Genomic DNA, 139,906 nt, shown 5'->3' on the forward strand with positions numbered 1-139,906 from the left:
GATCCCAGGTAGGGTGTTGGCAGGGCTGACCCCATCTGGTGCCCCAGGGAGGTGGCATTCCTTGCCCTCTGCAGCTTCTACAAGCACCCCCACTCCTGACACTTGCTGCCCCTTCCCGTCTTCAAAGCCAGCAGCAGGTGTCTCTGTCCTTCCACTTCTACCCCTTATCTTCTGACCCTGCAGCTCCCTCTTCCAAGGATTCTGATAACCAGGGTCACCCCATCTCAGGGTCCTCACTTCATCGCATCTGCAAAGTCCTTTTTGCCATGTGAGGTCCCAGACCACAGGTTCTGGGAACAGGTGTGGACACACAGCAGGTACACACTGGGAGAGATGGTACCACATCCAGGGTGGAGCCCTGGGTCCTGAGGGTCCAGGATCTGCAGGTCTGCAGGACACTGATGCTTTCCTTTCTGTATAAGGGGAGTGGGGCAAGTTCCCCTGCAAAGGATGGGGTGGGAGGGAGGGAGGGATTCAGAGTGGTCCCAGGGTGAAGAGGGTAGTGGCAAGGGAGGCTGGGGGCCCAGTAAGCAAGGCCTCTGGTGACACCAGGCTTTTGGGCAACGTCCAGCAGCCTGTCAGGTAAAGAAGTTGGCAGCTGGGTGCCTGGCAGGCTGGGGGGTCTGGAGAATTCAGCATGCCACCCTGGGAGCTGCCAGCAAGAGGACCAGGTGACGGGGTGGGGGTGGGAAGGGGGACTGAGGGAGCGGTGACTCTAGGGCACAGAGGCTCCCCACATGGCATTGGGCAGGGCTGGGCTGCTCTGCAGGTCTGGCTTTAAGAGGCCCAGCCTTAGTCCTCCTGTGTGCCAGGCATGTCAGAGCAGGGCCCTGAGGGACAGCATCCTCAGCCACCCCCAAGTGCCATGCCATGCCACACTGGAGCCTGGTGGCCAGCTCCCACCAGCACAGACAGGCTCCAGAGACCTCCCTCCACCAGCTCCGGGGATTGCCTTCCCAGCTGCCACATGAGACCCTTGGCCCTTTGGCCTGGGTCTCAGTGGGAACGGGCATTAGCAGCTGGAGACCATGCGTGAGACACACATGTGGGGCCCCTGGCCTACCTGGGAACACTTGTTATGCCTCATGCCGGGTGGAGGCTGGGCTGGCGCAGAGCTCTGATGGAGGCCACTTCCCTTCGGCACCAGAGCAGCACCTTCTGTCCCTCGCCTGCAGGGGCTGCTTTGGCTCTCAAGTCATGCTGGGCCTCCTGTGGACTGGATATCTGTCTGGAAAATGTCCTGCCTGCACTGAAAAGGCCACGTGCTCTCTGTGGGTACCTTGCTGTGGCTGCTTGACTGTCGTCTCTGGAAGAGGAGTCGGAGAGGCACCCTGGAGCACCAGGTGGCGCCTGGACTCTGGGCTGCAGACAGCAGAGCTGCCTCACATGTGTGGCAGCCACAGCTCTGTCAAGGTCTGGACTCTGCCTGCTGCTGTTCCCGTTCAGACAGGAACAGAGCTTCAAGAGGCTGAGTGCCTGGGCGGTGGGGGGCATCGCTGTCACTCCTGTGGCTTTGGTCACCAAGTGAACAAAAACCCCTCTGGGAGCCGGGCACCATGGCACACGCCTGAGGCAGGAGGACTGCAGGTTGGAGGCCAGCCTTAGCAACTTAGCAAGACCCTAACAACTTAGCAAGACCCTTTCTCACAAAGTAAAAAGGGCTGGGGGTGTGGCTCAGTGGTCGGGAGCACCTGCTTTGATCCCCAGTGCCCCCCCTACAAGACTGTAGTGCCCATTGACAGGTGGATGGGTGTCTTTGCTTTTTTGCTGCTGTGACTAAAGGGACTCGACCAGCACAACTATAGAGGAGGAGAAGTTGATTTGGGGACTCACGGTTTCAGAGGCCTCAGACCAGAGACAGCAGGCCCCACTCCTCGGGGCTCAAGATGAGGCAGGACATCATGGCTGAAGAGTGTGGCCCAGGGAAGCAGCTGACACGTGACCAGGAGGCAGAGACTCCTCTCTCCAGATACCACTTAGTCACCACTCAGTTAACCCCACCAGGGGGTTGACTCTCTGGCTGAGGCTCCCCCAGCCCGGTCGTGTTTCCTCTGACCTTCCTGCATGGTCTCGCGTGGACCCTTGGGGGACACCTCTCATATAAACCCTAATGATGGGCAAACAAATGTTGTCCCTGTGGTGGACACCACTCAGCCTTAAACCATGGGGTTTGGCACAGTATGGGGCCTGTGAGGATGTGGGCTGAGTGGAATGGCCTAGTCACTCGGAGCCACACCCGTATGATGTACTAACAGGTGTCCCCAGAGTGCTCAGTCACAGGGACCAAGGGTGCAGGGGCCACGGGGTGGGTGTTATCACTTCATGGGGACAGAGCTTCGGGTTAGGAAGATGAAAACGTCCTGGAGGCGGATGGTGGCGGTGCTTGATGTGCTTAATGCCACCAAGCTGTTCACTTGAAAATGGTCCCAGCAGACAGGTGTGGATGCCTGTCATCCCAGCAACTAGGAGGCTGAGGCAGGAGGATCACAATTCCAGGTCAGCTGGCAACTTAGTGAGGCCCTGCCTCAAAATAAAAAGTAACTCACTGATAAAGCTCTTGCCTGCTGTGCTGGAGGCCCTGGGTTCAAATCCCAGTACTGGGGGGAAAATGATCAATGTTTTTGCATTTAACAAAATAAAGACTCCTCAGGAACTGTTAGTAGTGGCTGACTCCAGTTAAAGAGCCTTGCTTTTCTATATATATATGTATGTGTGTGCCTCCCACGTGCTAGGCAAGCACTCTGCCACTGAGCCACGGCCCCACCCCCAAGAGCCTTACTTTATATCTTTTATTTTATTTATTTATTTTTATGTGGAGTTGAGGATGGAACCCAGGGCCTCGCATGTGCTAGGCGAACACTCTACGCTGAGCCCCAGCCCGGCCCCTTACATTATAGTACTGTTGTAATTTTGCCGTGGCATGTATCACTCTTTCAATTTTTTTTTTAAAGAAACTTTTAAAAAAAGCCAAAGATGGTAAATTTTTTATTATATGTATTTCACAAGAATTAAAAGATTGGGGGGATACGTGAGGTGCCACTGCATAGGCACGGGCAAAGGTGGGCTGTGGGCCAGACCGGGGGGAGGGGCCTGGCGGGGGAGGCTGCGCTGTCCGCCAGGGGCCTCTGTGGGGCTGCAGGACAGGTGGAGGCCCCAGGCAGAGCCCTGGGGAGAGATGGGAAGGGACACACTCTGGGCGTCACGGTGTGTTCCAGAGGCTTCCAGACCTGCCTTCAGCTGCACCAAGCCCTTGTGGCAGGGGGAGGGTCTGGCTTTTCTTCAGCCTCCTTCTTGTCCACTCATCTGTGGTCCTTAGAGTGACGCTAGGGTGCAGAAGGATGGGACCCAGCCGCTCGCCCACCCAGCTGCTCTGGGCTCTGTGCCAGTCTTGGTGGGGTCTTGCTGCCACTCCACCCTCGGGCACTGCTGACTGAGTGGTGCTGGAGGCCCTTTCCCTGCTCTGTCTTCAGTGATGGGGGCACCCTGCTACCATCTACTCTAGGTGGGGTCCCACAGCAGCCGTCTGGCTGAGCTGATCTACACCTGCTGAGGCTCTCTGGCCCTCAGGGCCTCCCTGGGCAGCACCCTCTGTGGGGCCAGGCACTGGGTCCTGTCTGCCCATCTGCCAGCCTGCGTGTTCCAATATTGGGGACAGTTCTCGCCGGGTCTCATCTCCTCGGTGGGTCTGTAACCTTTCTGTCATTTCAGGGAGGTCTGAAGACACCAGAGGGCCTGTGGGTCTCTGTCAGGAGAACTCAGAGGCACCATCCTTCTGACAGGGTGGCCCAGAGTCAGGAGCCCTGAATGCCAGGTCAGGACTGGAGGGCAGAACTCAGAGGCCAAGTGGCCACCAGGGAACACGTGGCATGCTCCCCCACCCTGACACTCAGGCCCCACTGGGAGCCTGCCCAGTTGGCAGAGGGGTGCTGGAGCAAGGAGCCTGCCCACTTGACCCCCTCGCCACCCTCACCCTGCACTGCCCCAAGCATGTTAGGGTGGCTGTCCCTGCCCTTTGGAGATGCTGCCTAGGTCCTCTCAGCAGTCCCCAGGAACAGGTGAGCACCTGAGTGGTGTCATATCACCACCCTCACCACCTCCCCCTTGTGAGAAGTCCTCGGGATAGGGCTGGGGCCATATGAGGGCTGCCTGCCCCCCATGTTCATGGAGCCCAGTCTGGCTGGAGGGGCTTGTGCAGGCGCAAGTCCTGCAGAGCCGAGGGCTGGGCTCCAGCCCTGCACCACCTCAGGCTGATCAGCCCCCACTTCCGAGGGCACAAGCCTAGTGGATATGCAGTGTCTCCCAGGGCCGGTGACTGGACCAAGACCCCACATTTCCAACCTCCAGGCGCCCTTGGGTCCTGAGGGGAAGCCACTCATCCCATTCCAGAGTGGGCCCACCCGGAAGGCGCTAGCCATGAACAATGCCTTCGTGTGGCCGGTTCTCCCCCGCAAGAGAAAACAGTTTGACAGAATAGAGTTTCCTGCGTTTGTGCCTCCACTGAGGGGTGATTCACGCAGACCTCCCACCGAGGCACAGTCCTGCCAAGCCCCCTCGTCCCTGAGGCCCAGGGTGCAGCCCAAACACAGGCATCACCTGGGCTGTCAGATGGCATGGGGGACTTCCTAGAGGAGAAGGCCTGGCTCTAAGGGCCATCAGCTGCCCGGAGCCTGTGGGGAGGTTGGGGAGAGATTCTCAGGTGACAGAGGGCCTGGGGGCAGAGAGGGCTGGGGGTCCCTGCTCCTGCAAAAGGCTTTGTTCTTGGATGGGGCCCAGGGAAAGTGTAGGCTGTGGTCCCAGGGCTGAGGCAGCAAAGGGCATTGCCCAGCTCTCAGCCAAAGCTGCTGAAGGTCACAAGGTCCAGGAGGGGCAGTGGGGGCTTGAGCTTAACATGGTGGATGTGGGAGGCTGAGTGGTAACAGCCAATAAGGACCATCCTGCAGGGGCCACACTGAAGGTGCAGATGCCAGGGGGTTTGGATGGCACATGGCCCTGGACAGCCCAGATGGTCAGTCCAAAGGCTGTCTGAGTGTGCAGGGGCAGTGACGGTCCCTCATGGCAGAGGGACCTTGAGGCATCTCAAGAAGGAGCTGGCACCCTCACTCTAGGACAGATGTGTGCTAATGCCAATGACCCTCATTCAGCCTCTACAGCTCCACATTTGGGCCTGGACGGCTACTGCCCTGCCACCCCGTGTCCTAGGAGACAGCCTTGCTCTGCTTTCCTGCTCAGCAGCACCTGTCACATCAGGCCACTTCCCAGGTCTCTACTTCAACCTTGGTTTAGTTCCCAGAGCCGAAGGGTTCACGATGCCTGCAAGGCAGCCCCTGGACCACCTGCAGCCCACTGCCTCTCACCCCTCGGCCTTGGGCCAGCCCCGCCTGCTTCCCTGCGTCCCTGGTCTTCCCTCTGGGCCTTGCTTTTGGCTCCCCCATTCTCTCATCCGTACTCCGATGGTAGGCCCACACCTCTCCTAGCATCACCTCACTAGGGCAGCTGCCCAAGATGCTCAGGGCCAAGTGGACTCTGGCCCCGTTGCCTGCCTGGGGGCTAGAAGCCAGTACTCTGTCATCCCCTCTCCTTTCAGGATCCTGCCCTGTGGTTTAGACTCTCCCTGCTTCTCCCATCTCTTCTGCATGGGACCAATGTGGCTTCTGCTTCTCAGAACACAGGAGGTTCCAGTTCAGCCCCCCACTGACCTCTTTTGGACCTTGTAACCTTCATCAGCTCATGCCAAGGGCTTCCTTGCCCAGTTCACAGGCACCAGCGTGGTGCAGCTCCCCGCCTCTCCCTGAAAGGGCCAAGTCCTTTACAAGCACCCACTGCTACTTGTCAGTGGCCCCCTAGGCTCAGTACTGTGCAGGGTACTGTCCACTTGATACCTCCTTCCATCTGCACAAACCTCACACCATGGATGAGGTAAGGAGGCTCAGAGATAGAGAAGACGTGAGCTGGGCTAGGGGGCATCTGAGTGGGCACTGTACACGAGATTCTGGTGGATCCCAGTTGTGCTCTGCCTCTTGAGCTGGGGTGCAGAAGAGCTCCTACTCACCCTCTGGGAGAAGTCCCAGTCCCCTTGCAGGCTTGCCCCATGACAGGCTCCTGCAAGAGCCTGGGTAGGAGAAGAAGGAGGCCAGGTCTGTCCAGCTTGTATAAGCCTTGGCTGTAGTAGTGGCAGCCACAGTGGTGACAGGCACCATGGCAGCCATGATGGCAGTGACAGCAAGAGGAGGCTCCCCCTTTCCCAGCCACAGGGACACAGGTAGAACAGGTAGAACACAGCAACCTTGGGTCTGGTGACAGCTCCCCCTGTCTCCTCTGGCCTCTGTGGCAGCTACAGCCTGAGCTCCATTTCACTTCTGGTAGCCTGGCTCTCCACAAGTTCCACCCACCTGTCCATGCCCTTAGAGACCAACTCCTCATGTTAAATTCCTATTTGAAATGCCTGTTGTGGTTTCTCTTTTCTCACTGAGTTGGACTGAAGGAGGGAGAGTTTGCAGGGCAGGCACCTCAGGGCTGTAGAGAAAATGGCAAGAGGGGCGGGCTGGAGGCCTCCACCTGTGGGCGGGGCCTGAAAGTGGGCAGGGGTAGTGACCTGTCCTGTCCCTACTGCTGGCTGGCCTTGGGTGCCAACATGAGGATCAATGGGCCAGACTCCTATCTCCCACTGTAAGTGCACACATGGCTGAAGCCCCTGCCTGAGTTCTGGGCCCAAATGACCCATGGGCCAGGTGTGTGGGCCAGACAGGTGGCCTGTGCCTGGTCATTAGGACCACAAGAAGCAGGCCAGAGGTGCCTCACAGCTCAGGGAAGGGAGGAGGGATGGGAAGCTGCATTCCCCTCTTCATGTCACAGTCCCTCCCCCAGGTCAGTTTCCCCAGGTGGCTCCTCCTGGGAGGCAGTGGGAGTGGGGTTTCCGCTCCCATTTCATAGGATTCGATTCTTAACCTTTTTGAGCGGGCAGCCCCTGGCGGGGATCAGAGGGAGGCAGCAGACCTGGGAGGAGCACCCCAGTCTGAGGACTTTCCTCCACCTTCCTATACCCCCTCCCCCAGCTCTACAGGATCTGATCTCACAAGCGCAGGCCCCACCATCGCTTCCCTGGGAGGGGACATTCCAGCTCACCCACACACCCAGCAGGCGGTGGGCTGAGCTGAGCCCCCGGGGCAGGACCCCGGCCGGGCCGGCCTCTGCGACTGGATTTCCTGCCGCCCGCCCCCAGCTCAGTCCTGCAGGAAGTGGCCACCTCCTGAACAAAGAGGCCGGCGGACAATGGCCATTGAATTGGCCGGGGACCTCGCGCAGGGACAAGCCTCCAGCTGCCCGCACTGATAAGACTGCCTGTGGACCCGGCACAGGGGCGGGCCAGGCGCGCAAGTCTTTTCTTGCCTTGGATCCCCGCAGGTTGGCAGGGCCCGGCACCACCACGCAAGACCAAGGCACTGCACAGGTCCGCGCGGGCGGCGCCCCTCACAGCCCTCCGGGCGCCAATGAGGAGCCTGCGCGCCCCGGCCGGCCGCTCACAGACCAATCCCCGGAGCGTACCGGGAGCCGGCCGCGCCCTGCGCCTTCCCTGCGCTGGACCGCTGACCGCCGCTTTCCTGGCTACCGTGCGGGCGAGCGAAGCCACACTCTGGAAAGGACATGATATTTGCTATTTCCCCGCCCCTTTCTCCCCAGCAGCAGTTGTAGTCCATCCGGACGCTGAGAAAATTGAGCGCCCTGCTGCGCTTCCTTCGCATTGTTTTGGGTGCAATGGCCTCCTACGTGGCCATCAGCATCATTTGGATTTCTGGGAGTGTTCAATGTTCCCACAGGGACAGCTTGGACCTCGCATCTGCGTGCAAAGCAGGCGACTATGCCCTGGGGAGGCTCTGCTCTTGACAAGTAATCTCCTCCCATTCTCAGGGTGCCAGGGCAGGGCCATCAGGAGGGCACTCCTGCTCCCCCTGAACTCTACAGCACTGTCCCCCAGCCTCCACGGGGGCGCTGAGAGGCCATATGACTTCTCCTTGGGACTGTTCCTCCTCCTGAGGCCCTGGGCAGCTTACTTCATGGAGACTGGACCACAGGATCAGGCTCAAGGGAGGAGTTGGGGCTGTCCTTCCTCAGCCTGTGCCCCAGAGCCCAGGTCGGGGTCATCTCTGAGCAGGCTATGGAGAACCCAGGTACACTATCTCCCCACCCTAACCTGGGCAGGCTCTGAGTGAGACCTGCAATGCAGGAATTGGGACAAGTGGCAGGGCCTGTTTTGGGGTTTCCCAGAAGCACCCAGCACCTGGCGACCCCAGACTTAGAGAGCCCCGGGAAAGGGGCAAGAACTAGAGTTGGGGGAGCTGAGCAGGATGAGGTGGTCTCAGCCCACTTCTAGTTCTGGTAGATTCCTTCCTCCAGGACAGGGATGACAGGTGCACAGCTGCAGGAGGGGGGCCTGGCAGACTGCAGAGGTCTGGCAGAGAGGGCTCTGGCTCCCCCTGAGGCAGGGGATGACATGAAGACTTCCTGGAGGAGGGGACATTTGTGGTGTATTTGCCAGGAGTACTGAGTGGAGACAGGTAACAGCCAGGTGTTTGGGGGAAGGCAAGGCACAGGTGTGGCCCAGGGATGCTGGAGGCAATTCCGACAGGGCCACCTAGCCTGTCCTTTCTGCTGTTTGAGGCGCATGGTGGTGGCAATAGCTGTGAAGAAGGTGGCAGCCAGGTGAAGAGACCAGCCCTGGCAGGAAGCCTGCCCACATGGTGACCAGCTGCCAGGGTTCCAGGAGTTGAGGTGGGTGGGTGCCATGGGGATGACGGTGCTTGGTAGATGTACTTGGGACATAGTCCTGGTGACACAAGGCTCCTGCTGGGTAAGCATGATCTGGCTGTGGCTCTGCTGGCAGGCTGGACTATAGCCACAACATGGGCTACCCACATGATTCAGGGCACCTCTCAGCAAGCTGCCCAGTCTGGAGTCATACCATCTGCATGCACCCATCTCTGGGTACCTGTGAACTCCTCTGTGGCCTGACTAGGTGAACACGCCTGCCAGCAGCCACCTGAGACTTCTCATGCCCATGGGAATGTCTCCTGCTATGCCTTCTGAAGGCATAGCCAGACAGGCCACAGGGCACACTTATGTCCTGTCTTGTCAGCCATCCAGGCTGGGCCATGGACACCTAGGCCTATATAAGCAGATGCCCGCCAGTGCCCAGCCTCAGAACTCCGGTTGCAGGAAGCTGGAGACCAGGCGGCTTCCGACTCCCGCCCTTTATCAGCCCTCACTGCTTCCTGTGGCAAGCGTGGCCTGGGCCCCCTTGGCGCCGGGACGCCGGGTCAGCAGTGACTCACCCAGGGCCCAGTGCGGGGACGCCCCAGCCCCATGCAAGCCTCTGCACCCTTCTGCAGTCCCCACAGCAGCCTGACCTTTGCTCCATCTTCATCTCCCACCATCCTCCATTTAGGATGCTGCTCAGTTGCCCCTCAGGAAGCCCCCAGCCCTACTCCCAACCCAGCTGGCAGGGAGGCACCTTTGCCTGCTCATGGTTCCCCAGGGCCACAAGGCCTCAGAGCTGAGCATACAGCTCCACCTCTGCAGCCCTATGTTGACCGGGCTGTCCCCTACTCTGAGGAGCCCGACATCCCCACCTCTGGTCCTGCCTGTCTTGCCCTTACGCTCTGCGGCTCTGTCAGCACTGCCTTTGTTCCCCCAGCCACCCTCTGGGCCCCAGGCAGGTGGGATCTGCCTCTTTCCTACTCCTGAGACTGCCTGTGCCCCATTTTGGCCTGGCCAGCTCCTCCTTCTCATCCAGGAGTCCTTCCGGGCCTAACCCCACACCCCTCCACTCTGGACCTGCCCTCCCCATCATAGGTGCTGCCACTTCGTGGAACTTGTCCCTGAGCCTTATTGGATTGTCAGCAGGAACCAGAGAATGCTGCCCATTGACAGGACAGCTCTCCTCACCCCACCCAGCACGCTTGGGGACATTCACACATGTGATGGGAACTGAACTTGGAGAAGGGGCAAAGAAGGCCCCATGGAGATCCCCCCTTGATTTAATAGTGCAGGATGCCCCTCCCTGTGGCCAGGTGGTCCCCATGTAAGATGTGAACGACTACCTGGATGGGCTCCTACTTAAAAGGGGACATGCCTTCCCCTCCCTTGAGTTATAACCCCCAGCCTACAATGTAAAACCTGAAAGAGGCGCTGGGCATGGTGGTCCACACCTGTAAGCCCAGCAGTTCAAGGAGGATCACAAGTTCAAGCAATTAGATGAGGCCCTAAGCAACTTAGTGAGACCTGTCTCAAAATATTAAAAAGGCTAGGGATGTGGCTCAGTGGTTAAGTGCCCCTGGGTTCAATAAATAAAAGCAGCAAGAGGCCGCTCAAGTTGCAATCTCCACCCAGCTGTCCTGCAGTACTGCCCATTGGCCAGGATCAAGTTCCCCTCCCTGCCTGCTAGGCCTCCAAGGCAGGAGGCCTGGGCCCTGTGACTTCCCCATTCTGGGGTTCCTGTCTTGTCCTTGAATAGCAGCCAGGGCCAGGGATCTGCCAGGGGTGTGTCCCCCAGGATCCTTGAAGTCCATCTGCTGGCTGGCCTTCATCATCCCACTCTCCCATCCACACCCCCAGCCCAGCTTGCAAACCCAGATCTTTGGCCAGAAGCAGACTTCACCCATCTCCTGAGCCCACATAAGCAACTCCCAGCCCTCCAGCTCCTCTGTGCAGCCACCTGCTGTGGCTTTCTAGGAGGAAACCCAGCAAAAGCGTGCCACTCTGATGGGCTCAGGGCCTTCCCTGGCTGCTCAGCAGGGCCACTGCTCTGCTGCAAGTTGCAGCCTCCCACAGGTGTGCTGGATCCCTCACAGTGCGTCCATGGGTCTATCTACAGGCTCAGGTGTGTGTGTCCCTCAAGGTCATGAGCCCTGAGGGCAAGGGCCTGGCTGTTCTCTAGCCCCAGAGCCAGTGTTATGTTTTTCTCAATGCTTGCAGAATGATTCATGAAACAATGATGAGAAACTTGTATTTTCCAGAGTCCTGTGTGCAGTTGGGATTGGAGGGAGTGCTCTGCTAAGGGACTTTCAGGAGAGGGGAACTTGGATGGAGGTGGTGAGACCTCAGGGTGACCTGGGGAGGATGGCAGCCCAGCCTCACCTCCCAGGTCAGAGTCCATGCACTATGAAGAATGGGCCCCTCTTTTCCGTCATCCTGTGCTTGCTGATATGGATGTGTTTGCACCTGCATGTGCACCTGATCACCAGCTTCAGACGTCATGTAGCTATGGGATTAGCTTCCGGTGGCTTGTTACAGAATATGCCTGCACATGGGCACAATGGTAGTGGCGACCTTGAGCTGCTTTTCAGGAACTGAAGGTAGCCCAACACTTCCCTTAATGCAGATGTCCAGTAACTTCAGAAGGCAGAGCACTCCCACCATGCCTCCCTATAAATGGTCATGTGACCTGGCCCAACCTCTGGCCCCCAGCACACACCTCTACTCACCAGAGGATGTGGAGCTCACCTGCCTGCCCACCCCAGGGCAGCCCTGCAGTGGTTGGTTTGGCTTCTCCAGGTTGTGGGGCTGAGGTCATGGTAGTCATCACCTGGGGTGTGCTGGGTGACCGTGAGCTCTGAGCCAAAGGAGGCAGACAATGCTGTCCTCCAACTAGGGGAAGCAATTACTCTGCTGGGCTGGTGCAAAGATCCCTCAGCCACCAAGGACAGGTGTATGCCCATATCATCTGCAGGGTGAACTCTGCCGCTAGCCCACTAAGCATGGCCAGGCCTGCCTAGCCATGGCCTCTGCCCCAACCTGGATCCAGCTAGGGACCTTTTGAGACCACCAGGCCTCCATGAGTATTGGGGCTAGCCAAGAGCCCCAGTTTGCTGCCCTGTAGACACTAAGAATCCTCCACCCTCTTCACCTTGGAGCTAGCCCTGATTGCAGGGTGCCTCCTCCACCAAGGCCCCTTAAAGTTGCTTTGGGAGTACCCCCAACTCAGCTGCTAGTGACTCCTCCCTGGCTAGGGTCAGTTGGGGTGGTGGTAGCCAAGGGCATTGTAGAATGAGAGTTACATATGGACCAGGGTCAAGGTCAAGGTCAGAATGAAGACCCCAGTTGGGCCCACAGTTGACATTAGGGCTGGGTCTCAGCAGCCTGGGGCTCTTGCCCTCATGGGTCTCAGCCAGGCCCATTGTGTGGGGACAATGGCTTTCTGAGCTAGGTTCCTCTTCCCACAGGAAAACCATAAAGAGCCTGCCCTTTGCCACCGCCCATGGCCCCTTTGAAGGCCTGGGCAGGCCTTAGGCCCTGACTGCAGTCTTGGAGCCTGACCTTGGGCCCCCACCCCTTGCCAGTCTGGTTCCACCCAGGCCTCCCCTGGGAAAAGCTAGCCTTCCAGGCACGTAGTATGGGACACTGGGACAAATAATGACCACAGGGAGACAGTGGCTCCACAGTGCCAAGCCTGGCCAGCATGTGGAGTTCAAGTCTCTACTCAGTAAACCACCACCTAGGGAATCAATAGGTCCCTCTCTGCATCCCCCAAAAGACCAGGACACCTCTGCAGGGTGGCTGTGACAGCTAACGAGGCTAGGGAGGGTGTTGGCCATGGGGCAGGTGCCCCAGAGTGGGGAAGAGGTAGGGCCCAGAGTCCAAGGCCAGGAGAGAGGCCCTCTGACCTCACAGGACTAGAGCAAGAAGGCTACCCCAGGAGCTGTGTGCCCTCCCACCAAAGCGCAGCTGATCCTGGGGCGCCCCCTGCTGGCCCACAGTTGATGGTGAGACATCCGGCAGTGAGGAGCAGGAACCAGAGAGGAGTTGGGAGACAGAGGAAGGTGAGGGTACCCTTTGCAGACCCACTGCCAGATGTGCCCCAGCCTGTGCTTATCTGCCACCCCTCAGGCCAGCCCACCTGCCATCTGAGGACCTCTGACCTATGGGCCTGGGGGCTGCCTTGGTCCCACCGTCTTCCCTAACTGGAGTGCCCAGGCCTCCCAGTCCTTGCGGCATCCACTGCCCTCTCACCCCCAGCAAGTGGGAGCTGGGGGGAGGCTGCCCAGGGGTCCTGACGGTGGCAACAGAGCCCCCTCCATACCCGGGAGATTTTTAGGATACTCAGTAGTACAACCACAAATCTCCCCTCCAGAGACCACCCTCCGAGGCTGCAAGGAGAGGAAGCTGACTCAGGGCCAGCCTCTGAAGAGTCCTGACTCTAGACAACGCACAACCTCCAAGACACACAGGAGTGCTGGGGTTTGTAGCCTCCCGCAGACCCCCAACCCTGAGGGCCATGGCTACCTCCTGACTCTTGCAAGCTTGGAGAAGAGTGCCAAGGAGGCTACTGGGCTGTTTATGGGGTGTTGCTAGGACACAGGGACCATGCTTCCTCCGAGCAGTGCCCTCCAGTGAGGCCAGACTGGATGGGCGAGTCTCCTCTACCCTGGATAAAGTGGCATACAAGTTCCCCGCAACACCCAGGTGGGAGGGGTCTCCTGCCTCGAGATGCGAGTCCCCACTTTGTCTCCTGCAAGATTTCTGCTGCCCAACCAAGTGCCTGAAGACAGCTACGTGGGCAGGGTGGGAGAAAGCAAAAGGCCTACGTTTGCTCCCTCTGTCCAGCTGGGTCCCTGTGCTCACGCCCACACAGCAGAGCAGGTTAGTGGCAGGATGTGTTTCTACCTCTGCTTCAGGAAGCTCCTGCATGGGCAAGGTGCCAGGGTGGCATGTGACACCAGTCTGCCCTGAGCTCACTCTGAGCCAATGCATGCACATGGCCAAGGAGCCCAGGGAAGGTGAAGGGCCAGAGCTCCTGCCCCAGCCTCCAACTATGTGTAGAAGGTGACCCCTGCCTGCCTCTAAGAAGCCTCCTCACCTTGGCTCCAGGAGGTGCACGGATGGGAGCCAGCTCAGGGCAGGCAGACAAGTCCTCTTTGGCCTAGCAGTCTGGGGGGAGCAGCGACAAGGTATCCCAGAGCCCCACTGTGTCCCGCCTCTCACTCTGTGGTGAGGAAGTGGGTCTACTGTACTGTCCAGCTCCTTCAAGCAATTCCTAGGCACCTCTGAAACTGGGTATCTATAAAGCCCCAGATACCAGGGTCCTGGGGGATCCTGGGGAATCCTGGGGTACCAGCTAGTACTAAGTCCTTCCCTGGCTTAGCCCCGTGTCTGGGGGCACGCGGCTACCAAGCATCAGCTCAGTCAGCTGGGAAGTCCTGGGGCGTTGCTTCCTCCAGGCAGACAGCAGGAGGGAGCAGAGGGACAGAAGCAGTGAGACCCGTTTTGGGTGTATCCACCTGGCAGGGGCCCAGCCTAGAATGCAGCACCCACAGGGCTGCTGGCAGGTGGGGATGGAAACGGTGCAGAAAAGGGGTCAAGGAGGCCACTCCTCTGAGACTGCTTTTGTGTGGTCTAGGGGCCACAGAAAGAGCCAAGATCAGAGGCCTGAGGAGGTACTGCTCCTCATGCTGGGAAGATCCGAGCCAGGGGCCCAAACAGCTGCCAGGCCTGTTTCAGGCTGTGGCATCCCTCCAGGAAGAACATGCAGCTGGGTCCCCAGACTGCCTGTGGGCGGGGCCCCACACTTGTACCAACGGAAGCCAAAGCACCGGGCTCTGACCACAGCAAAGACACACTGTCTACTGCACGGTTGCCCTGCTGGGGCCTGCCCCTTGGTGCCTCAGTCACCCAAGTCCTCCATTCCGGGACCCTGACCCCATGTTCCTCGCCCACCCTCTCAAGGCAGTCCTCCTGCCTAGCACCAAGCCCTCCCCGCAGCACATCCCTGCAAGCTGGACATTCCCCAGTTCCACTCCCCCCTGGCCTCCAGAGCTCACCGCTCTGCCTCAGAACCCCTTCTCTCAGTCTTCTGAGGAGAAATGGCTAGCCATGGCTTTGTGGATCCTGGAAACCCACCTCCCAAACCCAGCTGCCCATGTGGAAGCCAAATTCTGGAAGGCCCACTGCTAACAAAGGCAGTCTCCGAGGAGTGCCCCAGCTCCCTATAGCTCAAGCCACAACCCCAGAAACACCTCGATTCTGATTTTCCATACTCTCCACACAGGGTCTGGTAGCTCTGTTAACTTTCCTCCCAGGCCATCTCACACCAGCCCTCCTCCCTCTCTAGCTGGACCCAGCTCTGTCATCTCTGGCCATCTGTTCCCTGCAGGGCAGGCACAGTGAACCCTTCCCTGCCCGCAGCCTGCATGTCCTTCTACTCCACCCAGCTGCTCTGACCCACAGGTGTTTCCAGGTGATCCTTCTCCAAGTTTAGGCCTCAGATATGCAGTCCCCCAGCATGTCTTCCCTGTGCACCCTCTTCCCAGTGCTCTCTGGCTCTGCACTCTGCTAGAAGTCCACAAGGGGACCTTATTCATCCCGTTCAGTCCCTGGCACCACAATACACCCACTTACAACTGCCACAGTTTGAGGACGGTCCTTAGACTGTGCATCCTAGATGCTCTCTCCAATTCAGGCAGCCTTAGAGCTTCCAGGGTCTTCTTCCACAGCCAAGTGCCAAGACAGGCCATGTTGAGTGGTAGGCACCCAGCTGTTGACCCGAGCCCAGGCAGTGGCACTCCAGGACCACAAGACCTGACAGGCAGGGGTGGCTATGAAGCAAGAACAGCCAGGGCTGAGAACATGCCCATAGGATCCCCATGGAGCATCTGAACAACAGGGCTAGGTGTGCCGAGCTTGTCCCCAGCCTGCTCCCAGCAGGCCACCCCGTGGCAGAAGTGTAGGTTGCAGAATCACAAACACCAATTTCAGCCAAATCTCTCAGGTAACAGGTCTTTCTTTCTTCACAAATTGGTTCCCCAGCCTTCTAGTGACTCTGGGGCCAGACTGGCTGCAGGGTATAGGCAGACGGACAGCAGTTGGCTGCAAGGACTCAAAGGCCCCAACCCAGTCTCTGTGCTAAAGTTGGGGTCTGGATCCTTCACTGGACAGCCAGCCCACCCATGTGGAGGTAGAGGGTGACCAGGAAGGGCAGTATGGTATGGTTCTGTCATTGCAGTCACTCTCCTGAGGGGCCTACTCTGGGGCACAAGCACCTGGCTGCCCTCCATTCCAGGGCCACATCCAGGAAAGCAAGGCCCGAGACCTGTGCCCCAGTCAGGTAACCTGACACTCGCTGCCTACCCCTGGGCCTGGCTCAGACAGGAGGTAAACGGCCCTGCATGTGATGGGTAGGCCAGGCCCCGCACCCCACACAGGCCATGCTGGCATTGGCAGGGAGGGCGTGCAGATGCAGAGGCCTGCACTGCCAGACGAGCTCGACCAGCTGCCCTCTGACTGCGGCAGAGACTCCTGGTGCAAACCCCACAAGCCCACACAGGGTCCCAGTGTGCTGGTGCCTGAGCTGGCTGGGCGGTGGGCATTCCTGAACCTCAGGGAGCCTGAGAGCCTCTGAGGGAGGGAGGAACCAGCCACAGCTGCCTGCTCCCTGCTGCCCCAGAACACCAAGCTCCACAGGGAACTGGGAGCATAGTGCCTCTGGGGGATGATGGGAGGGGAAAGCACTTGGGCCACCAGCCAAGAACAGGTGCTAGAGCCACAGGGTTGGACCCACCTGACCCTCCACTGGCTTGACGAGAAGCAAGGCCTCCTTGTGCCTCAGTTTTCTTACAACAGGGACACGCTGTGCCTGCTTTTGAGTGCTCTTGGGTAGTCAATGAGTGGGAAGCTGGGACACACCATGGGACAAAGGCCTTGGATACTCCCAACCATGTCCAATCAGACACACGCAGATAGTCAGTATGGTTTTCCTTGCTGGGTAGAAATATTCCTTACTTTGCTCAAAACATGATCCCAACAGTACCATGGAGGCCACGTGTGGCCATGGGATGAGGGCTTCGAAGCAAGCAGGGCAGTGTTCGGCTGGTCCCTAGTCTTGGCATTCGTGCCTACAAACAGTGGCCCCAGAGGGCATCCAATCCCCATGAGACACAATCAGGCTCCAGAGCCAGGATGCTGCCTGGCCTTGAGGTCACACTCAGTAGCCTTCATCATCATCACCGTCACAGCCGTAATCTGCAAAGCACAGAGGGCGACTATGGAAGCTCACAGCCCTCGCTGCCCTCAGGGAGCTGCTCCCTGAGGCTGCAGGACCAGTCCCACCACTGTGGGGACTATCTTATCTTGGGGTTGGGGGTGTTGGTGTGTGCCCAGTGTGGGAGCCTCAGTTCTTGACTGGACAGGTGTCCGCAGTTTGGCCAGCCACACCTCCCACCCTTGAGTGCACACGTCTGTCCACCTGTCAGGCCTAGAAACCCCATCTGCTGGATGGTCAGCCTCCCCAGTGACTCCAGTCAAGCCCAGACCATGGCCTTCACAGCAGGTGCCTTGCTGTCCCCATGGAATTGGCCTCTTAGGCCCTGGCCAGCTCTTCTAACATGTCCCAGGGCCTCAGAATCAATATGGCCAGTTTATGCTGTCTTCATACAAATTCCCTTCTTTTCAGAGAAAAATTTAGTATGAAGCCAAAGGCTTGTGTTCGGGGATCACCAGGGGCAGAAGGTTTGTGCCTTTATCCCTCTGGAAGCCCCCCTTCCCAGTGCCTGTGTCAGGCCCCCTGACCACGTGCGGCACCACCCACCATTGCCGCCCATCATCTGCAGGGCGCTGACGCAGGGCTCCCCATCCTCTTCATCTGCGTCTTCCTCATCTGCGTCCTCCTCGGGGTGGTATGACACAGGGCCGCTCTCCACCAGGACTGCTGCTGGCCTGACCACCTCGGCTCCCGGGGCAGGGGGACTTGGGAGCACAGCCTGGAAGGATGGGAGTGGAGAGATGGCCACAGGAGAGACTATAGGAGAGACCTTGGTGTCTCTCAGGATAGCCCCGGACGGGCCCTCATGCTCCTGCCCCCTACGAGAGCTTGTCAGAGGGTCTGTTGGCTCCCAGTACCCACAGGCCCCTTCTAATCTCCTGGGGTGTACAATAGGCTGCACCAGCACAGTACCCAGCCCAAGGCCCCCACCCAGGCTGCCTCTGGTGAGAAAGAAGCCTCACACTCAGCCCCCAGAACTTGCCCTGGCCACTGCCACACACCGCCCACGGTGGGGGCCGGCTCACCCTTGGCCCTGGCCTCAGGCAGTACAGACGTGTGCACCAGGCTCTGTGCCTGGCCCTCGCTTCCCTCCTGCTCTGCTCCTGGGCACCCCTGAGCTTCAGGATTCTCTGTCTGTGCCAGGCCACTGTCGGAGCAGCAGTCCCTGGGCCCCTTCCCATCAGACCTGGTCACGGGTGAGCTGTTCCTGAGGCCAATGGCCTGGCTGGGCAGAACAACGCACCTCTCCCATGGCCACCTTCTTAGCCGTCTGCATAGATACCAGGGGCCTCAACCTGAAAGAGAGATGGCACGCAGTCTCAGCCAGCTCTGCTTTTGGCTCTCACTGCCTCAGAGGGCCCCCACCACCTGGTGGAGGACGTGGCTTGGCACCCACTCAGTACACAAGGACCCACCCCAGTGGTCCTGCCTGCTGCCCTGGCTGGAGCTGCTCCCTTCGGAATGTGCCTCCAGCAACACGGCTAGCCTTACAGGGCTCTCCACCAGACCTGGGGGTCTGGGCACTCTGGCACATCTGTCCTGGCCCTCTCCAAATCTCTCTTCTACCCGCAGGCCCCCTGCTGACCTGGACCCCCTTGCTCCTTCCTTGTTTCCGCTAGGTGCTCCAGCTTCTCTGCCGCTCCTAGAAGTCCAGCTGTGTTGATCCTAAGACTGGACTGCTATATGTGTCTGCATTAATCAATGGGTGAACCATGCACATGACACCAAAATGCAAGCCAGAGGCCACCCCACTTCCTGACTGCAAGTGGGGCAGGTGGAGAGGCTCTGGGTGGTTATGGAGAAATACATGAGAGACATGGGCAGGAGCCATGTGGACCCTGTCCATTTCTCCCTGTGACACTCCCCTGGTTAATCACAAGTCTCTGGAGGAGGAGAAGAGGAGACAGAGGAGAGGAGGAAGATGAGGAAGGACAGGGGAGGTGCTCTAAGTACCTGCCAAATGCCCCACATGGTCTACAGTAGTAGCCCCATGACTTCTGCTAGCAGCACCCTGCACTGCCCTCTGTCCTCAAACCCTCCAAACACAAATGCACTTTGACACTGAAGGCTTCTCGGAGGGAAAGATGGGGTCCCCAGGAGAGAAGGCACGTGTTGATCCCTAACCCTGGCCACACAGTACCACCCAGGCTGGCATACATAGGCTCTGGGCCTGTAGCAGTAGGACAGAGGGGGTGGAGCCACTCCCTCCAGGACATAGCAGTGGGGGAATAGAGGACTGCAGCCACTCCATCTGCTGGGGGCCCTCTGAGGCCTAGCCCTGTGAGCTAAGACATGCTGGGTGAACCTGGGGGCACTGGGAAGGGGTTCTGGAATAGGTGGACATCACAAAAACCACCCAGCAGCCATCAGTGTGATCCAGGTGGAACTAAGGTTGCCAGCCAGGCACAGAAGGGTTTATAAGCACCTGGAGAACAAGGTCCTGCCTAGCATTCCCTCCTGCCAGATTGGTCCCCAGTCAGCCAGAGGTCCAGGGACCTGGGGCCACCAGCAGATGGCTGCCCCCAAACCCACCACCACTTCAGCTGGGAACCTCTCAGTCTCAACAGCAAATGCCACAGTGAATTCCCCAAACACAGCAAGACTGAGGGTGACAGCCAAGCCCATCTGCCCAGGCAGTGGGCTATGTGCTGGGGGGGACACCTCCCACCTGACACCTGCAGGGCTGGGAGCCGGATACCACACTAGCTCCACTGTCTGGCCTGAGCCTGTGAGCAGAGGCCTGGACCCAAGGCAGCTGACCTGGGCAGGAAGGACATGCGGGTCAGAGCAGCCCCACTCAGTATCTCCCGACTGGCTCGGGGGGGGGGGGGGAGCACACACCAGCCCAGGACTGGGAGCAGCTGACCAGACAGTGACAGGCAGGGCAGCCATGGCACTGCCATCCTGGGGCTGCAGGCACTCAGGAAAGGAGGCAGGAGCTGCCTGATCCAGAGCAGGGCCCTGGGGAGGACAAAGCCATCACATCTGGGGCCTTTTCAGTTCAATGTCTGGTAGGATGCCCTCCTGCAGGCTGTCGGTCATGCTTCCTCCGAGCCCATCAATTCTTCCAGGCCCTTCCCCACCCCACCCAGAAGCGCCCAGCAGTCCAAACCTTGTGGCCAAGTAGCTGAGCATAGCAGCCCTGCAGGGTGAACTAACCAGGTTCTTGCTGGCCCTGCAGTGGGGCCAGTGGTGCTGGGCTGGGCCATCCCCTGGCAGGAGGCAGAGCCCTGTGCGTAGCTGCTACAGCCCTGCGGCTCCTGGCCAGACCTCAGCCACAGCCTGTGCACTCTCCCCTCAATGCTGAGCATGGAGGGCAAAGCCGCCAAGGGCTGAGGGCACATTGGCACCCTGGAGGCCAGTGGGATTTTTCCCTGCCCTGTGGGAGCTGCCTGAGCTGCATAGCCACAGCTGGGTAGGGTGGAGGCAGATGTGGACATCTGATATTCATATACTCTGATCCTGGCCACTCAGGGGAAGGCTGGCAGCTTTTTGTTCAGGAAGCACAAGTGAACAGGGACGTGGGGCCTCTCAGGCTGGCGTCAGACAGCTTGCAGATGGTGCCAGAATCACACACTAGAACAGGACTTTCCCTGATGACCTGGCCAGAGGGAGGCTCAGGTAGGGTCCACAGCCTCTCTGAACCCCTGCTTCCCAGCTGCAGCTGTTCAATCTCCAGCACTGTCAAAGCAATAGCAATGAGACACAGACCAATGCTGAGGCCAGACTGAGTGACAGCAAGGATGGGCGGGCCTCGGCCTCTGCCCCCACCCAGTCCCAGCTTGCTGCACTGGTAGAGGGCTGCACTGGGAATCCGTGTTCAAGACTTGACACCTGGACACCTGAAGGCAGAGATCACATGGCCACAGACAGGCTGAAAGGTCAGTTGAGAAAATTCAAGGTCCATTCAGGAAGCTGCTGCCTCAAGCAGCCACACAGCCAGCCAGCCGGTGGAGGAGCAGGGGTCTGGAGCCCACACTGGGACTCAGAGGCCATGGAAGGCCCCTAACCTGCAGACCAGTGAGGCTGCTGGGAGCACCAGGGACCCAGGAGGCAAGTGTTTTTCATCTAAGCAACTCCATGGCAGGCAACCACAGCAGGAGGAGCAAGCACGGGCCTGGGACTCCAGGGGACCCCGGGATCCCTGTGTCCCCAGCTGAGGAAGACAAAACCCATAAGAACATCCCCACCAGCAAGATGGTCACACTGCCAGTAGGAAAAGGTCAGGTCTAGACATCTCCTTTAAGTTCTAGGAAAAAATAAACAGTCCACAAAGAACACTCTCCTGAGATGGACCCACAGCTGGGCAAGCAGGTGCTGAGGGAGATTGTTGACACCCACATGGCCAGGATAGCCAGCCAACCCAGGAAGGGTCCCTGGGAGAGCACCTCCTATCAACGGCCAGCCACCCAGAGTCTCGCAGATCTCACCCCAATCCTCATGCTAAAATAGGTCCAGATGGATCAGAAACTTAGGACAAAACAAACCAACCCCAAAAGAGATCTCCTCACAACCTGGACAAAGAAAAGGCTGTTCTGGACACAACACCGACCCTAGAAGTGTCAAATGAATGGACGGGTAAACAGAGATGCTTCGCCACCAAGAGGGAAGCCACGTAACAGGCACAGGGGCAGAGGGGAGAAGGCACCTCCTCGTGACTCATGGTTAAAAAGAGCCACAACAGGGGCTGGGCTGGGCTGGGCTGGGGCTCAGCGGTAGAGCCCTCGCCTAGCACGGGTGAGGTCCTGGGTTCCATCCTCAGCACCACATAAAAATAAACAAACAAAATACAGGTATTGTGTCCAACTACAACTAAAAAATAAATATTAAAAAAAAAAAAAAGAGCAACAATAGAGAAGGCAGAGGCAACCCAGGGAGGCCTGGGGGCAGGCAGGTACGGCTGCGCTGGGTGCCCAGCCCATCTTCATAGCCAGGGGAAGGCTCCAACCAGCACCCTGGGCCCCTGTCAGGGGACCCTGGCACAGCAGGGCCATGTGCAGCTCAGCCACCCCATGGCACAGCTCGAGACCACAGCACCCTCTGGCATTCAACTAGTCCTGACCCCACAGGAAGGTGCTGCTATGGCTGCTGTTCCCCTCCCCTCCACCATACCCCAGGGGTGGAGCGCAGCGGGCCCACACCTCTCCCCCGTGGCTGCACAGCTGCAGAGGGTGTGGACAGGCTGGGGCTGGCCCACGTGGACTCATCCGGGCCAGGGAGCCCACTGCTTTCTCCAGATGGCACAGACCCTGATGCCGCTGGTGCCTGATCAGCCCAGGGCCCGAGGCACGGGGAGCCAGGACAGTCTCCCCCCACCAGGAGGCAGCAAGTCGGCTTCCAGACACGGCGGGACAGTGCAGCTCCTGGACTCTCCTGTGGACCCGGCTGGTGCATTGCAGCCCAGAGGAGGGGACAGGACAGTACCTCTTCCCTATGCTGGTCCCAGGGTCAGCCCTGTTCCTGCTGGCTGCAGTTCTCCTCCGTGACAGCTTCTTGGAGCTGGCCCTCTCTGCAGGCCGTGCGTCTTCGTTCTGTGGGCTGCGCCCACCCTTGCTGTTGAGGTCACGGAGCACGCTGTAGTTGATCTTGCTGGAGATCTTCTTCTGCTCCAGCATCTTTTCAATGGCTTCCCCCGCTGTGCTGGCCTGGATGGGTTCCCGACGTTTGCAAGACTTCTTGGGCTTGGTTGAAACACAAAAGTATTTCCCCTTGTGAGTTGCTGTCCTGCAACCTATGATCATATCCTGTGACACTGGGGCTCCTTGGGACACATAGCCTGCACTGGGCAAGCCCTACCAGCTGGCTCAAGACACCATGGTGATGCTGAGCTTATACAACCTGCCACCACAATGACCTCCCTAGTGTGGTCACCCCTGGTGGAGAAAAAAGGCAAGTGCTCAGCAGAACATGGGCATGCTGTTGGTGAGGAGGTTGTTGGGCCCTCAACGTCCCAACTCAAGTTTCAGGGATCCTCCTGAAAGGCAGGTTCCACCTGTCCTCTCCACCTCCTCTGGGTCCTGAGTTCAGTCTGGCCAGCAAGAGTCCAGACTCCCATCCTTCCTCTTGCTCAGACACTCAAGAGGCTGAACCCCTTCCAAAATCATCAAGTGGAGGACGAGCTGCTGCCCAAGAGCTGAGCCGCACGGCCACAGAGGCCAGGCACTCGGGGGTACCGCCACAGAGGCCAGCCACTCAGGGGGCCGTCAGTCAGACCTCCCCAGGGCATAAAGAAAATGAATGTCCTCAATGAGAAGCAGCCTCAAGGAACCTCGCCCCAAAGCCGAGTGGCACGTGCATCCACAGTGGAGCCAAAGACCAGCGGGGAAGTGGATCTAGAGCACCCCACTGCCACTGCCTGCCCTGGCCTTGGCCCTGTGCCAGGGAAGGCCGTGCTCCAGAGTTGTCTCTTCCCGTCAGAAGTCTCTGGCTCCCTGGCCCACTTGGGGTGCCTACCTTGTGCTCCTTGTAGATGCCGAGCTCCTTCTCCTTGGCTATTCTTGCTTCTTTCTCTATAAACAGTTGAGCAGAATGGCTGGCATCAGTGAGGCCAAGCCCCTGAAGCCCCCAGGCCCAGGCAGGCAGGCAGGAGGGCAGGTGGGCGCTTACCCCTCTGCTCCCGCAGGTACTCGGCATTCTCCCGCATCCACAGTTCAGCCTTCACTCGGGCCTCCGATTCATTCAGGATATACTGCACAGCACAGTGAAGGTGCTCAGCTGGGGACCCCACACTATGAGAGGTCCCTAAGATCTCCCAAACGGAACACACTTCCCTTCGCATGTTTGAATCATCAAAGGGAGGGAACACACGACGGGCCGCTACTCAGCATGGAAGCTGTCTATCGTTCCTCTGCCCTTTCTGAAGCCACAAACTGAGCCATGGAGCAGTGTCCAGGGCTCCTAGACTCTAGGGCAGTCTGTAGCCCTGCTGACTCCAGAGTGCAGGCCATAGGTCCCAGGAAGGGAGATAAGGGTGTACAATTCCAACACAGGAACAAATGGACAGGCTCAGGCCTCATGTGGCAATAAAGTCAGAGAGAAATATGGGAGAATGGACACCACTGAGACAAATCAAAGTCGGGGCACACACCTGGACCCAGGGTTTGGGATCGGAGGTGTGCGATGTGCATGCCTCTATGGGCGTCCTCCTGGACTAAGGCCACCCCAATAGGGTGAGTGGGTGGTGGCAGAGAACAGAGGCAGAGCTCAGGGCCCTGGCTTCAGAGGGAGGGCTTGTGGCAACTGAGGCTGGAACAGGCTGGGAGGAGGAGTCTGGAGACAGGACCGTGGGTGTGGGCACTACCCAAGACCATCCTTCCACCAGGGAGTGTCTAAGGATGCCCAGGGAAACCACCAGGCCCAAAGATCCCAAAATGCAGGCCTCCTGCGCTGGAGCCTGGAGACCACCCCCCTCAGAGCCCAACCACCTCCTGTAGCCCAGGGCAGCGGTGGCTCACTCTGTCGATCTCCAGGTCATCGATGCCACTGAGGTCCAGCTCCCCGTCCCCCGAGGTGTCTTCTAGAGGGAAGGGTCACGTCAGTTTTGCTCAGGGTGGCCCTGCTAGAGGAGCACAGACACCACTGGGCTGGTTTCGGACTCAGGCCTGGGTGGAGGAGCTTCTGGGAGCCCCACCTCCTCCATCCTGCAGGCCACAGGCCTGTCTTTAAGTGCTATGGGGACAGTGCTCATGTCAGAGTGCTAACTGAGAAAGCAGGACACCAAACCCAAGCTGCAAAGAAGACCCACACGCCCGCACCTGGTGAGAGGGAGGAGTTCTTCCGACGGGGATACCGGCTCTCTGGCCCAGCGCCAGGACCAGGCGAGACGCTGCTGGGGAAGGCCGGGTGGGAGTGTGGCCAGAAGGTGGGGCTGGGCATGCTGGTGCCCCTCAGCTGGGTCACAGGACTGAGGGCAGACACGTTATATGAGTCCAGAAGTCCAGGCCTCTTGCCCCAGCATGGTCAAAGGCAGGCTGCACCGCCTGGCAGGCAGGCCCTTGCTCAGTATCCCCACAGGAGGCTGTCAGCTCTGGCCACAAGCCAGTCGTCTGGGTGATCTCAGGCCAGCCCTTGAGGCCTCTGTTCTGGTCTGCTCCCCCTCTCTCTTGCTTTTTCTGTCACACAGCAGTCTCTTCCTACTCCAGATCACTGGGCCCCTGCTGCCTCAGGGCCTTTGTATATGCCCTCTGCCTGGTGCTGTGACCTGCCCAGGTACCCTCACGTGTCATCCCTGCTACAGGATCATGTGTCATCCCTGCCTGAGGTCATGCAATCCACACCTTATGACAGAGCATTTTTCCTGAAGAGAAGGCAGGGTTTGAGGGCAACATGCTGCCTGGGTAGCCTGTCCTGCAGAAATGGGGCTACTAGCACCCCAGTCCCATCTCACACACCAACCTGGAAGGAAAAGAGCCACAGGGACCAGGTGCCCTGGGCAGAAGGCACCTGTCCTGCTCAGGTACCTCATCACTGTCTTGTTCAAACTCAACAGGCAATGCTCCCAACAGTGAAGCCCACCCTCCAGGCCAAGCTTTCCCACCACCATGGAAATAAGAAAGGAGGGGTGAGCAACTGGTCCCTGCCAACGCCCCTTTCTGTCACACAGCAGCCACTCAAGCCCAGGGCCCCGGGCAGCAAGCCAGCCAAGGCCGTGGGGCAGGGGAGGCTACGGAAGACACAGTGACAGGACCTGCTACACTGTGGGTGACGCGCACACCCAGTTCTTCTCCACACAGCCCTGGGCACGGGCCGTAGTGTGCCCTCGGCCCACCCTTCCAGAATGCTGCTTCTCCTAGAGACCACAGTGGCTTCCCATTCGCTCCATGGAAGGGGTCAGGCAGACTGGGAACACCACCTGCCCCTCCCAGGGCACTCACCAGGGCACTCACCAGGGTCCCGGCTCGGGGCAGAGATACACTCGCGTATGGAGTCTGAGATGCCCAGGCTAGCCGCTGTGGGCAGGGGGCCAAGCAGGGACTCCAAGGCCAGGGCTCTGCTGCCCTCCTCAGGGCTTTCTGCTGCCTCTGAGCTGCCACTTCCGCCACCCAGGAGCTCCCTGTAGAAGTCCTTGTTCATGTGGCTAGCTGCCGCCTCTAGCTCCTCATCCTCGATGTCCTCCTCACCAAAAAGGCTGGATGTAGTGTCCTCAGCAGAGCCTAGGGACACAATTCACATGCAACCTGTCAGCCAGGCAAAAGCCAGAGACCCAATTCTGTGACGCCTTTGCCAAGCTGCAAAACAACTGAAAAACAAACACCTTCACAAAAACATGCCCTTTTCTGCAACAGAGGAAGAAGGGTCCCGCCAACAAATAGCGCTGGGGATGCCCAAGTGACCGCACCTCATGCAAAAAAGCTCACTGGAAATGGGCTGCAGGCCCAAGTTTAAGTGCTTCAGAAAAACAACAAAATGTTTGTAACCTTGGGTCAGGGAAAAATATCTTAGATGTGGGCTGGAAAAGCAGAATCCACAGAATGCCAATGAAATGGATCTTGGAAGCGTTAAGATCACCTGCCCTCGGAAGATGCCGCCAGGCAAGACAACCTCGGGCTTCTCCACAGAGCCGCTGCACAGACACGGGCAGCTCGTCCAGGCACTGAGTCCAAACTCCACGGGAAGCTTGGCCCAAGGGGGAAGCAGGTACAGGAGCCAGATGGGCACTTCAGCAGGCAGGACATCGGGGTCAGGGTGACATCGCCAGGACACGCACATTGAACCACAGGGAGCCACCACAGCACCAACACACCCATTAGCACAACTGGACGCTGATGAGATGGGACACAAGGTCAGGGGACAGAGCCCCTGGAGCTCACACACATCGCTGGTGGATAAGCCACAATGCACCACGGGACAGCATGGCCACTTCCTAGAGACTCAAAGCCTTACCCAGAAACAGCCCCTGCGCCCCTCGCCCATGATAGAAGACAGCAGTGCCCTTGCCGACTGCACGGGGCTCATGGTGGTTTGCTCATAGTGGGTGTTTTTTTTTTCTCTTAGTGCTGGTGATAGAACCCGGGTTGCTTTACCACTGAGCTAACCCTTTCCATTTTATTTTGAGACAGGGCCTTGCTAAGTTACCCAGGCTGGCCTCCAACTTGCCATCCTCCCACCTCAGCCTCCCAAGTCACTGGGATTCCGGGCGTGTGCCACTGCACCCAGCCAAAGAGCTTTATTTGTAATGGTCTAAAACAGAAAATAACCCAAATATCCTTCAACAGACAAATGAATGAACAACATCAAGTATATTCACAGCCTATTACAGCACAACAAAAAAGAATAAATTATCAGTGGATTGTTCGAAATAATTACACTAAAGGGAAAAAGCCAGAGAGATAAAAAGAGCAAGCATTATGTACATAAAAGACTTTTGCATAAATCTAGAAAACCAACTGAACGGGTGACTGAGAACAGTCAGTGGTGGCCTGCAGAGGAAGGTGAGGTCACGTGGCAAGGGCCGAAGAACACTTCTGCACTGACAGGTCTGACTCGCCCTGTGCTGCAGCTTCACAGGCGTGTGCAGGTGTCAAAGCTCAAAGGCCAAAGGGCAAGCCTTACATGTGCAGACTGATGTGTGCCAATTGTACCTCCTCCTACACGAGACAGTGTCAGATGGTGCGCAAGCTCTTAGAGCCACATTTAGCACTGCACGTCACAGGAGGGCCCTACCTTCACAGGGTTCCTAGGGAAGAGCTGGGTCTCCAGAGAGCAGGGAGACCACAGGGGAGACGAGCCTTCTAGACAGCCTGCTGCACACAGCTCTGTACTGACCTTTAAGTCTCCCTTCCCCAGTGGAGCTAGCCAGGACCCCGCAGAGGCCACCATATACCCCAAAGTACCTCCAGAGAAGTCCCACCTCCCCACACGGCAGTAAACCCAGCCCCAACCCCTTTGCTCTCAGGCCCTTAGTGGCTCGGGGCCCAGCAGAAACCACAGTCCTACTGCAGTCTGCAGGGCCTGAGCCAGGAAGCCTCGCTCTGGCCTGACTGGCCAGTGCCCGCTCTGGCCTCACCGGCCTCCTGCTGTGCCTCACAGGAAGCAAACAGCAAGGAGGGTTTTGTCATGGTTGAGGCAATGTGATCAGACACAGCCCAAGAGACAGAGGAAGGAGACACTACCTAGAGAACAGCAGGAACAGAACCCAGACCAAGTTCAGAGAGTGCCATGTGGAAAGAATTATCAACAATCAAATGGGCTTCCTTCCACTACCAGGAGAAACCAGGCTTTTCAGGTTGGAGCAAACAGCCACGCCAGGTCTTCATGGTGTAAGAAAAATCCCCAGGTGGGCAAAGGGTCAGGGAAAAATATCTTAGATGTGGGCCGGAAAAGCAGAATCTACAGAATGCCGATGAAATGGATCTTGGAAGCATTAAGATCACCTGACAAGCAGGATGAAGCGACCATCGCCCCCAGGGCTGGCCTCCAACCTGGGCAAGGCCAGGTGTCACGGGCAGAAGACAAACCTTCGTGTCACAGCAGCAGCAGCAGGCAGTGGCCACCTTTGTGTGTGAGAGAGGCCACTGAGCAGATGACAGTGAGGCCCAGAAGCCCAGGCAACTCGAGCCATGGGCACTGTTTGCATGTGCATGGAGAGCAAAAGCATGACAGGTCCAGCCAGCCTGCCAGCCAAAATGTGGGGTGCCTGCTTCCCAGGTGACTAGGGCTATCACATGTCCTAGGACGCTTCACCAAGGGCAAACATATCAGCACACGCCCTGGTTAAGATGCCAGGAAAGCAGATGTTACACCAAAGCCACAAGACACCCACCCCAGAGCCTCCAAAGCTTCCTCACACATGAAGAACCAACAACCTGAGACTGAGAAAATGAGACATTCTCCGACGACAGTGCTCAGAGGATCTGTTGCAGCCACAGATGCCACAGGTAGGCAGGCAGGTGACGGGGAGGGCACAGCAAGGGCGCTGGAAAGAAGGAAGAGGGTAATGGCAGCAGCTACCAACACAGCAAACAGGCAGCAAAACCGGGAAGTAACGAAAAGGCTGGCTTCTGGGAATCAACGACCCAGCCAGGAAAGCACCCAGAAAACCAAAGTGTAAAGTAAGAAATGGTGAAAAAGGAAACCATGGAACAAACAAAAATACTTAAGACACAACTTTGCTCAACTCTACAAGTGGATAAGGCAACTACTGCAGCCAAGTGGTGCCTCCCAGGGACCAGGAAAGGGGGGACATTCAAGAAGATGGTGCATCCAGCAATCACAGAGGAGCAGTTTCCACTGACCCGAGGACATTTGAACACAGACTGGCTGTGGATAAAAATGCTTCACCAAGGCGCATAGGTGGCCATTCCCTTAACATGAGCCACTATCTTGCTGAAAGCACAAAACCTGGTCCCTGGTGCTGGCGGTGGAGACATGCCTGTTCCTGACACCAAGATTCAACAAGGTGCTGCCACGCCAGGCAACAGACCAGATCCAAGAAAGAAATTCAGGACATTAGAACCGGTAAAGTACAACAGAAGGTTTCTGTATGTGGGGACATAATTACTTAGAAAACCCAATGATAACTGGAAAACAACTAAAAGCAACTACAGAATTCCTACCATGTAGGAGAACAAAGCAAACACCCAGAAATGGGCACTGTTTGCCAGCAGTGAGCACCCATGGAAATGAGAGGGAGGCCACTTGGGCAGCCAGTGAAGGCAGAGGCCTGGAGGAAGGGATGTCACAGGCTTCAGCACATGGAGCAGAGGGTCAGAGGGGAGGAAGTGCTTGTTCTCAGGGGAGGTCCTGAGGGAAAGACAGGGACAGTGGCTTACACAAGCTTCCTGACAAAGCGGAGCAGGACTGGGAGGAGACAGCTGGTCTCACAGCTCAGCCACAGCACAAGCCAGTGTCTGCGCACACCAGGGACCTGTGGGCATGCCGCCTTCCTCTCAGACCCCACACACCTGGCAAGGTAGTTGCTGGTGCCACACGTGGTTCTGGCTTCAATAAGCAGAGATCTCCAAGAGAACAGAGACCTGGCCTTGCTGGCGTGGGTGGCACCACAAGCCCCAAACCCAAGGTATGGGAGGTGGCACAGGGACTAAGGTGCTGTATATCCCACTGTGGACCAGATGCTGCAAAGGGCAGCTGAGCACTCCTCCATCTCTGCCTGGCCTGGGAGACAGGTCCATCTAGCAACACAAACACCTCAGACAGACCCTGGACACAGGGGACCAGGGGCAGGGCACAGCAGGAGAAGATAGGCACTGAGCAGCACCCATGCCACAGCCAGGCTTTAGCACTGCATGTGTAGCCAGAGTGGGCAGCAAGGAGGAGCAGGGAGAGGCGGCTGTGGGGCTGGGGCCACTCACTGCAGGGCTGTCTCTCTCTCACAGGCGCTGCCTAGCCAAGAGTGAGAACAGTGACCCTGAGGGGCCTGCAGGGGCAGCTGAGGCGCAGAAGCAGGAGGCTGGCCTGCAGGAACTAGGGAATAGAGATTGGGTGCTGAGAGGCTGCTGGGGGACGTGGCTGCTGATGGGTGTTCAGAAAGTAGCTGGTACCCGGCACAATTATGTCAGGACCAGGGGACCAGCAGCCTGGGATGGAAGAAGGACCATGTGGCCATGGAAGGGGCAGCAGGAGCGGTGGGGTCCAGGATCAGAAGAGGAAGAGGTCTCTGGGGTGCTGGCCCAGAGTCCTCCAGGACAAGGAGAGAGGGTGAGACTCACCATCTTTTGACAGGTTGGCGAGGGCCCCCTTTGCCTTTGGTCGGCTATTTTCTAGTTCAATCTCAATGGCATCCTGGTAACTGGATATTTCACCTAAAGGAGTCAATTACAATTACAAGCCAAAGGTAAACACAAGTTACGTTTTCCAACAAAACTAAAACATGCACGGGAAGTCTGGTCGGTTACCTTCAACTTCCTCCAGTTTTTTTGACAGGACCTGTTCAAGCTGAAAGAGAAGAGTCAAATGCTGGTAAGCCTCACCGCACCAGGCCATAGGAACAGCCCCAGGGAGGGCAGGCAGAATCACATTACAACTGGCCCAGAAAGACAGAGCTCTCCTGGACAACTGGCAATGATGCCTCACCCACGCCAGGCCTGACGGAAGGGCCAAGTCTGTCTCCAGGCAGGTGCACCCCCATACACTGCCCCAGGTTCAGCTGCCTGTGTCCACCTCCACCCCCACTCCTACCCTCTGGGCGCGGCCCTGGTGCAAGAGGAAGCCATGTGGGAAAAGGACAACACAATGAGGGTAAGCTGTAGGCGGGCAGCACTCAGGCTCTGGTGCACTCCAAGCGCTACCGTGGAGGCCCTGTCACTGCCACGTTGTGGAGGCAGCCCCACAGAAGCACAGCTGAGGGGAGGGAGGCCCTGTACAGAGCAGCGTGCCCCAAGAACTCCTGGTTCTCAAGGCCCAACAAAGTTAGCCTGCTCCAGGAGTAGACCAAGTTTAGCCTAGTCAGCTACACACACATCTGGAATCAACACTCGGATGTGACATGTCAGAGCTCAAATGCTCTCAGAAGCCCAGGAGCTATGGGGGAGGCAGAAGGGCTGGTGCTACCTGCTTCATCCGTAGCTTTCTCTGTCCAGCTGTATATGAGGGGGGGTCACATTCTTCCTCCAAGTCAATCTTCATAAACTCGTCAATGGTCAGCTGACTGGTTGGGGTGTCTTCAAATTCCGTGAGCCTAAAATGGGGAAGTAAAATGGAGCCAATGCCCTGAAAACCTATTTGAAACTGATCTACAAGAAGAGGCCTCCACAGACCCTGGTCACACCACCAGTAGCACAGGACCAGTCCCTTGCTGCAGCTTCCGAGTCCCCACCAGGTCTCTGGGAGAAGGCCCACATGTCCTCGAGGCCTCCATACATACACCCCGGGGCCTGGCCAGAAGACACAGGAACGCTGCACAAGGAGGGAAGCAGGTCAGAGTCTCCATCTGCCTAGTGTCTCAGGCGGGGATTCTGCACTTCTGTGACCAGCTAATGCTTAATTCTTATATGTTTTCTATCATCTTCAGAACGTTTAATTAAATTATTTTTTTAAAAAATTAGAAGTGGAATACTTAATGCAAGATGACTTCCCACCTGCTTCTGGAAATTGCTGTGGGGATTGTCTCATCTGAAGCACACCTCAGCATCAGGTGGCTGAGACTGGTGACAAACACAGCAGCAATTACATGCCTACCAGCATCAAGGTCAGTCAAGGGAGCTGTGAGCAGCCCTTAATACTGCCATCGCAGAATGCCAGGCCCCAGCCCATGCCCACCTGCTGGATGTACCATTGGTTGAATAAAGGGGTAGCTTTTGACCCCAACTTCCCACAGGGAGACAGGCCTCGCAGGCGCTCAGGCCAGGATGGGCCACACTGAGCAGGCAGCAGAGGCTACGAACGGCAGATCAGAGTAGCTTTCGGCTGGCTGCCTGGCAACTGTGACTCAAAACACCTCCACAAACCATGCTTCAGGTGAACTCAGCTTAGACACGGGGTGGAAGACAGGGCCCCGCTAAAACCAAGCTCCACCTTGACTTAACCTAGCAGATTCTGGGATCGAAGAGAGAGTGCCTCCACGGAGCAGGGAGACCCCAGAGGACAGTAGCAGCAACTCCAACAAGCAGCCTAGCTCCTGTGACCACCGACACCACAAGCTGAAGTGCCTCACCTCTTCCGCAGCGTGGACTCACACACTTTGACCACACTGATGACTTCTTTGACAGTTCTCCGGAAATCATGCATTCTGGCTGCAACCAGAAGTGCTAAAAAAGAGTAAGAGGTGCTCAGAAAACTTGGCCAGGATTGGGAGCTGAGAAAACAAAGTCCTTCTGCTGTAGCCTGGGGCAGGGACAGGACTCCAAGCACGACCTCAGCCAGGGTGGAGACACGCTCTCCTAGCATGGCTCTTTCAGTTGAGCAGAGGGGGCAGGGCAGGTTCCACCTTCCCTGGTGCTATGCAGGGAACTCCTAGGCAGTGAGAGTTCGTACCTCATTCTGGGTCGTGGCTATATTCATATGCCACTTTTAAATATAAAAATTAAAATACAAATATTGAGAATGAAATGACTTCAAAGTACCTTGTATGTGAAATGCTGGTTTCAGGAGCTGAGGATTCCCAGAGTGAGGCCCAGGCTAGGAGGAGTAAGGTCAGGTGCTGGCTGACCCACTAACCAAGGCTATGGTGAGCCAGGGTGGCCCATAGTCTGCAGTTCAAACACAGCCTCAGGCATTAGCCCCACACTAAATGAGTACAGAAGCTGGCCCCTGGCCTTCCAGAGAGAAGACACTATAGGTGTTGGAGGAGGAACAGGGTTCTGGCAGCCAGGGTCTCCTCCTGGGCAGAAGACCCTGAGCCCAGGCCAGTCGGCCAGACCTTGTATAAGTACCAAGAGCAAAGCGTGGGGAATATCTGCAGCAGCCTCAAGGCAACACAGGACAACTGTCCAGGGGCACCCTCAGCAACAAGGACTCAGTGGCTTAGAACAAGGCCACCCTGTTAACCTCACCAAGAACACCAACATCCACCTTGAATGGGAAACCCAGGATCAAGGCCAAGATGCCCAGCAGTGCCTTTGGCTTCTGAGGTCCTGTCTCTTATCTTAGGAGGTGAAGAGGCCAATGGGGAAAAGAGCAGGCAGTGTGGGCTACACACAAGCCACCCTCCTCAAGGGCTGAGGACCCTGTGGCCAGGTCCATACCAGGCACAGGAGGCAGCTCAGCGCAAGGTCCAGTCTGGCAACACCATCCCCAACTTCTGGGCCTGGTGTACAAGGGTCAAGGCCGAAGTCTGGGGATAGCTCTATCGGAAAATACTTGCCTCACAGGCTTGGTGCCTGGGTTCCCCATGCCAACCCCTGGCTCCACACACACACCAGGGTCAGGATAGAAAACATCACTAGTGTCTGCAGTCCAGCCAGTGGGACTGTAACCACAAGGCCAGGCTTGGGGCTCCCACCGTACCTGCTCCACAGAGGCCTGAAGGGCGCCGGCCTGTGTGCATCCAGTCCCTCTTCATCCTCTGCAAGAGCCTCAAAGCTGTCATGGACACCTCATGATTCTTCTCCCCAAACTCCAGCAGGTGGGCAAAGCGTGGGATGTAGAGGCAGGGGTCTGTGGCAGACACAACCCTCAGTATGCATGCACACACAGTCAGTGACAGACAGGACAAATAACTCAGATCAAGCAGCATCCCTGAACTGGAGTTGACCATTATCCATCTCTCTGTGCACTTGAGCCCCCAAGCCCCACCCCTGAGACACAGCTGCTGTGGGAGCCACTGTGTTCACTGCACCAGAACACAGCTCCTGCCCTCCCACAGCCAGGCTGAGGGGAGCCTCTGAGCCACGCAGATGCAACAGTCTCTGGCGCTCAGAGGGGAGGTGGGAAAAGAGCAGGCAGTGTGGGCTCCACACATGCCACCCTCCCAGTGCAGGAGCACTGGAGGGCAAGTGGGGCCTGGGGCCTCATCAGCCTCAGTGCTTGGCACTGTGCTGGGTGCTAGGAAGGAAGTGGAGCTCGCAACAGGTTTGTAGGAATAACCAGGTCATCTGATCTCGCTCCATCAGCACATCTGAGTGCACTGAAAGAACCACAAGTGGGCTGTCCAGGGAAACCTTGCTGAAGAGAGGCCACAAAGCAAAGCCTGAGGAAGAGGGGCTGGGAAAGTCACTGTGGCAGCAGGCAAGCACTGCAGTTGGCAGCAGAGGAGGGTAGGGCCATCATGGAGATGAACAGGCAGAGGAGGGAGACAGGAGCATGGGCAACACCCACCACCCTCCTCCCAGGCCTCCAGCTGACCTCCTCCTTGTAAAGCTGAGCTCTGGTCCCTGAAACCCCACGAGATCCTCTAAGGAGCTCCATCACCGGCCAACTGAAAGACCAGGAAAGAGAGGCAGGCATGGTGACACACCTGCAGTCCCAGCGACTCAGGAGGCTGAGTCAGGAGCAACACGAGCCCAGGAGTGGACCCAAACCACATCCTACACTGATGGCCTACAGCTGTGACTATCCCAGGCTGCTGTCCCAGGATCCTAGTAGCCATCCCCAGGGGTCCAATTCAGGCAGCTGTGGATACCCATCCCCTTTCTCAGGTGAGAAAAGGACAGAGGCCATGCAACCTGCCTGAGACCATGAGGCACCTACCACAGCGGGGCTCGGGCCTGAGTCCACAGCTACTGCCCTTTTAAAAAACTTTTGGTGATATAGTTGCTAAAAGATATAATTCACAGAAAAATGAGAGACCCTTTAAAATTAAGATTTGTATCTATTTTCAATAAAATAAGCCATCAGAACCAGAGATCAGAGATGTGCTACAAGATCTCATTCTGATCTGGGTGGGACTCAGACGTTAGTCCTTGAAATGTTGATTAAGAAATAGTGGTAAGAATTTCAAGACAAATGAGCCAGGTCACCAGGATAGGGCATGGGCCCTTCAACTAGGAAAGGAGGAAAACCAGGTAAAACAAAAACAAACCCATAGGTAAATCACATGATGTCCATTAAATCCCTCATCAGCTCAAAGAAGAAGGCACCAAAATATTGCCAAAAGATAAAGGACAGGCCCCGATGAGAGCCGTGATGCAGCCAGCTAAGTGGGCAACAGGCAGAAGGGTGTTGAAAGGGACAGAGGTGAGCACTGTGTGACAGATAAGACAGCCACACATCCCTATGCACAGGGACAGAGAAGAGTACCATGAGCAAGAAGTACTGGAAACAGACTTCAAAAGCCACCCCAACCATGGGCGCCTGTAACAGCCCTCTCAAATGTGAGACTGCCTAGGAACCAAGGCTAATGGGGAAGCAGACACACCCTCTGGGACTCCACTCCACAACCAGGTCGAAGTCCCAGACCCTCTAGAGTAGTCCTTTCCCCAAAGTCTGGAGCAGTTACACAAATGGCTGTGTGTTAAAGAAGGAAGAAACCCACATTTAATACAGTTTAGACAAAGGAGACCTCAGAGCAGAGGCCTCTGACCACACTGCCACAAAACTGAGGACAAGCAGGCTCCCCTCCTCACCACGGCTGAGTGACCCTCCAGGCACCTGATAGACCTAGGGACTTTCAAGACTGAGGAAGAAACAGTAAAGAAAGAAAGCCAAGCAGTTAAACAATAAGAAGTCAAAAATTAACAAAATAAATCCTTAAAGCTAGGCAAAAAAGGGCTCGGTGTGGTAGCACAGGCCTGTAATTCCAGGTACTACAGAGGCTGAGGCAGGAGGATCACAAGTTTGAGGCCAGCCTGGACAACACAGTGAGACCCTGTCTCAAAAAATAAAAAGGGGTGGCTGTGGATATAACTCTGTGGTAGAGCACCCCTGGGTTCTATCACCAGACCAGAAAAAAAGAGTAAGTGAAAAAAAGAGTAAGAAAAAAACTAATAAAGAAAACTAAGGGGGCTGGGGATGTGGCTCAAGCGGTAGCGCGCTCGCCTGGCATGCGTGCGGCCCGGGTTCGATCCTCAGCACCACATACAAGCAAAGATGTTGTGCCCGCCGATAACTAAACAATAAATATTAAAAACTTCTCTTTTTACTCTCTGTCTCTCACTCTCTCTTTAAAAAAAAAAAAAAGAAAGAAAACTAAGTAATAAATAAATAAAACCAGTAAAGACAGATCCATAGACTAATGGAACAAAACAAGAGAGTCCAGAAATAAACCCTTGCATTTACAGCCAAGAGAGCTTCAACAAGGTGCTGAGAAGACGAGTGAGGGAAGGATAACCTCTTCAATACATGGTGCAGGAAAAATTAGATTTTCATATGCAGAACAGTGAAGACAGACCCTTATCCTACAATATGTACAAAAATTAACTCAAAACAGATTAGCAGGACTGGGATGCAGCTCAGTACAGTGCTTGCCTAGTTTACACAAGGCCCTGGGTTCAACCCAACACTGCGAAATCAAAAGAAAAAATGAAAACAAAACAGGTTAACATATAAGCAAAAGAAAGAAAGAAAGATAGATAGATAAAACCCCTAAAAGAACATATCAGGAAAAGTTCTATGACATTGTTCTTGGCAATGACTTCTTGGACAAGAACAAGGGCCACAAAAGCAGAAATAGACAAACAGGACTACTTCAACCTCAAAGGTTTCTATACCAAGCCAAGGAGTTTTTTATCAGGTGTATCGAATGGGAGAGAAATGTCTGCAGACCAGAATACAGAAGGAATTTGAATACTTCAATAACAAGGAAAAACAAATAAGCTGATTAGAAAATGGGCGAAGGACTTGAGTTGACATTTCACCAAAGACATGCAGGCTGGGCACAGTGGTTCACGCCTGTACTCCCAGCAACTCTGGAGGCTGAGGCAGTAGGATCGCAAGTTCAAGACCAGTCTCAGTGACTTAATGAGGCCCTGTCTCAAAGCAAAAGGGCTGGATGTAGCTCAGTGAGAGCACCCCTGGGTTCAATCCCCAGACCACAAACCACACACAAACAAAAAACACAAGAAGATAAGCAAATGGCCAAGGAGCACATGGAAAGATGCCCAACAAAACTAACCACCAGGAAAACGTAAACCAAAACCAGAAGACGCCACCTCACACCCATCAGCATGGCCACTACCAAAAACAAGGCTGTAAAGTTGGTGAGGATACAGAGAATCTGGAAACTTTGCACACTGTTGTCGTGAATGTAAAATGGTGCAGCTACTAAGGAAAAGCCACTATGAAGTTGCCTCAAAAAACCAAACATAGTTGGGTGCAGTGGTGCACACCTGTAATTCCAGTGACGCAGAGGCTGAGGCGGGAGTATTGCAAGTTCCAGGCCAGCCTCAGCAACTTAGAGAGGCCCTGTTTCAAAATAAAAAATAAAAAGGGCTGAGAGCATGGCTCAATGGTTAAGCACCCTTGGATTTAATCCTTGATACCAGAAAACAAAACAAAAACTAAACATAGTGCTACCATATGTTCTAGCATTTGACTTCTAGGTAGAAACCCCTAACTGAAAGCAGGATCTCAAAGGGCCATTTGCACTTCTATGGTCACAGCAACATAAAACCACAGTTTAAACATGGAAGCAACCCAAGAGTCCATCAATGGATGAATGGATAAGCCAAAGTGGTAACACACACACACTGGAATATCACTCAGCCTTAAACTGGAAAGGAACCTTGACATATCACAACACTGGACGGACCTTCAGGACATTAGGTCCAGAGGGGTAAGCCAGACACAAAACGGCAAAGACTGTACCATCCCACATACGTGAGGTCCCTAGAGTCATCAAACTCACATAGACAGAGAGTAGAACAGTGGTCCACAGGAGCTGGGAAGAGGGAAATGGGAGGGTTTATTCAACAGGGCTTCGCCATGAGAGACGAGCAGCCCTGAGACACGCCGTGCAGCGCCGTGCTCAGAGCCCAGGCAGCTCTGTACCCTCAATGCTGTTGAGAGCCTGGGGTGGACAGCTCTGAGGAGAAGCGTTTGCCCAGCATGCACATGGCCAAGGATTTAGCACTGCAAAAAATTAAAATAAATTGTTTTACCGCAATAAAGAATAAATAAAATCTACTCTAAAAAGATCAATAAACATATAAATCTCCACCAAGTCTAATCAAAAAATATAAACAAGCTTTAGGAACTATAAAAGGACTGAATACAGAAGTAGAAACTTTTTTAAATCAAGTAACTACTGTACATAATGTTATAACACATTTAAGACACAAGATGGAAGGGGTAACTTTTCGTTTTTATTTAAGTATAAGGTTTTAGGTGTTCACATCCCCACAGTTACCCTCAGGTCAGGATGCTGTCCGCCTCCCCAGGCAGCTGTCTGCTCAGGGTTGGCGTGTGGCCCCCGCAGCTCATTCTCGCTATGCCCACTGCATGAACCCTCCAGTCTGTTCATCCTTTCTGATGCTGATAGACATGTGGACTCTTTCCATTCTGGCCATTTGTTCTTTTTGCTAAAAACTGTTCATGCCCTTTATCATTTTCTCTGAGAATGGTTGGGACATAACCACAGCGCACCATTGAGAGTGGGCTCTGACAGTGTGAAATGCTGCTGTGGCTTCTGTATCCAAGGTGGGCATGTGCACTTTTTCTCTTGGGATTTTCTGGACCATCTTTCCAAAATGCCAGATGCAACACACATTGTCATCCCAGCGCCTGGCATCCTCAGCCGTCCTGAGCTCAGCCACCTGGGGGACTCGGCAGCTCACCCCAGCTAACTCATCATGTGTGCACTGTCCACAGGCTCACTTGCCTCCTAGGCAGTGTCTGTTCACATCTCTGCCCACTTTTAAAAACTGGGTTGTTGGTCTTTTTTTCATCCTGACTTGTGTTCTGGAGAGTCCCGTTGTCAGGAATATGGGAGATACCTTCTGAAAACAACATTCTCCAAATTGAGGAGGTTGAACACTTAGATAACCATGGAAAGAAATGGAAATTTATGCTCCATTCTTGGGCCTGGGTGTGCCAGGTGTCACCAACTACTGAGGCTCAGTTCAAAGCTACCAACAAGCTTTATGGAGAGTACTGGAGACCCTCACACTGGGCCTGCCGGCATCTTCAAAACACTGACAGCTGGAATCATCCCCAGGCAAGAGGTGGGATTATATCAGACTGTCCCAGAGGCCAGAGGAGTTCCCCAGCAGCCCAGGCTGGCGGGGTGCCTAGGACCAACCCCCACCTGTTGTGTGACCCTGAGCACATTACTAACTCCTCTAATGCCTGTTCTCTCAAAGAAAATGACAATTCTGCCTTCTCCCTCTTCTTTGGGGCAGGCTTATGTAAAGCACTCAGGGCAGGGTGGAAAGGCCATCAATGAGTGGTTGCTTCTAGTCTGCAATGATCTAAATTACCAAGCGTGTTCAAAGTAGAAAAAGACTACTGACTATCTGTTTTTAAAAAAACGGTAAAACACAAAAATAAAATTCAGAACAAAATACAAAAGGGCAACAAACACAAAACCATGTTCAACTGTATTCACAGTCAAAGAAATGCAAACGAAGACAATGTGATATAAATTCCCATGAATTACCAAAGGTCAGAAAGAAAGTGGATTATTAGCAAGGCCGAGGAACCATTTCGCATATTCTGGAGGGGGCACAACAAACTAATCGGGGCACAATGAGTTGGCAACCCCCCCCCCAGTCCTAAAAGCCCCTAAATAAACAGGATTCTGAGACAACATCTCACCACTGATGTCTATAAAACAAAAACAAAAAAAAACACCACAACTTCCCGGAGACGGGGTACTGAGGCATGGTCCCAGCTGGATGCCTAGAAGCCCTAAGGAGCAAGAGAGGCGGCCAGGTCCCACGCCAAGTCCTCACCGAGACGGGTGTAAGGACAGGGCTGCGGGGCGCCCCGGCAGCAACTCGCAGCTTGGGAGGGGACCTCAGGGCGTCGCCAAGCTGCTCAGAGTAACGTCCTCCAGCGAGGAGCGGAATAAGCTGCGTCGGTTTTTCTGCAACACCCAAGTTTCTGCATTCTCATTTCTGGGTGACAGAAAAGCGTGCCGACGTAAGGCGGGAAGGAGCGGGGCGTTCGGGTCCCAGGAGGGTACCGCCGCGGTATCAGCCAGACATCCCACCACACAGCTTCACCGCCTCCCGCGGGAGTTGGGCGGGTCTGCGAGAGGAGCCTAGGGATCCTGAAGGGCGGGGCGGGGCCAAGTCGCCGAGGGGCGGAGCCTGGCGTCCTCGGAGACGGGGCGGGCGGGGCCTCGGGCGCTCGCTGTGACGCGCAGCGACGCGCCGAGTCGCACGGGCGCCGCGGCGGGTACGGGCGAGGGCGGACGGGCGGACGGGCGGACGGGACGGCGCCCCCTGCGGCCGGGCCGCGGGCTCCGGGAGGGGCGGGCACCGGGCGGGTGGGCCCCGTGCGGGCCGTGGGAGCCGGGGCGGGCCGAGGCCTCGGGGAGGGCCGCGGCGGGGGCAGCAGCGCCCGCCGCCGCGCGGCCCCATGCTGCTGCCGCTGGCCTGCCTGCACGGGCGGGTGGCGCAGTGCCTGACCTCCCTGCTGGTGCTCGCAGAGCCGCCTCCCAGGCCCCGGCGCGGCGCGAGGACGCGCGGCGCGACACCGCCGAGCGCGGAGGCCGCCCCCCACGCTCTGCGCACGAAGATGGCCGCGGAGCTGTATCCGCCAGCCGGAGCGGCCGCTGCTGCCGCCGCCGCCACCGCCACCGACATCGCCAACAGCAACGCCGCTGGCGCGGCCACGGGCAGGAAAGCCAGCCCGCGCAGCCCGCCCCGCCCGGCGCCCGCCCCGCCACCGCCGGCGCCCGCGCCGCCCGCCCCCGACAACAACAACCCTGAGAGCCCTAACTGGCAGTCCTTCCATCCGACGCTGCGCGAGAGGTGAGCCGCCCGCACGCCGGCCCGCACCCCCCCGCGGCTCTGTGCGCTCCCCGTGCAAGCCCTGTGCCTCTGCGCTTGCAGGAACGCGCTGATGTTCAACAACGAGCTCATGGCAGATGTACACTTCATCGTGGGGCCGCTGGGGGCGGCCAGGCGGGTGCCCGCTCATAAGGTGGGTAGAGGCACAGCTGTCCCTGGGCTGGCCTGTAGCTGGACAGATCCTTCCCAGGCCTGCCTTACTGCCCTGTGGCTCACGAGATTCTTTTCCAACCACAGTACGTCTTGGCAGTCGGCAGCTCTGTCTTCTATGCTATGTTCTATGGGGACCTTGCAGAGGTCAAGTCCGAAATCCACATTCCTGACGTGGAGCCCGCGGCATTCCTGGTCTTGTTAAAGTAAGTGCTCTGCTTGACGGGCTGGAAGGATGGGGTGGTTCCTGAAGTTCCCCGGGAGGGCACACACACACAGGAGCCCATAGGCTCCTCACCCAGGCCAGCTGGAGCAGGCCCCCTCCCCCGACGCAGGTCCCTGCCCTGCCCAGGTACATGTACAGTGATGAGATCGAGTTGGAGGCTGACACGGTGCTGGCGACTCTGTATGCTGCTAAGAAGTACATTGTGCCTGCGCTAGCAAAAGCCTGTGTCACCTTTTTGGAGACAAGCCTGGAAGCCAAAAATGCATGCGTCCTGCTGTCCCAGAGCCGGCTGTTTGAGGAACCTGAACTGACCCAGCGCTGCTGGGAGGTCATTGATGCACAGGCTGAGATGGCCCTTCGGTCGGAAGGCTTCTGTGAAATTGACCGGCAGACCCTGGAGATCATCGTGACCCGTGAGGCCCTCAACACTAAAGAGGCAGTGGTCTTTGAAGCTGTCCTGAACTGGGCTGAAGCAGAGTGCAGAAGGCAGGGCCTGCCAGCCACCCCCCATAACAAGAGGCACGTATTGGGGCGAGCCCTCTATCTGGTCCGAATCCCAACCATGACTCTGGAGGAGTTTGCCAATGGTGCTGCCCAGTCAGACATCCTGACCCTGGAGGAGACCCACAACATCTTCCTGTGGTACACAGCTGCCAACAAGCCCCTCCTTGACTTTCCCCTGACCAAGAGGAAAGGCCTTGCTCCACAGAGGTGCCACCGCTTCCAGTCTTCTGCCTACCGCAGCAACCAGTGGCGGTACCGTGGGCGCTGTGACAGCATCCAGTTTGCCGTGGATAGAAGGGTGTTTATAGCAGGTCTGGGCTTATACGGGTCCAGCTCTGGGAAGGCTGAGTACACTGTAAAGATTGAACTCAAGCGGCTGGGGATGGTCCTGGCTCAGAACCTGACCAAGTTTGTGTCGGATGGATCCAGTAACACCTTCCCGGTCTGGTTTGAGCACCCAGTCCAGGTTGAACAGGACACCTTCTACACTGCCAGCGCTGTCTTGGACGGCAGCGAGCTTAGCTACTTTGGGCAGGAAGGGATGACGGAAGTACAGTGTGGGAAGGTGGCTTTCCAGTTCCAGTGCTCTTCAGATAGTACCAATGGGACAGGGGTCCAGGGTGGGCAGATCCCAGAGCTCATCTTCTATGCCTGAGATTGTGAGGGGCCTAGAGAGGGTGAGCCCCCCCCAGTAAGTGCAGGGGAGGTGTGGGATGCGTGGGATGCTGCCCAGGGCCTGACATCAAAGGTTTCCCTTTCTTATTCAGCCCAAGTGTGGGAAGTAAGAGCTTTTTCTGTTCGGCCTGAGCCTAGTGGCCAAGTCTTGAGTGTCTCCTATACACTGGAGTGCACACTGGAGGCAGAGGGCAGACTGGGGACTCAGTGTAGGACCTGGCCAAATCCCACACAGTGGTGCTCAGGCTTTGGATGCTTGGATGTGCCTCCCATCTTTTTTGATTCCATGAGGTTCCAAGCTTACCTTGAGACCTTCCCCTTCAAATCCAAAACTACTGAAAAGTCACTTAAAGTAGTTCATCTATTTAAGTGGATTTTCATAATAAAGGTTTCACAAAACGAAGAGCCCAGTGTAGATCAGTGACTATAGCACTTGGGACCTGGGCCTTCCCTCACACAGCTGGCATTGTTGGGAGAAAGCCTGTGGCGTTGAGCAGGGCAGAGTGGTTACCCAGGGGAACTCATCTGTCCCTCAGGGCGTTGCTCATGGGCTGGCTTCCCCTCTCTGGTTATGGCCAGAGCTCTATAGGACAACTGTCTGGCTGTTTCCACTTCCCACAGTATCAGTGGCACCTCAGACAAACCCTTTGCAGGAGACAGATTTGGTGCTAGGCCACTGCTCCCTGCTGTGGGGTGTACCAGGGTGGAACTGACTCTAGGCACTGGCCTTTGTCCCATGCCAGCACTCCATGGTACTTGCCTGACCTCCAAAGGGAGGGGTGGCCCTGTGGGCAATGCTGTGGCTTCTAGGGCATGGATTCAGCCCAGTGTGCACTAGACTGTCCCACTGACCCAACACCAGGGGCCCAGCCCTCCACTCTGGCCCAGGTGGTTCCTCTTCACCATAAGAAGACAATGCCAGGTGCTGATGGGCAAGCCAAGGAAACCAGTCTTGGTAGAAGAGTTTAGAGAGCACCTGCCTCCTAGAACCACCCCTCATACCGTCTGTGAGAACACCCTGCCTTCTTAAAGGCGTCTGGTGGGCAGGTGTGTTCCTCAAACCTGTTCAAACAAGACGGGCTCCCAGCATGCTGCGCCACGTGCCCTTTCCTCCACGTATGCTTGGTCTATACTTGGCACTGTGCCTTCTGGTTCTGTACCAGCAGTATAGCCCGGCTCTGCTCCTGAGAGATTTTAGGAGTCTTGCACTTCTGAGGTGGCATCCCTCCCACCCTGCTGGGCACCCTGGCATGCCAGATCTGAGAGGCCCTGCAGAACCCCACCCAGGCGCAGCATACCTATGGCTGGTGCGTTGATGCAGAGCTCTCTCGCCAAGAGCAGAAATGTCTTCCCCAGCACGTACACATTCACCTGTGGCAACAAGAGCACAGCCAGAAATACATTAGTGTTTTAAGAAAAAGTTTGGTTTCTTTTAAGAATCCATGATCAGAGCCGCCAGCTGGCCAGTGGAGCACGCTTCCACCCATGCCTCAGAGCCAGCCATCTCCCCTGACCTCCAGGTAATGGAGACTCCCTTCTTCCGTGTTAACTACCTAGGCTCCACTCCATTGTCCTGCCAATGACTGCATCTGCTTAGAATGCCCCACCTGGAGGGTGCCCTTTGGTGTGATGGAGCCGTGCACAGTGCACTCATTCAGAATCAAGACCTGCTGGCAACACGTGGACGTGCGACACTTCCTTGGCCTCAAATGCCTTGCAGGATCCTATCTGTTCCTCCACTGCTCCCACCTCAAGGCCTGCTGCCCTGCTCTCTTCTTGACACATGCAGGGAAGGAGTCACAGGGAGGAGGACTGTCCTGGGGGCTGCCTGGTGGTGGGAGCACCATTGCTTGTCAGAATCTAGAACCTCCCAGGACATGGCTCAGCACTTGGGTGCAGCCAGGCTCCCCTGGGGAGCCCAACGTTGACCAGAGGCACAGGCAGGCTGTTGGGAGGATGCTTCTGAGTGGGAAAAGATGGGTGGGACAAGCCTTTGTTATCTTGAACAATATGCAGGGCAGGGAAAGCCCAGTTCCCACCCTAGGCCCATGCCAGGGCTTTGGTGTCAGCCTGAGCTTGTGACACCTGTTCTTAGGCTTGTCCCTGGAACTCCCAGGCTTCACAGGTGTGATTAGTCTGGTCCTTTTGCCTTCCCAAAACAATTCCTCATCTGGCTCAAGCCCAGCCCTGGACAAGGCCTCTTTTCCTGCACAAAGGTGATTCCCCCCAACCCCCCAGGTGTTTACAAACTTCAAGGGCAAGACCAGGGTGTCTACATTAGAGGCAGGAACTGGAGGGAGTGCTTGGGACATGTCAGCTCTGGGAGCCTGTCCAGTTGGGAAGGCCAGGGCTTGGCTTCCCCGTCCAGGCAGTGGGTGACTATTCACTGGTCACCCCCAGTCCTGGCTGGATGCAGCTGTCTCCAAAGTGCCCTCTACCCTAAGGGCTGGTGGCTTGCAGAATACCTTCTAAAAGAGCTCCACCATGTGTTTCCAGGGTCCAGGAGTTCCTGGGGTCTCTCGCTGAAAGGTGGTATGTGTGGACATGTGGTATGTGTAAGTGCACGACGGTGTGGGTACATATGCCTGATGTGAGTACATGCACACCTGACGTGTGATGTGTGCACATGCACAGTGTGTCCACGTGTACTGGCAGCAGTGTAGGCACACCCTTCACAAGAGTACTCCCGCCCTTGTTCTAGACCCCACCAGGATTCCTGTGCAAGTCACTTCCGTCCTCTGCAAGGACATCCAGGTCCCACTAGAAGGCTGATTTCTACCTGTCCACCTCATAATCCCAAATGGATGAGACCTGAATGATGCAGAAAAGAGGTCTCTGAAGGGGCTTCAACAGGAAGTCAAAGATTTAAAAACTATGCATGTCTGGGCAAACACTTGTAATCTCAGCTACTTAGCTACTCAGAAGGCTGAGTCAGGAGGATTACAAGTTCAAGACTAGCCTAGCAACTCAGTGAAACCCTGTCTCAAAACAAAAAGGGCTGAAGTTCAATCCCCAGTGCCACAAAAACAAACAAAAAGCTACGCATGTATATATATGCACGCAGCTCTTCCCAGAGATCCCATGTTAGTCTTGAAGGCTCAAGCAGTCCTTGAGGAAAACAGGTGCATATCACCACACCGAGATTCCAGAGATCCTGCTGTTTATGAGTACTGTTTATTAGAAATTGTCCCCTAATAGTTTTTTAACAGTTCATTCTCCTGAGCTTGTGACTGATGGCTCCTCCTCTCTATGGACAGGCAACATAGGCTGGACACAGCTAACCAGCCCTCCCATTAATCCCCCAGGCTGGAAGTGCATTCTGCATCCAGACCACTGTCATGGGCCTTGGCTTGGCCTCTGAGAGGCTGTGCATCTGGGCAGGTGAGCACCCTTTGCCACAGGAAGGGATTAAGAGGTCTTCCTCGTGGGCCCATGGGAGGACCCAGACGGTTTCCTGCCCAGGAACACCAGGTCCCTTCACACAGTCCCAGCCAGGGGGTCACTGATCTTGAGTTTTATGCTAAGGAGAGGTTTAACCTTTAGGATGCATAAGCAAGAACTAAAATGACATCTAAACTCAAGGTGGTCTCTCGACTTCAGTCCTACTAACCTTTCTTCAAAGCAGTCAGCCCTTGCCAGAATCCTGAGTGAGGTCCTCAATGACCCAGACAAGTGCAAATATACCTGTCCCTTGAAATGCCAGTCCCACCCTAGCTCCTGGGGGCAGAGGGATCTCAGAGGAACAAAGGTATGAGCTGTAGGCCCCTCCAGCGAAGGGCCCACCTTGCCAGTCTCCTCTTGCTGGCTCCTCACACCAAAAGCTGCCACATGGCCCAGCCTCCTGCAGGTGCCAGGCCTTGCACTTGGCTTTGCCCATGAGCTGTTAAAGGTCAATCAGTGGGCTGGGGATATGGCTCAAGTGGTAGCGCGGTCACTTGGCATGCGTGAGGCACTGGGTTCCATCCTCAGCACCACATAAAAATAAATAAGTGAAATAAAGATATTGTGTTCAACTACAACTAAAAAATAAATATATTAAAAAAAAATGTCAAACAGTATCGTGTCCACCCTGGCTATGTGACTCCCTGTCCTGCGTGGGAACCTCAGCCCTCACTGCCCACCTTCTGTCTTAGCAAGCTGGTTGTTTTCCCACCGCACAGGCTGTGAAGCCAGAGCCAACAGGCATATCCCACTCTGCATTCAAGCAGTGCCCAAGTCACTTCTGTAGCTGTCTGGCCCTGGTGCCCATCTCTCCTAGGAAGCCACCAGGGTAAAGCCAGGGTCATGGCCTTGCCTGGATCTGAGTGCAGTGCATGTGAAATGTGGAGTCACTGGATCATCGCAATCCCAACAGGTCATGTTCAGTTTTACCACAGTATTTCAGCAGTAGCTGCTGAGAGATACCATTTATGAAGACATCTGGGAGGACAAAAATACAAAGTTCCATCTGACCCAGGTGGAGGTAAACTGCTGATTACTATAGGAGGGCACTGAAGCCCATGCACCAGTGGCCTACAGGCTCTCAGGACCCTGGGGGCACCCCAGAAGACTTCTCTTTAATGTGGCATCCTCACAGTGCCATCAGCTTCATTTTTTATGACATCTCTTTCCCGGTCATCAGTAGTGATCACCACAGGCCTGAGGGCTCTGCCACAATCCAAGTCATGGGCTAAGGGCCTTGAGTCAGTCCCCGGCTAGCCCCTGAAAGCCATCAGTGGGGACACAATGTGGGGTCATGGGGCCTGCTCACACTGTGAGCATCTCTGGGAAGATCTTCCCACAATGTTCATTTGTTTGGAAACAAGCAATCAAACAAAAATTGCTTTCTCTGAGCTCAGAAAGCACACATGAATTTTCCCATAGTTTAAGACACATACATGAGAGTCCAATTTTTTCCTTTGCTTTTAAGGAATCTCCATTTCCTAAGAACAAAGTTCACATGGTTCTCTCCAGTGGTTCTCGTGCTGAGCCATCTGAGCCCTGAGCAGCACCAGGACAGCACAGTGACCCTCTCCCACCCCTGCAGAGCCAGCCTGCAGCACCTGAGCCTCTCCACCCTGCAGATGGAGGCTTCCCACTGCAACAGGCAGCACAGAGTACCTCCATGTGGAGGTGCAGGCTATGCCCATCAACCCTTCCAGTGGGGAAAGTGGTCTACCTGGAGCAGGTCGCTGAGATCAAGGAGCATGTCTGCAGCCGGAGTTAAGGAGCATCTTCATGAAAACTATCAGAACTGCACCTCCAGGGGCTGAGCCTAGTCTGCCACACCTAAGCTCAACACCTGATCAAGGAGGCTGAGGTGGCACATCAGGCCTGTCTGAACCTTCCAATCCCCAGGTGCTGAGGGAGGACAAGGGACTGCAAGAAGAGGTGTGGAGCCAGGTCAGGGGAACCAGAAATGGCAGGGGCTTCATTATGATCCTCAGGAGGACAGGGCCTTCACAGAGCAGCTCCCGTGCACCTGCCCACTCAAGTGTCCACTCCATGGAAGGTCTTCTGCCCACAACAGCATGGAAATGTGCAAGCCACCACAATCATGCTCCATTCCTCAAGGACTTGCTCAGTGCCTGCCAGGTGCCAGCACACACAGACTCCTAGGAGATGGGTACAGGCTGGGGGTGTGTATTTCAGTGGTAAACTGTTTAACAGGTACAAGGCCCTAGCTCTGCCTGCAGCACAAATAAGAAAACAATAATGCCATTCAGTGTCTGCTGTCTGTTAGCTAAAAATCTAAAACTACAACAACAACAACAACAAAAAACAAACCTTAGGGTGCTGAGTCTAGCCTAGAGCAGGTGTCCACAGAAAAGTCAAGAGGACTCAGATATGCAAGGGAGGACCTGACACCACCATTCCAAGGCCCCAGGGGACTAGAGAGGGTATTGAAGGCAATGACGCACCTCAGGATAGAGGAGTGGGACCACCAAGTGCCCAAGGAGGAGGACAATCCAGCACCCATACTTCTGCAGGTCCCTACTGCTCTGAATGCCAGCCCAGCTCACAGCACAATCTAGAGCAGAACCCAGGGTGCTCCACCACAGCAAAGGTCCCAGCACTCAGCAACCTGCCCTGCACTGGCTGTGCAGGCACTATGTCAGGGGGCACAGGGGCTCTGAGCACCACTACCTGCATAGCACCAACACTTGCTATCGACAGCCCTGAGGCCCACTGCCTGCGTTTGGAATCCCAGGGCTATGGTATTCCAACACTGGGGCAACTGTCTACACAGTCCTGACACCCACTATCTATACAATCATGGTCCCTGCTTGCCAGGGAGGTATTCAGACTATCCTTCCTCCATTTTCTTGCAATGGCAACTGAAACTAGGAATCAACCAGGAATTTAAAAAAAAAGGTGGGGGGCTGGGGCTGGGGCTGAGCAGTGGAGCGCTTGCCTAGTGTGTGTGAGGCCCTGGGTTCCATCCTCAGCACCACATAGAAATAAATAAAATAAAGGTATTGTGTCCAACTACAACTAAAAAATAAATATTAAAAAAAAAAAGAATCAAGGAACCAGGGCAGGGGCTGGGCAGCAGCAGCACACTTGCCTGGCATGTGTGAGGCCCTGGCTTCGAGTCTCAGCACCACATAAATAAATAGATAAAATAAAGGTCTATCAACAACTAAAAAAAAGAATCAAGAAACCAAACTCAGAGGTTAACTCCTATTCCTGCTCCACCCTGCCACCATCGTGACTGAGGATCAAACCCAGAGGTGTTCTACACTAAGCTGCATTCCCAGCTCTTTTCATTTCTATTTTGAGACAGGGCTGCCCACCTAAGTTACCCAGGCTGACCCCAAACTTGTGACTCCTGCCTCTGTCTCCCAAGTAGTTGGGACTACGAGTGTGCACCTCCACATCTGGCTCCCACTCCTGGTCCAGCATAATTCCCAGCCCTCACCAGAAGCTGAAGTAGAAATAGCCTCTTGGGACACCAGAAACCATTCTTCCTGCCCACCCAAGTGAACAGTGCAGCTGGCAGAGGCTCCAGAAACAGGTTCCCCTGAGCTACCCTCATTCCACCGCTCTGTGCAAAAGCATATAGCTGGCTGTAATGTTTAAGACTGTCAAAGAGGCATGAAAGGCATGATGGCACAAACTTGTGATCCCAGCGACCCAGGAGGCTGAGGCAGGAGGATCGCAAGTAGAAGGCCAGTCTGGGCAACTTAGCAAGACCCTGTCTCAAAATAGAAATTAAAAAAGACTGTGGGTATAGCTCAGCAGATTGAACCCCTGGGTTCAATCTCCAGTACCAAAAAAAAAAACACAAAAGAAGAAGAAGAATGTGAAAGGGAAGAAGGTTTGACTCAGAACCTCCTTTCCAACTTTTCTGAAACAGAACCTGGTGGGCCCCACAACGGCCAAGTTCTAACAGATCCTGAACATAATCTGGGGTAGGGTCAGTCTCCCCAGAACATGGGTCTCACAAGGACCCACTCCCGTGTCGTGAATAGCCTGCCCTGCTCCTGCACACTACCCAGGGCTACCTTCCTGCCAGCCCTAAGCTGCAATGGAGAGCATGTATCTGACAAAACTGATGTGGGTCTTGTGGGTGCCCCTTCCTGGCCCACTTCGTCTGTCCACAGAAGAGCCAGTGCGTCATGACTCCACTGTCCGACTCCTACAGTGCACCAGATCCAAGAGCCACAGCTGGCTACGGCAACCCACCATGAGGCTTCCTCTGTATAATCCTGCACATCACTCTTTCTATGACATGTGAAGTCTGTGAAGTGCCTACTCAAAGCCTCTGCTCTGAACAGAGAACCTCCTTCCACGTGGCCAGGCCACCAGATTCAGAGATGCTCAGCACAGGCCTCTCCTGGCCCCATCCCACAGCCTGTGCCAACACTGCCATCTGCTGGGAGCGGTGCAGGAAGGGCCCAGACCAGATCCCACTCAGCTGCACGCCACCAGCAGGTGCAGGGCCCTGAGGCCACTGACCACTGGGCGGGCAGGGATCTCAGGGTGCAGTTACAGGGCCCAGTCACGGGTTCGGTGGTCACTATACCTGTAGCCCTGGGATTCCAAAGGCATTTGTGCGGCCCAGCAACCTGAGGGCCGTAAGGGGCAAGCTACATGGAGCACAAATGCCTTTCACAGCCTCGGCCTCCCTCCGCCTCCCAGGTTAGCTGTGCTCACAACCTGGCAGAAGCAGCCTCCTCGGCCAAGAACAACGGTAACAGCGGAGAGCCAGAGACACCGCCACTCTGCCTTCTCCTTAGGGCAGCTGCACTACCCAGCATACCCAGTCTCATGGCAAGGCAAAATTTAGAATTCAGGAATATCTAAATCAGCCAGACTCAAGATGAAGCCACTCCAGTGAGCCTACCCTGTGCACACAGCTTCCTACACGGCACTCCCTGAACAGCACAAAGGCTGGGCCTCTCGGAGCCAGCTCTGTAGGAGGAAAGAGCTGTGTGTGCATCTATGCATTCAGAAAGAGTGTGTCAGCTGGATGCTGCCACAGTCCGAAGCAGGCTGGACCAGCCACCTCGGGCAGGTACACCCTGGCACAGGTAAGGAGGATTAAATCCCTTTGGGAGGAAAAATGCCCACTGTCTCCACACTTTCCCAGATATAGACAAGACCAAATGAACAAAAACCAAGCCATACACAGCCACAGAAGATCTGAACACAGAATACAGAGGGCTCTCATACAGCTGAGATGAGATGGAGAAATTCAGCAAAAAAAGGGATTCCGACAAGAAGGACCTATTGACAAATAAGCACTGAAATTACAAACATCTAAAGAAACGAAGGTCTAACATCTGTGTAACTGAAGTCCCAGAGAAGGAAGAGAGAGAGAGAATGGGACAGAAATGATGTTTAATAAGACACTACCCAAGATTTTTCCCAAACAGACCAAAAGATATCAAGTTACAAATTCTAGAAGCTCTACAAATAACAACCTGGGTAAATAGAAAAACATATCTAGGTACATCAGAATCTAGCCCCTGAAGCTAAAGACAAAGGGACTTCTTCCAAAGCAGGTGGTGATCAGAGACAGTGACCTTCACAGTACAAGAGTCCTCACAGGTGACCTCAACATGAATCAAGCAAGGCCAAGGAAAACAGAACAACAGCACAAAACACTAAAAGAGTAGAGCCGGACTTCCATGCCCACTGAAAACATTTTTCAAAATTGAAGAAAAATGTTTTGTTTTGTTTTTTTTGTCAGCAGACATACTAAAAGAAACACAAAAGGGGTTTATTCAGAGGAAGGAAAACAACACCAGGTCAAAGCACAGAAACATAGGTAGGAATGAAGAGCCCTGGAAAAGGCCAAAATTGGGTCAAGCTAAAGGAATCCTAACACCTTACAGCAGCAGCAATGATCAAACAAGGGCATGGAGATTCTGCACTGCTTGGGAAAAATCGGCATTCTCCTTTAAGGTAGACACAAGTCAAGGACCAGGACACAATCTCCAGGGCAAGCACCAGGCTAATAACAAATAAATATGCGACCAAGGTATTTGGAAGAAAAACAGAATAATAAAAATTTGATTACCCTTAGAGGTGAGAAGAAAGGGGTGGAAGAAAAATTGGTACACAGAAAATATAAAAAGAAAACAGATTTAAACTAAATATACCAATAATCATATTAAATTTAAATGGATGAAATTCTCCAATTAAAATTAAAAAAAGACCAAGTCGGATGCAGTGGCCTGTAAACCCAGTGACTCGGGAGGCTGAGACAGGAGAATCACAAGTTTGAAGCCAGCCCCAGCAACTTCTCAAGACCCTTAGTAACTTAGCAAGACCCTGGCTCAATATAAAGAATACAAAGGGCTGGGGATGTGGCTCAGTGGTTAAGCATCCATATCAGTCCCCAGAACCCAAAATAAATTAAACAAAAATGCACAATTTATGCTTATAAAAGAACACATTCTGAATATGTCAAAAAGGACTGAACTGGGCTGGGGATGTGGCTCAAGCGGTAGCACGCTAGCCTGGCATGCGTGCGGCCCGGGTTTGATCCTCAGCACCACATGCAGACAAAGATGTTGTGTCCGCCGAAAACTGAAAAAAAAAAAAAAAAAAAGATTCTCTCTCTCTCTCTCTCAAAAAAAAAAAAAAAAAAAGACTGAACCAAGTAGAAAATGGTTAGTAACACCAACATCAAACAAGGCAAATTCAAGGGGAAAGTAGTTGAGGGACATTTTATCATGTTAAAGACTTGGCTCCCCCAGGGAGGTGCACAATCCTGGATTTGTACCTTCCCGCTAACACTATATGGAAACCTGACCAGATCAAAGGAGCAGTGGGAGACTCTACCCACCTCTTTCAGAACAGTGAGGGGTCAATGAGAACATGCAGCATGGTGCACCAACTGGAGCCCAGGGCACTTAGGGGCACTTGCCAACTGCAGACACATGGAAACCACCAGGTAGACTGCTTGCGGGGCTGCCAAGCACCTCTCAACAACCGGGAAAATGTGGGAATTATTTTGTTCTCAAAACCAATTAAATTACACTAGAAATTGATAATAAAACAGGTAGTAGAAAATTCCTAACTCCTTTCAAAATAAGCCATATCCTTCTAAAGACCTATGAATCCAAGAGGGACCAGCAAATGAAAATTAGAAAATTGTGGGGAGCCTGATGCACCATGGGGATCTGAAAGATCACTGTAGTCTGGCACAGTAGTGCCATGACTCCTGACTCGGTCTTTTCCCCCTCTCGGATAGCAAGGAGGTTCTCTTTGTGGGGCCTGCCCCTGGGGTTGAGCTACACTCACCTATTCTTTTGTAATCCTACCCCTTTGCCCTGTTTGGGATAGAATGTTCCATGGAAACTCCCTCTGTGTGTCCCGTTCTCTTGTTCTGCCTTTGGGTGTGGCCTTCCTACATGTCAGTCAATCTCCTGACGGCAGACCTGACCCCTTGCTTCATTAGAATGGCTTCTTCCCAATAAAAGGGTTCAGGATGTTCGCTACTTACTTAATGACCCAAAGAAAAAGGTATTTCTCTGTCTCTGTGTGGTTATTTCGTGCATCCAGACTCAAGATGAAGCCACTCCAATGAGCCCACCTGAGTGTTTAGTCACAAGATGTGACAGAAAATATACTAAACTGAATGGTAATAAAAATATGACAAATGGAACTAAACTCTGCTTGAAAAATGTCATCTTGAAAGCTCATGTTAGAAAAGAAAGGCAAAAATCAAAAACCTAAACATCTGTTTCAAGAAGCTGGAATAGTAAAAATTAAGCCCAAGGAAAGGGGAAGAAGGAAAGAGCCACCATCCAGCAGCAAAGCCTAAGCACACAGCACAGGTTCTCTGCCACCGAGGGGACCCTGAAGCACGCTAGCACCAGCACATGGGAGCACCTAGTGTTCCCAAGACCAGCAGCATGAGGACACACAGCTCGGTCAAGGGAGATGCCCAGATAGGCAAATACAGAGGCAGAAGACTGCTTAAGGCTAGTGGCTTTTTATTTTATTTTATTGGTGGTGCTGGGGATTGAACCCGGGGCCTTGAGCATGCGAGGCAAGCACTTTACAAACTGAGCTATATCCCCAGCCCAGCTTTCTATTTTTATTTAGAGATATGATCCCACTAAGTTGCTTAGGGTCTCACTAAGTTGCCCAGACTGGCCTTGAACCTGTGATCTTCCTGCCTCGGCCTCCTGAGCCATTGGAATTACACATGTGTGCCACTGTGCCAAGCCTGGGTTTCTTTTTGAGGTCAATTCTAAAATTGACATAACGATGGCTGCACAACTCTGGAAATGAACTAAAAAACCACTAAAATGTAGGCTTTAATGGGTGACTAGTACAGTGTGTGAATTACAACTCAACAGAACTCTTAAGAAAAAAGAAAAAGAATAAAAAACACTGACAACCCCCTAGCAAGATGGATAAAGAAAAAAGGCAAAATCCCCAGCTTCGGGCATGAAAGAAGTGAGAGCTCTACGACTGTTAGGGACACGGAGAGCATATCCAGGAGAGCGCATCCAGGGGCATCAAGGATGATGCCAGGCAGGCGTGACAGACGCCCTGCAGAGCACAACCCAACCCAAACAGAAACCAGAAAACACAGTCTGGATAATCCTAGGTCTGTGGGAGAAAGTGAATCCGGTGTAAAAACTTCCTACAAAGGAGACGAAGGCCCAGACGGCGTCAGTGCCACCTTTCCGACAGTAAGGAACAACTTAGGCTGGGTGGCACACGCCTGGGACCCCAGCCACACTGGAGGCCAAGGCAGGATGGCAGTTCTTTAGGCCGGCCTGGGCAACTTGGCAAGGCCGTATCTCAAGATAAACTAGGAAGGGTGGGGGTGCGGCTCAGTGGTGGAGCATGAGAGCAAAGCCCTGCTCCCAACCCCAGGTCCACCAAAAAAAACCAGAAGAAACACCTCATGGCCTGAACTACCCAGACAGCAGACAGGCGCGCCCAGCACCTCTGGAGCCCTGCTCCTGTGATAACCACACTGACAAGGACGTCATGACACAAAGACAAGCACAAGGCCACTGCACGACCCATAGCACGAGATACTAGGAGGTGAGACCCAACCATGTGAAGAGGGGGCACCAGGACCACGGCTAGGTGCGAGAGGGTCGCTGTGACTTACTTAATGACAATTAAGGGGGCCTATATAATCGTACCAATATGTACATGAGGTGTGTATGACGAGGTATCTTTCACGACAAAAACTCTTAAACAAAAACGCGACATCTTTAACCTAAGAAAGAGCCACCTGCAAAACCCCAGAGCAGGCGATGGTGGGGAGCAGAAGCACCCCAGGGACAGCAGCACTGCACAGCAGTCCCGGGCATGCAGAAGACAAGAGAGCAGACAATGGGTGAAGAACTGCAGTTCTTGTAGCCCCAGAAACTTGGGAGGCTAAGGTAGGAGGATCATTAAGTTTGAGGCCAGCCTCAGCAACTGAGACAGACCCTGCCTCAAGATAAAAGTTTTAAAAAGGCATGGGATGTGGCTCAGTGATACAGCATATGTCTAGTACTGGCCTGGATTCAATCCTTGGTAGTGAAAAACAACAACGAAAAGTAAAGAACAAGTAGAGAAATAAAGGAGATCTGCTGACTGTTTGGATGAATTTCACCTCTCCCCAAAGATCTATAGACCCCACTCAATACCCCAGGATCTTAGAGAAATCAATCGTCTGATTTGAAAATGCACACATAAGAAAAAAGGACCCCATGAGGCCAAGACGCCTCAAGGCAGAGCAGACCTGCACCTCATGCCACAGACACTGAGACACCCTGTGTGACGGTCGTTCTGAAATAACTTGGCATTGGCACTAAGCACGGGCACAGACTGAGAAAAGGGGCAGATGCTGGCACCGGGCACATCTGCGAGGCTCACGGTGGTGAGGCAGGGAAAGGGTTAGCAGAGCAGGCAGGACACCTGGCTCCTCCAGGTCAGGCCGGCTCCTGTGTACCCAGGGAAGACCCGTGGTGAGGCGCCTGCTCTCTGGGACCCAGACCCCCACCAAGAAGGGCCTCAGTAACTTGAGTGCGCCAGGGAGCGCACGAAGAGCAGTGGACACCTAGTGCCTGGCCAGGACCGGGTCGGGGCAGCTCCCTCAGCCATGGAGGTCCACATGAACCCCCAGACAGCAGCTGCTCCCAGGCGCCCCTCCCTGGGGAGCTCTGCCTGCTTGCTTTCTGCTACCCTAATAAACCCCGTCACTTTGCCCTCGCTCTCGTGTCTCTGGGTTTCATTCTTCAAATTCACAGGCTCAGAGCCCACCCCACACTCCATGCTGCAACGGCAGCACCCCCACTGAGCAGTGGGACAGGAGGTTCTCTGCTGTGACTGCACCATGTCATTGCACACCTGGGCAGGAAGAAGCCTCCTTCCTCAGAAGGCAAAGACTTTTTTTTTCCAGTCTTTTTTTTTTTTTTTTGGTGAAGTTCTTTTTTTTTTGGAACTCTGGGGGTCGAACCCAGGGCTTTGCCACTGAGCTACATCCCAGCCTGGCAAGGACTTCTTAAATGGGGTGCAAAAACATTAACTATAAAGGAAAAGATGAATAATTGGGTTTTGTTAAATTGAAGAACTTCTGTTCCTCAAAAGATGCCACTGAGAGGTGAAAAGGCAATGGGAGTGCAGGGATGCTTGCCTAGGCCACATGGACAATGGGCCGCCGGCCACTACTACTGCAAACGCTCAGCTCTGGGGCAGAGCGCCCAACTGCAGGACCCAGGGTGGGCATACGGCCATTGTCAGTGGACACTGGCAGCCAGGATATACTGACTAGCAGGGCTCAAAGTCCTGAGCCCACAGCTGGGCAAGCCAGAGACGTGCAGTCCTTTCTGTGCTGGCCTTCGCAAGCGTGACAGGGCAGGGGCTATGCCTGCTGGGTGGGGCTCCTCCACAGGCTACCATCCAACTGTACTGTCCACTTAGAAAATGTAAACCCACTATTCTTGAGGAGGCAGGCAGAAGGAAAAGCGAGAGGTGCTATGGGAGCCTGGCGGCAGAGAATGGGAAAGGGAGCCCTGAAGCACTCAACTGACCCAGAACACAGGGCACTAGGAACACGATAAAAGTGCCCTGAGCCACCTCAGGATCCTGTGCGTTCAGGTCAGCGGCAGATTTGAGTCTTTGCTTCCGGGGCAAGCCCAGCCAGGCTGGCCCCAGGTGGGACTTGTCTCCTCTGGGGACTGGTAGTGGGGGCCAGCAGGTTGTGGAGCAGAGGGAAGGGTCATGTGTGCAAGACAAGAATGAAAGACAGGCGGAAGAGGAAGGAGTGAGCTTGAAAGCCTACATCCTGCTCTTGTCCTTCCTGAATAAGAACTTCCTGTGTCTCGCCACCAGCCCAGGGCCATTCCTGCCCACAGGAATAGAGTAGAGTAGAGTAGATAGGATAGAGTGATAGGAGAATCCCAGGTGCCTCTCCAGGGCACCTGTTCCCTGCACAGTGAGCTCACAGCACAGGACTCCCCCAGGTCCCACTGAAGGTGGTGTGGTGATGGGTCAGGTGGAAGGCACTGCTCCCCCTGGCTGAAAGGAGCATGCCCTGCAGGACCAGGCATCCCACTGGCAGTGCTGGGGGGGGGGGGGGGGGGCACGAGGACCGCAGTCTGGCTCTGCACACCTCCCAGGGTGTGGCTCTCATGTGGAAGCCAAGCTGAGCCAGTCTGTGAGCCCAGCCAGATGGCCTCACTGCAGGAGCGGCCAGGATGAAGAGTCATGCACGCTGTGGGCAGCGGGAAGGGAGAAGACAGAGAGCAGCGACAGACAGAGGTGCACCAGTACAAGCAGGACAGATGGGCACGGTGCTGCCATCAGCTTGAAAAGGAACAGAGAAGAGCGAGCCACACCTGTCTCCCCATCTTCCCCCAAAGCACCACCAAGACAGGGTACACGGGGAAATGAGAGGTAGGCCACCAGACACAGCTACTAGAAGTACTGAGGAGAGCAAGGCTGGAGGGTGGGGCCCAGCTAGGCCACTACAGCCCAGAGGGGCTGGGACGCTGGCCTCAGTGCAATGCCCAGCCTGGGGGCACAATGATATCTTTAGCAGGGTCGTGAAGTGAAAGCGACATGCTCCCCAACTGTGCAGCGGCTTCCACTTCACCTGCAGAGCTCTGTGACTGTCACCACTGCCTGGACACAATTCCATGGTTCATCCCGTACTTCATCTTCATGGCTCACGACACTCCTGGTACAGATACACTGCACCTGGCTGATCATTCACCAAGAGGATGCTTCGGATGGTCCCAGATCTTGGCTACTGTCAACACTACAGTATTTGCACTGTGTGGACACAGGCTTTTGTGTCAGGTAACACCTGGGAGTGGGCTACTGTGTCCGTGGGAGGCGTGGCCTCCCAGAGCACCACACACTGCTCCTCCCACCAGCAGCACACAAGGCACAGAGCCACACTTTACCTCAGGCTGCAGGACACTTGCCTGTTCTGCTGCTCTCTATCACCTCACCCCGAGCTGCTCACTTTCCAGAGCAGTCAAGGATGCATTTTCTGCACAGGGCGAGAGGAGGGTTGGGGTGGCACGCACATACACACCTAGATGCCCCCAGGCTTTTGCAGTGTCCAGGCTGGCCACCCTAGGGTCCTGCTTCCTAGTCTCTGCACAGTGATGCTGCTGCTCCTGCCTCCAGGCTAAGAGTCTTCTCAGCACAGGATCTGCAGAGGTGCTCAGCCCTGGCAGAGGCAGGGCTGTGGCAAAGTTGTCATGCAAGCTGGGCTCTGCTCCTAATGTGCACAAGGACTGTCTGGGTGTTCATATCATCCCTTAAAGCAATTACACTTTATACCCCGTGGAGAGTGGTGACTTGGATCATGGTCTCTGCCTCATGGCTATTACTGCACTTATGCTGGGAACTTCCTGTGCAAAAGGTACAGGAAAAGATTGCCCAGTTACCATGGTGATGTCCTGCCTGAGGAGGTCCTATGCAAGTCATGGAACTATCAGTCTTGACCCTGAGTTCAGACACCAGCTGGTAGAGATAGAGAATTATTAGTGCAACAAGATAATTATGATTGCTTGCCAGTACTTACACCTTCAAGACTGCCTGCTTTGAAGAAATTTTCTCACAGAAACTTTCTCACAGGTTTTGATGATAAAACTTATATAATGAATGTGCTGAGCTGGCTCTGGGTCATTGTTCCTCCATCTGAGGATGGTGTCCCAGCTTTCGCTCTATAAGTGTTTGTCTTTCTTAATCCCCCATTGCTCTTCAACAGTTTCTAAGATCCAAAGGTTTCTAAGTGGGTTGCAACAATACACTGCAGGCTAAAATGATAAATTTCCAGCTTTTAAAAGGACATTTTAAGGACAGATTCTGAAATTTGCTGGGCAGGTAGTGCATGTCTACAATCCTAATAACTCAGGAGGCTGAGGCAGGAGGATCACAAGTTCTAGGCCAGCCTGGGCAACTCAGCAAGACCCTGTCTCAAAATAAAAACTAAAAGGTATGCATATAGCTCAGTGGTAGAGCAACCCCAGGTTCAATCCCTAGTACCAAAAAAAAAAAAAAAAAAAAAGATTCTGAAATTGAAGTTTGCCCAATCAGAAACAAGCCACACATCTACCAGCAGGGCATCCTCCTCACCTAGGAGCGGACTAGGGGTCCACCACTGACAAGTGGGCCAGAAGATGCCACACCTGTGGAGTGTGGGATGGGAAAGAAGAGCTCCTCAGAGCACCAGAGAGCTCCCGGAAGCAAGAAACACGAAGGCTGCCAGAAGGTGGGGCCTAGGCACCACCCCAAAGCAAAAGTGGAAGAGAGGGAGAGCACCTGAGGCCTGCAGTGGGGCAGGTGCAGTGAGCACAGGAAGCAGAAGCAGGAGACTCGAGGCAAGTCCAGGCCCAAAAGCAGTCAGACGGAGGTGCCCAGGAGTCACAGCCCTGAAGACAAGCAGAAGATGCTCAGGCCTATGGGGCGAAGCAAAATAGTCACACCAAGAGTCAGGGCTCAGTGGGGCACCAGTGCAGGCTGGGAATACTGGAGCAAGACGCTGGGCAGCACCCTGTGGCCTGTGGGACACATTTGTCACTGAAATTCTGTAATCCATCATTTTCACAGGCTCAGAGCTCAAAGCAGATCCTTTCTCAGGGAGCCTTCAGAGAAAATGCCCTGCAAAATGAGGAGAACATGACCAGGGACCCAAGGAAAGAGAAGAATCCCCAAAAGGCATTGCATGGCAGACAGTACAGGATGGGGAGGTTGAGGTGCCCTGGTTTCTTCAGGACCAATGACTAGACTTCCCAATGCACGTGTGCACGTGCAGAGGTCAGGACCAGATGCCTGTGAGGGGCAGGAGCGGGGCCAGCAAACACTGCAGGCCACCCCCTTCCTCCTCCAGCCCCAAGTCTGCAGGGACAACAAGCCCAGTCTGGTTACATCTAATTTGGCAGCAACACTCCACCTCCTTAAACCAGAGGAAGACACCAAAAATGGCACCCAAGTACAAGTCAGTTCAAGATCAGAAGAAAATCCAGGACATGGTTTCCAGGAGTCGGCAGAACCCTGGCTCCCCTGACTGCAAAAGAACAGGCATCTTGCTTCCTGGTCCCTCAATTCAGTAAAAGAAAGCCTGGGGTCAACTGAGAATGGTGATCCAATGAGGTTATCTGCCAGTTAATACCAGCATCAAGTTCTTGCAACTACTGAATCATCCAAGGAAAGCAACCAAGAACCAGCATGGAGTCTTCTGGGGGGCTCCCTGGACAAAGGATACGTGGTGTGCCCTCTGTCCGGCAAACCAGGTAGAGGCAGGCAGCAATCACGTGGGCCATCTTCCGGCCTCGGGTCAGGTGCTTGCTCACGGCCATCTTGAAGAAGTTGAAGGCTGTGTCTAGGCAGTGCTGGTTCAGCTGCAGCTGGCTCCCCAGGTGGTGGATGTGGCGCCTCCCTAGGACACAATAGCAGTGACTTACCAAGATGCTGCCACTCAAAACAACTCTGGTTAAAAAGAAGCATCACGTAACCACCTTAGCAATTTAAGAGTAATCAGATTCGACCTTTTCCTAGTAAGTTTTAAATTCACTTTGTGTAGATGTGTCTAATTGATTTTTATATATGGACACTGTAAAGGGAATTTCCTATGGTTTTCATATCGGTGAAATCCTGTTTCTAGCCCTGAGTGGTAGCTGTGAAGAGGCTCCCTGGGTCCCACAGGTTCAGCCTGGTACTACTTCCTGACTGCCTATGCCCTGAGGTGGAAACACCCCTTCTCCCACAGCCATGTGCCCAAACACCATCTCCACCCCACAGCGCTGGCTGACTGGCTAGAGGAGAGAGCAGAGAAAGGGACAGCCCAACAAGCCGACCTTCCACACTGCAAAGGGAGGATGGCACTTGGTACACCAGGCAGCACTGAGTGTCCCAGGGCTCACGGAGCTGCAAAGGCCATGACAGGGCCACACCCCTTTCAAAAGCAGGGCTTCCCTAAGTGCTGTGGGCTAAGAGAGAGGGAACAGAGTACTGCCTCATGGGCAGGAAAACAGCAGGGCCTCCTGTACATCCATGAAAATGCAGAGGTCCAGAGGCCAGCAGCAGAGGGTCCTGAGGTTAGCCCGACACAGGCCTCACGTCTACAGTGTGGGCATGTGGGGAGGCCCTCTGGGGCATCCAGAATATGTGTGGGCAGAACAAGATTAGGACAGCAAGAAGAACTGCCACCCCTGAGATCTCCAGTCCCACCAGGGTCCTCTAGCCCCCAGACCACTCCTCCTGGGACACCCCAAACGCCTCCACTTCACCTACAAAAGTTAAATACTCGCTGCCTGATTTCTCTAATATGGATGTGCTGCTGGCATGCTGCTCATAGCTGAACTTCACTAACAATGACAGCCAGCCAAAGGTGGGCATTTGGTGAGCCACGCCCAGGAAAGCCACAGCTGGGGCATGTGGCCTGGCAAGTCAGGGATGAGCCTCACCCTGCCTCAGGGAGCCCCGCCCTGCTGAGACCCCAGCACTTTGAGACCCTCAGCTCAAAGGGCTCCTGTCGGAGAGGGCTAGTCACTGTGCCCTGAGGCCTGGGCAAAGGCAAGATCCTGGCCAGCTGGTCAGAAAGACAGCAGTTCTGACCACCACCTCCCATTAGTGTGCACAGGCTCACAGATGCAGGAGCACAGATTGATCCCCACACTCCGTGGCCCCTCGAGGCTCAAGGGTAAACAGTCAGCTGGGGGGTTTCTCCTTCACAGGCTCTTTCCCAACATAGAGGGCCCTGGTCCCCATAGTATAATCTCAGGAGGTTGTGCCCTTATGAAAGGGACCCCAACCCCAACCTCCCCCACATGAAGAACCCAGTGAGAAGGCACCATTAGGAACCAGGAAGCAGCCTTGGCCAGACACTGACTCTGTCGGGGCCTGGGTCCTGGACATCCAGCTTCCTGGGCTGCAGAACTGCACCTATGCTGTCTAAGCCCCAGCTGTGGTCTATTTGTTTTAGACTCACCGAGCTGGGACATAAGATTGCTGTAGTAAGCAACTTGTTAACATCTGTATGTGATATATTCAAATGCTGAAAAAGTTCCCACTTAAAGCCTGCAATTCAGAGTTGTGAAACCATCAGCACAATTCAATACATTTTTCAGCACCCCAAACAGAACACCCATGACCACAGGTACTAACTCCCTACTCCACTCCTGACTAATCTTTAATACATGATGAATTCAGTGAGTACCACTAGTAGAGTCAGTTAGTCACAAGCCTTCAACATGCACATTCTGTAAACATAAAAAGACCCTGTGAGTAAACACATGCTCCTAAAACAGTTACCAGAACCTACACAGTGGTGCACACCAGACAACTTGGGAGGCTGGGGCAGGAGCACCATAGGGCCAGCCTCAGCAGCTTAGCAAGGCCCGGCCTCAAAAAAAAAAAAAAAAGGGGGGGGGGCTAGGTGCAGCTCATGGTAGAACAACACCCCTGGGTTCAATGCCCAGTACCTGAAAAAAAGGAAAAAAAAAAACAAACAGTTACTAATAAGCTGCCACAGCCCACTCTCCTTGGGCTTCTTCCCAGTGAGAGAATCTTACAGTAAACCCACTAGCACACAGCGCCCTTGAAACTTGGACACTTTGGAAAAATGAAGTTGTTCCCCCGGGAGCCAGCAGCCAAGCACAACTCCAGAACTGCAGACCCTCAGGCCCAGGACAGGAACCCCACACCCCAGGCTCCCATGCTGCTGCCTCCAAGCCTGCAGCCTCCACAGGGAGGCTCCCCTCGGCTGCATCTGCAAGGGCTCCGCTCAAGACTGGCATTCACATGCATATGGACTGACATGTGAGGCACCTCAGCACCACATAAAATAAATAAATAAAGGTATTGTGTCCACCTATAACTAAAATAATAATAAGAAGAAAAAGACAACAAGCTAAAGAATGAAAAGAGAAGCTACTGATGGAAGATTCAAAATACGCACATCCAACAGAGGACTTGAGCCTGGACTAAAGGACTTCTACAAATCAGCAAGACAATGACAGCTTCTGGCAGCCTTCTGTTTCTCGCTTGCTTCCGGGAGCTCTGTGGTGCTCTGAGGAGCTCTCCTTTCCCAGCCCACACTCCACAGGTGTGGCATCTTCTGGCCCACTTGTCAGCGGTGGTCCTCTAGTTCGCTCCTGGGTGAGGAGGATGCCCTGCTGGTAGATGTGTGGTTTGTTTCTGATTGGGCAAACTTCAATTTCAGAACCTTTTTTTTTTTTTTTTGGTACTAGGGATTGAACCTGGGGTTACTCTACCACTGAGCTATATACATACCTTTTGGTTTTTTGTTTTGAGACAGGAGCCTAGGCACCACCCCAAAGCAAAAAGATGCATAAGTGGAAGAGAGGGAGAGCACCCAGGCCTGCAGTCAGGAAGAATCAACTTCCCTGGCAGAGTCATGCACACACCACCAGAGGGGACTCCAATCCTGAAGCACATGAAGAGACTAAGTAAAAAGACAGCCCTGGGGCTGGAGTGGAGCCCAGGAGGGGCAGGGCTTACCCAGCACACGTGAAGCCCTGGACTCGGTCCCTAGCCCCAAACCAAAACCAAAGACCCAGTACTAGAAAATTTAAAATATGATAATTAAGACACTTTTTGTTGTTTTGTAAAAATATTTTTTTAGTTGTAGTTGGACACAATACCTTTATTTTTTTGTTAAATATTTATTTTTTAGTTTTAGGTGGACACAATAACTTTTTTTTTTTTAAGAGAGAGAGAGAGAGAAAAGGAGGGAATTTTTAATATTTATTTTTTATTTTTCGGCGGACACAACATCTTTTTTTTTTTTTTGTATGTGGTGCTGAGGATTGAACCCAGGCCGCACGCATGCCAGGCGAGCGTGCTACCACTTAAGCCACATCCCCAGCCCAACACAATATCTTTATTTTATTTTTATGTGGTGCTGAGGATTGAACCCAGTGCCTCAAGCATGCCAGGTGAGCGCTCTACCTCTGAGCCAAACCCCAGCGCACAATACCTTTATTTTATTTACTTGTTTTTATGTGGTGCTGAGGATTAAACCCAGTGCCTCACACGTGCCAGGCGAACACTCTATGCTGAGCCCCAAGACATTTTTAACCAAAAAATAACAGATCAGCAGAATGGCGCAGGCAAAGGCAGAAAAGTGAACTGGGAGCTAGAGCAGGGGTCTTCTCAGGGAGGAGCTAGATGCTGCTACAAAACAGACAATGTAAAAACTGACAGAACAGGGGAGAGACACCTCCCAACAGAACCCTGGTAGGAGGAGGAGAAGCACCATCCAGCCTCATGCAGCTCCTGCCCCATGCCTACAAGTGCCAGGCTTACACAACTCTGGAGTGAGCTCAACCCTCCCAGCGCTAGTTCAGCACTACACAACATCCTTTGGAGGACAGAGGATGGAGGGCACTGGTGGTCACCTAAGCAGGTGCCAAAACCATTGTCACTGGAGAGAAGTGACACTGGCATCAGACATCCTGACGTGGGCAGAGGAGGGCACCCCACAAATCCACAGCCCTGGGAAAGCATCAAATCCAAACAGAGCAACCTTCCACACATGCCCGACTACGACTCCCAGTGTGCTCAGACCAGGAGGAAACAGACAGAGAGCAGCCACAGATCAAGGGGGGCCCCAGGCTCATACCAGCTCTGGCAGAAAACAGAAAGAAGGGGGGAATGAGAAGAATGGGGGAACTTTGGATTGGGCGGAGAGGGGTGAGGGAAGGGGCATGGGATAGGAAAGATGGTGGACTGAGACAGATATCATCACCCTAGGTACGTGTATGACTGTTGCACGATTGGTATCACTCCATGTCGTGAACAACCAGAGAAATGAAAAGCTGTGCTCCATTTGTGCACAGTGAGTCAAAATGCACTCTGCTGTCACGTGTAACTAATTAGAACAGATAATGAAAGGCAGTGTCTTCCATGGCCTTGGCCCCCAGAGCCCTGAACAGACCATGGGAATCTAACCCCAGCAGTGCACACTGACAGCGCAGCGGGATGTGTGGCTGGGCAGTGCAGCAGCCTCCATGCACATGGCCCCACTGCAGCACCACACCAAGCACAAAACATGCCACGGCCCAGGGGCTACTCACTCCAGAAACCCAGGTGACTTCAACAGCCACAAATCAATAGAATTCACCACATCAGCAAAATAAACAAAAAATAACATAGCCATCTCCATAGGTACAAAGAAGAACAAAGCAAAACAACACCATTCCTAATAACAAGATATTGAACATTTCACAATGAGGTCAGGAATGAAACACTTCTACTCAACACTATCCTAGAGAGTCTAGAACAGTAATAAAAGATATAATAATGCATTGAGAGTAAAAAAGAGGAAAGGTGGAAAGGAAGAGATAACAATGTACGCTCACAGACCTTGTTCTTGTTAAGGTAGAACACGCTAAGGGGTCAATGCAGTCATTCTTTACTATTTGACTTACAGATTCAATGTAATCCCAGGTAAAATTTGGACAGGCTTTCTTTTGGAAATCAACCAGCTGATTCTAAAATTTATGTAGAAATGCAAATTAGGGCTGGGGCTGGGGCTCAGCGGTAGAGCGCTTGCCTATCACGTGCGAGGCCTTGGGTTCGATCCTCAGCACCACATAAAAATAAATAAACAAAATAAAGATATAAAAAAATTCCCTTAAAAAAAAAAAGAAAGAAGAAATACAAATTAGCAGAAATAGCCAAAACAACAAGCAAAGAACAGCAGAAGGAGCTAAAGCACAGGAATCTGAGGACACAGCAAAGGCCTGTGAGATTGACAGCCAGAAGACACAGTGACATCACCAGAGTCTGCACAGACTCCCACACACAGCCAAGACAGTGGCGAGGGGGAGACAGCTATTCTGATATAGGGTGCTGGAAAAACTGCATCTTCATAACTGGAATGTGAACTTCAGCCCCAGCTTCACCATACATAAAAGACTGCTTTCAGGCTTTTCAGAAACCTAAACATCAAATTTAAAACAATAAACTTCGTGTGTGTGGTACTGGGGATTGAACTCAGGCCCTCGCACATGCTGGGTAAGCAAGTGACCATTGAACCACACTCCAGCTCAAAATCTAAAACAGTGAAGCTTCCAGATGAAAACAGGAGAATAAATTCACACCTAGGGCAGATAAAATTCTAACAAGTCACCAAAAGCCCTAACCATAAAAAAACAAATTCAAACTTCATTAAAATTTAAAATTTTATTTAAAAAAAAATTTTTTTTTAATTTTTTGTTCATCAAAAGATAACAAGGTAGAGGCTAAGATTGTGGTTCAGTGGTAGAGTGCTCTCCTAGCACATGTGAGGCACTGAGTTCAACCCTCAGCACCATACAAAATAAATAAATAAATAAAGATATTGTGTCCATCTATAACTAAAATAATAATAATAATAATAATAATAATCATAAATAACCTAAAGAATGAAAAAAGAAACTATAGATAGAAGATTCAAAATATGCACATCCAATAGAGGACTTGAGCTCAGATTAAAGGACTTCTACAAATCAGCAAGACAATGACAACCCAATTTTTAAAAAATGTGCAAAAACATTAACGGGTACTTCACACTCAGAGGATGTCCAGAGGGCCAGAAAGCATAAGCAAAGGTAGTCAGCTGGACTCAGAGAGTCCCCCCCAATCCTGCACTCCCACACCCCACCTGCTGTGCCAGGGCAAGGCTCCCAGATGCTGTGGAAAAGTAGCCTGGCCCTGTCCAATAAAGATAAGCACACACCTGCACCAGGACCAAAACCTCATTCACAGGTGTGTTCCTGAGAGAAGCCAGTCCTACATCCACCAAAGGACTGTGCACAGGAATGTGACAGCAGTGCGACAGGAACAGCCAAAACAGGAAACTGCATGTCCCTCATGAGGAAAACAAGGCCAACTATGGCACAGTCACATCTAAAATGCTACATAGCAATCAAAAAAAAAAAAAAAAAAAAAACTGCTTATATACTTTAAAAAAGTATGTTCTTGAATGGCCAAAACCCAGACCCCCTACTACAGTGAGTACTGCTGAGGTGCAGAGCCCTAGAAACCCTCCCTCGCTGCTGGCAGGAATGTAACCACGGGCAGCTTCACTCAGAATCAAACCTGCTCTTTCCATGTGACACAGCAATTGCACTCTGTGTGCCACCTGCACACAGATGTTTACAGCAACTTTATTCACTATAACTTGGAAGCAACCCAGAGGCCCTCAGCAGGTGATGGATGAATGAATGGTGTGGGGGTGGCTCAGCAATAGAGGGCATGCTTAGCATGCTCACAAGCTCAGGTTTGAGCCCCAGCACCAAAGAAGAAAAACTGAGGTCCACCCAAACAATGAGACACAGACCAGCTATCAAGCTGGTCTACAGAGAGGACTAGGAGGAAATCTTATGCACATCACTGAGTGAAAGAATACAGTCTGACAAGGCTGCATGCTGGGTGAGTCCAATTCTGTGCCCTTCTGCAAAAGGTAAAACTGGGGACAGCACAAAGAACCTTGGTGGCCAGGAGCACCAACAGGGTAACAGAGCAATTTCCAACAGGGTAGCTCCCCTTGGACAGGACAATGGTGGATACGAGCCGCACACACTTGTCCAAGCCCACAGTATGTCCACAGAAGAGTGACCCCAATGCAAATCATGGCTCATCCATGGTAACAGGTGCACTCCTGTGGCAGGGGCAAGGCCAGGGTGGGGAGTTGTGCATATGGGGCAGGGTACAGGGACCATCTCTGTACTTTCTGCTCAAGTTTTCTGTGAGCCTGAAACTACTCTAACAGCCATCCCAGTGGGAAGACAACCCACATACAAATAGGGAGTCAAGAGATTCTCTTCCCCAGAACCCTTCCCCAGCATCACATGGCATGTGCCCAACAAACTCAAAGTGGAGCCCAAGGGAGGGCACAGTGCAGGAGGCCAGTAAGGTAGACACGGCAGCCCTTTCGGTGGCAGGAGAAGCCATTCATTTAGGTCCATATTTACTGTTTTTTAGGAAAGGCAATCAAGACTTAACAAAAACAGCAATATTCTAAAGCCAAATTCACAGATTTCAAACAAACCCACCAGGCTGGAGTCAAGGGTGGTAAATGGCTGCATCATGAGCTATGCTCCAACAAGGGATGACCCTTGCTGAAAGAAGGGTGCCTCTGCTAAAAAATTAGGGTAGCCTTTCTGAGAATTGTCCTACAATGTACAACTTCCAATGTACACAGGGTGGGAGGAGGTGAGAAGCACAGAATAAGCAAAATAAAAAGACAAACCGTGGGCAAACCAGAAAAAGGTGGTGAAGCATTTTACAAAGGAAGATAATCACAAAGAAGTTGTACACACCTGTAATCCCAGTGGCTCGGGAGGCTAAGGCAGGAGGACACAAGTTCAAAGCCAGCCTCAGCAACTTAGTGAGGCCCTAAGCAACTTAGCAAGACCCTGTCCCTAAATTAAAAAAAAATGGTGGGGACGTGGGTCAATGGTTAAGCACCCCTGGATTCAAACCCCAGCACCAGAAAAGAAAGAAAGAAAGAACTGAGAAGCAGCAGAACCCCAATGTTTTGGAAATGCAGCCACCAAAGGGAGCCAGGTGCCCTTGCGTTTCCAGGGGGTTCTGGAAAGAATGCTGAAACCTGCCCCATTAGGCACCCACCCAAGCTGTACCAGATGATAGGAAAGAGATAAAGTTGACATGAACTCACAAGAACAAGCAAAAGGTCCCTGCAGTGGGGCAGAGGCTGACAGTAGGCCGTTCACACCAGGGCCCAGTGGGAAAAGCAAGGTGGAGGCAAGAACACCTGAGCAGGTAGGTGGTGGTGAAGTCCACACGCAGAGTGGGAGGGAGACGTGGCCCTGCAGCAGGCAGCCACCCCGGACCTCAGGGGAAAGCCCCAGGAGTGGTCTACAGAGGGCGACAGCTGAAGGCTCTTGGAAGCTGAGAACCAAATGGTAACCTGCATACGGTGCAGGACTCCCATGTGAGGAACGGGCTGCCTCCATGACAGCCATGCCCTGGGAGTTGGCACACTGTATAGATTTCCTACTTAAAGCAAGGCTAGGGTGTTTGAAGGAGTGTTTAGAAGTCAGATGGGTTATCTTTCTGTTTAGTTTCTGATTTCACGGTGATGAATGTGTCTGCAGAAAAGGCACTCTGCCCTCAGCTGGGTGTACTGCTCTAATCAACAGAGTAGGCTCTGGAAATAAACATGCACTACTGGGAACAAACGTAGAATCAGTGGCAGCAAAAATGGAGATAATCTGGGCAAGGACCAGAAGCACGGGTGGGCCATACCTGGGTGGGTGAGAAGACCACGAGTGCTACAAGCAGTGAGGATCCCATGTGAGTGCTCCGATCAGGAGTGCTAAAGCAGGCAAAAATGCACAAATCCATGTGCAGGAGGCATAGCCAGAGGCGGGTGGGAGGCTTTCCTGCCCTCGCTGTTAGCAGAACAAACAGAACCAAAGTCCACAGGGGTAAGCCCACAGCCCTACTCCATCCTCCTGCAGGAAAAAGATCCAAGCTGACCATTAGCTGGACCATGGCATAAGCTGGAGGCATTTGTTCAAAGGCTGAAATCCTACAGAACCTCATCTCTGCTAGAGAATAATCAAACTGGAAATCAGAAGAAAAGAGTTCACTACATTAGTCTATTAGTAAGTCCACAAGGTCAGAGCAAATGGCACAACGGGAAGCTAAGACGCGTTTCTGCTGGGAATAATATTCCCAAGCACTCCTACTCCTGTAGCAACTGGCCAAGGACTGGAAAAGCAATTCTACAGTTTGTTAAAGACTGGCACTACTATAAAACCTAATGAAAATATTACTGTCATGGCAAATTACTATAGACTTGCTGCTTCTATACTCAACTTGACTAAGACCAGGAACAAAGAGCTGTGGGCGCAACAGGGTCCAGGCACTTCTTTCTGAGCAGCCCTAACAGGGCCTACAGGATGCCCATGCAGGCTCTGATGACAGGGGAGGGGACTCAAGGAGCAGTTCCTCCCAGAAGTGCAGGCATCCCTGGGGTTGGAGGGTGACAGGCCATGGCAGGCCACAGGTGGAGGGTGGTGGCACCACAGGACCTGGAGCAGCAGCCAGCCACTCTGCTCCCATCTCCATCCCAGCACTGCAGCTCCGCCTGCTGCCCCACACCACTGTCAGCAACATCCATAGTGGCAATACCATTCTGTAGGGTCTGTGCTCTTGACTCCTTCCCCAGGTTCACATGGAAGCCACCGCCCAGGGTTGGGTTCTTGCCAGCACCTGGAAACACAGAAGAAACCGGTTAGCCAGAGCCTGATGGTGAAGACCCACGCCCCTTCACTGCATGCAGAACAAAGCATGGTCTAGTCTTTGTGCCGGGAAGGGACATAAGCCAAGCAGAGAGGCCCCTCTGCTCCACTAGCCCAGTGATATAGCTTGACCCCAAAGCCCTGAGGGCAGACCACACCTGTTTGCATATTCCAAGCATGTTCCTAACACAATATGGGTCCCAGTGAACTTCTGTCCCCCTGCAGCCTGGGGTGCCTACATAGTAGAGGCTGGGCCTCCGTGTCCCTCCCACAGCCCTCAACCATGCCCAGGCCAGGCATCTCAGAGGCTATACCACTGGAGTGCAGGCTCCTGGAGCCCAGAGATCACATCCTAAGTGGCCCCAGAGCTGCTGAGCCTTTACCCACTTGTATGCCACCCTCCCACCGAGAACAGCTACCTGGGAAAGCACCAGTGCTCAGTGTGGTCACAGCCAATTGAGAGTAAGCCCAGGACATCTCTGCAGGGCTTCGGGACTGGGACTCAGGCTACAATACCCTTTGAAAACATTGCGTGTACATATGGATGGTTCACCAGACCACCATCCCACTGGAAGCTGGATCTTCATATGCTTTATGCTGAAGTAAAGAAGCCAGGTAGTATGAGCACAGGCAGGGATGGCAGAACTTGCCTCTTGTCCCACAGGAGTAAATCTCGTGACAGCACAGGGGCCAGTACACTTACGACAAAGCACAGTCACAGGGACTTGAGGCTTCTACAATTAAGGACACATACACAAGACAACCAAACGGGGGACACAGGTGAAAAGAAATGGAAATGCAGAAGTGACAGGGAAGTGCATCACCCAAGCCTGGGACAGGCCCTCTGCAAGAGGCACGGGGTGGCCAGCTGCACCACAGGGACCCAGTGCCAGCCACAGAGTAGCATAGCACAAGCTCAGTCTCCTGATTGTCTGTGACATGCTGATAAAGATCAGCAGCTGACTCTCAGGTTAGTTGGAATCCAGCCAGAATCAGAGGAGGCAAGAAAACCCAAAAAGCAGCCCCAGGCCATACAAGTCTCCAGCCACCAGCAGGGGCCAGGGTTGGCCCTGCTGCCTCCTGGGCTTCAACATAATCCCAGGCCAGGGGAATGAAGGACAGCCACAAGCAACCCTCTGCAACAGAGCAAGGCTCCTGGACAAGTGGCAGCCCAGAAACATTCTGTCTGCTGTCCTGCCCAAGCGAGTCACTGCAAACCCCACAAGAAGCTGTGTGCAGAGTGAGTGGGCTAGCGAGCCGTTGACACAGGGACACAGGGAGACCCTGGGAGAGGCAGCCAGAGGGCAGCCCATCTGGCTGCGCAACTTTGTGCACCAGGAGCAAGGGAGGCTTCAAACACCATTGTCTCAACTCTGGGCCTGTAGAAATCCAACACAGGTCTCACTATCTGCATTCATTACCTTTGTTTTGTGATGGTGTTTTTTTTTTAAACTCTAGAATTTTTACACTTGAAATCTTTTAGAGAAAGGAGACCCATGACCGTCTGTAGTTCCATATGTAGACCAGGACAGCACACCTCAGCTCACCTGCTTCCAGCACACACACCTTCCAACCTTTATTTTTTAAAAAAGAAAAAAAGGCAGGCCACGGTGACGCATGCCTGTAATCCCAGCAGCTCGGTAGGCTGAGGCAGGAGGATTGTGAGTTCAGTGCCAGCCTCAGCAAAAAACTAGGTGCTAAGCAACTCAGTAAGACCCTGTCTCTAAATAAAATACAAAATAAGGCTGAGTGCCCTTGAATTCAATCCCCAGTACCAAAAAAAAAAAAAAGAGAGAGAGAGAGAGAGAGAGAGAGTCCCTGATGCTCTAATTTATTTATTTTTTATTTTTTAAGAGAGTGAGAGAGAGAGAGAGAGAGAGAGAGAGAGAGAGAGAGAGAGAGAGAGAGAGAGAGAGAATTTTAATATTTATTTTTTATTCATCGGCGGACACAACATCTTTGTTTTGTATGTGGTGCTGGGGATCAAACCCGGGACGCACGCATGCCAGGCGAGCGCGCTGCCACTTGAGCCACATCCCCAGCCCCGATGCTCTAATTTAAATGGACACGTGCTTTTAATGAAAGTCAAGTAATGCTGAATTAAGAAAAGATGCTGATCACCTGGTGTGGTGATGCAACCTGTAATCCCAGCTACCAAGGAGGCCAAGGCAGGAGTACTACAAGTTCCAGGTCAGCCTCAGCAACTCAGTGAGACCCTATCTCAAAAAATAAAAAGGGCTGGGGGTGTGGCTCAGTGGTAGAACACCCCTGGGTTCAAGCCTAACATAAGAAAGAAAGAGAGAGAAAGGGAGTAAGAAAGGAAAGGAAGGGGGCAGGGGGCAGGGAGGGGAGGGCAAAAGGTGAGGTTAGAAAAGGGAAGAAAAGAGAGGGAGGGAGGGAGAGGGAGGGAGGGAAAAAGAAAAGGACACTGGTCAAAGCTTAAACCCCTGAAGCCCACCTTCCAGGGACAGGGATTGGTGGCCTCCATTCTGGCCACCTATCTCTGCTCAGACTCGGGGCAGCCAGGGGTCTCCTTACAGAACAGGACCATGGAGAGACGCCGCGTTCAGTAAGAGGGTGACTTCAGCTCTGGCTCAGAGTGCAATGTAATCTCCTTGATCCTCAGTCTTCTCACTCCAGTGCTACCCAAAGCACACTTGCAAAGCTGCCAAGTCGCTGCCACCTCCCTCAGCCACGCCCACCTTGCCCTCCGCTCCCCCACCTTCACCCTCCGTGCCCCCATGCCCCTGTCTCTCCCCATTACCCCAGCCACCCGGCCCAGCCAGCACAGGCCACATAGGCTCTGGGAGCTGCCTCTTGACTGTGCTTTACCCCCCAAGCACTCACACATGACATATGAACCCACGCACAGCGGGAGTCATACATGGCTGGTATAAAAAGCACTTATTCAGCAAATCTCAGCATGTTAAGGGTCATACTTGGGCTTTCTTCTTTCATCTTTTAGAGAGTCCAAGGATGACCTCTGGCCAAAATTGCCAACTGCGAATGCCTGTCCTTCAAATACACTCTGCTTCTAAACCTTTTGGTATTTCTACAAGTTTTATAACAAAAGATTCAGGCAGGAAGTACCACATAGCCAGGCCTGGGTGAGAACGCCCCCTGGTGGACAGTGGGGGAGCGACCTGGAACTCCAGTCCACTCAAAGAGCCCTTAAGGGAGCAAAAAGTGCTCCCCAGGAAGACACTGGCCGGCTCTGCGGTGCAGACAAAGCCACACCCACATCCTGGACCAGAGCGAGAAAGGGAGCCAAGGGTGCCCCAAAAGGCCCCCACACAGCACCTCCTCTATCCCTCTCAGGGTTCTTCCAGCACAGGAAAATATTCATGAATCATGTCAATTTACCTAGCCAAGGAGTTACTGTTGCTGCAGTGACATTCCTTTGAAGGGGAGACACCTATCTGAGACCACTCTGGGCAGCACAGCAGGGAAAGGAACTCAGCTGGCCTTACTTACTGCTGAACTTGTCACCTACATGCACACCCAGGAGGCGCCTTGGGGCCACAGAGACCCTGAGTGCTGTGGATGAGGACCACATGACACCAGGAGAGTGCCTAAGGATGGCATCTACAGAAAGCTCAGTGGCGTGAGAACACTGCAGGTGAACAGCTGAACACGGCATCAGCCAACTCTCTTCAGCAGGCCATTCCCCAAACGCTCATCTGAGGTGATCACAACCTGACCAGGGAGGCCAAAAAAGTGGACCAGTCTTCCCTCACCCAGGTATCTCCAGGATGGAATCCAGTCAGCATTTCCCGAGAACAGATACCTTCAGCCAGGACATGGCAGGACTCTCAAGGGCCACAGAATACAAAGAGACTCCAAGTCTTTCAACCTGGGGACAAAACCTTGCCAGACTGCCAGGCCCACATTCGGCTCCCACCACAGTGACACATGGAGGGCTGGAAGGCCGCAACATTCCACAGGGGCAGGCAAGAGTGGCTCCACCTGCCAGGCCCTCACCATGGCTGGGACAGTAAGCCTTTCCCAATTCCAGCAATGGGGCATCTGTCACAAAAGAGTCTAGGGAAGCAGCACCAACACTTACAGACACCTTGATATAAAGGACCAAGTGTACAGCCATTGAAAGTTCTAATTATAGTGGCTGGGGCTGGGGCTATAGCTCTGTGGTAGAGCACTTGCCTAGCATGTGTGAGGCACTGGGTTCGATTCTCAGCACCTATTAAAAATAAAAATAAAGTTCTATCAACAACTTAAAAAAAAGAAAGTTCTAATTATAGGGCTTGGTAGAGTACTTGCCTAGCATGTGTGAGGCCCTGGGTTCCATCCCCAGCACCGCAAAAAAGGGAAAAAAAAAAATTCTGATTATGGAAATCAGAGATGCTCCCAACCCACCCACATATGTTCTGGTGACAGAGAAGGTTTGCTGCTCCCAGCAGAAGGGGTAGGTGCTCCCTGTGCATCAGCATCCTCAGGAATGATAGAAGCAGGAATGTGTGTGCCACCACCCAGTGACAGAAGCAGGCTCAGAGATGCACAGCACAGGACTCTGGGGTGTGTGCTTCCAGGAAGTCCTATTTTGCCCCCATAATCCTCACATATGGGAGTGAGCACAGACCCCCATGGAGCGGCACAGCCTTCTCCAGGCCTGCCCACAGCCTTTTGTTTGGCCACTCTGGGCCAGCAGTTCTGACAGTCTTCCCTTCCCTCTGCACAGACTGTGGTTTCTGAGCAGGCGCTCCTGCTGCAGGTCCTGCCACACTACCCTGACATCTTACACATTCCAGAGTAACCTCTAAGCTAAGTGTCCAGCTTCGTTCTCAATAAGTTCTTACACTTAGGCAAGACAGTGGCTTTAGACCTAGAAAACAGCCATTCATGGGAAATCTTGGCTTTCAGGATGAGGCTAGAGGAAGGGTAAGCTGGGCAAGGGGCTCTGGGGTCCTACTCAAGTGCTGGAAACTGACAAGTCTCCAGTTTCGGTGATTGTGTAATCATGCTGAGGGAGAAGAGGGATGCCAGGTGGGTACCTGGGAGATGAAATGAATGCCCTGAGCAGCCAATGCTCTCCTACTTGGACCCAACCTGCACCACCCTCCTCTCCCTGGGGCTAAGAATCACAGCCCCAAGCACCTTCCCAAGAGCTTCAACTGTTGGTTGCTGGGGCTACCTCTCCTTGGAGAAGTATTTTAGTGCCTCCTAAGAACCTGTCTGATCATCTGTTCAAGGCTCCTATGACAGACTTCCCAGTATGCATGGGTGAGAGCTCACCCCAAACCTGCTCCACACCATGTTCTCTTATACCCTAGGGACGTACTGAGGACAACAGCTCTTACTAGGCCATGGGGCCCCCTACCACAGTGCCTTCCCACAGAAAGCCCTATGTGTCTGCCACCACCATGATTTGTTTTATTACTGCTGTTATCACCCCAGCAGGCATCAATGTCCTGGCAACTGTGACAAGGATGCAGACAATAAGCCACAGAGCCACTGTTCCAGCAGTCTGGAAGACTCCCTTGGGAAGTCACCCACAAAGAACAAAGGCTTGTGTGATGAGTGAAACAGACCACAGGAAAGGAAGAGCTGGAGGAAAAACGCAAACCCAAAGCCAACTGGAAAGACCAACCACACTGATAAACTTCAGGCAATACAAGGAGAGAGAGAGGACAGACCTCATCACTGGTAAGGAGGGAGGATGCCACTACAGGCCCTGCAGGTGTCAAAGGACACAGGAGTGCCACCAATAACTCTAGGCACATAAATTCAACAACTAGACCAACTGGCCCAAATTGTCAAGAACAAATGACCAAAACCAGCCCAAGGTGAAACGATCTAAAACCTAACAATAAACTCCACTGCCAAAGAAACTGAATTTCCCATCTGATTCAAATGTATGATATGTCAAGATCATTGTACTGGGCTGGGGTCGAGGCTCAGGGGTAGAGTGCTCACCTAGCACCTGTGAGGCCCTGGGTTCAAACCTCAGCACCACATAAAAATAAATAAAAAAATTAAAGTATCGTGTCCATGTACAACTAAAAAAAAAATTTAAAAAAAGATCATTATACTATCATGTGTAACTAATTAAAACAGATTTTAAAAAAGTAAAAAATAAATAAATAAATAAGCTGAATTTATAACTGTGAACTTCTGAAGATGAGACCTCCAAGCCCAGATGGCTACACTGATGGATTCTACCAAACTCTTAAGAAGAAAATGAAAATCAGATCTATACAATTTCTTTCAGAAAATAAAAGAGGAGGGATCATCTCCCATTCATTCCGTGAGGTACAGCACACTGAAACAGAAAGTAGACAAGGACATTAAAGAAAGCACAGGCCAATAACCCGCATGAACATAGACAAAAGTCCTCAACAAAATATTAGCAAACTTAACCCAGAAACACATTTAAAGAATAATACCCCATAACAAGTGAGCTTACCCCAGGAACTCAAGTCAGGTTCAATATTCAAAAGTCAAGAGCTGAGGGTCTAGCTCAGTGACAGAGCACTAACTTAAAGCATCCACAAGGCCCTGGGTTCCAGTCTCAGCACAGCAAAAATAAATAAATAAATGGTGGCACATGTCTGTAATCCCAGAGGCCTGGGAGGCCTCTGGAGGCTGGAGGGGGAGGACAAGTTCAAAGCCAGCCTCACCAACTTAGTGAGGCCCTAAGTCACTTAGTGAGATCCTGTCTCAATAAAAAATAAAGGGGGAAGACAGCTGGGGATATGACTCAGTGGGTAAGTGACCCTGGGTTCAATTCCTACTACCAAAATTAATAAATAAAATTTAAAATTTTTTTTAAAAGTCACAATGACAGACTAAAGAAAAACATTCGACAGTATCAGCTGATGCAGAAAAAGCATCTGACAAAATTCAGCATCTACTCATTAAAAAAAAAAAAAAAACTGAGCAAACTAGGAGTAGAAAGGGAATTTCAACTTTACTGATGAAATACAAATATCAAAAACCTATAGCTAGCCAGGTACAGCGAAGCACACTGTAATCCCAGTGGCTCCAGAGGCTGAGGCAGGAGGATCATGAGTTTAAAGCCATCCTCAGCAAAAAGCAAGGTGCTAAGAAACTCAGTGAAACCCTGTCTCTAAATAAAAATACAAAAAAGGGCTGGGGATGTGGCCCAGTGGTCAAGTGCCCCTGAGTTCAATCGCCAGTACAAAAAAAAAAAAACAAAAAAAACCCTACAGCTAGCATCCCACTGAACAGAAAGAACTGAATAACTGAATGCTTCCCTCTAAGATCAAAACAAGGCAAAAATTTCTCTTGTAGGGCAAAACAAGAGAAACAAAAGGAAGAAACATAAGTCTATATTTATAGACAACATAATTACTTATCAGAAAATCGCAGTGCATAAGAAACCCAGAACAAGTATGCTTAGCAAGGTTACAGAATAGGCCAACACACAGAAATCAATTATGTTACTGTATTGGCTTGGGGGTGTCACTCAATGGTAGAGCTCTTTCCTAGAATGCAAGAGGCCCCGGATTTGATCCCCAGGAGAAGGAGGAGGAGGAAAGAGAGAAAGAAAGAAAAAAAAGGTAAATCGACCACCTTTCTAAACACTATCTTAACTGTATTTCACACTACTATCAATGAATTAATGCAAACTGACTGTTAAAAGAAATTCCATTCACAACAGCTCCAAATAGATTTTAGGAATATCTGTAACAAATATAGAGAAGCTATGAAATAAGGAAACTCTGATGGAAGATTCCAAAAAGAACCTAAATGAAGGGAGAGACATGTTGTGTTCGTGGACTGGAAGACTCAACACATTAAAAATGTCAAATCCTCCTACATTTATCGAAAAATTTTTATGCAATTCCATTAAAAACTCAAGCAGGAATTTCGTACATATATACAAACCTAGTGTAAAAACAAAGGAAAGCGGAAAAGGACTACAAAAGGAACAATTTTGAAAAAGAAGAACAAAGTTAGAGGACACACAATAATGGATTTCAAGACAACGTAAAACGTACAATAAACGAGGCTAATGCCCTGAGCTCAATCCCCAGCACCCGAGTTTAATCCTCAATACTGCAAAAAAATAAAAAATAATAAACAAACATACGATAAACGAAACATTGTGGTGGCGACAATGGAAACGGCACAGACAGAACCCAGAAAAAGACCCACCAGAAAGGGACCCAGTGATCCGTGCCAAAGGAGCCAGGGCGGCGGGCGCAGCCAGAGCGGGCGGTCGGGCGGCGCAGGGGACGCCCCCCGCAGAGCTCCCCGCCCAGAGCCACGCCCCCGCCCAGCCCGGCCGCCCCGGGACCCAAGTCGGCGGAGGGACTTGCCTCAAGCCCCGGCCAGGTCTCCGGCGCCGGAAAAATAAGAACAAAATAAAAGCAAATGCAAAACATGTAAAAGAAAAAAAAAACTTTTGAAGACAAACGCGGCACCTTAGGGTCAGACAAAAAACATTCTAGACGTGACACCAAGACTGATCTAGCGACAAAATACCAACTGCTGGGTATCAAAACCCGAACTCCGGCCAGGACCAACTTCTGCCGGGAGAGCGACTCACACATGCCCAGGGCGACGCGCGAGTCCCGACCCGGGGAGGGAATGCCCGCCCCCGCAGCGACCCACCGTCGAGCGACACGAACTGGCCCACGGCCGACGAGCCGCCGCCGCTGTTCTCCACGAACTGCACCTCGGACACGATGATGTTGTCCTCCAGCACCGAGCCGCAGCCCGTGCACACCGCGTCGCCGCGCGCCGCGTCCAGCTCGATGTCCGTGCCGCCGCAGCCGCGGCACACGCGGCCCGTCATGGTGCGGCCGCGGGGCCCGGCCCAACCCGGCCCGGCCCGCCCGCCCGAGCCGCCCGGCCCTCAGCCCGCGGCCCTCAGCCCGCCAGGCCTGCCGCCCGCGTCCGTGCGCGCCGCACTCTCGCGAGGCCGCCGGCGCCGGGCCCTCCGATTCGCGGCGGCAGATTCGCCACGAGCGCCGGGCTGCGCTGCTCGCAACGGCAGCGGCCGCGGGATCAGGACAGGCACCGGAGCCGCTGCGCGAACAAGGACTCGAACCGACGACCTCCGAGCGGGACGCGGCCACCGGACCTCTACACAGCAGGCTAGCAGGCCTCCGGAGCGCGCGGGGCGGGGCGGAGCGCGCGGGGCGGGGCGGGGCGCGCGGGGCGGGGCGGGGCGCGCGGGGCGGGGCGGGGCGCGCGGGGCGGGGCGGGGCGCGCGGGGCGGGGCGGGGCCCGGCCCGGCCCGGCACCCTGGCTGTGGGCGGGACTTGTATGTGGGTGGGCGGGGCCGGGGCGGTGAGTGGGGCTCGGGCAGTTAGCCGGACTTCGGAAAGGACTAGAGTCTGTGGCGGAGGTTTTGCGGGAATGGTGGGCGGGGCCGGGGCAGTGAGCGCGACTTCGGACAGGACCAGGGCTGTGGGCGGAATTGATGGGCGGGGCCTGGCGGTGAGCGCGACCTCGGACTGGACCAGGGGCTGTGGGCGGGACTTGAGGGAGGGTGGGCGGGGCCGGAACGGTAATCGCGGCCTGGGACAGGACCAGGAACTGTTGGCGGGGCCGGGCCGGGACTGGAGCACTGGGCGGAGATCCGGACCGCACCGGCGACGGTGGGGCGGGAGAAGCCGCCTTCTGAGACCAGGCCGCCCCCGTCTACGTGAAGACTCTGCCAGGTGAAGACTCTTGCCTTGCGCTCTGCACCATCAGCCTCTTGTTATCTGTTCCCCCTAGGACTCCCCAATTTTTGACAGTGACAGTCTCCTTTCGGTGGTCCCGCCCAAAGTGGAATCTGAGCAAGTGGCACCCTACTACCTGCGCAGCCCTCAAACGTCTGCAGATGCTGCTCACAGTCTTCTGGACACCCAGGGATCTCTTAGAGGAAGCCTGAAAATAAATGTGAGACCACGTTTTTGAAAACTCCAAACCTTGATTGCAGGGCATGACCGGAGCTCAAACTGAATCAGAAAAACATCCATTACCAGATAGAAGTAACGTTGTAAAAACGTATATTCTTCACCAGTAAGTTTGATCCCAATAGAAATGTCAACAGGATTTTTCAAAAAACTTGATAAGCTGATCCTAAAGTCATCTGGAAGAGATAATCCTCAAGAATAGTGGGGGGAAAAATCCAGAAAGAAGGAAGGCAGGTGGGGAGGGGGTAAAAAGCTCAAGCAGAATTCCCCTTCTGTATTTAAAAGCTACCTCAAAGGCAACATGGTATTTGTGGAGAGACAATTGGAGTAAATCTAAGAATCCTGAAACAAGCCTAAGTGTACAGGAAATATAGGGCCCGAAAATCAGGAAAAGATAGGTTCTTCAATAGTGTTGGGATTTCCAAGTGGAAAAGGAACGCGTACACCAGGCGCAGGCCAGTGGCCAATGCCTGTAATCCCAGCCATTAGGAGGCAAGGCAGCAGGATGGCAAGTTCAAAACCAGCCCCAGCAGCTTAGGGAGGCCTTGAGCAACTTAGTGAGACCCTGTCTCTAAACAAAAAGTAAAAAGGTCTAGGGATGTGTTTCAGTGGTTAAGTGCCCCTGGGTTTAATCTCTGGTATTAGAAAAGAAGAAGAAAGAAAAAGAAAGGAAAGGAAAGGGTAAATGGAATCTCGACCTTACTTTGTTTTAAAATGCAGTGTGAGTGACATTAAGGACTAATAGTAAAAACAAAATTGCAAAACTAACAAAATCAAATACAAGTGAATATTTCAGATTTCCAGTGGATAACTTTTCCCTCCTGAAGCTGCCAGTGAACCCAGAGCCTCATATATTCTAAGTACCTACTTCCACTAAACCCCAGCCCTGTAATTCAAACCATCTCTAGATTGTTTGCAATACCTACTACAATGTAAATAATATGTAAATAGTTGTTATATTACTTTGTTTAGGGAATAGTGACCAAAAAAAAGCTGGTAAGTATTCAATACAAAGCAATTTTTTTCCAAATATTTTCCATCTGAAGTTGGTTGAACCCAAAGACTCATGGACATGAAGGGCCATCTGTCCATTGTTTTACATGTTTTAAAGCCGTATGCAGGCCAGGTACAGTGGCACCTGCCTGTAATCCCAGCTACTCAGGAAGCTGAGGAAAGAGAATTGTAAGTTCAAGGCCAGGCTCACCAACTTGGTTATCTGTTGGCAAATTAGTTATCTGTTGCTGCAAAACAAGTTACTCCAAAACTGAGCATCTTACAGCATCAGCATGGATCATCGCACACAATTACTGGAGTCAGAGGCCTGGAAGGTGCTTGACTGAGTGATTCTGACTTAGGGTCTGTGTCAGTCTGCTTTCTGTCACTATGGCAAATACCTGAGATAAATCAATTTGAAAGGAGGAAAGGGGGCTGGAGTAGTGACTCAGCAGTAGAGCACTTGCCTGGCATGTGTGAGGCCCTGGGTTTGATCCTCAGCACCACATATAAATAAATATATAAAAATAAAAGGTCTATTAACTATATTTTTTTTAAAAAAAAGGAGGAAAAGGTTTATTTTGACTCACAGTTTCAGAGGTTTTAGTCCAGGGTTGGTTGGCTCGGTTGCTGTTGGTCCTGTGGCAAGACAGAACCCCATGGTAGGGAGCATGTAGTAGCGCAGAGCTGCTCACTCACAGCAGCCAGGGGGCAAAGAATGAGAAGAAGAGGTGGGTCCCAATTTCCCCTTCAAGGATATTCCCCCATGATCTAGTCTCCTCCCACTGAACCCCACCTCCTGAATTCCCTACCACCTCTGGTGGTGTCATAGCCAGTGACCAAACCTTCAGCACATGGGCTTGTGGAAGACACTCCAGATCCAAACTGTAGCAGGGTGTCTGGAGACTGTGGTCAATTTGTTAGCCAGGCCCCCGAGGATGTGTATGGAACTGCAGAGTCCCCTTTTAATCCCATGAACATGGCTACTGGTGGGAGACCTCCATTTCTTAAGGTGGGGCCCTCTGTATGGCTGCTTGAATATCTTCCCAACATGGCAGCTGGCCATCCCCAGAGTGAGTGATCTGCAGTACCTCCGTGACCTGCCATCCCTCACTTCCCCCACACCTGCACTCTGAAATCACTAGATCCAACCGAATCAAGGGTGCATAGTAAGCTGCACCTCCTGGAGAGAGGAGGGTTTGTGGAAGTAATTGAAAGCATCAGCACCCAATCACTGACAAATGCTTGATAGCCCTGGATGCTCCACAGAGGAGAATGCAGAGTCCTGGGAGATGAGGTCAGTGGGATGCTCCCCAGTCAGGGTGAGGGAGGGAGCCCTTGAAAGCATAACACTGCCTGCTACAGTGCAGAAGGAAGCTGGAGGAAGACTTGCCAAAAGCAAGGGGAACCAGGACAGAGGCCTGAAGGCAGAGCAGCTGGAGAGGAGGGACGGAGCTGGGCATGCCACTGCTCCCCCTCTCACCCCCTTTCTGCCCTTTCTCTGAATGTCTTTGCAGGAGAAGCTTTATAAACATTTAGGACTGACTGACAGACCTGAACCCAGCATGAGGAGACAAAGGTGCCAACACCCCCAGGCCCCTACGTGGATACCCAACATGAGCAGTTTCTCTGTGCTCCTGAGCCTCTTCTCAGTACTACAGGAAGGACACTCACCGGCACCTCACAGAAGGGGAAGCCAGAAGGCTCAGTGATCATCACACTCTGAGTGCAGGGTAGGGCTGGGTTTCTTCTTCACCAACCTGGATGGACACAGCAGAAGCAGGGTGGGCCAGGCTGAGGCTCAGGCACAGACCTTCCTCTAAGGGGATTCACAGAGCTGGAAAGGAACAGGGGTGTCAGAATGGAACAAGGGAACAGCTTTCTTCTAAGCTGAACATGAAACTCAAACCAGAGGTTCTTGGTTCAGGGCCTGCCAGCAGAGTTAGACCTGGAGGGAGCACCTGAGCCCCAGAACTGCCTGCTTCTGATGGCTTTTGGGAGTCATCATGCTCTTTACTTTCTAAAAGTCACATGTGTGTGTTGGTGAAAGCTCGGTCCTTGTCCCTGATATCAACCAATAATGGGGACACAGTATTGAGAAAAAGGAAGAAGAAAGTTTATTGCGTTGTCAGCAAAGGAGAAACACGGGGGACTCCTGTCCAAGAGGCTGTGATTCTGCCTGTCAGCAGGAGCAGGGGGCTGGGGTGGGGGTGATCATTTCACAGGCACATATTCTTATGGAAGTTAAACAGCACTGCCTCAGAATCAAAACTTTGGAACTTCTAGATAAAACGACTCTGATTTGAAATGGTGAATCTGATGCCAATATTGCCCATCAGCAGGAGCAGGGGATTTTTAAAGAGGTGACTCAAAGGCTACATTCCACTTGTTCTCTGTTGTAGTTGTGATTCACTTGTTCACTTGGGAGAGAGTCCTTTCTAAGATCTTCTGGTGCCATCCCCAAAGTCTGGATTACTTCCTTCCTGTGGTGGGTGTGTGCTCAAGGACAGATAAGCTCTGCCTAGGAGGGGGAAGAGAGGTAATCCTGTTTCCCCTGAGATTAGGGAGGGGGAGATTAGGGAAGAGCAGGGAGAGAGGAAGAGAAGGAAACATGTGCATTTTAAAATAAGTTGAAGTGGTTAGGTTCAAAGTTGCAATGCTTAGGTTCAAAGCATAAAGTGGACCCTATTACATGTTGACATGTTGGGGTCTCCTAGAATCAGGGAGGAACCACCCCCAGGCTAGCTAAGTCCTAGAGACAACAGACCACTTGCCTGCAAGGTGCCTTGGATGTACAGACTAACCATTTGAGTCCATACCCACTGGACTCTTTCATCAGGCTCCTGCAGCCAGGACATGGCCCCTGCCCTAAATCATCCCAGGGCTAAGGCCCAGACACTGGGTGCCACCCAGAGCCCAGAGCCCTGAAATGCCCTTGCTTGGCCTCCGTGGTTGGCCTGCCCTGCCCTGCCTCACCTGGGCACCCATAGCAAGACTCTCACCCATACCTCCCCTTGCCCCTCTCTTTGCTAGCTGGCCTAGGGCTTCGCCACATGGCCATGCCCACCCAACAGGCTCCTCTAAAAATCATGAGCAAGAAACTTCTTGCCAGGCAGCTGTTTCTGCGGTTGTCACCAACCACACCTGACTCCAGTCAGCCTGGGTCACTTGATAATACTACAGGTCCTCATGTCCAAGGGGAATCAGGGCAGAACCCTGAAGGCAGGGCAGCCTTCCTGCCTGCTGCAGGGCCATGGGTAAGTCCTTTACTTTCTGCAAGTTTCCTTTCCTCCTGTGCACAACAAGGAAACAAATACTGCGCAGCAAGGGGCAGTGCTGTCTACTGGGTGGCTTGGGACACAGACCCCCATTCCTGTATCTACCCCTTCCCTGTTAGGTGAGACTTGGGCTCCAGTCCACTGTCCACTTTAGAAGTCAAGGACCAGAGTTCCCCTTTCTGAGTGTGCACAGCCTCATGCTTCCGTGTAGACAAGAGGCAGGAAAAAGATTCCTTTGGGCAGTGGGTCAGCTGCTCAGATGTCACCTTCCTGGCCAACAGCTCCCTGGACGAGAGAAGGACATCCTGAGCCTTTTTGACAGCTCCTTCTAGGCTGAAACTCCAATGAAAAGTCCCTGAACTTGGGGCATCAGGAACGTTCTGAGACACAGGCAGTCTTGTTCTGGGGGAGTATGTGAGCTCCTGCTTTTTTGGGACAGAGCCTTTCTCTGGTTCCAATAGCTTGAGAAAGTCACCTCCTCATCTGACCATCAAACATTCACCTGGGGGTGCATCCAGGTGGGCAAGGGAGCCAAAGGTTGGCCATTACAAGCTAGCAAGGGAGGAATTATCATGTGTAAAAGAAAAGGAAAGAAGGGAAGCTGGGAGGAGGACAAATCAATATGTATCAGGGCCTCAGGTGTTGCCCTGTCCCCTAGCCCCAAGGGCCCACCAGCCATCGCACAAGGCTCTGGAAGACTTGAGTGGGCACCCACAGAAGCACCTGGTTCCTGTACAGGACGACCTCAGGCAGGGTCCCTGGGGCTAAGGACCAAGGTCCTCTGGACCTCCTCACAGAACATGTGGCCGCAGGTGTCTCTGTGCCTCAGATGACCCCAGTGAGTCAGGGGAAGACACAGGCCAGTCAGGAAGGGCTGGAGAGCAGGCAGCGCAGCAGGGATGAGCTGAGCATGGCTCCTCCTGCCAAGGCTGAGGGATCCAAGCAGCCCCCTCCCTGCTGCCTTCCATCTTGTAATGTCAGGCTCCCCTCACCCCCTCCATAAAGGTAGTGGGAGGGCCTGGCTTACCTGCTTTCCTGGGCTGGCAGAGAGAGCAAGCAGGTGCTTGTTCTCACTCTGCCTTGGCACATCCTTTCCCTCTGCCAGGCACCTGCTTCCCAGCACTTCCGGGAGAGGGAAAGCACAGCCTGGAGCTGGGGCCCTGCATGCCAGCAAGAAGGCCTCCTGAGGGTCCGGGCCGGGGCTCAGCAGTAGTGCACTTGCATGGCATGTGTGAGGCACTGGGTTTGATTCTTAGCACCGCAAATAAATAAAGGTCTATCAACAACTAAAAAAATATTTTTTAAAAAAGAAGGCCTCCAGGGGCTGGGGCTGTGGCTCAGTGGTAGAGTGCTTGCCTCGCATGTGCAAGGCCTGGGTTTGATCCAAAAAAATAAAATAAAAAAGAAGGCCTCTTGACACTCTGCTATGGGAAAATGTCAAGCATACAGCAGAGTTGAAGGCGTGGCACTGTGAGCCTCTCCGCAGGCACATATTCTGCAGGGAGCACTCATCCCATTGCTCTTACCCACTCCTCTCCTCTCTCCATCCCCCTATCCGCCATCAGCCTCTGATTGCTGTCCTCAGGCATCCCCCGGGACACGACTAGGTGGCTCGAACAAAAATTTATTCTGTCATGGTCTGTAGGCTGGAGCCTGGGGTCAAAGGTGTGGGCAGGGCTGGTCACCCTGAGGCCTCTCTCCTTGGGTTATAGACAGCCACCTTCTCCCTGTCCTCCCATGGGCCTCCTTGTGTGTGTCTGAGTCCTGGTCCTGTTTTCTCATAAGGACATTCATCATAGTGGCCTCGTTTTACATTATGCATCTATTTATTTTGGTACAGGGACTGAACCCAAGGTGCTTTACCTCTGAGCCACAGCCCCAGCCCTTTTTATTTTTATTTTTAAATATTTTTGGTACCAGGGATTGAACCCAAGAGCACTTAACAACTGAGCCACATCCCCAGCCCTTATTTTATTTAGAGACAGGATCTCACTGAGTTTCTTAGCACCTTGCCAGTGCTGAGGCTGGCTTTGAACTTGCAATCTTCCTGCCTCAGCTTCCCAAGCCACTAGGAGTACGGGTATGCACAACTACACCTGGCCTTATTTTTTTTTTTTTTTTTTTTTTTTTGAGACAGGGTCTTGCTAAATTGCTTAGGTTCTCAACTAAGTTGTCCAAGCTGGCCTTAAACTGATTCTCCTGCCTCAGCCTCCTGAATTGCTGAAATGCAGGTGGGTGCCTCCATGCCTGGCTTAATCATCTGTTAAAAGCTCTATCTCCAAATGCAGGCACATTATGAGGTCCTCGGCATTGGGATTTCAATGTAAGTTTTGGGGGGACCAATTAAGCCTGTAATGTAGTCAAATGCTCATATTTTCTAAGTACTGCTCAATGAGCTTGACAAAAGCACACAGTATTTCAAGACTCCACTGGGAGTCAGTAGAATAGCTGAACCTATTTTTGCAAACTTCCAGCCTATTGCGAAATTTAAAGTTGGGTACACACATGTGACCTCCCACTCAATAGGGGAAGGCATCCACATTGGTCACCTGTGACTGGGGTGAGCTTTCTTCCTGCTTGAGAGAACCTGAGCCCTCCTTGAGGCTCTCCCAGAGCGTGCTCCTTCCCTCCTGCCAGGCAGCTCTCCCTGCATAGCTGTCCCTCTATGTGCCCCCAGTTCATTTCCTCCCACTGCAATTAAAGTTGCCCCTTAGCAAATGTGCACGGGTGGCCCTTAGCTTCCAGGGCCTGGGAAACATCCACACGGGAGTCAGTGTCCTCTGCAGTGGTGTCCCCTCTTTCCCCTGAGGGGCTCTGTTTCCAAACCTGAGCAGTGTTTTGGCTGTTATTGTTGGTGTTTGTGGTGCAGGGGATTGAACCCAGAAGTACTCAGTGCTCTACCACTGAGCTACATCCCCAGTCCTTTCTTATCTTTTTTCTTTTCTTTTCTTTTTTTGAGACAGGGCCTTGCTAAGTTGTCCAGGCTGGCCTGGAACTTGTGATCCTCCTGTCTCAGTCTCCTGAGTTGCTAGAATTAGAGGCATGCACCACTGCACCCTTCCTCCTCTCTCGTCCCCTTCGCCAGCCCATGAGGTCACCAAGTTTTGCCAAATCTTCCTTCCCTGCCCTCCCCTGTCCTTCCTCTCTATTGCATGCTGGCTGGGCCCACTCCAGGACAAGGGAGGGTTGGCCCTTCCTGCAGGTTTTCTCTCCCTCACAAAAATGTTCTTTTAAAGAATGTCCTCAAAAACCTGAGTCCTAGGCTGGGGATATAGCTCAGTTGGTAGAGTGCTTGCCTTGCACACATAAGGCCCTGGGTTCCATCCCCAGTACACTGCACACACACATACAAACAAACAAAAAAAACTAGAGTCCTTCCCACTTCTTTTTGCTTGCTCCAGATGAGACTTTGGTAGTTAAGGCCCCTCTCCATCTGGCCTGTTGTGATCTGAGGGTCAGGGACTTCCAGAATCCATGTTGGACCCTGATCCCTGGTATGATGGTATTAGGAGATGGAGCCTTTGGGGAAGTGATGGAGCTGTCCTAGTGAGTGGGTTAGCTTCCTTGGGAAGGAGGCTGCCCTTTCCAACACAAGGACACAGCAAGAGGTGCCACCTGTGAAGTAGAGAAACCCTAAATCTGGGGCACCTTGATCATGGACTTTCCTGGCCTCCAGAACTGTAAGAAAAAAATTCCATAATTTATAAATTATCCAGGCTAAGGTTTTTGTTACAAGAGCAGTAATGGACTAAGAAATGGCCTGACTTTCTTTGATTCAAAAAATAATGTTACTCTCAGATTGCTAGAATCATTTTTGCTAATTGTAAATCTATATAAAAATTAAGAAAAACCATAAATTATTCCCACAATTACTCTAGTGGCAATGAGTTGAACATGGTTTATACATGTTGTCAGTGGTATTGTGACTTGTGAATTACCTATGAATATCATTGGTTGGTTTCTGTACAGTGTTGGGGCCTTAGAATTTCCTGATATTTAACCTATGTTCTCAGTTATTGTGACATTATTTCCACTGTGGGAGATACAGAGAAGCATTAGAGTCTGAACACAGGGTCCCCTCTTAATGTTAGGGTCCAGGATGACCACCGTGGACGGCCTATCAGGACTGCTTGTCGGTTCTCCTTCTCACACTGCTCCTATCTCCTGATGTTTCACATAGTGACATACCCTTGGTCTCCCTTGTTTTCAGTGCTTCATGAGCATTCCCTTTGCTGGCTACTTCATATCCCCAGGAGGAGGACATGACCTGACTGCTATTGTCACTTCTCCATCATCAGACATTCCTTTACCCAAGTTTTGCCATTTGAGCTGACACCTGTTCATGTGCTCCTGTGGCAGGGTGCCAATGACCACTGCCAAGCCACTGCAAGGTCTGCTCCAGGTCTCCTCACCCCAGGTGCAGGGCAAGAGAGCCAGACCAGAACCTCTCCTACTTGGAGAGGGACTTGAGGTCACAAACTGAAAACTCACTGGGAAGCAAGATGGTAGCAGGCCCTGTTAGGACCTGTCTGTACTAAGGAGATAGGTGAAACCCTGATCTTGTTTACACTTACAGTTCCCCATCGTCATGACAACAGAGAAAACCGTCTCATTTACTGTTTGGTGAATCTTCTGCCACTCCTCTAAGTGTTTCCCACTGGGGTTTTTTAATGGTTTCCAGATTTGTATAATTCCCCTTGCTATTAAGATTGTCACCTAGCTAAACAGTATTTCTACAGAGCTGGTCCTTGGTTAAAGGGGGAGGGCTGAGGCCTGCCTTTGTTCATTTCCTTTCTCCAGGCTTGGGCAAAGGCCCAGCCAGAGGGTGCCCAGCATTCCCTTTGGCCACAGTCAATCCTGATGTGCAACCACAGAGCATGCATTATTTTCCCTGCACAATTAGTACATTTCATTATAGAAGAAAACATGAAAGATAGATAAGAAGAATGAAATAACTAAATTCCTACCACACAGAGAGAATTTTTTTTTTTTCAATTTGGGTTAATTCCTGTGCTGTGGATATTTATTTATTTATTTATTTATTTATTTTTGTTTTCGGCAGACACAACATCTTTGTTTTGTATGTGGTGCTGAGGATCGAACCCGGGCTGCACGCATGCCAGGCGAGCGCGCTACCGCTTGAGCCACATCCCCAGCCCCTGCTGTGGATATTTATGAAAATAGGTATTTGACCTGCATAATCACTTACATGTAAACAATATTTTGTACATGCATGCATTTACACAGCCATTCTGTTTTCAACAAATAGAGTCATGTCATGCCTGCAGTTTTTGGCAAGTTTTCAACTTTATTTCTTGGGGGGCCTTGCACATACTGGGCAAGAGCTCTACTGAGCGACATCTTTAGCCCTTAATATTTTATTCTGAAACGGGTCTTGCTAAGTTGCCCAGGCTGACCTTGAATTTGCAATCTTCCTACCACAGCCTCCCCAACAGCTGGGATGACAGGCGTGCACCACCACAGCCTGTTGCACTTACTGTGTCAGTAACTGTAGAATGTTTTATCAGGTTCCATCATGGCTGACCTAACTATGCTCCACTTCAAATCCCTGGAGTTGATTTCAAGCTTCCACTCTGAGGGGCAGGACTGGTCTGAATGTAGGAATCACCCACACGTGTTGCCGCAGGGCAGGGAACCTGAGAAATCCCAGGCCACCCCCCACAGTGCACCAACACTGTGTTCCAGCAGGGAATCTGACAGGGGAAATGGGTCTCCAGTGGGACTGACTTCTACCGTGATTCCCCTCCGGTTGGCCATGTCCTGCCTGTCTCTGAGTGCAGGTCTTTGGGGGTGGCATTTTCTGCGTTTGTAGGGGCCGGATGCATCACTGGCAGAAATGCTGGCCGGTGAAATGTGCTGGGAAGATTTTCCCCCAACTTGCCTTTTAACCTTGCCAATGGTGGAGTTTTCACTGCAGACATGTTTGACATCGTCAAGTGGACAACTCGTGGGTCAGCAACCAGAGATTTCTCTCAACATGTCTATTCCCATTTCCCACACAGCCAAAGGCAGCCTCCTCCTACTTGACACCTTTTGTATTCACTAGTCACACATCTGGGTTTCATGCTGTGGTTTTGTGCAAATCAGCTTTTAGAAGAATCTGTGCCTCCCCAGAGGCTCACAGGCCTCCCTCTGTCCATACCTCCATGCTTGTCCACACTGTTCACACTTCTCAGACACCTGGAAAGACACCTCATGGCTTCAGTTGTTCTGTGAGACACTTACACATCTGCAGGGACAATGCCCCCTCTTCTTCCAAAGTGTGCCAGCAGCACTGATGGTGACACGACATTCATGACAATGGAGGGGTCTTGGGAGCACCTGCAAGCACCAGCTCAGGTGCTTCCGACCTGACTTGGGAGCCATGAGGTGGGCAGGTGGGCAGGTGGGCAGGCAGTGGCACTGCCTGAATGGTGAGAAGACACAGGCCTTCCCAGGTGAACGCTAGCATGGCTCCAGAGCCCCCTGCATTGTCTCGTTGAACCTCATAAGTTGCTGGGGGTGCTGGGCACTCCCTCGGTCTCCCCACAGAGAGCGTGGTGTTACCAGCCCTGCATTTGAATTTGCTTCGTGACCCATCACAGGTCCTTGCAGATGCTGGTGAAAGTAGGGAAAGATGGTCTCCCTTCTGGGGGATCCTGTGCCCCACCCCTCATTGGGAGTTCTGTGCCCAGGGAAGATGAAAGGATGGACATTGGGCCTACTCACTATCTCTGAGATACGGACTGAATGTGTCCCCCGAATTCATACTGAAATCCTACCCCTCATGGTGGTGATAGGAGGCGGAGCCATTGGGAATCCCTCATTACTGGAATTAGTGTCCAGACACTTCATCTGACGGAACTTTGATCTTGAACTTCCAGGACTGGGGTGTGGTAGACAGCTCATCTAGCATGCATGGGGCTCTGGGTTCCATCCTCAGCACCAAGGTGATAATAGTGAACCATGGTCTTGGACATGCCACCTCCAGAACTGAAACACATGATCCTGTTGTGTGTCAGCCGCTGGCTGTGGCACTTGGTTATGGCAGCATGGACTCACGACTGCCAGGCTAGGTGTCTTGCTGTCTTGTTTGTGGTTTGGGAGGGACCCTTCCCCGCCTTGTGACAGACAGCATCCTTAACTGACTAGCTTCAGCACTTTGCCAGGTCACCTCTTGCGTTTTTCTCAGGTTACTACCGGGTTCTATTCACAAAGGCAAGGTGACCTCCGCCCCATCACTCTCACCGGTGTCTTAAGGGTTAGCTGACCATTTTAAGGGGATGCACTCATGTTTTACCACATGCCTGATGTTGGTCTAAAAATCCAAAGAGGGAGGTCTGGGTAAGCCCATTACAGTGAATCCATATTATAGGATACCAAAAGGCCATGTCAACTACACTCCAGAAAAAGTTTGAGGTTTGGCAGAATGTTGAGAGCCACAGCCGAGTCGGAATGGCCCCTGGCACTTCGCCAGAAGTAATGGTTGAGAGGCGAGCCATTAAGATGATGCTGGATTGATTCAATTGTATATTAGACCTTTACTGTCTGGTAATAGGATGGCTCTTGCGTCGGGCGCCCCGCTACTTTGGAGTTCCCCTTGAGTTCTCCCGGTTTCCGAGAGTGAGTGCGCGCGCAGCCCGGGGGAGGGAGTTCCGGTTGGTGTGTGGTGTGTTCCTGGAGGAGCCGCGTGGGTGGCGTTCGGGAGAGTTCCCAGGGAGTGTGCTGGTGGAGTTCGGAAATAAAGTTTGTTCCTGCTTGAGTGGCTTGTGATTTGTGCCCAGCCAGACTGCGGCAGCAGAATGCTCATATATTGATGGAAACAACATAGTATGTGCACCTCAATCCAGATTTCAAAACAAAAACAAAAGTCCTCATGTCACCCTTGGGCCTCTCCCTTCCCCACCCTTCCTCCAACACCTGATCTCTGCAGAGATCTCACGCAGCCTTCCTGCCTGGGAGAGTTTGTCCTCCTGACCCAGGCTCTCCAGATTGGTGTCTTGGCCCAGGGGCTCCTGGACCAGGAGGACACTGAGGGACACTCTGCCCTGCAGAGCCTGGGGCCTTGCAGGTGTGTTCCTCCTGGCCTCACCCTTGTCCACCCTGCCTGGAGCACCACACCTGCCAGCACCCTGCCTGCACTTGAGGTGCCCGTCTTTGTCTCTCAGGAGAATGCTCCAGGAGGGGAAGCACTGTCTAGTTTTTCTTTCCTGCATCCCCAGGGCTTAAAAATGGCTTGATAATCATTTGCTAGGTGAACAAATGTTTGCCCCTTTCAATACAACAAGTCTGCAAGGGTCATCTGGGTTGTTTTCAAGGGGCAACTCCTGTAGGAATTTCTGGTTTCTATAGCAGTTAGCATCAGTGGTCTAGGGCCTGCTCCATGCTGGCCACTTAATAGGGCAACCATGGGGAAGAGCCCAGACACTGTCTTTGCCCACGAAGTTCAGGCTACGTTGGGGGGTGGTGTAGCAGGTGTGAAATCAGGCTGCAGTCATATGGCAGGTACCTGTGAGCTGCCACCCTCCCAGTGGTGCCCCAAAGGCAACCTTCCAACCACAGGCAGCTCTTGTACCGAATGCCATGATCCTGCTCCTCTCACAGGCCATGGCCTGCAATGATGGGTCTGCTGCTCAGCCTTCCTGCCTGTGGCCTGTCCCTATGCAGTTGCTGTCCCAGGAGGCCGCCAGGGTGTCTTTACCTGAAAGAGGAGTGCATGTCCAGCCACTCTGTGTGACTTCTGTGCCCTTAGTGAGAGAAGCTTCCATTCTTGCCTCAGGGATAGTGGCTCAGTCATTCCACGGGCTTCACCCATGGCACAGGACATGACAGAAGCCATATCCCGGAGTTTCGGCAGCTCTCACTGGAGCTGCCCCCAAAGAAACAGCAGAGTAGTATGCTTTCTTTAACTCCTTTGGTTCCAGACCAAGGAGTGGGATAGCTGGGTCAAATGGTGGTTCCATTCCACGTTTTCTAAGGATCTCCATACTGCTTTCCAGATTGGCTGCACCATTTTGCAGTCCCACGAGCAATGTGTGAGTGAATTTTTCCCCCACATCCTCGCCAACACTTATTGTTGTTTGTATTCTTGATAACAGCCATTCTGACTGGAGTGAGATGAAATCTTAGAGTAGTTTTGATTTTCATTTCTCTAATTACTAGAGACGTTGAACATTTTTTCATATATTTGTTGGTCATTTGTATTTCTTCTTCTGAGAAGTGTCTGTTCAGTTCCTTAGCCTTTTTATTGGTTGGGTTGTTTGTTTGTTTGTTTGTTTGTTTTTGATGTTAAATTTTTTGAGTTCTTTATATATCCTGGAGATTAGTGCTCTATCTGATGTGTGTGGTAAAAACTTCCTCCCGGGCTGGGGATGTGGCTCAAGCGGTAGCACACTCACCTGGCATGCGCAGGGTGCTGGGTTCGATCCTCTGCACCAAATAAAAATAACATAAAGATGTTGTGTCCACCAAAAACTAAAAAATAAATATTAAAAAATTCCCCCCTCTCTCTTTAAAAAAAAAATTTCCTCCCATTCTGTAGGCTCTCTCTTCACCAAAGACAGCATACTACAGTGACACAGCCATATCAATGTTTATAACAGCACAATTCACAATAGCTAAACTGTGAAACCAACATAGATGTCCTTCAGTGGATGAATAGATAAGAAACTGTGGTATATATACACTATGGAATATTACTCAATATTAAAAGAGAATAAACTCATGGCATTTGCAGGTATATAGATGGAGTTGGAGAATATCATGCTAAGTGAAGTAAGCCAATCCCTCCCCCCCGAAAGGCTGAATGTCTTCTCTGATATGTGGATGCTGATCCATAATGGGGGTGGGGGCATGGGAGGAATGGAGGAACTTTGGATAGGGCAAAGGGGAGGGAAGGGAAGGGAGGGAGCATGGGGGTAGGAAAGATGGTGGACTGAGACAGACATCATTACCCTAGATACATGTATGACTGCACATATGGTGTGACACTACATTGTGTACAACCAGAGAAATGAAAAATTGTGCTCCATTTGTGTACTATAAATCAAAATGCATTCTGCTGTCATGTATAACGAATTCGAACAAAGAAAAGAAAGAAACAGCAGAGAAGTGCATGGGCCTTCCCACAGGAGGGCAGCAGAAGTCCCAGGGTCAGCAATTGTCCTCTCACTATGCTGTGCTCCTGCCACCCTTAGAAGTACCATGAGGTTCCTGTGGTTTCTGTGCTTCAAAGGGAACCCCTTTCAGTCAGGGACCACCTCTGCCCCATGCTGCATGTCCCACAACGAGTTTGTGTCATCTTGCCTTAAACTGATTTGATAAATGAGTTTCCAAGGAGCCCATAGGCCACAGCACCCAGCTAGAAACTCCCGAGTCCTGCTGGGCAGGCTGAGGGAACCCCTGTGACCACAGGTAGAACTGCAGGAGAGGAGCTGGCACCTCTGCCTAGCCCCGTCACCCAGGGTTTTGGGCTTTCTTCTCTGTATCACTGATGAAGTCCTATGACCATTTGGAACCCTTCAGCTTTAATTCACCAAGAACATCAGGATGTGGCAGCACAACTTGGGCAGCCAAAGCAGGAGGATCGCAAGTTTTCCCCTCCCTCCCTCCCTCCCTCCCTTCCTTCTTTCTTCCAGTTCTGGGGATTGAACTCGGGGCCTTGTAATTGCTATCACTGAGTTACACTCCAGTCTAGGAGAATTGAAAGTCTAAGGCCAGCTATAGCAACTTAGTGAGACCCTGTCTCTTGACAGGCAAAAAAAAAAAAAAAAAAAAAGAAAAAGAGAAAAGAAAAGAAAAAGAATTGGGGATGTAGCTCAGTGGTAAAGCACCCTTGGGTTCAATCCCCAGTGCCAAAACCCAACAAATAATTCATCGGTGGAATATTCCTGTAAGCCCAGCTACTTGGAGCAAAAGCAGGAGAAAGACTGCAAGTTCAAGGCCAACCTGGGCAACCTAGCAAGGCCCTGCCTCAAAAATTAAAAAACAAAAAAGTTTAAACACAGGCTGGGCTGTCGCTCAGGGTCAGAGCACTGGTGGTCAGACTGTCTCTGCCCTGAGAAGAATTTAAACTTTCCACCATAGCAATCACGGAGCGAGGCAAGCCCTGCCTCCTTCTGTGGCAGTTGCAGAACCTCAATTGCCTCAGTTTCCTCCTCTGTAAGGTGGGGATGGGCACTGAGGACTCCAACAGTGCCTGGCACAGGGGAGGGGCACGGCTCAACTGTGACTGCTGGTGGCAAGCCCCAATGTGCACCACTAATCACCCCATATTTCCTCCCTGGATCCTGGCTGTACTGCCTGCCTGGCGCACACAGACACGATGCGTCAGGCGGCCCATTCATGTTTGCAACTGCACCCCCGTCCTGTCCCCACACTGCATGCCAAGTGCTGAAGTCAGTGGATGCCTGTCCTCTGCCCTCACATCAAAGGCAGCCTGTCCTCACGGGGGCTGCTGTGCCTCTCTGAACACAGCCCCCATCTCTTAGGTACTAGTCCCACAGGCGCTCTGCTGGCCCCAGCAGGGCCACAGTGTAAGACAATACCCCAGTCAGCTGGCCACAGACAGACAGACTCTCATGGCTTTCAGCTGTACCACCCTGAAGGAGCGGGGACCATGTGGGAAACACAGGTCCCTTGTTTTCTCCAAAGTGGGACCCTGGCTTTAAGCGCTGGCAGCTGTTTGCAGCTCAGATCCTGGAGTTGCAGAGGGAGCCAGCAGCACCAGCTTTTGCTGGAGAAAATGCGAACAGTGGACTGCTGTGGTAAACCCCAAGGACAGGGAAAGACAGCTGGTTCAAAGCTGATTGGCTTGGGCTGGAATTGTTTCAATAAAACTGCACGTAGACAGCAACTCAGGGACAGGAGTAGGAGAAGCCGTGGATACAAAGAAACAAGACATGACAGAAAAGCTTTTCCTAAGTCTGTTGGTTTTGACCATAGACAGCACTAAAAGGACGCCAAAAGGATGGGAAGGGATGACCCTGAACCTAGATGTCCTGTCCACAGGCCTTGACCAAGGTCCCAGCCCACTGGGTTCCTGGGGCCCGCTCTGGAGGTTGCCTCCTATTGGCACTGCGACCCCAGCCAGGAGGGACTATGCCCTTTACGTACAGACTGGTTCTCAGGGTCTCAAGTAAAACTTAGAAAAGCACTGCTGAATGCCGAGGAGGACAGTCCCGGGCTAAGCCCACCCGGGTGTCCCGCTGGTAGGAACCGCAACAGTCACGCCTGGGCCCTGCCACAGCCCTGCGACCACAGCGCAGGGCGCGGGGCACAGAGGACATGGGCTGGTGGGTGGCGTCTTCAGGGTGTGAGGGGGACCCCGCGCTCTAGGGGGCTGTGCGGGGACACGCGGGGCGGCAGGGCTCAGGAGGTGCGGGGGGGGGATGCGCTGGGACCCCGATGCTGGGACACGGGGGCCAGCCGGGGGACAATGAGCGTCCTCGGGGGCGCCACGTTGCGGCAAGCAGGCAGAATAGCACGCGGACCCCGCGGGGCCCTCCGCCCGGGTCCCTCGCGGCTCTTGAGGCCGTCCCGGGGGGCGGGGCGGGCGCGCGCCGGGCGGGGCCTGTGCGCAGACGCGCGCTCCCGAGGCTGGTGGCGGGCGCGCGCGGCACCTCACTTCCGGCGGGCAGCGATTGGGCGCGGGGCGCGAGCCCGGCCGGCCCGGCCAATCGTCGGCGGCGCGCGGCGGGGCGGGCGCGGCCGCAGTCTGGACACCGCCCGCGGGCCTGCCGCTGCCCGCCGGCCCCGCCGGCAGCCATGTGACCGCGCCGCCGCCCTCCGCGCGCCCGGCCCGCCCGCTGCCGCGCGCCCGCGGCCGGCGCAGCCCCAGGCCGCCGAGGTACGGCGGGGCCGGCGCCATGGCCGAGCGGGGCCGCCTCGGCCTCCCCGGCGCGCCCGGCGCGCTCAACACGCCGGTGCCCATGAACCTGTTCGCCACCTGGGAGGTGGACGGCTCCAGCCCCAGCTGCGTGCCCAGGTACGACGCCCGCGCGCGCCGCGCTTTGTCCGCGCGCACCTGCCCGCGCCGGGGCCTGCAGCCCGGCTGGGACCCCGCGCCCCTGAGCGGGCGCCCCCGGGTTGCGGGGCCACTGCCCCGCGGCTCTGCGCTGTCCGCTGGCCCTGCGGCTCGCCTGGCTCGCGCCCAGCCTGCAGCGCCGTGACACCTGCCTCCTGGTGCGGGACGTGGAGTGGACTTGGGGTGCGAGCCCTCCCCTCCGGGCTCCACAGATTTCCCGTCGCGTCCGGAGGCACTGTCAAACCTCAGCGGCCTGGGAGTGTTCGTCGGGCGCAGGGTCCCGAGGACGCGCAAACTTGGGATCACGACGTAACCCCTGTGCGGAGGGTTTCCAGCTTCGCCGTCTGTCCGGCTTGTCCCTCGGGGCGGGGCGGGCGGTCCGTCCTCTCCTTACCTGTGTGGCCATGTGCCTGGTCTTGCAGAGACTCCTGAATCAATACTGCTCTTTGCCTCGGGCCGTTAATTTTGCAAAAGGCTCCCTGCCCTTCACTCGGTAGGCGACCGCCCACTCGGCCTGTGGTAAGGACTGGACAAGGTTTACCCAGGGGCCAGCGCTGGGAGAAGCCACACTCTACGTGGACTGCAGCGCCGCTGCCCCCATGTCTTCCGCACAGCTTGAAACTTTTGTGACTTCTGCTTGGTTTGCGCAGGAGCTCCCAGGCTGAGGGGTCACAGAGCTCTCCTACAAGGCAGTCTCCAGGCGAGGGGGCAGCAGGTGGGGTGAGGCTTCTCCCTAGGGAGAGGTGAGGGCGAGTGGACCTCCCAGTGGGCATCTCAAAGAGTGCCATCCGCCCGAGATGTGGCCAGTGTGCCATCGAGGAGACCCCAGGAGTGAATAGAGGGCTTGCTTCTGTGGAGCTGTGTTCGCCTGCAGGTGAGCTTCAGATGGGCCTGCTGCACTCTGCTTTGGCTCCTTCAACAGTTTTTTATGAGCGTGGTGTTGAGGATACAGAGGATGAGGTTTGCTCTTTTGGGGTTAGGACCCCAGGGCTTTGGTGCCTTATGGAAAGGAAAGGCAGGTGCTCAGCAGGACTCCTGCACCCGGTGAGGCTCCTGGAGGACACGGTGTCCGTGGGAGACCTGAAGAACAGCATTTGCCTCAAAACCAAAATCAGCAGTGACTCCCAGGCCTGCCTTGCCCCAGCATCGGACTCCTCACCAGGGGCGGTGCTGACCTTCTCATTCCCTCACTCTCTCTGACTGCCTCACTGCCATCAACCCCAGTCCTTGGACCTCCATTGCTGGCTGCTGGCTCTCCCTGAGCCTCTCCCCTGCCTGCCGACCGCCCCTATTGCCTCTCTAGCAGGGCATGCTTTTGTTGTGCCTCTCCAGCAGCCTCCTGGGCTCCCCAAACGAGGGGCAAAGTGTACGTGCAGGAGTGTATGTGTGCATTTTGTTGTACTGGGGACTGAACCCAGGCCTTGCACAATCCAGGCAAGTATTCTACCACTGAGCTACACCCCCAGCCCCTGCTTGCCTATTTAAAAAAAAAAAATCATAGTTGTGGATGGACAGGATGCCTTTATTTATTTAGTTTTTTATGCAGCGCTGAGGATTGAACCCAGTGCCTCACACATGCTAGGCAAGTGCTCTGCCCCTGAGCCACAGCCTCAGCCCCTGCTTGCCTGTTTTTTGAGCCATGGTCTTGCTGTGTTGCCCAGGCTGGTCTTGAATTCCTGAGCTCAAGCCATCCTCCTGCCTCAGCCTCCTGAGTAGCTGGGACTACAGGTGCATGCCACCATGCCTGGCTAGTACTGAAGTTTTTAACCTCAGGCAAAGGGGAGTCTGAGGGCGGAGGAGGGGCCAGGTGTCTTATCAGCTCCACTGTGGAGCTTGGCTCTGTTCATCAGGGGTCTAGAAGCTGCTATTGAGAGGGGAAGCTGTGGAGGCAAGGCAGGAGAGGCTGATTAGGATAGGTAGCAGGGCAGCTCTTGGTGCTGGGCTGGCTCTGCAGTGTGCAGGTGGGGGGACTGGGTGGGCAGAGCAGATGGTGCACACTCCTCAGGTGCAATGGCAACTTTACTTGTCCTCTGTCCAGTGGGTTCTGCTGGCACCCCTGTGCACTTGTGCTTGGATGACCTGGTGGTTAGTACTGCTCATCTGAGCACTTTATGCTGGTGGATCCTTGCCCTGTGTCTTTCCCACTTCTGGTTCTGGCCCAGTCTTTAGCTCTCTGAGCTGTACCTGTGCTGGTGGTTGTGGATGTGTTAATTGCTGCATAGTATTCCCCAGAAGCACCCCTGGTTTCTTCTTCCCTCCCTTTACCTTTGGCTGCTTTCCAGTTTGGGGCTGTGGCTGTAGATGTTCTTGAGCCTGTCTCCTGGGTGAGTCTCTTCCTGTGGACCTGCCTCGAGTGTGGATCAGAGGTGTGGGCATGTGCCTGCTCAGCAGTCCTTCCAGAGGCTTTCCAGAACTGTGTCCACTCTGGTCCCACCAGTGGGCAGGACCCCTGTGGCTCTATGTTCTTGCCAACACACATTTGACTTTTATTTAATTTATTTATTTGTTTGTTTGTTTGTTTGTTTGTTTATTTATTTGCAGTACTGGGGATTGAACCCCGGGTGCTTTACCACTGAATATCCCAGTTCTTTTTATTTTTTACAAGTTGCTGAGGCTGGCCTCAAATTTGCCGTTCTCCCTGTCTCAGCCTCCGAGTCACTGGGCTCATTGTCATACGCTGCTGTGCCCAGCATGTCTGATTTTTTAATTTTTGAAAATGTGGGGGTGTGAAATGGTATTGTGATTTTTTTTTTTATTCTTTCCTTTTTTTTTTGGTACCCGGGATTGAACTCAGGGACTCTAGCACTGAGCTACATCCCAGCCCTTTTTATTTTTATTTGAGACAGGGCCTTGCTAAGTTCCTTAGGGTGGCCTTGAGCTTGTGACCCTCCTACCTTAGCCTCCCATGTTGCTGGGATTACAGGTGTGTGCCGTGGTGCCAGGCACCATGATTTTAACTTTAATATTATTCTTTGATCATGAATCTAGGCCATTTTGTTTCCTTGTCAGTGGAAATCCTGTTCGTTTCTCTGCTGTTTTATTTCTCTTTTTTCCTACTTGGTCTTCAGCAGTTTCTACAGGAAACGGAGCTCCTTTCCCAGCCGCCGGTGTTGAAGTGCTCATCCACTTTCAGGGTCTTTCTGCCCTGGATGTGCCTTTGGGGCTGGCCTGGGGTTTGTCATCCTGTGTTGGTTTTCTAGAGGAAGCAGGAGAGTTTTTGTCCCCTGGGATCTTTGTGCCAGGGCCCTGGGGCCATGACAGCCCACGGAGGAGGAAGGGTCCAGTGTCGTGGTGTTTGTCCAGTGACTGCTGGCTGAGAGCATCTCCAGCTGTATCCCTCCTCTGTGGCTGTGCTGTGGCACATGGGCGGGGGGCACCTGCCTCCCAGAGTGTCCCTGCCCCTGCTGGGATGCCCAGAGTGCCCCTGAGACCCTGTGCCGTACAGCCTGTACCCACCTGCCCTCCACAGAGCCTTGGCCATCGTGGGCCTTTGCTCTTCCTACTGGATCTCCTTTCATGTTGAGTTTCACTGATTCATCTTTAAATGTTGTGTGCTCACAAAATGCACCTTCCTTGGCACACATCTTGGCATCTGCAGACCCTGCCTGCTTCTTGGCTTGTGGAGTGAAGGTGTTGCAGATGCATTCAAGCGCCAGGAGCTGGGTCCTCCGCATGCACTGAGTAGTGATAGGTGTGTGCTTGTGGGAGGCACCGAGAACCCTCAGGGGCCTGTGCCTCCCTAGTCAGCCCCTGTGCCTCCCACTCTCCACCCAGGAGCAGCGCCAGCTGTCCAGAAGGCCACATGGGTGGGATCAAGCTGCAGGCTGATACAGCATGGGCCCCAGTTCCTCTCCCTGTGCCACAGTGTTCTCTTGTGAAGAGTGACGCCCCTGGTCTGGCTGCACCTGTTGGTGGGCCTGGGGCTCTTCCCAGTTGGGCTGGTACTATTGGAAGCGTCTGTGCTGTTGCTGTATGGGGCTTTTTATGGCCGGCTGTTCTTACTTCTCCTTGGTAACAACTGGCCACAGGGGTGGGTATGACTGACCCTAAGAAAGCCCCAGTTTCCGAGATGGGAACCATCTCTCATCCTGCCAGCAGTCTGGGATGTGCGTTCCCATTTCAGTGGTTCTGTGGCTGTGACATGCTTCTCAGTGGGCTGCCCTGTATTGAGCGCTGCTTCACGGCTGTGGGCCCTTCCTTTTTGTGAGGTGTGAGAAGCTTGTCTCTGCTTGGCCATCGTGGATCTTGTGGTGGCCGATGCATGGACTACGTGTGCTCTACCCTGGCTACAGTTTGCCTCTCCTCTCTTTGTGGTGGGTTTTATCTAGAGCAGCGTCTTGCTGGGCTGCCCAGGCTGGTGTCGGTCTGGGCTCCAGGAGCCTCCTGCCTCAGCCTCCTTGGTAGTGGGGACCTCAGGCACGTGCCTGCCATGCCCAGCACGTGGCCTTTGTGGATGAGCAGGTTCTGGTGCAGTCCAGTGTTGCAGTTAGTGGTCTTTGTGTCCTGAGTAAGCAATCTCAAGGTCATGAAGATGCTTTTCTGTTTCTTCTGGAAGCTTTTTATGGCTTTGGCTCTGTGTTTGGGTGTGTTACTCATCTTGGCCTCAGGGGACTGTGACTGGAGGCAGGGTTTTAAGTGCCCGAGTGACTTGCAGTCACTGAATTGCACATGCCCCGGTGTGCTCTGTGGTGGGAGTCCCTGATCCCAGAGCAGGTGGAAGGAGTGGCACTGCTTGTCCTGAGGGTTCCGTCCTCAGTGCTTGTCCTGAGAGCAGTGTAGAACCTGCCCTCAGGCGTGCGGATCTTGGGTTGGACCTACTCCTGCAGGCTGGCACTTGATATTACAGTGAAAGTAAGCTTTTCATCACTTGCTGCTGGAGTGAAAAGATCGGCTGATTGATTGATTGTCTTTGCAGTCTTGGGGACTTGAGCATGCTAGGCAAGTGCTTCACTACTGAGCCACATCCCCAGCCCCAGCTCATGTGGGCTGCCAGCATCTAGAACTTTTTTTGTTTCTTTGAGCCGGATTCTGCCCGTGGCTGGCCTTCAGTTGATTTTCTTTTCTCTTTCTTTTTCTTGGTGTTTGGGTTTGTACTGCTAACTTCATCCTGCAGATAGCAACTGAGGCTTAGGATGAGTGACCTACCCCAAGCCACAATAGGTAAGGAACACAAGCCATGAATGGCACTGAACTCCCAGATCTCAGCAGCTTAGCTGAAGGTGCTCATTACTCACTCCCATCAAGTTCAGTCTGTTTTGGGTTGGTGGTCAGCTCTCCTCAGGTGGGAGGGGAGGACCTCAGCCTCCTTCCCTCTGTGGCTTTGCTCCCCTGAGCCCTCTACATGGAGGAGCAAGTCCGGCCGTTAGGGCCAGGAGTGGGCAGGGAAGCAGCAAGGTGCTCGTCTCTACCCACGTTCTGTGGGTCAGGTCCTGCCAGGCGTGGACCTTCGCTGGGTGGGCACCGGGTGAGGCAGGCTGGCTGTGTGCCCTGGACTTCAGGTGATCTGACTGTTTTAACCCCGTGCCTTCCCTATACACGATCTGCTTTTTCTACATGTGTCTTGTCTTTTGCAGGTGGGGAATTGGCTGTGAGTCTCCCGCCCTCTGACCCCTCTCGCCTCACTGTCCTGGCTGTCGCTGCTCTGCTGGTGGCCTTGGCTTCTTTTGTTCTACCTCAAGTAGAGTTGACATGCTGTTCTGTCCAGTCGCAGCCTTCCTGTCTGGCCTGGCAGACTGTGGTGCCCACTCCCTCCAACTGTGAGCTGAGGACCTGGGCCTTCTGCTGCATCAGGCACCGCTGGTGTTCAGCTGGGGTCGTCTGCTCAGGAATGTCTGGAGAATCCACCTATGAAATATCCTGATCCTGGACTTTCTTTGTGGAAAGTTTAACTACGTGTTTAATGGCTGTAGAATGCCTTTTCCCCTAGTTTTGGATTATAGTCTTCTGAGAATTTGTTCAATTTGTCCAGATTTTCAGGGTTACTGGCATAATGTTGTTTATGTATTCTTGTCCCCTGGTGTCTGCTGGTCTGTAGTGCAGTCTCCGTGAACTTGGTTACGATGGTTATTCACGCATGTGGACCTCTACTCCTGATCTGTCTGACCCAAGGCTCCACCAATTTGGGAGTGTGTGTGTGTGTGTGTGTGTGTGTAGGGGGTACTGGGATTAAAGCAGGGCCTTGCACATGGCAGGTGAGCACTTTACTGCTGAGGTATACCCCTCAATCCTTTTTATTTTATTTTGAAACAGGGTCTCTCAAGGCAGGCCTCAAACTTGCCATCTTCCTGCCTCAGTCACTAGGATCATAGTCACGTACCATAGTGCCTCGTGGGCCCATCAGTTTTTGAAAATAAATATTAGTTCTCTATTGTCTTCCATTTGATTTGCTTGGGTTTATTTTGCTCTGTTGTTTCTAATGCTGTCTTTCTTCTCTTTGGTCTTGAGGATTGGACCAGGCCACGAGCTTATTGGGCATGTACTCTGTCACCACCTGGCCCCCAACCCCTCATTTCTCATTTCCTAAGATAAATAACATACTAATTATTTTTCCTTCCACATAAGCATTTATAGCCACACGTGCTCTCACAATTAATGGCTTAGCTGCATGTGGTGGCGCACACCTGTAATCCCAGCAGCTTGGGAGGCTAAGGCAGGAGGATTGTGAGTTCAAAACCAGCCTCAGCAATGGCAAGGTGCTAAGCAAAATACAAAATAGGGCTCGGGATGTGGCTCAGTGATTGAGTGCCCCTGAGTTCAGTTTCTGATATCCTCTCCGCCGAAAAAAGTTCATGGTTTAGTTGTACTTTACAACCTTTTTATGAAATATCATTCAGGTTATAATATTTAAAATTTTTCTTTATTTCTTCTTCAACTTAATGGAGTATTTCACTTTCCTAATATCTAAACATGCGTGTTTTTTAGTCGCTTTTCCAATTCTTTTCTTTTTCCCATTACTAATTTCTAATTCAGTTATGTTGTAGTCAGAGAAGAGGGTCACATCCCCAGCCCTTTTTGTTTTTTATGTTGAGACAGAGTTTCACTAAATTCTTGCTAAGTTGAGACTGCCCTTGAACTTGGAATCCTCCTACCTGTTTCCTGAGCCACTGGTATTATAGGTGTGTGCCCTTGTGCCCTAGTTTATCAGTTTTTTTCCTTCAGAGACTTAGAGAGACTGGAACTTGTGATCCTCCTGGTTTCGCCTCCCTGCCAGCATTTCCCCTGCCCACGTTGACTTGGTGACTGCTCAGCCTCCAGCCTCTGCAGGGCCCTGAGGATGAGGAGCAGCAGAGGAAAGAGCCCAGCCCCCAGCCCGTCCTCCTCCAGCCGCCTTCCGTGGTCCTCTGCCCTGGAGGAGCTGCCCCACCTCCTTTCCCCTGGCTGTTGTCGGGCAGGAGGAGCCCAGTTCCCTGCTTCTGTGCCTCCCCCCCCAGCGCCTCCCTCCACAGGGGCTCTGGGCTTGGCCAGGTGACTGGTTTAGGTCACTGTTTTGGCCATCAACTTACTAGCAAGTGCCACCGTGCCACTGGTTTTTTTTTTTTTTGTACTGGGAATTGAACCCAGGAATGAGCTACCACTGAGCTACACCCCAGGCCGCTTTATTTAATTTTGAGATAAGGGCCTTGCTAAGTGGCTAAGGCTGGCCTTGAACTTGTGATCCTCCTGCAACAGCCTCCCAAGTAGTGGGATTACAGGCCTGGCCACTGTGCCCAGCCTGTCCTTGTTTTGACTGACCTGCGGTTCCATTCTCGTCCTGCTCCCCGCTGCTAATAATGTCCCGGTTTAGTTTGGGGCTTTTTCAACCTGCCCGCGTTTGTCTGCTCTCCCTCACTCTCAGCCTAGGCTCTGTTGACTCTCTCTCTGTTTTCCCCAGGATCCTGGTGGAGGTCATCCCTGCCCCTCCCCCTTGGGGACTGACCTCGGGGCACACATGTGAGAGCTGGCTGTGTCTACCTCCCCTGAGAGCAGAGCCACAGAGTGCAGTCCAGCCCTCCTGTCCCCTGCATGTGCTTCAGGTCTGGCTCTTGCCCCTCCTGGCAGCACTTGCCTGACTTGAAGCCCTTCTCACCTCACCTCCTCTGTTTCCCCCTTTGTCTGGAGATGCATCGCAGGCCCCCCCCCCCCAACTGCAGACCTGGAGCTGCATTTCTGCTTGTCCAAGCTGTCTGTTTGCCTTGTCACCGCAGGTGTGCTGGCTCTGTGCTGGCTCTGCGCTGGCTCCGAAGCGTCTCCTGCGTAGCTATGGCAGCGCCAGGCTCTGGCTTCCTGGCTTGCTGTGGGGGAGCCAGCTGCTGGCCAGCCAGGACTGCTGGAAGGAGGTCTGGCTTGGTGGCCCCTTCCCTGTGATGGCTGCCTGACCATGTGGCCAAGCATGGGCTTCTCCTGTGGTGCTCAGCAGGGGTCACGGCTTCTGCCTTGTGGGTTGCAGGTTTTCCCTTTCTCTAGGGCTGTGGCCTCTGCCCCAGTCTGGGTCACCTCTGGGATGCTTGTGAACATGTCAGCCCTTCCCCTGTGCTCCCTGTCCAGATGAGGAGGGTGGCATGGCACTGCAGGAGCAGCCCGTCGTGCCCACGTGCTGACACTGTTCTTTAGGACTCATTCATCCTTTCAGGGCGGCTCTGGCTCCCATTGTGGGTGCTGTGTCAATCTCTCTTGGTGCCATCCCCACCCCGGCCCAGGGTTGTCCTGAGTAGCTGCTTGGTGAGTGTCCCTGTAGTTGAACTAGATGTCATGCTAAGGAATGTTGTTTGCTTTGAGTCGTGGGAAGTCTCTGGGCCATGCTGAGGGTGTTCTGGGAGAGGGGTGTGCTGGTTGGGGGTAGTTCCACTGGGGTGGGGATGGGGGTTGTGTACATGGGGGTTGTCAGAGGGCTCCCGCAGGGCTGGAGATGAACTCTGCGGGAAGAGTGCAGCAATCTGAGGGGGTGGGATGAGGAAGGAGATACTGAGGAGGCCAGTGTGGGCTGTGCCTGCCTGCGGGCTTGGCATTTCCTGGGAACGCATCCCTGGCAGGCTGGGAGGGCCTGTTGCCTCCGGAGGCCCTGGGATTTAGAGGAGGGCTGCTCCGTTGTTGGGAGTGACCAGGCTCCATCTTCTCTTCCCCTTCATGGCTCACAGGGCAGGAGTCTGCTTTTAGGACACAGGTTTAGAAAGCTGCCTTTGACCAATTCTCTGTCCTGGCCTTGGAGCATTGTGTGGGCACTCTAAGTGGGCAGTGGTCCTCCATGGACCCAGTGCTGTGAATGCCTTTGTTGTCCTGAGTATTTTGTGTAGAAGAACAGCCCACAGTCCCTAGGGAGGAAGCAGTGCCCACGGTCCCTAGGGAGGAAGCAGTGGCCCAGGTGCCCAGGGAGGAAGCAGTGGCCCAGGTCCCTAGGGAGGAAGCAGTGCCCACGGTCCCTAGGGAGGAAGTAGTGGTCCAGGTGCCCAGGGAGGAAGAAGTGCCCACGGTCCCTAGGGAGGAAGCAGTGGCCTAGGTGCCCAGGGAGGAAGCAGTGGTCCAGGTGCCCAGGGAGGAAGCAGTGGCCCAGGTGCCCAGGGAGGAAGCAGTGCCCACAGTCCCTAGGGAGGAAGCAGTGGTCCAGGTCCCTAGGGAGGAAGCAGTGGCCCAGGTGCCCAGGGAGGAAGAAGTGCCCACGGTCCCTAGGGAGGAAGTAGTGGCCCAGGTGCCCAGGGAGGAAGCAGTGGCCCAGGTGCCCAGGGAGGAAGAAGTGCCCACGGTCCCTAGGGAGGAAGTAGTGGCCCAGGTGCCCAGGGAGGAAGCAGTGCCCACGGTCCCTAGGGTCGAAGCAGTGGTCCAGGTCCCTAGGGAGGAAGCAGTGCCCACAGTCCATAGGGAGGAAGCAGTGGTCCAGGTGCCCAGGGAGGAAGCAGTGGCCCAGGTGCCCAGGGAGGAAGCAGTGCCCACGGTCCCTAGGGTCGAAGCAGTGGTCCAGGTCCCTAGGGAGGAAGCAGTGGTCCAGGTGCCCAGGGAGGAAGCAGTGGTCCAGGTGCCCAGGGAGGAAGCAGTGCCCACAGTCCCTAGGGTCGAAGCAGTGGCCCAGGTGTCCAGGGAGGAAGTAGTGCCCACGGTCCCTAGGGAGGAAGCAGTGGACCAGGTGCCCAGGGAGGAAGTAGTGGTCCAGGTGCCCAGGGAGGAAGAAGTGCCCACGGTCCCTAGGGATGAAGAAGTGGCCCAGGTGTCCAGGGAGGAAGCAGTGGTCCAGGTGCCCAGGGAGGAAGCAGTGGTCCAGGTATCCAGGGAGGAAGCAGTGCCCACATTCCCTAGGGTCGAAGCAGTGGCCCAGGTGCCCAGGGAGGAAGCAGTGGTCCAGGTATCCAGGGAGGAAGCAGTGCCCACGGTCCCTAGGGGGGAAGCAGTGGCCCAGGTGCCCAGGGAGGAAGCAGTGCCCACAGTCCCTAGGGACGAAGCAGTGGCCCAGGTGTCCAGGGAGGAAGCAGTGCCCACTGTCCCTAGGGAGGAAGCAGTGCCCACGGTCCCTAGGGAGGAAGCAGTGGCCACGGTCCCTAGGGGGGAAGCAGTGGCCTAGGTGCCCAGGGAGGAAGCAGTGCCCACGGTCCCTAGGGAGGAAGCAGTGGTCCAGGTGTCCAGGGAGGAAGCAGTGCCCACGGTCCCTAGGGGGGAAGTAGTGGTCCAGGTGCCCAGGGAGGAAGCAGTGCCCACGGTCCCTAGGGAGGAAGCAGTGGTCCAGGTGTCCAGGGAGGAAGCAGTGCCCACGGTCCCTAGGGAGGAAGCAGTGGTCCAGGTGTCCAGGGAGGAAGCAGTACCCACGGTCCCTAGGGAGGAAGCAGTGGTCCAGGTGTCCAGGGAGGAAGCAGTGCCCACGGTCCCTAGGGGGGAAGCAGTGGCCTAGGTGCCCAGGGAGGAAGCAGTGCCCACAGTCCCTAGGGGGGAAGCAGTGCCCACGGTCCCTAGGGAGGAAGCAGTGGCCCAGGTGCCCAGGGAGGAAGCAGTGCCTACAGTCCCTAGGGAGGAAGCAGTGGCCCACGCTGCCTAGGCAGGACACAGTGGAAGCATGTCCTTTATAACCAGTGGTGGCTGTGGTGCCCGTAGGCAATCTGAAATGCCTGGAATTGGCCTTGTGTCTCGTCTTCTCTTTTGGCTCCTGAAAGAACGGAGTTTCTAAGGGCAGGAGTTGGGTGTAGCAAGGCCGATGCAGAGAGCCGTTCTACAGTCATGTGTGACAGTTGGCATCTCCTTGGCTGTGTGGAGGTGGCAGGGCAACCTCAGTGGGTCTTGAGGGCCATTTGGGAGCCCAGGAGACAGGCGGCGTGGCCAGAATTGCTGGTGGCTGAGGAGGGGTGCTCAGGTCCAGGCAGGAAGCGTATAGGTGTGGGGAGCGCCTGGGTTGCTGTTCTCCCACGCTGTGCTGGACTCTCTCGCTGAATACGCACAGAGCCTCTGGCTGCGGCTCTCTCAGGTGCAAGTGTGTGAGCGTATGAGCAGCTGACTTACCAGCTACCATGGATAGCTCCACAGTGGTACTGACAGGTAGCCCCAAAATCATGTGTGAGTGGATTTAGAAGCTGAGTTCTTTTTTTTTAATATTTATTTTTTAGTTGGACATAGTACCTTTATTTTACTTATTTTTATTTTTATATGATACTGAGGATTGAACCCAGGGCCTTGCACGTGCTAGGCAAGTGCTCTACCACTGAGCCTCAACCCCAGCCCTAGAAGCTGAGTTCTCCCCATGCTGGAGGTGGGTGGGAATGGCATGTCGATGGGTTAGAGCCCTGTCCCCTTGGCTCTGGAGGTGGGTTGGAACAGACACAGGTGCTTGTTCCCAAGCCAAGGCAGGCTTTGCATGGGGCCATAGCTGGTGAGTCCCTAGCAACAGCACTTGGTACTTTCTGCTGATGCTTGCAAAGACTCCAGCCTGTGTGGGGAGCTCTGCTCTCTATGCATGGGAGAGAGGAGTCTCTGCAGCTGAGGCTGTGGCCTCAGGTCTCCTCTCGTGCAGGTGCCTGCCACACAGAGGCAACTGGCCCCATGAGACATGGAAATGGTGGTGGAAGGTGCCAGAGAAGCAGGCACTTCTGCCTTCATGCTCTGACACTCAGGCCTGGGGCCTGGGGCCCTTCACCCCACCCTAAGCCAGCCTTTCCTTAGGGTCCTGCAGCTGGGCTTGGGCATCCCCTGCCTCCCAGCCACAGACCTGCATCCCTTCACCTGAGCCCAGCCTCAAGGGCACTGTCAGCAGGATGGGCTTCTGCCCAAAGGTCAGGCTTGCATTTGTTGAGTGTCCAGTGTGGAGACTGACAGGTCAGGACAGAGCACGTGGACTGGACTGGTGGTACAGTGGTGGGCAGGTTTGGTCCCCACATAGACCTCTGCACCACCCCTCTACCTCCAACTTCCACCTCAGGCAGGTAGGATGGGCCTCACCATACAGGAGTCTGAGCTCAGACAGGTGCATGTGGAGTATGGACCCTGTGGTCAGACCCCTTGCTTAGCTCTGCCCTTCCCAGATTGTGCCTCGATTCCACCTGTGCAGCCTGCACTCCCCACAGCTGCTCTAGCAGGCAGCTCTGCACATGTGGGTAGACTGACAGCCTTGGGAACCACCTGGCTGCCGAGGTAAGCAGCACAGTGGCCATGATGTCCAGCTTCCCTTCATCTTTCACCAGGACAGCATGTGTCGACCAGTGCTGTGTCCCCCTCCCCCCTCCCCTAGCTAGGCCAGGGCACACACCTGGGCAGGGTCAGGCCTGGAGAAGCCCCTTTCACACACCCCTGGGCGGGGCCAGGCCTGGAGATGCCCCTTTCACCAACGTGGTCCTCTGCCCAGGGAAAGGCAGAGATGCCGAGGGAGTGAGCCTGCCCGGCCTCTGCCTCCTGTGTCTGTGCACTGATGCAGACCTGTCCCTGTTCTGGCTCCTTCCTCCTGGCTGTTTACTCTGCAGCCCTTTGAGAGTGCCACGTGTGCTGACAGCTGGGGACACCACCAGAATCTTTGGTCTACTTTAAGCCATCTTTTTCAACCTGATCCCGCAGCTGTTCCTTGCAGGAGGCATCAGCAGTGTTTGGCTTCCCTCCGGTCACATTGGTGGGATGGGCTTTGCAGCAGTTTGCATCCCTGGCTGGGAGCTGCAGAGTAGGCTCTGTCCAGGTATCTTCAGACATCGGAGGTCAGGTGTCAGCATGTTGGCCTTCATCCTCAGTTCTGACACAGGTCGGGCTTGGCAGCCTCTCCCGTGGGCTCATTCCTGTCAGCCTGAGAGTGGACCTAATGCCTCTTCCAGGTTGCCTCTGAAGCACCATTGGCACGAGTCTTGCAGGAGGCTGGCGACCTGCTGTCAGCTCAGTGCCTTGTGGCCAGGCTCTCCCTCAAGTTTCTGCACTGGAGTGCTGAAAGAGGGCTGGGTGCTACTCTGGGGATGCTCTGTGCGGGGCCCGTGAGTGATGGGACAGGATAGCCCTTCCATGTTCTCAGTGCTCCTCTTGCAGGGGAGTTTTCTCTGTGAAGACCTGCCCTGGTCTAGGCTCTTGTGACCTGAGTGTCCAGATGACTGCCATGGCTCTGTGTTCACCTTGAGGCAAGGGTGCTAGTGCAGGGGCTGGGCAGATTCACAGGAGAGCTTGCCTCATCAGGGCAGAGCCAGCAACCAGGGCCAGGGAGGACTCAACGAGGGGTCATCCGTGACCTGAGGGCCATACTAGGTGCCACCAGCACTGGCAGTCCCTCAGAAGTGGGGTCCATGGCAGCCTGGGGAGCATGTGGGAAGTAGAGTGGCCTGGGCAGCCTCCCTGCATCCCACAGCAGCTGGCCAGCTTGCAGATTCAGTGCTTCTTTAATTAGTGCTCGAGGCCCCAAGAGCAGCAGCCAGCTCTTGCTGTTCCAGGCCCCTGAGGTTGGCTGGGGCTCCCAGGTCTTACTCCATCAGCAGAGAACATCGCCTCCATGCAGCACTGCCTTCAGAAGGAGCAGACCCCTGTGGACTTCCTACTCAAGGAAGGGGTGCCACTTGGTCTGCCCTTGGTGGGAGGTATGGAGAAGAGCCTCTTCCCGTCACACATGGCTGTTACCACAGCCACACTTCCTGAGGGATCCCAGAGGTGGCCTGTGGCGTCATCTCCACACCCGTCTCCACTTGCTTATCCGTTCCCTCCTGGGGAATTTGATCTCTTGAAAAGGGCATGATCACAATGGCCTTGTTCCACACCCACTGCCTCCCTGGTCCTTGCTGGGGCTCAGCAAGTCTCTTGGACATGTGACATTTCAGCCACTGGTGTCAGGAGCAGTGTGGCCTCAGCTGTGTTACCAGCCACCACTGCACAGAGGCCCAAGGCGGGGGACTGGAAGACCAGTCATGGGACAACTGTCACTACCTACTGGGGGATGTACAGCTTGGACACTGCTCAGGGATGTGGACGCTGTTCTGCTCTGGGTTGTTCAAACCACAGATGGCCCATGGCTGACTAGGAGCTGGGATTGCTTGCCAGAGTGTGGGTTCTGAGGGGCAGGTTCCCCATGCTTCCTCCCCAGCACGGTAGAGGGTTCGGAGCCTCTCTGTTGAAGGTGAGTCGCTCAGATCACATGGATGATGCAGCTGTATTGCCCAGTGGAGAATAAAAGGAAACACAGAGGCCACTTCTGCAGTCCCTGGGACTAGGAGGCCGAGGCAGGAGGATAGCGGGTTTAAGGGAAGCTTTAGCCACTTAGTGAGACCTATCTCAAAATATAAAGGGCTGGGCATATGGCTTCATGGTAGAGCACGCCTGGGTTCCAACCCCAGTACAGAAAACAGAAAGGAAGGAAGGAGGGAAGGAAGGAAGGACTTGTTTGATTTGACTCACTTAAGAAAGATTTTCTAGTGAACTTCCTCTGTAGCATCTTCCAGTCCCTTTAGGAATAAATTACAGAGGCACCTCTTTTCTCACTGAGAAGAGTAGTTTGTCTTTGCACGTCACCAAGGTCACCGAGGAAGAGAAGGTGTCAGACCTTACTGGACTCAGGGTTGCAATCAGGCATTTGAGGTAGTGGGGACGTACGGTGCTGTGGAGCACCTGTACAGTGTCCCTCCTTGAGGTGGACAGCATGTGAGACAGAAGACGGCCGTGGCCCGTGGCGTGCCTGGGCATCTGGGTGCATCACAGGGCACCAAGGTGACACCACTGTGCTGCCTCTGGTAAGGGTGCTGCAGAGTGAGGTGCTCCTGAGCTGCAAGCAGCAGAGCACGGGCTGAGCAGAGCCTTGCTGCAGTGAGCCTGTGGCTTGCAGGACCTTGGAGTGGCCGGCCATGCTGGCTGTAGGTGCTCCAAGTCCCCTGGCTTGGCACTTTGATACTTGCTTCCTGCCGCTGGGGCCTTTCCCACCTGGTGAGAAGCTCGAAGACCCAGAGCTAGCCTGCTGTCCCCAATTGGGGACCGGACTGGCTGGTGATTGAGCTTGAATCTCCACTCATGGAGTAGGGTCTGGGGTCTTGGGCATCTCCAGGGATTGCAGGGGTGTTAGCCAAGTGGTGGGAGGCCTCCCCTTGGGCTGAAGCCTTCAGAGATCAGAACCATGCAAGGACATCTCACAGGGGTTCTTTTGTTCAGGGCAGTCCTAGGGACAGCCAGTATGTGCACCTGGGTGTTTCCCCCCAGACCTGCAGCCAACATGGCCCTGCAGGGCCGTGGTGCATCCCCTCACAGAAAAAAGCCTGTGGGTCACAGTAGGTTGTTGTCCCAAAGTACTCTCCTTCACAGAGCCAGCCAATCGTATGTGTCTCACCAGGAGGAGGCTGGTGGGCCCAGCCAGCTGGTGACAGTCTCTATAGTGGAGGTCAGGGCTCCCTGGCAGCGCTCGCATGGTGTTGCTGGTCCAAAGGAGCCGAGCACAGGAACGGGGTGAACCACACACCTGCCTATGCAGGGAGGTGGGCAGTGGGCTCCTCCCTTCCCTGGGGACATTGAACTAACCTGAGGGCACAGTCATGCCTACAGCATGACTGCTGCCGAGAATGGGGGTGGGTGGGGCTTGAGCCTACAGGAAGCCAGAGGTCTCCTTGCCGGAGGAGCTGGGACAGGGTGCTATGAAGGGCAAATGGCACTTTCACAATGATGGAGCTGTCCTTTCCCAGCTGAGGCTACACAGGCAAAGGGTCTTCATTCTGCACTTGCTGTTCAGGGTCTATGTGGCGCCAGGAGGCCCCAGAGTGGAACTTTGTGTACCTGAGTGCCAGAGGGGTGGCTGATACATCCCAGGTCACACCTGTATGCCACTGCTCCTGCCTTGGGCTGCTGGCACTGAGCACACAGGTCAGAGCTCCAGGCCTATGGGAGCCTCAGGCAGCTCCTGTCTTCTCCCTGGTGATTCTGGTTGTGAGAAACATGCTCACCTGTCCAAACCCGAAGATAGACTTGAGAGACAAAAGATGCACGGAAAGCAGAGCTTTGTGACCGTCTGCAAGACCAGGTGTCTTCAGCCAGGCACCCAGAGTAGTTATACTCCGCATCTTCTCCCCTGATGCTCAGGGTCCCTCCCCAGTTCCTCATTGGCTAGTACTGTGGGGTGCAGAGTCTTCCTGAACAACGCCTAGCTTTTACCATCTCCTGTTGGGTTTTAAACTTCCTTAGTGGTAGAAAGGCCTTTCTGGAATTGAGTGTATTTTGGCATATACAAAATTTATCTTTGTTGGTCAGGCTAGATGCTTCCCCTCACCTCCTGTCTCTCAAGGGGCTATGAAACTTGGGTGTTAACTGCTGGTAACCATTTGCTCTATTTATTCTTTGGCTGATTTTCTTAGATCTTTAGTAATTTTACATTTATAAGGCTAAATAACGTATTCTGAAAACGGACCACTGGACTTTCTATTTCTCACAAGTCTACCCCCCTTTTTTTATATCTTTGGGTCTCATTTTCATTTTTCTGTGCCCTTTGGTATTGCCCTCCATCCTAGACGTATTAACTTTTTGGATGGAAACTGCCCGTGGTAACAAGTCCCGTTTTATAGCAGTTTGGATAGCCTTCCCAGTGATGAGGAGCACTTCATGAGGTCCTTTCTGGCTCCATGGAAGCTTTTCTGTTTTCCAAGTCGCCAGGCTGGAAGTGAAGACTTGCAGACTCCAGAGGAGGAGTCCGATGAGCAAGGAATCTCTATAACCTGAAGGGTGATAAAGTGAAGGATATGGCTAGTATACTCTGGGAAATTGGCCTTTAGTTGCCATGGTAGGGGATTCTGTAGCTTTCCCACGTAAGGGAGCCCATATAGCTGCTCATAGTAAATATCAGGGCTAGATAATCATACCAGCAAAAACAAAAGAAAAGAAAAACAAAGCAAAACAAAAAACCCTGAGAAACACAGATCAAGTCTGCCTATGCAGGAGGTTAGGAAGGTTTGTAGGTCTCAAATTGACTCAGGACAAACTTGTGACTCTAACAGAGCTTTTGTGATATTTATCAGGCCTTCCTGTAGAAAACTCTTCCTTTATAATCTCCCAGTTTTACTTACTTTGGGGAGGATTGGCACAAATGCACATCTCAACTGACATCAGAAGAACCATTGGCTGGGCAGTGCACACCTGTAATACCAGCAACTCAGGAGGCTGAGGCATGAGAACTGCAAGTTGGAGACCATCCTCAGCAACTTATCAAGGCCCTAAGCAACTTAGGACCCAGTTTCAAATTTTTAAAAAAATTAAAGAGATCTGGGTATGTGACCCTGGTTCAATCCTCAGTAAAACAAACCAATAAAAAGCCCAAACCAAACAAAACCCCAAACCACCAACCAAACAAAAACCATTGCCCCCCACCTTTTTATTAAATGCCAAGGTATGGCTGTGCTTGGGTTATACTCTCCTGCAAGGTGTTCAAGACCAAGGTGGTTAAAATTGACCTTGTTCCTGTCTACTCTTAGGGCCAGTGGAGATTCCTCAGAGTTCACTCTTGGAGACCTCTGAGAAGCCTCCTGGCTCCTTTAGTTTTCCTGTACCGGTCATGATATCTGCCAGGATGGGTCAGGGTCCTGCTGACCCATCAGGGACATTTCCCTCTCCAATGACCTTCCTCTTGGCAGAATGTGCACTGGGCGGCTTCCTGTTCTCTGGGGTCCTCATGATCCCCCTGATCAGAAGGTTGGATGACTCACCTGAGTTGCAGGACCCTTAGAAGGGGTCCCATCATTCCCTGGGTCCTTGCTGACCTTAGCAGGCAAGGGCCAAAATATTGGCTGCCTTTTCCTTAGCCCTTTTTCTTCCTTGACTTTGGTCTCTAAGTTTTGGGTTTAAACATCCAGCAGGTCAGTTTCACCAATCTTGAAGCAGAAGTAACAAGTTATAACTTAAATATCTATAATTTTGTAGTTACTCCTTTCATTTAATTGGGGTCAGTATTAGTGCTGGAAGTCACCCTTAATCCTGTCTTCCTGCCCACATCCCACACGGGTGGTTGAGTTGGAGTTTCTCTGTGTGGAGTGAACTGGCTGCAAAATAATGCTAAGAAATAAGAAAGACCACACTACACGGAAGTAAGTTTGAAAAGCGGGGGCAGGACAGCTCTACGACCTTAGTGGTCCAGCTTCCACACTAGGAGGAGAGAGAGTGTGAGCCTGCATTTGGTTTATTTATACAGGGAACTTCAAAGATTTTCTGTAGAATGTTCTTCATCAAATAAAGCAGGAGGTGGGCTGTCCAAACCCAGTGGGTCACGCTCAACTCCGAAGCTACAAGAGCTGTCCCACTGGTAGAGCGAGGACAGAGATCTCACGCCTTTGGCAGTCTACACACGGGAATGTTGGGATCGTTCCCAAGGGGAGACTTAAGTCCCCCATGGCTCAGTACCAAGTAAAAGAGCACTCAAGTAGCTTCACGGGTGGTGCACCATACTGTCTTTCCTGTAGGTGATAGATTAGTATCTCAGTTAGCTCAGGTGGTTCTGTTAGAAGCAGCACTTTTGCAAAACTCTTAACAGGCAACAGTTATGAAGTTCTGTAATGAGCCTCCTCTTGGCAGAATGTGCACTGGGCGACTTCCTATTCTCTGGGGTCCTCATGATCCCCCTGAACAGAAAGTTGGGTGACTCTGTAAGGAAAATAAAAATGAAATTAACAAGAGCAAAAACATATTCAGTTTGTATAATAGCTTTGAACCAAGAAACATCATTTCTATAATAATCCTAATAACTTTAGTATTTATTTTGCCTCCACAAAGACCCATAAATTTACTCAATCATGTAGGAGATTCTTTATAAATTTTACTTTCTTTTAAAACTCTTTTATAATCTTTAAGTGTCATTTACAATTTATTCAATCCTTAAGTTTAAGTTTTTTATTATATCCCCCATATTTGAGATCACAATAATTTTTGCAACTAGAAATCTATCTTTTGAATATAACTCTAAATGTGCTTAATTCCGGTCACTTTGGAGCCATCCCAACATGGAGTAGGTTTAGAGGCAAAGCTTTATCTCAGGTGAGGGGGGGCTCTTGACAAATAACATAATATATCATTACATCTGAAATATGAATCAATCAAAAGCTAAGAGAGCTCCTAACTTTCTTTTTATGGAAAAAGTGGCAGAATATGCTGGGTGTGGTGGTACACACCTGTAACCCCAGTGCTTGGGAGGCTGAGGCAGGAGGACAGCGACAAGGCCAGCTTTAGCAACAGCGAGGTGCTAAGCAGCTCAGTGAGACCCTGACTCTAAATAAAATTAAAAAAGGGTTGGGGATGGGGCTCAGTGGTCAAGTGCCCCTGAGTTCAATTCCTGGAATTAAAAAAAAAAAACATGGCGAAATGTTTCCGTGTTCCGCAAAATCTGGCTTTCCTTATTATCTTTTAATAAGATAATAAGTTTTATCTTTTAAAAGTGCATTTAAATTTCCAGAGGCCTGGGCTGCAGCTCAGTGGTAGAGTGCTTGCCTAGCATGTGGGAGGCACTGGGTTCGATCCCTGGCACTGAATAAAAATAAACAAATAAAATATTGTGTCCATCTACAACTAAAAAAGTATTTAAAAAAATTTCCATTCCAGGGACTGGGTTGTAGCTCAGTGGTAGAGCGCTCGCCTCGCATGTGCAAGACCCTGGGTTCAATCCTCAGCACCACATAAAAATAAATAAGTGAAAAAAAGTTATTGTGTCCAACTACAACTAAAAAATAAACATTTAAAAAAACTTTCCATTCCAATTTAAAAAGTAACATAAAATTTATTGATAACACATTACCTTTATTCAGTTACAGAATATTCAATGGTATAAATCTGAAGGAGACTATTGCTACTGACAGTTTTAGTTTGGAGAACGTTAGCTTGGTAAAGTGCTCTTCTAAACTAGCATTAAATCTCTTATGCATTCAGGAAACAGTGTTAACGATCAGAAATACACTTAGTCAAAGCAAACAGATATAAGCCAAGTTTTTAAAATGGCAGTGGGGCCCTTTTATGTAGGATATGATATATAATAGAGTACTTATTGGTTACCTTGCCTATAAACCTACCTTAACTTCCTTTTTTAAAAAATATTTTTTTAGTTGTAGATGGATACAATATCTTTTTTTTTTTAATATTTATTTATTTTTTAGGTGTAGATGGACACAACACAATGCCTTTATTTTTTATGTGGTGCTGAGGATCGAATCCGGGTCCCGCCCGTGCTAGGCGAGCACTCTGCCACTGAGCCACAATCCCAGCACCTGGACACAATATCTTTATTTATTTTTATGTAATACTGAGAATCAGACCCAGTGCCTCACGCATGCAAGGCAAGTGCTCTACTACTGAGCCACAACTCCAGCTCTGTATTAACTTTCATTTGACAAATATTTACATTAACACTTAGGGCTTAGAGAAACATATTTAATTTCAGCTGTATGTGTATCTCTAGTCACATATATTCGGGTTGTCAACTATTCTGTAATAACCTAACTACAAATCCTAATTCCTTTAAGACTTAGTTGCCCTAAGTAATAAAACCTAACAGAAATTATCTTGATAAGAACAGATCAATATTTTAGACTTTGTTCCATATGAGTACATTAAAATTTAACCTTAGGATATTCCTTAAATAATTTTGACTGGCTGTGCTAACTTTTCTTATAGCCAACTTAATCACATATACAGACTTTTTGAGATTTACCTTCCACAAACGTTGTGCAACTTACTCAGACATTCTACAACTTGTTTACATCCTTAGTTCTGTCCTCTTTCATGTTGGACTTTGGCACCAAAAAATTACTTTATCATACAAAATACTTTCTAATTCAGAAACATTTTTTCTTCCAGTTTTCTGTACTAAAAAGTATTTTTATACCTATAACTTTCTTTTTTATAATTTTTTTTAAAGCGGTAGAGTGCTCGCCTAGCACGGGTGGGACCTGGGTTCGATCCTCAGCACCACATAAAAATAAAGGTGTTGTGTCCATCTACACCTAAAAAATAAATATTACAAAATTTTTTTAGTTGTCAGTGGATCTTTTATTTATTTATATGTGGTGCTGAGGATCAAACCCAAGGCTTTACACATGCCAGGCAAGCGCTGGACCACGAAGCCATGACTCCAGCCCCTATAACTTTCTTATCTCTTTTTTGTTTGTTTGTTTTAGACCCTTTCTTAAATTCAAATTTTGAAACAATCCTTATGAAATTTCTAAATTTAGACAAATAACTCCTTTTTAGTAAGATAAAATACTTTATGCTTTTTATAGTACTTTCATTAGAATACAGCTGAAACTTTTTGTATTCTTTACATATAGAATTATACCTGTTAGAATTTTAATTCTTAATAACCTTGCTTTTAGTTTAGGCCCAAAAGCAAAGCAAGCTTAAAACTGTTTTACCAACTTGTAAAAACACATTTAATAGATCCAAATATATGTTACCTTATGAATTTAAGAAGCCAGGCACACTTAAATTTAGCAGTTGATGTTGTTTAGTATTTTAACTTTGCAAAGTAATCAGTTGTCTCTTCTAGCACACATATTTATAAATGTCTATCTCATTTGTGTTAAATCTAATAAACTCATTTTTAATTTAGGTTACCCATTGAAAACCAAGGTATTAGATAAGTCTAGTTAACATTTTAAATCAGTTATTCCTGTCAAAGAAAAGTCCTTAAAAGCAATGAACATTGCACTTTAAACATTTTATAGGAACTAATTTTTTTTTTTTTTTGATTGGCTGGGCACCTAGAAAAATGTGTAGGTTATTAATTTCAGAGACATTTTCACTTTTACCAATGTATATTGACCCTTTAGAAATTAAGCAGAGCCTGTCACAGATTTTACAGTATGACTCAGACATGAGGTGGGCCTGCACCTTGGGAATAGAGCCATGGGGGATGCTGAAATCAAAGGTTAAGGTGGGGAAGAGTTACTCCCCCACCACCAGTGGGTTTCCCTTAGGACTCTCCAAAGGAGGAAGCCTCTCTCTCTTTTCAGTGCACTTGAGAGTTGAATAATTGGCCTCTGAATAAAGGCAGCATGAAAAAATTATAGAGGGCTTTAAACAATCTCCAGTTAGATAAAACATAGCTAATCAGTACAGAATGCATTGCTTTGGAGGGCGTAAATGACAGTCATGTAGGGTCGGGTGCCTGGTGGCTGGGAACTGAGAGACCAGTGTTTTGTCCCCTGGAGCGTGGTCCCTCCTTGGTTCCTCATTGGAGAGTACCTAGGGGTACACGGTCTTCCGGAACATCACCTAGGTTTTACTGCCTCCTGCTGGGTTGTTTGAAGAAAAGTACCTTTTGTTGTCCCCATCTCCCTGTGTTCTCTAGGTAGGAAAGTCCCCTGGGGTTAGCTGGCACGTGCACAGTTCCTCTCTGTTGCTTAGGTCCCTTCCTTCTCGGCTCCTGTGTGTCCCACTCAGGTGTCCCACAGCAGGTGATCACCTGCTGGTGACCACTTGTTTTATCTGCCCTCCAGCTGTGCATCCGTTCTTCCTCCCTCCTTCCCTACTCCTCTCCCACACGTAATTTTGCATTTAAAGCTAAATCCTATATTTTGGGAATGGACCACAGGACTTTCTGTGGCTCGCACGGTGGCAGCCAGGGCTAGCCTTGGTCAGCTCGCTGGAGGGCCGTTCATCGTCCTGCGGGCTGCACACTCCTTACTGTTGCCAGAGGCGCAGTCTCTGATCCTAAACCAGCTCAGCCCTGTGCACCTTCCCTCCGCTGGGCAGAGGGGATCCCAGAGCTTCTTGTACCCTCCCCACCACGACCCACGCTCTCAGGGAGGCCTGCAGGTGCCTGCTGGGCATGGAGGGTCTTCACCTCAGGCACATGTGCTGGCCCTGGGAGAGTGCTGACAACAGGCTCCACCTGCTCCCAGGCCTTACCCTTGTGCTGCCCCTCTGCTCCCTGCCTCCTGGCCCTGGGGCCTCTTTTCACGCCCATCATCTGACACCTGTGCCACTCCAGTTTGCCCTCATGCCAGGCCCCACACCCAGCAGGTACTAGGCCTGCCCTGGAAGGTACCTCATCAGGAGACTGTCCCACAGAGGTACTCCCTGGTGGCACTGCCTTGGTAGCACCACACAGTACAGGCTGCCAGCAGTCAGCTGGAGGGCACTGGTCAGGCCCTTGTAGAAACTTATGGACTGTCCTGCTCAGGCCAGGACACTGTCCCTCTTTCTGGCTGCTTATTGCTGTGCCCTAGTTGGTGCCACCAGCTTTGGAGGAGCCTGTGACACAAACCTTGGGAATGTACCTGGGACAAGCAAACTTAGGGACCGCCCTTGTCCAGGCCCCCGCAGTGTGTTCACATTCCTGCCTACCCCTCTCCCTCTGCCCTGTGGACCATCAGGGAGGAGCAGAAGGCAGGAGGTCCAGCTGGACCCCAGGGCTAGGGGCCAGCCTGACCCCTCACCTTCCTTTAAGTCACTCTTGTGGATGTAGTCCCAAGCCACAGTGCAGGCTGCCTCAGGATGGTAGCCCAGTCTGCAGGCCTGCTGCATGAGTTCTGCAGGCCTTCCTGGGGTCAGCCCTAGGGATCTGTGTCTGCTGAAACACCCCGCAACGGACCGGACTTGCTGTCGAGGGCGCCAGGCTCACATGAAGCCAGGTCCTGGGCAGGGACTGTTCCCGTCCTGTTGGGCCTCAGTTACCGAAGGCAGCATGGCACATTTGCTGGTGGAGACTGTGGGACAGTCTTGGGGGTCAGGGGCCTGGCCCTGCTCAGCGTCACTCCTGGCTGGTATGTCTCACTCAGATCCTTACCTGATCTTGCCATGCTGTAGCAGCCCGCAGCAGTGGACTCTGGCTTGCAGGGCTCCTCCGTGGTATCCTACTGCGATGCTCTATGCTGGCTTGTCCTCCACTAGGCCTCCCCCTGACGGTGTCTCCCAGCCAGTTCCCAGAACCTGAGATGGGAGACAGGGCCGGCACCAGATAGCTGAGTACTGAGGCTCCTGGAGGACCCATGGGCCTTGGGGAGCCTAGAAGGCTGCCCCCACCAAGAGGACAGCTGCCCACTGACTGGGTTCTGTCTCATACAGCAGAGCTGGTGCAGAGCTGACCTTCTTGCCTCTGCGCTAGGGGGCTGGAGTGTGCAGCTCAGGGCACTCAGACAAGTCCCCGGCTCCCTTGGGGGGACCACCGTGTGGGCTGTGGAGTTGAGCCTGGGAGGCCGTGGATTGCAAATGTGCAGACGGTGGGGGTGGGAGCAGACCTGGGTTCCCTCCTGGCTGTTGACCAGGTGGATCTGCGCACTGTGCACTGGCCTTGGGACCTGTGGGTCACTGAGCCAGAGGATGCAAGCCCTGTGGGTGTGAAGGTGGGGATCCTCCCGAAAGCTGATGGCGCATGGTGGGTCTGTTCACGAGGTCCGGGCTTGTCTTCCCTTGGGGACCTCCCCACCATGGACATGCAGGGGCACAGGGTGTGCTCCAGCAGGCACTGTGTGATGGCGCCTGCTTTACTCCAACACCTGCCACCTGTCTTCCCTGGGAGGCCTCTGCTGGGGTCATGGGGAGGAGGTTGGGTGCCCAGTGGAGGGTGCCAGCCTGGTCTCAGCCTACACAGGCCATCCGTGCAGAGCCTGGCTGACTCTTGCCTTCCCTAGCGGCTGCCCTAGCCCTGAGTGCTGCTGGTAGGGACACACACACAGAGAAGACACCTGTGACCTTTCCTCCTCATTAGCAGTAGCAGCTATGTCTAGATAAGGCTTGTACACTGGGGAAAGCTGAGCTCAGCCAGTGCGAGCTGGCAGCTGCCGCAGGGCCCCATGAGGGTGCCAAGTGTTTGAGATGCTGGTGGAATGAGCCTTGGTGTCTTCATGAGCTTGCTCTGGGAGGATTGTCATGCCACGGCTGCAGAAGCTTCTCTGGCCCAGTCTGAGGGGGGCCTGAGGGAACCTGCTGGGCAGGGGAGTGGGTGGGCAGGCACTGCGAGCCCTCCCGGGTGCTGGCCCGCAGCATTCCTGTCATAGGACACGGGGTGCCTGGCCAGCTGCCGCTGTGGTCCCTGCTCCCACACGGCATGCTGCTCAGATGGGCAGCCCTAGAAACAAGAGCCCCTTAGTGTTCCCTCATGACAAACCCAGGGTCAGCAGGTCTGGGGCCCACAGGGTAAGCCCACGCGAGGCTGGGGGCTTAACCACTTGTGCTCCCCACATGTCTGAGGGGAGGGTGGAGTCTGTCCTCAGAGGGCCAGCAGAGTGCCACCATGTGCTTTTGAGACCCATGAAGTGCTGTCCTGCTCTCGGGTTCCAGTGCTCTTGGGACTGACGTGGTCTAACAGGGCTGCGAAGGTGGCCAGGTCTTCCCTGTGGTGATGCCCTCTGTGACGTGGTATGGCACAGCTCAGCAGAAGGGATCCTGTGTGGAGGGTGGGCAGTAGATGGGCCTGGGGCCCCTTGTGACCAGAGTCTAGGAAGGCAGGGAGTGAGGGTTGGGTGAAGCCAGCTGGCCAGAGGACACCCAGGGGCCAGAGGAACTGCTGAGTGGCCATGGCCAGCTCTGATCTTGTCACCAGGCCACCCTGTGAGTCCCTGCTGGGGAGACTGTGGAAGCCCTTTTGGCCCAAGGGGATGACAGAGGCCTGTGAAGACACCAGTCCTGAACTTGCCTCCCTGTCCTTAGAGTATGCAGGTCTGTAGGAGGTCCCATGTCCTCCCAGGGTGCATGTCCGCTGCCACCTGTCACAGGCACCCTGAGTTCCACACAGTTCTCCAGGTGAGCAGGTGGGATCCAACCAGAAAGGATAGGGTGGAGTCTGAGCCTTGGAGGACACCCAGGGCAGGTTGGGTAGAGAGGAGAGAGCCAGGGGCATCCAGGAGTTGGAGAGCCAGGAGCATGGAGGGCCTGGGGTCTTTCCCAGGTGGGCTGGGAGGCTGGGCATTAGAGGGGCCTGGAACTTTTCATTTTAGAATTAAAATACAAAGGAAAAAGAGGGAAAATGGTGTTTTGCTCACACACAAGCACCTCTTACCCTTGGAGCCGTGCATGAGGCCAGGGCAAGGGCAGTGAGGGGGGCCCAGCCCTTATTCTCCAGGGGATGCTGGGCAACAGAGGATGTGGCCAGCCTCTGTCCTCCATTCAGGCCCCAGCAGACACTGAGGTGTGCCCCAGCAAGAGGGGTGAGGACCCTCCCACCAGAGGACACACCTCAGGAGGACCCTCCCACCAGAGGACACCACCTCAGGAGGACCCTCCCACCAGAGGACACCACCTCAGGAGGACCCTCCCACCAGAGGACACCACCTCAGGAGGACCCTCCCACCAGAGGACACCACCTCAGGAGGACCCTCCCACCAGAGGACACCACCTCAGGAGGACCCTCCCACCAGAGGACACCACCTCAGGAGGACCCTCCCACCAGAGGTGTTTATTTTGCAGTGCAGGGGATTGAACCCAGGGATGCTCTACTGCTGAGCTACAGACTCTGTCCCTTTTATTTTTTATTTTGAGACAGGGACTGAGTTGCCAGCTGAGGCTGGCCAGGTACTTGCAATCCTCCATCCTCAACCTCCTGAGTGGCTGGCCCTGCAGGTGTGTGCTGCTGTCGCTGGCCACAGCAGGTTGTCTAGTCACAGCTGAGGCCTCCGCCCTGCTGGTTGTTGGGGACAGCGTGAGACAGCGTAGCCCTGGAGACGCCGTGGAGCTGCCTCAGCCCCCAACAGGGAATCGCAGTGTGATCAGCAGTTCCATTCTGTGTATGTGCTGAAGAACTGGCAGCATCAGAGCAGCCCTGTGCACAGCAGCCACGAGGTGCAAGCAGCCCACGTGTTTGGGAACACATGGATGCACGAGCAACATGGTACATCCACATGGTGGAACATAGTTCAGCCTTCAGAGGGGCATCAGCAGGGCGGTCCTTGAGGACTTTGTCCGCCAGCCACAGGACAGATCCTGGTGACAGCACTATGGGGTCCCCGGAGAGGTTGGAGTCATGGTGTCAGTCAAGGTGGCTGCCTGACTGTCTAATGGTGCAGGTTTCACATTTGGAAGGTGGAGGAGCCCCAAGGTTGAGGGTGGTGACGGTGTGGAAGGACGAACGTGTACCATTGCCACCATCTGTACACTCAAAAGTGGGGATATGGCCAACTCTTTGTTGTGTGTGTTTTTTACCTGAAAAGAAAAAGAGAAGCCAGGTGTAGTGGCCATACCTGTAATCTAGCAATTCAGGAGGCTGAGGCAGGAGATTTACAAGTTTGAGGCCAGTCTCAGCGACAGCAAACCCTGTCTCAAAAATAATTAAAACAATAAAAAAGGGCTGGGGGCGTAGCTCAGTGGAAGTATGCCCCAGGTCCAGTCCCTAGTGCGCGTGCGTACACACACACACACACACACACACACACACACACACAGCTTTTCTCTGTGCTGGGCTCTGGGTGGTAGCCCAGGTCTGCCTGGGACTCTGCTCACCTCCAAGAGCTGCTCCTGCCCAGGGGCAGGTGCAACGAAGGAAGCCCAGCTGACCCAGCCATCAGATTGTGGTGGCTTAAAGGGGTGCCCGTTCCACAGGGACACATGGGCGTCAGGTGCCCTCCTTCATTACTCACGTGTGTCCCCCGGCAGTAGCAGGGCCTCACCTCTGGCACATGTGGCACGTAGGGGTGTGCAGGAGGGGGATTTTCAGCCCTGCATGGAGCACGCTGCTGAGCTGGGCTGCTAGGTCCTGCACACGGGACGGGGGCAGGTGCCGAAGGGTCCTTCTGGGTGCTGGCAGGCTTCCCTGGGAGGAGAGGATCCCAGCTTCCTCCCTGCCCTCTGGGTGGGATCAGCCCCCGGAGCGCTGCCTGCTCGGATCAGAGGTGGCTAGCAGGGAAGTCGCCTCGCAAGACCTGGGGGCCGTGGGCTCAGATGGCCCCTGCGCCCCTGCTGTGTGAGAGAGTTTGCCTTCGCTCTCTACTGCCTGCAGGCCATGTGCTGCTGATGGACACTCGTGATCCCGGAGGGGAGGCCCCACTCCCATGTCTGCTGCCCGTACTCCATGCTGGCCCAGGGTCCCACGTGCCGTAACTCAGGCACCTCTGCCTTGCTCTTTGTCCCCATGCCAGGCTCTGAGTGCTCCCCAGCATGGTCAGATCCAGCGCCCTGGCTGGCGGAGAGCCTGGCACTAGCTGAAGACTCAGATTCCCTTCCTCATGGCCCCTCTCCTCCTCCCTGCAGCACCGGGTCTGGCCCCCTCTTCAGATTGGTCCCCACATGGAGGCAGCTCCTTCCTTTTGCTGCTAAGACCCAGCCTTCAGTATCCAGGTGTCCTGTGGCCACCACTGGCTGCATGGCAGTGCTGTGCAGGTTCTCACAGACGGACAGTTGTGGCGGCTGGAGCCGGAAATGGTGCCGCATCGCTCTCTGCTGCTCACCCGGAGCAAGGCCAGCCTCTGTGAGGAGATGGAGGTGGCTTTAGGTGTGCCCTGCGTGGGCCAGTATGAGGGGACAGGAGGAAGAAGGTGCCCAGGATGGCAGGAGGTGCCTTGTGCGTGTGGAGACTGTCCTGGGAGGCAGGGCCCCAGGTTGCGGCTCGAGAGCTGCCTTCTCTGCTGGGGCCAAGGAGGTGCAGCCACCTGGCTGGGAGCAGGACAGACGCCGTGCAAGACAGACACTGAAACCTGCGTTGGTGTCACACACAGGGTCTGAGGCTGGACTTTTTTTTCTGGGTTTTGCGAGATGGGGCTCTTGCTACATCACCAGTTTCGTCCTGCTGGGCTGATGTGATCCTCAGCTTCAGCCTCCCAGGTGGCTGGGATTACACGTGTGTCACCATGTCCCCAGCACAAAACTCATTTTGAATGCATATATTAGAAAATGAGATTTGTCACCTCATCATGGGAGCATTCAACTCAAGTTTTCTGAAGAACGGAGTGGATTTTTACTAAGAAGAATGGAGAGTACAAAGAGCAAGTCTTAATGAAGAAGCAGATGCTCTGGAAAAGCGTGATTAGCTAGCAGACTTCTGGCAAAAGTGAGTCAAGGTGCAATCTGTAACCTCAGAGACTCCAGGGGGCCCAGGCAGGAGGATCACAAGTTGGAGGCCAGGCTCAGCAACATAGTGAGGCCCTGTCTCAAAGTAAAAAATACAAAGTGCTGGGGTGTTGTTCAGTGGTTAGGCCTCCCTGGGTCCAATCCCCAGCACCAAAACAAAGTGGGAAGAGGAAGCACACCTGATTGTAGGAATAAAGTGAAACAGATGAAGTTTGAAACAACATCATCGATAAAGGTGAAAACCTTGATAAATAGAATAACCTTCTGGAAAAAGTATGAATTATTAGTTGAACATCCCTAAGCCGAAATCCAGAGTGCACCAACATCTGCGGTTTTTGTTTGTTTGTTTTTGATTTTTGAGTGCCATGATGCTAAAAGTGGAAAACCCCACTCCTGACCTCATGACAGGTCAAGTGGAACTTGTGTCCACAAAAGCTCTGTGTGGCACTACCTCCTGGCTGTGCGTTTCTGGTGTGTTTGACATGAACAGTTTGTGCCTCTTCAGGGCCCCAGCCCCAGCCTCAAGGTACTCCGTGGTGCAGACACAGACATGCCAGAACCCAATCCAGAGCACTCCTGGCCCCAGGCCTTCAGAGGAGGGCGGCTCCACCTGCGCTCAGTAACGGCCATCGAGCCTCATCCTCCTCGGGGCACACCAAGGGCTCTGCTGGTGACTTTTACTAAATCTTCAAGAAACAAACTCTTTGTGTGTCCCAGAGATTGGGGAGGCTGGAAAGAAGCCAGGCTGCCTGCCCTGGGGACAGTGGTGTCGTGGAAGCCCACAGGGCCCCTCAGGGAGGGTGGGTGAGGCATCTGTGCCCAGGGCACTGTTCGCCTGTCACACTCAGACCCAGAGAGGAGCGACAACTGAGGAACCAGCGTGTGTTTTTAGAAGTATGGAGCAGGAACTTCTTCAACTTGTGGGGTGCCTTTCAGGATCACAGACCTCACCCTCCAGGATCTCGTGCATGTCTCCTGGGCTGTTGAGCTTGCACATTCACTCTGCAAGTGCCAGCTGCCTGCTGCCCTGTTCTGCAGCCGCAGGGCGTTCTGGACGATGCTGCATGGGCTGTCATGGCAGGTCTTACCTGTGAAGTTGGAGGGACTATGTGGCTGCTCCCGCCCCTCTGGGCTTTGCAGTGGCACAAAAGCGAGACTGAATGGAAAAAAGAAAGCTGCCATTCGCAAGTGACGTTGTTCACAGGCACAGAACACAGAGGACACAGGTCTGCGTGGTATGGGTCAGCACACACAGCAGCAGCAGTCATTCTGAAAATAAAATGTATTCACAAAAGCAACTAGCATTAAAGAATTACAGGAGAAGCTTGTACCATTCACTCACGAACATCAGACAAGGAGTAAAGAGAAATGAAGACTCTGGTCGTGAAGCTCTACACGGATGTCCCCTGGTTTTGGCAAGCTGATTCTGAAGTGGACAGGCTACTTGAGGGAAAAGTGGAGTCTGGTGAGTTGAGGAGCTTCTCCGTGCTGGGTGCTGCAGTGCCACCATGGACTGGGGCTCTCAGTCAACCGTCTTGCTGTGTCTCCACCTGGCAGAAGGAGCTGTGGCTCTCTAGGTCCCTCTCATCATGAGGTTCTCCCCTAACCCCCGCAGAATCTAGCCACCTCCTACTGGGGGTCAGGATTTCAGCACAAATTTGGGAAGAACACAAACATCAAGTTCTTAACAGGCTGGGCTTTCCCTGGCATATATAGAGGTATTTAAGTAAGCTGTATGAAACCGAAACGATTTGGAGTGGCAGAGTGTAGACTAACAGGGTAGAGTGCAGTGGCAGAGTGTAGACTAACAGGGTAGAGTGCGGTGGCAGAGTGTAGACTAACGGGTAGAGAGCGGTGGCCATGTGCGTGGCCTGTAGCACTTGGACACTCCCACGCAGGAAGGAGCGTGGGCAGGTCACTGCCTCACACCTGACCCAGATGACACCAATTGTGTGAAGTACCTTGTGGAGGAAAGAGGAAGCAAAGCTTGGGGAAGGGTGGACTGAAGATCAAGTGTCTGGGAAGTGACGTCGTGGACACCTGACATGTAAATCGATGGAAAACCTTGCTTGACATTCTGAGGCGGGGAGGGGACATTTGCAGTGTATTTGAACTGACAATTAGTATCTAGAATAAAGAATTCCTAGACATCTGTAGGAGAAGGCCTCGCAATAGGAAAACAGACTGAGGACCAGGGGGAATGCCCAGGAGCTGCCCCTGGCCTGGGAGTGAGCACCAGCCACGTGGCTCCCTGCAGGCAGGTGTCCTGTCCCAAGGACGGCTGCCAGGTTGGACCAAGGCCCAGCTGGAGGGATGCTGCGCTGCCCCTCCTGAGCGAACACATGTGCTCACTGCTACCCGTGTGTCACAGGGGTTGCAGTCCGGAGCTGGCCAGCTGGTGGCCTCTGACCTCTGGGCTGGCTTCCACTTCCTCCAGCCATTGCAGCCAGGAGGCAGGAATGGGCAGGGCAGCCACCCAGGAACTGATGCCCACTGCCTCTGCTCAGGCCACCTGGCTAGGGGCTGCGAGCTTAGCAGGCTTGCCCAGATGTCCAGGAGGCAGGGACTGGGCTCTGGCAGGAAGCTGATGCTGACAGCACGGGAGACTTGCTACCAAGGAGGGTGCAGGCCCTCGTGGGGACACCAGCTCCTCAGGATGTGGGGAAGGTGTGGCAAGGAGCACACTGGTGTCGGTGGCCCTTCTCTGTGTTTCTTTAGGAGGCCTCCATCCTGCAGAGTCCCTGCTAACTGCACTAGTGGACACGGGCTGACCACTGAGCCTCCTGCTGCTGCCTCCAGTGTCTGCTTTTAGAACAGCAGCAGGCTCACCAGCCAGGTACCACCTTGGGCTGCCCCAAGCAGACTGGGCAGGAGCAGCACTGGGCACTCAGCAGGTCACCCCTGGGCATGGATATGGTTCCCTGTTGGCAGGCTTGTATTCTATATTGACATTGTCTTAAAATACTTGTTTTTCCTGGCACTGGGGATTGAACCCAGGGGTGTTCTACTATTGAGTCACACCGACCCTTTTTATCTTTTATTTTGAGACAGAGCCTCACTGAGTTGCCCAGACTGTTCTTTAACTTGCAACCCTCCAGCCTCCCTAGTCGTTGGAATCATAGGTGTGCACCACTGGACCCAGCCTAAAATACACTTTGCTTCATTTCTGTAACTTCACCGTCACTGTCACAAGACTTGCAAGTACCAGGTGCAGGTTCATGTCGCGTGTCCTTGTAGGCTTGTTATAAGGCTGTTTGGCCTGGTATCCCAAGGCAGCTGTCCTCTCTCTTCAGACCAACCTTGGATCAACAGCAAGTGGCAGTGCTGCTGTCTGGCTCAGTTTGTCTATGCAGGTGATTGTTCTTTTAATGCTGTGTGCAACAAATAGCCTTTCTTAGAACATACCTCAGGACGCCAGGAAATCAACACACGAAGGAACACACGTGGAAACCCCAGTGGGCCGGAGTTGAGCACAGCCGCAGCAGGGAGGGGCCCCTTGTAATTGGTGCCCTGCAGAGCTGTAAGCTTGGGCCTTGGGCATCTACCAGGAAGAGTGCCCCCCTAAGGCGGAAGCCACAGTCCCACAGAGCCTCCTGTTCTGCAGTGTTGGGTCCTCCCAGCAGCAGCGGCCTGTGCTGCCCCACGTCAGAGAAATGCCAAGGAGCATAAACTTGTAGAACTAGGACCTCTGAGAGCATCAAGTATGAGAAGTTGAGACCTTGAAACCCTGGCCCCCAAATAAGTGTCAAGGATGGGTACACACACACACACACACACACACACACACACGGGTTTACAATTAGTTTATAAAAAGCAGAATCCAAATAGGGTTTCTGTTAGCAGTAGGTTGGTGTGTCTCTTAGATCTGCCCCCCCCCCTTTTTTTTTCTTCTGGCACTGGAGATTGAACCCAGGGGTGCTTTACCACCAAGCTACATCCCAGCCCTCTGTCATTTTGAGACAGTTGGCAACTTGCTAAGTTGCCACAGTTGGTCTAGAAGTTGTGATCCTCCTGCCTCAACCTCTGGAGCCCTGAGATTACAGGCATGTACCCTGCCTTTCCCCCTCACTTCTAAAGGTTATCACATATCCAGTCATGGTGGTACAAACGTGTAATCCCAGTGAGTCAGGAGGCTGAGGCAAGAGCATCACAAGTTCAAGTCTAGCCGCAGCAAATTAGTGAGACCCTGTTTCAAAAAATATAAAGGGCTGGGGGAACATGGCTTAGCAGTAGAGCACGCCTGGGTTCCATCTCCAGTGCCAAAAAGGAAAGAGGAAGTGATCATATAATAACGTTCCATTCCGCACCTCCTTTTACACAGCTCTCGAGTGCTAACCAATTCTGTGTCCACCACTCTCTTCAGGTCTGCACCTTGGGACAGTCCCCCACACTGTCCATACCCCTCCTGGCCTCTGCACTCTCTGCTCTTGGCATTGCCCTTCCAGAATGAAGAGCTGCACAGCCTGCTGCCACTGGCCTGTGCCCAGCACAGTACCTCTGGATGGTCGTGTGTGTCCGCCGCCCAGCCTCAGGTGGCCCGGTTGCCTCCTGGCCAGAGGCTGCAGGTCTTCCTCTGCCTGTTTCCAGCCCTTGGCCACTGAGCATGCTGCTGGGGATGCGTGCAGGTCTCTGAGTGGACTGGGCTTTTACCCTGGGAGGTGTTCCAAGGGGTAGCAGTGCGCCTGGTGCTACAAGAACCCACCGGGGTGTGTCCGGGTGGCTCTGCACCTGGCGTCCCTGCAGCCACAGGAGCTCCAGGTGCTGCTGTCCCTCCTCTCCATAACCTGGGGTGAGGTCTCTTTTCCATTTTCTTTGTGAATTTGTAGTGCCATCTGAACAGCTGTGTGGCGGCCCCTCAGTCTCCCCAGTGGCTCTGGCGGGAAGCACCTTTCACGCCCCTCGCCATCAGTGTCTTTTAATTCGCTCACTCATTCATTATGTTTGTTTTCATATTGATGAGTTTTGAGAGGGCCTTTTCAGTGGGTAGAATCCTTTGTTAAATGTTTGGTCAGCAAAGACTCTGCTGTCCAAAGCTTGTCTCCTAGCAGAGGTTTTTGCAGATTGGCCTTAGGTTTTGACAGGTTTGGTGAGTCAGCTTCCTGTCCTGCCTGACTGCTGTGGCCCCTCTGCCGGGCACACACTGGCACTGCTGCTGCTCCGTGCAGAGTGGAGCTGCCATCTCAGAGCTGAGTGACTTCCTTCTTTCTCTTCTTTCTTTTTTTTTTTTTAATTTTAATTTTTATTATTTTTTAGTTATCGATGGACAGAACGCCTTTATTTTGTTTGTTTTTATGTGGTGCTGAGGATCAAACCCAGTGCCTCACATGTGCTAGGCAAGTGCTCTGCCACTGAGCCCTAGCCCAGCCCCAGCCCAGCCCCAGTCCCTGCCACTTCTTCCTGAGTGGCCGGGGCTGTTCTAGCTCTTTTGCTGTTGCATGTAAAATCAGTTTATTGACACAGACTGAACTCCTGGATGTCTCTGGCATGGTGCCAGATGCACAGGTCGGGCTAGGGAGGGCCAGCAGCACCCCTCGCGCCTGTACAGCTCTGTCCTTCCTTCCAGCACTCGGGATTTCTAGCGTGAAGATCTGCACTGTTTTAGACCAAGCATTTCCTCCTTGAGGGGATTTTATTGTTTAAATAATTAATTGAACTTCTTTTTTAAAAATATATGTACATTTTCCTTGTCAATGAGCCTTTATTTTATTTAATTCTGTGTGGTACTGAGAATTGGGCCCAGTGCCTCACACCTAGCCACAGCCCAGCCCTGAGGGGATCTGTAAATGGGTGTCTTTAAGCTTTGCCCACCCTCCTACCCCCCACCCCGTGTGTGTGCATTAGCTTGTTGCAAGTGGCCCTGGGACGTGTGGCCCGAGAACACTGGTTCAGAGCTAAGTCTGCATGAGCAGGGTCTGAGACCAGGGGCTGCTCATCTCCCTCCTGCCTGTGCCCTGTCCCCGCCTTGCCTCTTGCACTAGCAGGGCCCGTCTGTGTGAGCCACGGTGTGAGAGCCCAGGTGCAGGCCTGGGTCCCGTCTTGGGGCGGTGCCCAGTCCCTCACCTGCAGCGTTAGCCGTGGGCATCCTGTGGCTGCTCCAGGTCTCAGCCTGGGTGGAGAGCTCCTACTGGGCGTGGCACAGCTGCCCTCCAGCTCCACTCATGCACTTCGGGCGTTGGGGCTACCCTGCAGCCCAGCCCAGCCAAGGCCCGAGCCCCAGATGAGTGCAGGGAGGACCACAGCTCTCTGCCAGCCTCCTACTCAGGTCCAGCAAGGCTGCCTCAGGAGGGGCGTCTCGTCCAAGGTGAGCTCAGTCATGGACAGGCAGCAAAAAAATGCAGGAGGTGGGAGGGGCTGGGTCCTGCAGGGCACGTCCCCACTAGGCCTCACCTGGCCCAGGCCCCATCGCCTGGTCTGGGCCCTGTCCTCTAATGTCAGCTTGGGCTTGCCCGAGGCTTCTTTTTCAGGATATTTGAGCTGATAATTCAACTGATTGATGAGCCCCATTACTGTTGCGTCCTGGTGGATTTGGGTAGTTGGTGGCAAAGAAGTGTTTGCCCTGCTCATGTTTTGATGTCTGCAGGTCCTTCCTGAAGTGAGGACTCCTGTCCTCTTTCCCTTTGTCCAGCTGGAGGTGTTCTGAAGTCTGCCCACACCAGGCCACGGGTGCTCGCTGCTCTCTGCTTCTCTGGCTGGCTTCACTCAGCTGCTTCTGCTCCCTCGTCCCCTTCCCTGGCTCCTCCTCTTCCCGGCTCTGGCAGCCCCTCCTGCGCGGGAGTGTGGCCGGCCTCCTGTGCAGCCTTACCCCTTAGTCACCTCTCAGCTGTGGCTTTGCCCCGGGGTCTCAGTGTGCTGACTGCACCACAGTCCAAAATGTCAAGTGGGCAGTTCCAGGAAGAGCAATCCACACGTTTTAGCTCAGACACCCTTCCAAGTAGGGTGGCAAGGGTTAGGTTAAGTGCTGGAGGCCCTTCCTGCAGGGTCCACTGCGCAGCGTCAGCCTCTGCTGCTCCCTGCTGGCCGGTGCTCCCCAGGCAGGCTCAGTCCACCGGGTAGTCTTGTTGGGAAGACACTGCCTGCAGTGACTGGGGTCCCCTGTGGGAACCCACAATTGCACAAGAGGTGGGGTTGGCAGTGGGAAGGTTAGGGAGCACTGGGTGGGCTGGGGAAGCCAGGGTGGGGAGTGCCGTGTGGGCTAGGGTCTCTGCTCCCGCATCTGGGAGCTGGGCTCCGGGTGATGCCGTGACCCTGGTCTTTGGGGGCCTCTCTGTTCTGCAGTCTTATGGGAGGGCTTTTGGGATCCTGGTGGCCTGTCTCTCCCACCTGTCTGCTGAGCTGCCTCTGGTGGAGATGAGGCCCTGGCCATGGTACACAGGGTCACTGAGTGTGGCTGCAGTGGGCCAGGCCTGCAGAAACTTCTGGGAGGTGGCCCCAGGCTGGTGGGGGCAAGGTGTGGGTGGCCTTCGGGCAGCGTCCAGGCTGAACTGTGTGCGCCTTACAGGTTGTGCAGCCTGACTCTGAAGAAGCTGGCGGTCCTCAGGGAGCTGGAGAAGGAGCTCACATCAGTGGTGATTGCGGTCAAGATGCAGGTGAGCTCAGCCTGCCACCCCTAAGAGTCCCTCCTGCTTCCTCTTAGTGTGGGGCTGGCAGACACAGGTGCAAAGGCGCAGGAGGCTGCATCAAACAAGCTGGACAGGGCTGGACCGTCCCTCTTTACACCCGTGGCCTCTCCCCCCATTCCCCATCATGTCCCTGGCCCTCTGTGTGTCAGTTTCCCCCTAGCCAAGGCCCTTCTCCACGGCCCCAGAGGCACCCAGGCCCTGCATCTCTGCACTGCCCTCTCCTGCTGTCCCAGCTGGGTAGGTCTGGATCTCCGAGACGCAGAAGCTAGGATGATCGGTACTAGGACAGGGAGACCAGCAGGGATGGAGGAAGGAGGGCTGTGGGGAAGGGCCTCCACCCCCCTGCCACCCTGGTCCAGACCCGACGGCTGACATCCCCCCACTCAGGCCACCCATGCCTGCTTCCTGCCACATGACCCTGCTCTGGGCTCCCTGGGTGGTGAGCTCCATGCCCCCTCCTTTCCTTCACATCCCCAGGCTCCCCACCCCCAGCCCCCTCTGCAGCTGCCCGCCCACCCCACCCCCAAACCTTGGCACATTCTGTGTCTGATGATGCGGGAGTCTGGCACTCAGCGCACCTGGCCACCTCTACCCTTCTCTCTCAGCATGAAGTCCTCGGGGTCTGTCCTTACTGGACAGAGAAATGCTGTTTTTGTGTGTACTTGGGACTCAGCCCAAAGGCGCTTGAGCACTAGGCCACATTCCCAAACCTTTTATTTTGAGGCAGGGCCTTGCTAAGTTGCTTAGGCCTTCACTAAGATGCTGAGGCTGGTCTTGAACTTGCAATCCTCCTGCCTCAGCCTCCTGAGTCAATGGGATTGCAGGCGTGCACCACCACGCTGTGTGGAGCAGATCCTCTCAGACAGTACTGTTCCGAACAGCGATGGTGCACTTGAGTTTAATTTGGTGTAGGTGGGAGGTTGGGGTCCTGTCAGTTCATACAGTGACTTTCCACATGCTGACAGGAAGCTCCTGCTGACTGAGGCCACTTAACGCTCACTGTGCCTTGAGTGCCTGCGTACTTTGTGTCTGTCCCCAGATGGTGCCTACCCTCTCTCTCCTGGCAACAGTGTCTCTGTGCCATCAGCACTGGGCCTCTGAGGATGTCCTCTGGAGGGCTGTCGGCCCTGTGTGATCTGCTTTTTTTAAAATATGGGATGCCCAGCACACTGGCCTACCAATTAAGGCTGGCGTCCTGCCGTGAGGTATCTTGGTGACTGTGTACTGTGGCAGGAATGTTCCTGACCCTCTCACTTCTGGGCAGGTCCTAGAGGTGGGGTTGGTGCAGCAAAGGGAAGGATGTGTTCAAGGCTCTGATGTGTGTCCTATGCTGCCTCTGAGAACCCTCCTTGCTTAGGCCTCCTGTCCAGGATTTTCATCATGACGGCTTAAAGAGTGACTAAGTGACCGTGTTGTTGGTTTTATTTAAAAATTCCCTTTAAATCAACAGATCTATCTTCTCACAGGGCTCCAAACGGGTCCTCCGATCTCATGAGATTGTGCTGCCCCCCAGTGGACAGGTGGAAACTGACCTGGCCTTGACCTTCTCTCTGCAGGTGAGTCTAATACGGGGTGATGGGACACTGTCTTAGTGCCCTGGATGTTCGGATGGGCCCTGCTCAGCACCTGGAGTGATGGACACTCCCTCGCTAGGGCAAACTGTGTGCCTTCTTATTTTGATCTTCTCTTGGTTGTAGCTTATTAAATGATTAGAAAATTTTCTTGGTGTACCATGTTCTATTTTTATTCATTTCTCATGGTTAAAAAAATGTAATGAGGAGGCCACACATCAAATTCCCAGTTAAGCTCATTCTCATATTTAGAGAAGATGGGCAGGAGTCCAGGGGAACTCAGTCTACTAAGTTCACAGCCATGAGCATTGGGTGTGCCTAGTGGTGGACTGTCTCTCAACTAAGATGTGGCTGAGCACCTCCCAAGGCCAGTGGGAAACAGAGAGCCCCCCTGGTTCTCTCCAGAGCCTTGCCCCATCTAGAAAGCTAGCCCAGCTCCAGTTAATTCAGCACCCACTAAACCAATTCATTCTAAGTTCCTATGACTCCTCTTCTCCTTTTAAATGTACGAGTCTGCTGAAATGCCCGTGTCCCTGCGAGCTCCCGCCAAATACCTCCCCGTCACCACCCACCACCTACCAGCCCTACCCTGCCTGGCTACCTGGGGCCGGCCACTGGAGCTGTCCCCACCAACATGCTCCTGGGGTTTGTAGTGTGTGACTTTTTGGGGTGTCCAGTTCTTTGAGGTGTAATTTACTAAACAGGACTCACCTGTATTGAGAGCAGGACCCTTGGGTTCTGCAGTGTGAACAGGCACACAGCCCTGCTCAGCCAAGCGCAGGGGCTCGTCTGCTTTGGTCCAAGGTGCTTTCTCTGTGTCAAGTCTTGAGAAAGAACCTGTGAGCATCTGCTTGGGCAAGTCCCTCCAAGCAGTCCCCTCTGGCTGCCCAGCTGGAGGGTGTACACACCTGAAAGTGGGAGAATGCATGGGGGTCCAGGCCATGGTTGTCTCCTTCATGCATCCATGAACACACATGGCCCCCCAACCCAAATATCTTGGCAAGCCATTCCCATCCACCAGCTTCAGCCAGCAGGGTGGGGCAGAGCAGGCAGCCCTACTGCTGTGCTTGTTCCTGGGTGGTGGGAGACAAAGGGCCCGGGGCCCAGGGGCGACCCTGAAAGGTCTCAGGCAACATCACAGGTCACCCCATGCAGAGCTGGCCTCAGACCCATGGGGCAGGCTGCACTGGGCGCCTCAGGTGCGCACTTCTGCCCGCAGTACCCGCATTTCCTGAAGAGAGAAGGCAACAAGCTTCAGATCATGCTTCAGCGCAGAAAGCGCTACAAACACCGCACGATCCTGGGCTACAAGACGCTGGCTGCGGGCTCCGTCAACATGGCCGAGGTGAGCGCCCGGGCCTGTGTGGCACTGTGCAGGCTGCTTCTACAATAGCAGAGCATCTGTATGTGGCAGATTGCTCCTACATGTCTGGTGTTCACACCAAAGTGACCAGAGGAGTGGGCTCCCCGTGATGCTGAGCTCAGCCCAAATGTGCTGCCTCTTCCCAGTTCCCTGGCCCCACATGGCTCAGCATAGCTCCTGCCACACATGCAGCCCTGTGTGCACGTCCTGCTTCCAGACCTGCCCACCGTGGCAGAGGGCCCAGGCGGACCTGTCCTGGAGCCCCTCGCCGAAGGCTCCTCCTGGGTATCCCATGTGGCCCTTGCCAGCCCCAAACATGGGACTGGCTGAAGCAGTGGGAGCACCTCAGAAGGAAAACTGCCCAGCAGCCCCGTGTCATCCTGCATGCCGTGGGGTGCTCTGGGGCCGGGGGACTGTGCAAATGGAAGGGACTCGTGACATAGAGGCACCCTGGGCTGAGGGGCCTAGACCTCCTCATGGGTCCGGGAGCCCCAGCAGTGGCTCTGAAGACGGACAGCTGGGGTCTCGTGGAGCTGTATTGGGCCTACCTGGGGCAAGCATAGCAGCAGCAGGCCTGGCTGTAGCACCCCCGCCCCTACAGGGCTGCCAGACTCCGGTGCCGTCCAGCCCCACCAGTCACTGCAGGCCTGGGTCTCCCTGACCCCAGCTGCCCCGCCGTGCTGCACACCCAAGCCTCCCCATCCTGTCTCCTGGAACTGGCCTCTGCCCCCCAGACTCTGGGCTCTCCCTTGTGCTAGACTGACTGTTTTAAAGACCACCCTGCCATGGCGGCTGCAGCTTTAAAGCCTGTCCATTCTTGGGAGAAAGGGCCAGTCCCTGGATGTGGCCTCTGCATCTCTGCTCCCCACAGCCCACTGCCCCACAGCTGTGTGCTCTGAAGCCAAGGTTGCCTCAGTGCCTGCCTCTCTGTGCTCCCTGGCCACCCTCCTCTAGGCCCTGCACTGTGCTCTCCCACCACAGCCTCTGGCCCCAGACCCAGCTCGGCCTTCCCACGGGGCCTGGTTTCCTTGCTGCTTGGCAGTGGCTATCCCTCCCTGTGACCATTGCGGGCTGTATGTCATCCCATGAGCTCTGGTGGATTGGGGGATAAAGGTAGCTCTGACCTTGCCTGGTGGGCGTGGGATGTGTCATGAGGCTCACCTGGGGGCTGTGCCAGCCTGGTGTGGTCGCAGAAGCTGCCACATAGGAGTAGGCTGGGGCTGTCAGCGAGGCTGGTACTGTTGTATAAGGATGGCACTTGGCAGGAGGACAGTGTCCCTAAGGTTGGGACATGGGGTCAAGCCAGTGCATGGACATAGAGGTGATGGTTGGGTGGTCTCCCTGTGAAGCCCCAGGGGCCTCTAGCGGTAGTTGGCCCCACTTACTGTCCCTCTGCCCCTGACCCACCATGTGCTCTGCCCAAGGGACTTGGCGGGCAGAAAGGCCTGAGCTGGGTGTCTTGGGGACCTGCACGTGCATGTGGATGGCTGTCAGGGCCAGGGGCATAAACAGGAGAGCACAACCCCAGGACCTGGCAGCAGGAGGAGCTAATGGCCCCTCAAGACCTGCCCAGGCATGGCCTCCACTCACACTGGTGAGCGTCATGGTGGTGGGAGGAGGCCCCAGCTCTGCCCCCTTGGGGCTCCCGTCCCAGGTGGACCCAGGCCTCAGCCTGTGCACCCTCACCCAGGTAGCTGGGGTGGCAGAATCGAGGTCCGCAGGCCTGACCACTGAGGTTCAGTATTGTAGGTTGGCCCAGCATCTCCCTGG

General features: G+C 53.5%; 3 protein-coding genes and 1 long non-coding RNA gene across 22 annotated transcripts in view; 3 read left to right on the top strand and 1 right to left on the bottom strand.

Moving 5' to 3' along the window:
- Positions 1 to 15,751: 15,751 nt before the first annotated feature.
- Brf1 (BRF1 RNA polymerase III transcription initiation factor subunit) lies at positions 15,752 to 79,850 on the bottom strand. Of its 8 annotated transcripts, none has more exons than XM_046453210.2 (18): positions 79,651 to 79,850; positions 70,946 to 71,026; positions 61,041 to 61,214; positions 48,027 to 48,058; positions 44,167 to 44,239; positions 33,929 to 34,078; positions 32,637 to 32,730; positions 31,535 to 31,661; positions 30,880 to 30,919; positions 30,694 to 30,786; positions 25,912 to 26,178; positions 24,481 to 24,539; positions 23,633 to 23,714; positions 23,480 to 23,535; positions 22,451 to 22,707; positions 18,213 to 18,321; positions 17,573 to 17,744; positions 15,752 to 17,007 (listed from the first exon to the last, which is right to left on the bottom strand). In XM_046453210.2, exons 1-18 carry the CDS (start codon positions 79,832 to 79,834, stop codon positions 16,970 to 16,972), a joined length of 2,088 nt encoding a protein of 695 aa, XP_046309166.1. In that variant the 5' UTR covers positions 79,835 to 79,850; the 3' UTR covers positions 15,752 to 16,969. The 8 variants fall into 8 exon arrangements, with proteins under 8 accessions (XP_046309166.1, XP_046309164.1, XP_046309163.1 ...); XM_046453208.2 differs by having other exon boundaries at positions 25,900 to 26,178; XM_046453207.2 differs by having other exon boundaries at positions 24,481 to 24,542; positions 25,900 to 26,178.
- Btbd6 (BTB domain containing 6) lies at positions 40,830 to 52,892 on the top strand. 5 transcript variants are annotated; one of them, XM_046453215.2, is made up of 4 exons: positions 40,830 to 41,274; positions 41,356 to 41,446; positions 41,551 to 41,669; positions 47,778 to 52,892. In XM_046453215.2, exons 1-4 carry the CDS (start codon positions 40,880 to 40,882, stop codon positions 48,118 to 48,120), a joined length of 948 nt encoding a protein of 315 aa, XP_046309171.1. In that variant the 5' UTR covers positions 40,830 to 40,879; the 3' UTR covers positions 48,121 to 52,892. The 5 variants fall into 5 exon arrangements, with proteins under 5 accessions (XP_046309171.1, XP_046309173.1, XP_046309172.1 ...); XM_046453217.2 differs by lacking the exon at positions 47,778 to 52,892 and adding an exon at positions 44,426 to 47,351 and having other exon boundaries at positions 40,840 to 41,274; XM_046453216.2 differs by lacking the exon at positions 47,778 to 52,892 and adding an exon at positions 41,799 to 42,037 and having other exon boundaries at positions 40,843 to 41,274.
- Positions 79,851 to 80,562: 712 nt separating the features above from the next.
- On the top strand, positions 80,563 to 90,503 carry LOC131424485 (uncharacterized). Of its 2 annotated transcripts, XR_009227594.1 has the most exons (4): positions 80,563 to 80,928; positions 83,456 to 83,671; positions 87,354 to 87,447; positions 90,279 to 90,503. It is a non-coding gene; the product is annotated as an uncharacterized LOC131424485 (long non-coding RNA). The 2 variants fall into 2 exon arrangements; XR_009227595.1 differs by lacking the exon at positions 87,354 to 87,447.
- Positions 90,504 to 98,047: 7,544 nt separating this feature from the next.
- Pacs2 (phosphofurin acidic cluster sorting protein 2) overlaps positions 98,048 to 139,906 on the top strand; it is a 70,958-nt gene continuing 29,099 nt past the window's right edge. For 5 of the 7 annotated variants that reach the window (XM_058582284.1, XM_046453240.2, XM_058582285.1 and 2 more), the window contains exons 1-4: positions 98,049 to 98,201; positions 135,082 to 135,169; positions 136,669 to 136,758; positions 137,993 to 138,118. In XM_058582284.1, coding sequence (XP_058438267.1) covers positions 98,083 to 98,201; positions 135,082 to 135,169; positions 136,669 to 136,758; positions 137,993 to 138,118 — 423 coding nt within the window. In that variant the 5' untranslated portion in view covers positions 98,049 to 98,082. Of the gene's footprint in view, positions 98,202 to 135,081; positions 135,170 to 136,668; positions 136,759 to 137,992; positions 138,119 to 139,906 lie in introns of all 7 variants that reach the window. The other 2 variants (XM_058582287.1, XM_058582286.1) reach the window with 1 other exon arrangement.

Source organism: Marmota monax, unplaced genomic scaffold (assembly GCF_021218885.2).
Source record: "Marmota monax isolate L192 unplaced genomic scaffold, Marmota_monax_Labrador192_F-V1.1 WCK01_AAM20220418_F8-fsc00190, whole genome shotgun sequence".
Lineage (NCBI taxonomy): Eukaryota > Metazoa > Chordata > Mammalia > Rodentia > Sciuridae > Marmota > Marmota monax.

What these genes read in the sequence shown, in the direction of transcription:
- Brf1 (XM_046453207.2), bottom strand. Translation starts at nt 79,834, where the DNA reads ATGACGGGCCGCGTGTGCCGCGGCTGCGGCGGCACGGACATCGAGCTG. An exon ending in CGCCAACCTGTCAAAAGATG is followed by an intron (nt 26,179 to 30,693) that starts GTGAGTCTCACC and finishes TTGTGTCCCTAG; the next exon opens with GCTCTGCTGAGGACACTACA. An exon ending in ATGACCTGGAGATCGACAGA is followed by an intron (nt 23,715 to 24,480) that starts GTGAGCCACCGC and finishes TGTGCTGTGCAG; the next exon opens with TATATCCTGAATGAATCGGA.
- Btbd6 (XM_046453213.1), top strand. Translation starts at nt 40,880, where the DNA reads ATGCTGCTGCCGCTGGCCTGCCTGCACGGGCGGGTGGCGCAGTGCCTG. An exon ending in GGCGGGTGCCCGCTCATAAG is followed by an intron (nt 41,447 to 41,550) that starts GTGGGTAGAGGC and finishes TTCCAACCACAG; the next exon opens with TACGTCTTGGCAGTCGGCAG. An exon ending in GCATTCCTGGTCTTGTTAAA is followed by an intron (nt 41,670 to 41,815) that starts GTAAGTGCTCTG and finishes TGCCCTGCCCAG; the next exon opens with GTACATGTACAGTGATGAGA.